At 42.7% G+C, this 144,179-nt stretch overlaps 2 protein-coding genes across 2 annotated transcripts; one reads left to right on the top strand and one right to left on the bottom strand.

The window, feature by feature from the left end:
* Positions 1 to 7,952: 7,952 nt before the first annotated feature.
* Positions 7,953 to 33,231, bottom strand: LOC129132400 (arrestin domain-containing protein 3-like). The gene is made up of 7 exons (XM_054651464.1): positions 32,654 to 33,231; positions 28,138 to 28,219; positions 23,526 to 23,673; positions 22,182 to 22,284; positions 21,462 to 21,718; positions 8,955 to 9,117; positions 7,953 to 8,131 (listed from the first exon to the last, which is right to left on the bottom strand). Exons 1-7 carry the CDS (start codon positions 32,931 to 32,933, stop codon positions 7,953 to 7,955), a joined length of 1,212 nt encoding a protein of 403 aa, XP_054507439.1. The 5' UTR covers positions 32,934 to 33,231.
* Positions 33,232 to 33,997: 766 nt separating this feature from the next.
* LOC129133610 (arrestin domain-containing protein 3-like) lies at positions 33,998 to 87,831 on the top strand. The gene is made up of 8 exons (XM_077193201.1): positions 33,998 to 34,575; positions 39,009 to 39,090; positions 62,511 to 62,658; positions 71,832 to 71,934; positions 72,398 to 72,654; positions 84,999 to 85,161; positions 85,985 to 86,139; positions 87,775 to 87,831. Exons 1-8 carry the CDS (start codon positions 34,296 to 34,298, stop codon positions 87,829 to 87,831), a joined length of 1,245 nt encoding a protein of 414 aa, XP_077049316.1. The 5' UTR covers positions 33,998 to 34,295.
* The last annotated feature ends 56,348 nt before the right edge of the window (positions 87,832 to 144,179 follow it).

Raw genomic sequence — 144,179 nt, forward strand, 5'->3', positions numbered from 1 at the left:
ACAAGGCAAAGGAACTGAAGGTGCTGAAACTCAGCTCTTGTACTAATCAGTGGTGTAGCTCCAGAAATAGTTTTTCCCTATGTAGTTGATACATAGCATATGCATTTCTGATAGCAATTTGATCCCTATGGCTGTTATCTTACACAAAGACACATATTCAATGTTTAAGTCACAAACAATCTTACAGATTACAATTAAAGCATTTTAAAGCATTTAAACAAAATTTTAAAGTTTCTTTTTCACAAGGAAGAACAATAGAAAAAATTTAATTGTTTTCCACATAGTTGTCTTAAAACAAAGTCCATAAGGACATACTCAGCACCAAAAGTTAATTTAAAAAAGAAACACAACCAAAAAAAACCAAACAGAAAACCCCAGCCAAAACCCAGCCATAGAATAGAATCTATAAAGCAAACATTGAATATTGCACTTTGTTTCTCTAATGCTTGGATTTTACTTTTGCCTAATTCAGATCAAGATTCTATATCAAATATTGGGCTACAACTATGAACCTATAATGCCTCTGAACAACTAATAAAAAAGTTTAAGTGGGAAATCTTTATTTGATAAGGTTTAAGAACTTTTCACTGTGATCACAGCCTGTGATGCAACATAAATTATGACAACATTGGTCAATTTTGCTTCATATATAGTTTTTCCAATATACTGGGATAAGTGCTTCAATGCTACATATATCAACAATTGTTCCCTAGTCTGTTAACAAAAAAGAAAAAAAGTTAAATCATCAAATGCCCTTTTATGCCAACAATTTTAACTTGTAAAATTTTGTCTGGTTGGAAAGGATTGAAGGAAAGGACAGTCACAAAAATGGCAGCATAAGACATCACCCAATTTCCAATTCTTGCTTATCAAAGTCCAAACATTTGAACTGAATCACTTAAGACATGACTCTCATTTAATCACTCTGTCATCATTTTTGGAACATAAAATATCTTTCATGTTCTCTTAAAGGCCACTTATGGAAAAGCCTATTTTATTATATTTATGAAGCCTTAAAAATAAGGCATAACTTTGTAAGAATGAGCACAATACAGAAACATCAGCTTTCCCTCCCCTCTCCTCCCTTCTGAGCTGTTTCATTGCACAAGGATTCACATGATGAATTAGTTTTTAAATAGTCAACATCAGACATGTCTCAGACAATAGTTTTTCTTGTTGGTTTTTGGGTTTGGGTGGGGTTTTTTGTTGGTGGTGGTTGGTTGGTTTTATTTTTTTTTTTTACACGATTTCTGAAAAGAAAACTTACATTTACAAATCTCTAGCATAAAAACACTGATCAGATCTAATAGCTCCATCATTCATTTCTTCTTCAGAATACGTTCAAGAAGTCAGTGCTTTTTCTATATAAGTTTTCGCATTCTAGATGAATGTATGATTAAAGCCGTTGGATTTTTTGTTTGCTTCATAGAATCATAGAACATCTTGAGTTGGAAGGGACCCACAAGGATCATCAAAGTCCAACTCCTGGCCCTGCACAGGACAGTCCCAAGAATCCCACCCTGTGCCTGAGAGGATCATCCAAACACTTCTTGAGATCTGTCAGGCTTGGTGCTGTGACCACTTCTGTGGGAAGCCCATTCCAGTGCCCAACCACCCTCTGGGTGAAGAACCTTTTCCTAATATCCAACCTAAACCTCCCCTGATACAACTTCAGGCCATTCCCTCGGGTCCTGTTACTGGTCACCAGAGAGAAGAGATCAGTTTTAGTGCCTGCCCCTCCACTTGCCCTCATGAGGAAGCTGTAGACTGCAATGAGGTCTCCCTTCAGTCTCCTCTTCTCCAGGCTGAACAAACCAAGCGACCTCAGCCACTCTTCATACAGCTTCCCCTCTAGACCTTTCACTATCTTTGTAGACCTCCTTTGGATGCTCTCTAATAGATTTATATCCTTCTTATATTGTGGCACCCAAAACTGCCCCCAGGACTTGAGGCGAGATCACACCAGTGCAGAGCAGAGCGGGACAAGCACCTCCCTTAACTGGTTGGCGATGCTGTGCCTGATGCACCCCAGGACATGGTTGTCCCTCCTGGCTTCCAGGGCACTGCTGACTCATATTTAACTTGGCATTGACCAGGACCCCCAGTTCCCTTTCTGCAGAGCTGCTCTCCAGCCTCTTGTTCCCCAGTCTGTCCATATATCCAGGGTTGCCCCATCCCAGGTGCAGAAGCTGGCACTTGCCTTTGTTGAACTTCATACGGTTGGTGATTGCCCAGCCCTCTCATTTGTCAAGGTCTCTCTGCAGGGCCTCTCTGCCTTTGAGGAAGTCAACAGCTCTTCCCATTTTATTATCGTCAGCAAACTTAGTTTACCATCGAGTCCTGCATCCAAGTCGTTTATGAAGATGTTGAAGAGAACTGGCCCTAAAATGGAAATTTTTTGTTATAAATTGTTTGTTTTAAAGCTCTCAGGACTAGCCCAGGAGCAATCAGAGCAATTCTCAGCAAACTAATTTGAGTATGGTTGGTAACATTGATACTCTGGCTCAGTTTTATAATAGTTTTAGTCTATCAACCTCCAAACCACGATGATAAGGCAAATGGAGCAATATTTGGGTCACTTAGACAAGCTTCAGGTCAACAGAACCTGGTTCTCACGGATGACTTCAACTGCCCAGACATTTGTTGGAAGAACAATACAGCAGCTCATATATCAGCCATCAAGTTCCTGGAATATGTAGAGGACTGCTTCCTCATACAAACGTTAGATGTGCCAAACAGAAATGAGGCACTGCTGGACTTGCTTCTCACAAACCAAGAAAATATGCTTTGTAATATCTGTGATAACCTTGGCTGCAGTGATCACAATATTGTGGAATTGGAGAGCTAAAGGTTAGCATTAAGACAAAGGTTTTAGATTTTAGAAGAGCAAACTTCAGCTTGCTCAGAGCTCAGTTGGGAGGGATTCTATGGGAAGCTTCCACAGAGGATAAAGGTGCTAGTGAGGGCTGGGAGTTTTTCCAAGAATGCTTTCCTGGAAGCACAAAAGTAATTAATCGCCAAATAGGCAGAGCAAGAGACCCCCTGGCTTAACTGCAAGCCTCCGAGTCTGCTCAAAACCAAGAGATGCATACCAGAGATGGAAAAGCAGACAAATAGCTATTGAATACTACAAAGGCACTGCCAGGGCATGCAGAGAAGCAGTTAGAAAAGCAGAAGTTCAGAACAAATTGAAATTGTCCAGAGATGTCAAAAATCCAAAGAAAGGGTTCTTTGTGTATGTAAACAGTAAGAAACAGAAGGAAAATGTGCATCTGATGTTAAACAGGAGAGATGAATTAGTCACCAACAATGCTGAAAAGGCTAGAGGTTCTCAACACTTTCTTCTCCTCTGTCTTCTTCACCCAGCACTGTTGGGCCCCAGGCCTTGGGAACAAAAATCCAGGTTGATGCAAATGCAGACCTACTGTCAATGAAGAAAGAGTTGGCATGTGGACTGTTACAGGAGCTTGACCCCAACAAATCGATGGACCCTAACACTGTCCACCCAAGAGTGTTAAGAGAGTTGGCTGACATCATTGCAAGGCTGCTTGCTCTCCATAACCTTTGAGAACTCACAGAGATCGGGGGACTGCCCAGGAGATTGGAAGAAGGCTAATATCACCCCCATCTACAAGAAAGGATTAAAAGAGGATCACAGAGATTATAGGTCCATCAGTCTTATTCAGTCTCTGGGAAAGTTATTGAACAAATCTTCCTTGGGGCTATCAGAAGTCAAATGAAACATGGGATTGGGAAAAGCCAGCACGGACTCACCAAGGGCAAATTATGCTTAACAAACCTGATCACCTTCTATGACTAAGTAACTGGCTTGGTTATGTGGGGCAAGCAGTGGACACTGTCTGCATGGATTTCTCCAAGGCTTTCGATGCTGTTTCCCACAGCCTCCTCCTACAGAGACTAATGTGTTATGGTCTAGACAAGCGGTCTGTGCAGTGTGTGGGGAACTGGCTGACAGGCCACACCTAGAAGGTGGTGGTAAATAGCTCCTTTTCAAACTGGAAATCTGTCACAACTGGGGTCCCCCAGGGATCGATATTGGGCCCCAATGCTGTTTAATATCTTCATAAGTAATCTGGATGATGGAATTAAGTGTACCCCGATGAAGTGTGCTGATGATACCAAGCCGAATGGGGAAGCGGACACTTTGGAAGAAAGATCCTCCCTGCAGGAAGACCTGGACAGGCTGGAAGAGTGGGCTAACAAGAACCTTATGAAGTTCAACAAAGACAAACATTTTGCACCTGGAAAACATCATCCAGGAATGCAGCATAGGCTGGGATCTATCCCGATGGGAAGATGTTCTGTGGAAAGGGCCCTAGGGATCCTGGTGGACAACAAGCTGAATACGAGTGAATAGTGAGCTGCTGCAGCAGAGAGCCAACAGGATGCTGGGTTGCATCAACAAGGGCACCACCAGCAGAGATAAAGAAGTCATTCTCCCACTCTACTCAGTGCCTTGTCAGGCCACATTTGGAATCCTGTGTTCACTTTTGGTCCCTGATATACAAAAGAAGATGTGGGCAGGCTGGAGAGGGTCCAGAGAAGAGCCACAAAGATGATTCAAGGACTGGGAAGGTGCCATGTGAAGAAAGGCTGAGAGAACTGAGTTTGTTCAGCCTTGAGAAAAGAAGGCTAAGGGGAGACGTTATCACCATGTTCCAGTATTTAAAGGGTGGCTACAAAGAAGATGGAGACTTCCTTTTTACAAGGAGTCACATGGAAAAGACAAGGGGTAATAGGTACAAGTTACTCCTCAGGAGATTCCAATTGGACACGAGAGAACAATTTTTCACAATGAGAACAATTAGCCATTGGAATAATCTCCCCAGGGAAGTGGCAGATTCCCCAACACTGGACACTTTTTAGGTGTACTAGGGCATCTTGTCTAGACCATGCTTTTGCCAAGAAAGGTTGGACCAGATAATCCTTGAGCTCCCTTCCAATCTGGTGTTCTATGATTCTGTGACAGAGTATCATAAACCCTGAAGATAATACCAAATGGGCAAACTGAGCTGCTGCTTAGTTGCCATAGTTCAATTTTTTCTTGCAATCTGAAATACGCTTTCTACTGGAGACTCATTTTATATATAATTTTTGATTATTAGGGAACTACATATTATTTAAATAAAACCAAACACAAACCAACCAACAAACCTTCTCCTTCCCATCCCTAATAGTTAAGATTATTGCTGCCCGTGAACCCTGGACAGCATTTGATTATCCCCTTTTCACACTTTCTTTTCACACTTTGCTAGTGTCTGCTGGTGCTGCTTTCACTTTGTAAGTTTTGTGCATGTCCCTGTTCAAAATCCCCCTCAAAGAACAAAACCAAAACACAAATATAAATAACAGTGCAACATGAAACAAATAGTATTCTAACAGTTTGGCAAGTGATGAATTCACCTGAGATTTAGTGATCTTTAGGCAGTCTGTAACAAAACACTGATTTGCAATAAAAGCACAAAGGCAATAAATTATTTTAAGAAATCAAGAAAGTATACAATCTTGATTACGTCTCATTAGTTTCCTTCTGTTCTCTCTTCCCCCACCTATCTGTTGCTTGTCTACTACAGTTGGCTGCAAAACATAAAGCAAGGATTGACTTTGAAGGCATGTAATGCTTGTAAATAAATCCACAATAGGATCCAAGCTGAAGAGGTGATACATGATCAGCCTACAAGGACAATTCTGAGCATGTGCATATGCAGGCAAAGTCCAGGCTACATCAAATTAAAAGAAAAAGTCAGGGCATTTGTCAATTTGTCAGCCTTCATCTCTTTTTTTTTTTTTTTTTTTTTGGTAAAGCTGTCTTTTGTTCCTTGTTGTGCAGATCACAAACAATTGGGGAGAGGTTGGTAACAACAGTCCATCACAAATGAGAATAAGTTGTAGTGACACAACTGTATAACATAAGTAATAAGCATGTGCAAATTTTCATAGAATCATAGAAAGCAGCCATTCCTCTCTTACAACATTACAACATGGTTTGAGTGTTTTGAAACACCTGACTGCATGCTAATAAGGCTGCTCCTAGTATGTGCTACTATTTAATGGAAAGGGACGTAAGTTTTCAAGCATGTGGAGCAGTCCTATGATGTGCTGTGGGTGTCAAAAGCATGATCACAGGTTCTTTTCATTTATTCACCATATGGGCAAGAGCAATATCATTTCCTTTAAAAGCAAGTCTCCACTGTGATACCTTGATCTTCAACACAGAAGGTGTGATTCAAAACCCAAGTCAAGTCAGCTTTTTATGGATTCCTTCAATGAGAGGGGCAAGATGGTATCTCATCTGTGGGCTGATCTGGGTTTGGATCAATCTAACCAAAAGAAAAAGAAAAACCCCAAAACAACAACAACAAGAAAAAATAAACAACAAAAAAACCCAACCAAACAGTTGACCAAATAAACAAACAAACCCAGAACAAAAAAACAAAATAAAAAACAAAACAGCAAAACCCCAAAATATAAGCCACAACAACTCAGTGCATTTCAGCATCAATTGTTAGGAATAAAAATCAAAATTCACAAGTTTAAGACAATTATAATGATATGTGGCATTTCCAGTCCAGGTGTTATTGAAATAACTGAAAAACTTCTAGTTAGACAAAACTTTGGATAAACAGTAATAGAAATATTAGATCCAGTGGAAGACTTTAAACTACAGGTTGATGACAATTTAAGGATAAGCATGAATAACTGCTATAAAAAATTTTTTTCTCCTTTACTCACACAGAAGTCTTTTGAATTACCTGATATATGCAAAAAAGATTACTTGACACATACCACTGGAAACATAATTTAAGAAATATTTACTTGAGAGAAGCAATGAAGTTTTTCTTGAAATGGCAGAAATGTATCAATAAAAAATCATTCTACTTTTAAATTAAAGTAGTTAATATTCAAATATCCTATGGGATGTTTCAAAAAGTTCATGTGCTCTAAACTTTACCTCTTCTTCCTCTCAACAGGAGAATTAAAGGGTACAAGCCTGCTAACTTAGGTCTCAAAAAATAGCTGTAAGATTAGTTTACACGTACATTGCATCTTTTAGACATTGAATCAGTTAACGTCATGTAGCCCTTTGGTTTTGCATTTCAAGCCGGGGGGGGATGTCATGCTACGTAATGCTATTTTCCTAAAGCGGATCAATTCAGAACAAATTTGGCCAGAGGACACTTTTTTTTTTTCATTTGTCCTACATCACTTATTTTTCTTGAAAAAGAAAAAAAATCAACATGAAAAGCTTTGAAATTTGCATCTCATTCACGGTTATTTGGTGGCTGCATTTTTAGTTCTGTGAAGGACAAAAGTGCTGAAGAACTGTGTACTTCAGAAAACTTAAGTCATAAATTAATACCAATACATCGCTTTTCTACGTGAAACTTCTGAAAGACCTACGTTCACAGAATTTAAACACACATGCAGGCAAAACAGATTAGTGGTTGCTATAAAATGTTAGGAAGCGGCAGAGGTGAAAGAGTTGAAACCTTATTTTTGGTACACAAATTTTTAAAAATTATGTTTCTAAAATGGCAAACACCACTTTGAAAATTTCCAGAAAGTATTAGACTAGGGAAGAGTGCTGCCAAGAAGAATTACCTCCCCCCATTGGCAGCTCCAGGACATAGCACAATGGAGAAGCCAAGGCACCTCATGGAGCACCTTTTAAATTTAAGGTTGCAGAGTTCACGTAAAAAAAAAAGAAAAAAAAATTATAAAAAGGGTAACCCATGCTGTAAAACAGGCATGGAAAACTCATGATGCAATTCATCTGCATCTTGCAAACAAACAAAAATCCTCCTCAAAACCAGCTTATTCCATGTTCATCATTTTAATGGTTTCTTCCAATTTTAGGAAGGAGAAACAGGTTTGTAAACTTATTCCATCAGACAAAAAAAAAAAATCCGCCACAAACACTATATAAATCATCATAGTCTGACAGAGATACCTACTTCTGAATATAGGGGAGGAGGCAGAAAACGAAACTCCTGGATGTATGCAAATAATGGTCCTTGCAGTGCTCTCTGAAAATCATCAAAAGCAGCTACAGGAGCAAGGCCAGACTGTCTGTTTTCCTCTGTGACCACTTCTGCATAGTTAGGAGGTGCTGGAGGGAGAAGGTACATACAGTTCAAACAACAAGTTCTTATGCATGACAAAATATACAACATGATAAATATTAAACTTCAACCACTGAAATATTCACCAGCAGATAAACAGTGACTTAAAAATTGTTAAACAAAAAAGGAAGACTATTTTGTTCTATTCTGATATTAAGTTTATGTTCAAAGACAGACTGACCACTGTTTATTGTGGCTGAATTATCCCCTTAAAATTTAAATCAGACCAAAGATAATTTATTCTCTGTACAGGTAGAAATGACAGAACACTGCAGTCCTCTGTACTCCAGAAGTCTCCAGGTCTGGGATTTGCACTTAAAGAAAGCAAGATATTAGATGCGCAAAAAGAGAAGGAAGGAAATACATAATTCTTTCTTTGGCCATGAGAAATCTCCCATAGAAAAGAATATTATCTTTTCACAAAGCCTTGGCTACTAAGGTTGATGAGAAAGCCCAGAAACTGCTATTATGGGTTGCAATGCCTTATAACCAAGGATGCAATTGGGATACTGGAAGTGGAAGCAATGAAGTTATGCACAGATACAATGGTATCCTGTGCTTTTTTTTCTGCCACTTTCCAAAGAAGCTAGATTTCACTGCCTGTCCTAGAGACAGAAAGGCAGGCAGGGGAAAAAAAAATCTCTTGCTCTACACAGAACAAGCAGGTGGCAAGAAAACATCCACAACAGATCTCCTGTGGGCTTTATTATAAAAGCATGTAATTTGACTCTGTTAACAAGACTACAATGAATAAAGCAGACAAAAATCAAGAGAGCAGCAAATTGATTGGGATTTGTATTATCATGCTACCTTCTAGTCTTTCAGGCAGAGTCAGACCAAGCCAGTTCATGCTCATGCTACCCTGGCTGCTTACGCTTGATGTTCTGCTACCAAATGGATGTAGAGGAATGGTACCAATGACCAGTGGTAAGTTAAGGAACAAATCCACAGCTCCTGGAATATCAACATATACCTGAAGAAAAATGAAACAAGTATATGATTAAAATGTGGGGTTTTATCAGCATTTCATAAGTATTAGTCTAAGTTATCTTTCTATGAAATTTTTCATGAGGAGCTTGTTTCTAATAGCCCCTGTGAAAAACTCCAATCACTTGTTTTCAAAGTTTTAAAAGTTTAATAGTAATAAAACGGTTATAAAAATAGTAATATAATTAGAATAATAAAAATTTGGACAATTTGGATTAGGACAACATGAGACAATAAAAACAAGGAGTTACAGACGTCTGGGTGCCTTTTTCTGGGCAAAATAAGCCTGAAAAAGGACACACGTTAACAGAGGATTAACCCTTAAAAACAATAGCCTGTTGCATATTCATACACTGTTGCGGTGTGTCAGGGTTTACCTCAGAAACCTGAGTCCCTCCCCTGAAGATTCCCTCTCAGGTTTGTCAATCATCATTTCTTTCCTCACCCTGACCCCTGCCGAGAACTGTCTGTCAGTCCTGGAATTCCAGAAGGGCGTTGAGTGATTGGCAGATTCAAAGGATGCCGTCTACCCCCGGTGTAGAGAGCTTTTTAGATAATTGGTTAGCTGAGAAAGGACATTCCGATGTGATACCGATGGATAAGGGTAAGAGAAACAGGCTGGGAACTGAGCAACCGGTGCCTAATTACTGACGAAGGTCACAGTGACCTTCTCTAAAACGGGAAGACGGGGGAGAAAATTGCTTGCCAGAAAATGCAGAAAATGTAGCTATCCCAAGGTAGAGAAATTAGAAGAATGTACACATAGAAACAAAATAATTGTTAAGAGATAGAAGTAGGTGTGTTTGATCTAAGTGTGCTTTAACCAATAATGAGCTCGACTTTTGCAATATGTATAAGCTTCATTAACACTGATATAAATATGTGTGGAGTTTCAATAAACTTCGAGATTTGCTATTCATCGCATATGGTGTGTCGCATCTCTCCCGCCGCTACGACACCCCGGGAGGGGGGGGGGGGGGGGCATTGGGCCATCCAGGTGTCCTTTGTCCCCTAAGACCTCCTCTCCTGTACCTGGTTGGTGGGCTTCCTACCCCTTCCCTCCCCCTCTCCCCCGGGTTAAAAGGGCAGGCAACCACATGGTTCAGGGAGTTCTGTTGGAGCTGTTGCTGGATTCAGAGGCCTGCGGGCCAGAATAAACGCTCTGGATTAAAACCCTCCATTACAACCGACTCCTTTCCTTCACCATTGCCTTAAAGATTCTCTGTCAGAGGAAAACCTGAGGAGCAGACCCTCTTTGTGAGGAAGCTCCATCCCGCCACCACCAGAGCTCCAGCATGCCTGGACTTGTCTCCACATGCCCAGCCGCAACACAAAGCTAGCCAAAAGCGTCTCTAGGGTGAAACACCACAGATGCCACTATTTGGTTCAGCAGCAAGGGCCAGACAAGCTAAGGCACATCCCATCCAGCTATATTGGTAAATATATCAATAATACACCTCACACATGATGCATAAATTCCATTCAAACAAAGAATTCTGTCTGGTCAGTGTCAATTTCTTCCTCTTAATCCTAATGGCGTCTCAGCGCTGAGCAAGGCAGGAAGAAGTTAGTTTCTTCTGATAAGGGAGCAATAAATTCTTTTTCTCTGAAAGATTTAGGTGTCCTGTAGCTGCTATCTTGCTGCGAGTCGTCTCTTAAAAAAAAGTATCTGACATAGCATAGTTTCTATTTTAACATTATGTTATAACCTAAAACTATATTTAACGCACTACTTAAGCAAAGTAATACAGCATAACTTTCTAAAATAACACATGGTAATAGTCATTTAAATATTTGCGAAAAGCCAATCATAAAATACGCATTTTTCACAGCCCCTTTTAGGGTCCATGCCCCTATGGAGACATGAGCTCTTCAAGTTGAGAAGAGTCTTAACATGAGCCCTCACATGGAAATGCAGTGTACTCATTAAATGCTCACTTAGTTGACAGACAACTGCTTTGAGAACTTGCATGATTTAAACTAAATTTACTTACCAGACCTCCTGTCGTGACACTAAACCCAGAACATGTATTTCTTTCATAAATAATTGTAATATAGGGTAGGGATAATTCATGCTATTAATGTATGGTATAAAAATATTGTGAAATCCAAACCATGTCTTTTGACTACTCCGGCCCAGAGCAGCTGTCTTATTCAGATTCAACTAGTTCCTGGACGCAAGTTAAGATAACAATCGACACCTTAATGTAAGAATAGAAGCTTCCAGGGCGATGATCATTGGTTTCCCCGAGAGCCACCCGAAAGCGATTAGAAAGCGATTATCGCCTTGCCGATTGCATCTATCAAGATAGTCAGTTGTGCCACCCTGATACATCTGAATACACGGCTCTTCCAAAGCCAATTGACACCAATGGCACACCTGGACGAGGCTTTTGTCCACCTCTGTACATGGAAAGCAACAGTGATGCATGTGAAGAGACACAAAGAAAATTCGGTCATCTTTGCCTCGGGCAGAATAAACTGTATAAAACCTCACTGCATGAAGCAGCAAGTGTGAACTGGGGGAACTCTGACACTCAGGAGGTCAGATCCGTGTTCACCCAGCGCCGATCCCGGGCTCGACGCTGTCTCTTTGGCTGTGGTGGTTTCGAAGACAGAACTTCGGTCTCGCAGAAAAATTAATAAATCTTTCCAAAATTTTTGATAATTTTGGCTCACAATTTGATCATTTATAACTATCTGGTGACAACCTGACGTGATTTGAATTTGGGGTTCGGGACCCCTTCCCACCTGGAGGGCACCCTGCTGATTTCAGCTGTCTGAGCAGGATTGGAGTCCGCAAGGCCAATCAAAAATCACAGAACTGAAACCGGAGCCACAGCCAAAGAGGGATAAAAACGGGCCAAATTCTCGGAAACTCTGAAAGATCCAGGGGATCTCCGAGCCTGAGGTTTTTTTTCCACTCGGAAAATCGACGTGCACAAAGAACGCACATGGGAAAAAGAACCGTGAGTATCGCGTGGTTGAGTGGGGTGTGACCGAACATGTGTGAGATGTGACTCTGTCACAAAGCGAGTGTGGACCCCACAATCGCAGTTCCACCATCCCACGAGGGATGTGGTCGGTCAAGGGGGAAGCGGATGCTCTTTGCTTAACACACACGGGACCTGAGACTCGCAGGGGGTTCGAGGGGGAAAATCAGTCACAGTTGGGTCAGGAGGGGGAAGAGACGGTCCTAGAAAATTCTAGGAGCCCATCTGCCTTCTGATCCAGAGAAAACAGGTAAGAAAACCAGAAATCAGTCGAAAAGTCAGCCGAACGGTTCTCCGCTCAACTGAGTGAGACTGGCGGCGTTTTGCAAGCTCAGAAAATCGACATCGGACAAAGAATTGGGACTTGCGACAAGCGTCCCAGCCGGAGGAGACAAGGTGAGAAAAATCACAGAAGGGATTTTTGGAAAAATGGGGTTGGGAAAGAGCAGGTTTCAGAGAAAATCCCAGGAAAAATCTCCCCAGGGTCCCGGGAAATTTCTGCCAGAAATCCCAAGAGATAGTCCGTTGGGGTGGATGCTAGAACATTGGGATGAGAGCCCAAGGAGAGCGGGCAGATCCAAGGAGACAATGATCCGTTTTTGTATGGAAAAATGGGGAGGGAAGGAGATCAGAAAATACGTAGTTTGGCCAATTTTCGGCACATTTGAGGCTTGGACTTGTGAGTCCTTGTATGATCACGTATTTGATTGCCGCCTGCAGGATTTTGAGGAAATTGAGTATGCCGAGATGCGGAGGTATGCTTGTACAAGTTTACACCCGGTACAAGCCCTCCGACGCGCGGTAAACAGGGGAAAGGAATGGGAACCTTTGGACAATCTTCCACCTCCTTACCTTGTTCCTCCACCACAGCCTGGACCAGCTCAGGCACAGCCGGTGCCATCACTGCCTCTCGAGGCAGCGATCCTGCTGGGTCAGGTCTCGGCACCGCCGCTCCCACCGGAGCAGGCTGTGGCGCCTTCCCTTCTACGTGAACAAGTGGCAGCGGCGGCGACTCCGCTCCCATGTGAGCAAACACTGCTGCAGACCCTTCCCAAAACCGAAGAAAAACAGGTAACTGTCCCCAGAGACAGCTCTCCCCCGGCCCATCAGACGAGGCGGCGAACAAGGAGGGCAACCACGGGAGACAGTGGGGACGAGGAAGAGAAGCCCGGCTTCTTCCCTTTACGGGAAGTGCCAACGGCTCCGGGAGTGATCGGCTTCGTGCATGCGCCGATCGACACGAATGATGATAGGGTGTTCGAGAAAGAAATGGGAAAATTGATGGATGATCCTTTGGGGTGGCGGAAAGGCTAGATGAATTTCTAGGGACCAGCACATACACCTATGAGGATCTCCAAGCGGTCCTAAGATCGCTGTTTAACGAGGAAAGAGACATGATCAGGCAAGCCGCGAACAAAGATTGGGAAAAGAGGAACCCTAACGGGGGGATCAGGGACGAGAGATGGCCAAATCAGAAACGATCTTGGAGTGCCCAGACGGAGGAGGGGAGGCAGAAAATTATAAATTTGAGAAATACGATAATTCAGGGTATCAGGGAGGCGGTACCCAAGGGATAGAACATGAGCAAGGTACTCAGAGAGTGCCAAGGGAAAGATGAGACCCCCACGGAATGGTTGGAGAGACTTCACAAGGGTCTGAGAATGTATTTGGGAACGGATCCTGATTCTCCGGTGGGGATGGTTTTGCTAAAAACTCAGTTTGTGGCGAAATCTTGGGAGGACATTCGGAAGAAGTTAGAAAAGATAGATGGGTGGCAGGAACAAGGATTGCAGGAGCTGCTCCGGGAAGCCCAGAAAGTGTACATGAGACGGGATGAAAAGAAACAGAAGATCCAAGCCAAGGTATTGGTGGCTGCGGTAAGGAAAGCACAAAAGCAGGAACAAGGTAAGGACATGACGAAAAAGGCACCGGCGAAGAAACAGAGTACTTCACAGGGAAAAGGATCGAACGATCAGAGGCAAGATTTTGAGAGCTATTACTGCAAGAAAAAGGGACACAGCCGAAGGAATTGTCCCAAAAAAGCCAAGGACCAGGTGATGTTTCAAGAAGATTAGGGGTGTCAGGGGCTTTTCAGTTTGGGGTCCGGAACACCGAGGGAGTCCTTGATAAAATTAAAAGTAGGACCCCACACGGAGGAAATGTGTTTTATGGTAGACTCAGGGCCAGAACGGACAGCGGTGCAACAGCTGCCGAAGGGGTGCTCTCTGAGTGACAATTCCATGATGGTAATCGGGGCAAAGGGGGAACCTTTCGAGGTTCCAATCATAAAGGATGTAGAAATAGAAACGGAAAACAAAAAGCATACAGGAAATATATTACTGATACGGGATGCTGATTTCAATTTGCTGGGGCGGGACATGATGGTTGCCCTGGAAATCGGCTTGGCGGTGGAAAAGTCCCAGCTCAAGGTGAGAATGTATAAACTCACCATCCAGGACGAGGAGAAAATAGACCCGAGGGTGTGGTATGTTCAAGGGGAGGCTGGGAGGCTGGACATAGAGCCGATTTGTGTCAAAATTGAGAGACCAGAAGACCCTATATGGGTCAAACAATATCCCATCTCCATGGAGGGGAGAAGGGGATTGAAACCGGTGATTGACGAATTGATAAAGAAAGGAACGTTGGAGCCGTGCATGTCTCGGCACCACACCCCAATTCTGGCTGTGAGGAAGACAGACGGCAGCTTTAGGCTGGTGCAAGATTTAAGGGCTGTGAATCAGAAAACTAAGACTTTGTTCCCCACGGTCTCGAATCCTTACACTTTGTTAAATAACATTTCTCCCGAGGACACGTGGTACAGTGTGATCGACTTGAAGGATGCTTTCTGGACTTGTCCTCTAGCAGAGGACAGCAGAGATTACTTTGCATTTCATTGGGAAGATCCGGAGACAAACAGAAAGCAGCAGCTCAGGTGGACGTTGTTGCCTCAGGGCTTCGTGGACTACCCGAACTTATTTGGGCAGGCACTTGAACAGGTTTTAAGTCATTTCGTACCAACAGAGGGGACAAAATTGTTACAATATGTAGATGATTTGTTGGTTGCAGGTCCGAGGGAGGAGGTCGTAAGGACGAGCACAATTGAGCTTTTGAACTTTTTAGGGGAAAGGCGTTGAAGGTGTCAAAGTCGAAGTTGCAGTTCGCAGAGCCAGAGGTCAGGTACTTGGGACATTGGTTAACCAAGGGCAAAAAGAAATTGGATCCAGAGAGGGTGGCAGGGATTATTGCCTTACCACCCCCGCAAACAAAAATAGAGGTCAGACAGCTTCTGGGGTTGTTGAGATATTGCCGGCAGTGGATTAAAGGGTACAGTGAAAAGGTGAAGTTTCTATATGAGAAACTCACCACAGACCGGATCAAGTGGACGAAAGCAGACGAAGAGGAATTCAGGGGAATCAAGGAAGCACTCACAGTGGCATCAGTGCTGAGCCTCCCTGACCTGAAGAAACCCTTTCAGTTGTTCGTGGATGTAAGCAGTCACACAGCACATGGGGTGCTGACGCAGGACTGGGAAGGGGTCAGGAAACTGGTAGGTTACTTGTCAAGGCTTTTGGACCCGGTCAACAGGGGCTGGCCCACCTGCTTGCAGGCAATTGTCGCTGTAGCATTGCTGGTGGAGGAAGCCAAGAAGGTAACCTTCGGCGCACTGTTGGTAGTATTTGTACCGCACAATGTGCGGGGCATACTACAGCAGAAGGCAGACAAATGGCTCACTGATGCAAGGCTGCTGAAGTATGAGGCCATTTTGATCCACTCGCAGGACTTGGAGTTGAGAACAACGACAGCGCAGAACCCTGCGCAGTTTTGTTTGGGGAAGCTTCAGAGGAGCTGATTCACGATTGCGTGGAGGTGGTTGAATTGCAAACAAAGATCAGGGAGGATTTAGAAGAGGAAGAGTTGGATGAGGGAGAAAAGTGGTTTGTGGATGGATCAAGCAGAGTAGTTGAGGGGAAAAGGAAATCAAGATACGCAGCTGTGGATGGAAGGACAGGAAAGGTGATTGAAGCAGGTCCCCTGAGTGCAAGTTGGTCGGCACAGGCTTGCAAACTGTACGCAGTTCTGAGAGCCTTGAAGGGACTGAAAGGGAGAAAGGGAACAATTTTTACAGATTATAGGTATGCCTTTGGAGTGGTTCACACTTTTGGGAAAATTTGGGAGGAAAGGGGGCTGATCAACATGAGGGGGAAGGGACTGATGCACGGAGAATTAATCCGGCAAATCTTAGAAGCTCTAAGGGGGCCGGAGGAAATTGCGGTGGTCCATGGAAAGGGACACCAGGCAGGAATTCAGTTCCGGACCGGGGGAAACAATTTGGCGGACCAGGAAGCCAAAATCGCAGCGTTGATGACGGTGAGCACCCCAGAGATCAAAGGGACTGAGGTCCCAGATGATCCTCCCCAGCCCTCTCAAAAGGAGATCGAATGTTATGAAAAGATTGGAGGAGAATTGAAAGCAGGTAAGTGGAGATTACCTGATGGGAGAGAACTAGTTTCTAAGGGTTTTACCAGGAGGATTTTGCGGAAACTGCACCAGCGAGCACATTGGGGGGCACAAGCCCTGGCAGAACAAATTTTGAAATTTTTCATGAGCAAGGGAATTTACGAATTGGCCAAACAAGAGGTAAAAGGGTGCCTGATTTGTCAGAGAATTAACAAGACAAGGGCAAAACAGGCCGCCCTGGGGAGTCACCCCGTTGTGTACTGACCATTTGAAAGGATTCAAGTTGATTTCACGGAGTTGCCAAAAGTGGGGAGATTCAAATTTGTGCTTGTGGTCATGGACAAATTGACTCATTGGGTGGAGGCTTTTCCTAGCCCATGGGCAACGGCTCAGACGGTGTCCAGAAAATTGTTGGAGGAAATTGTACCCCGATATGGGGTGTTGAATAGCATTGATTTGGACCAAGGGACACATTTTACATCAAAGATTATTAAGCAGACGGCTGATGCGCTAGGCATTCGGTGGAAATACCACACTACGTGTCATCCCCAGAGTTCAGGACAGGTGGAAAGAATGAGTCAGACCTTGAAAGCACAGTTATCTAAATTGATTTTAGAAACTCGGATGTCTTGGTTGAAATACCTGCATTTAGCATTGCTTAATATCCAAACGATGCCGCATGCAGATGGGGCTCTCACCATTTGAAATGTTATATGGAATGCCATATAGACATGGAATGCCGGTGGGACACCCCAGGTTTGAGGACTGTCAGATTCAACCGTATCTGGTTGCAATCAACAAAAATTTGCAAGAACTCAGAAAACAAGGGATAGTGGCTCAGAGTGCTCCTCTGGGATTCGCTATCCACAAAATCCAACGGGGTGACAGAGTGCTTGTAAAAGTGTGGAAGGAGGTAACCTATAGTAGAGGAAATGTATTGTACCTGAATATCTGTATACAGGCTTTGCCCCGGGAGGTCCCGGTTGTCCTTGATGGGCTGCAGCTGTAACTAATGAAGATAACTGGGATAAAAGGGGGCGGGTTAGCCAGTCAGGGAGAGCTTTGGAGGAGCCCTGAACTGAGAAAGAACAAGATGCAGAAGAAGGAGTCTGTGCTGTGAAGATCTGCAGCCATAAGAACACACCAAGGAGGTATAGGTATGGACTTTAGAAATCTGACAACAACAATATGGGACTCTAGAAATAGAACAACAACAGTACCCCTCTCTCCTCACTGGGAAGGTCCCTTTCTTGTGCTCCTGACAACAGACACGGCCGTTCGGACGGCGGAGAAAGGCTGGACGCACGCGTCTAGAGTGAAGAAAGTCGAGCAACAGGAGGAAGCGCCCGAGTGGAGGGTCACTTCTTCCCCAGGCGACCTGAAACTCAGACTCCAACGTCCTTGTAAATGACCGACGGCGAGCGGATAAGTTGTATACTGTCTGATTGTGTATGCTATCTGTTTGTACACTTCAAGTGTGAATATTGTCAGGGGGTGTTTGTCGTTCATTGTAGAAGGGGACAGTGGCCGAAAGAGGCTGTGCACTCAGTGTCTGGAGGAAGAGCTCGAGCTGACTGACCGAATCCTAACCTTAGCCACAAATTTGGGAATCATTGAATTAGATTCACAAGAGTGGTTGCAGATTTTTCAGAATGGGGTGCGTGGAAAGCTTAGATCAAAAGCGGAGATTCTGGATGTGGAGTGCCGGAAGTCCATCAAAGTACCGTGTAGTTCCGATGCTGTCAGGGTTTCACGGTGGGGCACTTTTAAAAGGAGGTATGCGGCTAGGTCAGAGAACGTGTTCCCTGAAGGATACTCTTGCTGCCGTGAAGATGGTCTTCCTCGCCCCTGGTGGCACCCCAGGGGGCGGAGGAAAAGGCAGAGGAGTACGCCTGGTGGGAATCCTGATGGGCCTGAGCCTAGCCGTGTGCGGGACGCAGAGTCTGCACATTGAGGTCCCGATGAGAGGTGGAAACGAGAGCTCCGCAGATGAGTGCGGAAATTGCACTCAGGTGGTCCCAGTTGTGCAAGGGGACGGGAGACCCTCAGCATACCAAGCCCCGGAAGAATGTCTCAAGGAGCCTGGCAGGTACTGTTGGAAAAACGGCACGAGGGTCAAATTGTGTGATTGGAAAAAGGGATTTGGTGTATCAATCCTGAGGCAGGGCTAAGGAACGGGCAGTCAGATGAGAACAAACACCAGATATGGAAACGAAATGCAGAAATAATGTCAATCCCCATTTGTAACCAATGCAACCGAACCATGTGGGTTGGGGGAAAAGACGGAATCGATCTTTGTCGCGTATCACCAGGTGAATCCATTGTGTTACGACAATGCGAGGCTGGGGATATGCATGATGAACGGGAAAATGTATTGGATGGGGAGAAATGTTAAATTTGATAGCAAATTTACCCTGAACAGAGAACCAATCATATTGGATTTGGCACAGGCAAATGATGATAGGGTGTGCCTGCAATATGACCAGGTTGTCTGTTTCACGAAAAATAAAGACGATGAGGATCCTGAGGGAAGAATGAGAGAAATAACTCAGGAACTGAAGCGAAGGGAGTCAGAAATGAGGAGAAAGCGAGTTGAACAGGAAAGATTAAAAACTCTGGGAGAACAGTATGAATTACTGGAGAAACAATATGCTGATGGGGAATTACCTTCCCCGGACAGGAATCTATTCGTTGACCTGATGCAAGAAATTGCAACCGAACTAGGATTGTCAAATTGCTGGATTTGTGGGGGGGCTGAAGTCAGCAGAGAAATGGCCTTGGAAAGGAGAAGGTTTGGCTCCAGAACAGCTTCTGAACTGGGACAATCCAAGGGTCTCAAAATTGGCACAGAGACCTGAGGGATGGATTTTGGACCAGAGGGTGATTGGAACTATCTGCATCAGTCGGCAAGGAAAGGAGTACACCGAAATGGTGGGATACACTCTGTGTGTGTCCACCCTGACAGTGAACTCAAACACCAAAAGCAAGGTCTGGCAGCCAGAACCCCCTTCGGGGTATTGGAGCCGGAAGAACGAGATGCATTGTGAATGGAACAAAAGGATAGGACTGTGCTGGGTCAAAAATCCTGGAGCCAACCCTTTTCAATCCTTGGAGGGCCTGAGGGAATACTGGGGAGATCCAGGGAGAATAAACATCAGGTGGAAAGCCCCAGATGGAATTTATTGGATTTGTGGGAAGAAGGCATACAGTGAGTTACCCCCAAGGTGGAAAGGATCATGCACTTTAGGCATGATCCGGCGAGTGTTCTTCACTCTCCCTCGAACAAAGAGTAACCTACTAGGGGCTCCTCTGTATGAGACCCTGAGGAGGGAGAGGAGAAGCTTGAAAAAGATGATAGCGGTGATAAGTGGCAAACAAACCTGGGGGGAGGAAGAGTGGCCAGCTGCAAGAATAATTGATTATTATGGACCGGCCACGTGGGCCCAGGATGGAAGCTATGGGTATAGGACTCCGATTTACCTACTGAACAGGCTGATTCGGCTGCAGGCAGTGGTGGAAATTGTATCGAATCACACCTCCGAAGCCTTGGATTTACTTAGTTGGCAGCACACCCAGGTACGGGCATTTGTGTACCAAAATCAAATAGCTTTAGACTATTTGCTGGCCAAAGAAGGGGGAGTGTGTGGAAAGTTCAATGAATCAGAATGTTGTATTGAGATTGACGATTATGAGGAAACCATAAGAGGATTGGCAGCCGAAATCAAGAAGGTGGCCCATGTCCCCATTCAAAAATGGAATTCGATTTTGCAATCTTCATGGTGGGACAGACTGTTCGATGGGGCCTGGTGGAACCAAGTTATGTTTTTTGTGCTGTGTTCAGTAGGCGGAATCCTATTCCTGCCCTGTCTTAATTCTCGTTTTATTAGACTGATCCATTCCGTGGTCCAAGGGATGCAGATAGCAATAGTACCCGTGGACCTGGAGGTGGCTTCCGGAGGCAACACATCTAAGATCATGAGACTGGGAGAAAGGAAGTATGCCAGCAATGCTGCCTAAGTATTGGCGAAATTTGAGAAACGAGTGAAAACGAATATAAATAATATTGAGTATCAGGGTGTTCCACAAGGGGAGTACAGGGTAGTGTAATAGAGGTTACTCTTTTTGTGAAAGACCCTTAATGGTGGCGGGTAGAAGTAGAAATGAAAGAATTTAGCAATTTGGGTTATAAAAGAAGCATGAATTAATTAGTGATATAAATAGGGAAGGATTGTAATATATGGTAGGGATAATTCATGCTATTAATGTATGGTATAAAAATATTGTGAAATCCAAACCATGACTTTTGACTACTCTGGCCCAGAGCAGCTGTCTTATTCAGATTCAACTAGTTCCTGGATGCACGTTAAGATAACAATCGATGCCTTAACATAAGAATAGAAGCTTCCAGGGCGATGATCATTGGTTTCCGGGCCACCCTGATACATCTGAATACACGGCTCTTCCAAAGCCAATTGACACCAATGGCACACCTGGACGAGGCTTTTGTCCACCTCTGTACATGGAAAGCAATGCATGTGAAGAGACACAAAGAAAATTTGATCATCTTTGCCTCGGGCAGAATAAACTGTATAAAACCTCCCTGCGTGAAGCCGCAAGTGTGAACTGGGGGAACTCTGACACTCAGGAGGTCAGATCCATGTTCACCCGGCGCCAATCCCGGGCTCGACGCTGTCTCTTTGGCTGAGGTGGTTTCGAAGACCGAACTTCAGTCTCGCAGACAAATTAATAAATCTTTGATAAATTTGGCTCCCGATTTGATCATTTATAACACTAATCATCACAAAATGCTGTGCTAGAAATTTGTATGGCATGTTGGAAGCTACTCATTCTCGCGAGTGAAACAGACTCCCCAACATACCATCAGTGAATACTCCACACGGATTATACTACAGTCAAGGATTGAAGGGGAAACAGGTGGAATTTTCAACTGTTTGCCATTCCAGGTTTCTGTTTTGCCAGATGACAAGGATTCCCCACGGAGGTTGGCAACAAGCTGTCTGACTTCCTTCATTTTCCCTTTGGCATAGAATGCTTGTGTTTGGTAAATGGTTGCCTTTGGCACTACCATACGGGAAGAGCAATTCTCAATCTCAGCAAAGATCTGAATTGATTCACCTGAAAAAAAAAAGAAAAAACAAAAAAAATCTCAACAAAACACACCAGAATTTCAATTTCTCTTTACATTTACAAGGCAGTTTAAGCAAACTTTCACATTCTTTATACTGTTATAACAATGCTGCTATCACTGCTCTACCTGAAAAAAACCACATCCACTGATGCTAATAGAAACAAGATCCCCATGAGATGTTTTAAAAGGAAAATGAAAACAACGCGTTCAAAAAAAACCCAAAAAACAGTCTAACACTCAAAACATGCCAGTCTAACAGATGAGGTCATTGAACATTCTAGAGATGCAAGTAGCGCTCTCTTAGTTAACAGGGTATGCAGAGAAGATTGCTAAATGCAGACTGATGTGGTACAAATATCCTTAATGTTTCATTTATGTAAAAACAGTAGTACAGACTCCAGCTTTAAAAAGGAAGGAAAACCACACAGAATTGATTATAGGATCACATACCTGGGGTGTAGCCCTTTCTTTCAATTTTGGCACTTAAAGATATTGGGCCTGAGGTACAAAGCCAACAACATAGAGTCTTTTCTTTTGTGCCTGCTTGGGGTGACTGCAAGAAGAAGAAAAGTACTGTCCATCAAATTAGGAGCTCCATGAATCTCATCGGGTATTTAAACCAACACACGAAAATAATAATTTTCATAATGTGCTTATTATTACATATTTTGATAAACAAAGCTGCTTCCATAGGAAAAGTCTCAAGCAGTTTAAACAACATTATACAGATACAATGTTTGTCCTAATTCCACTGGTGTATTCGTATTGCTTTTTCTGTGATCCTCCATACTACAGCTACAATTAAAACAATACTAAAAGAAAATACTCCATAGGTTAAAACAAAAGGCTTCATAGCCTACACATCCCAACATAATGCTGCAGAGCTTTTAATTTAACTAACAGCAAATTAGAACATCTTCACACTTTCCATTATGCTGCATTTCCAAAACAAAATAACTAAGCTTAACTACTGTAATCTTTACTCCTGCTATTTCCTCAGTTTCCGAATAATCCTGTTTCATCTATGTTAAAAAGACTTATTTTACACAACACCAGGATTTAGGGCTTGAACCAAAGCCCACTAAAGTCAAATGAGAGACCTTCGATTTTCATGGAGTTTTTACAAGGTCTCTTTGCAAGCTGATTATTCACCCATACACACAAGAAATCTGTTTCAATGATCTTCTGATTTTCTTTCCCCTCTAGATTAAAATTTGAGAAGGGGATAAAAAAAAGGATTTTAGGCCAGACTGAAATCAAATCCTCACTGAGAGCAGTTGTGATATTAAAGTCATTTAAATAAAATGATATTTCAGAAAAGGATTATACAGCATTGCGATTGTTTCCTCCCCATCAGTAGAAAACAATCCATATGGAAATTACCAATTATGTACTGCAGTAACTTTTTTACATTGCATTTTTAAGTTTGCAGCCCCTCACTAAAATATTAAGCATTGCATTGTTCCATCATAGATTATTCTTTATTTATAATTTAAGAGGACCAGTTCACCAAATTTTCTTCCTTAATGAGAGTCTACAAGTTGGTAGTATCAGTTTAGACCGAAAAATGCATTTTACATCTTGTAAAGATCAAGCAACTCCAAGTACAGGATAACTTAGCCTTCAAAATACCAGCAGTTAAAGAGTTGTTAAACTGATATAATACTTAAAAGAAGAGCTGTACTTAAACTAGCCAATAAATATTAGGTAAAGTTACATGCTGATGTTGTTTCAGTTATTATACTTCATTATTTTTATGCTAGAAAAGGAATGAGTAGTTATGTCAGTTCTTACCAGTAACGAAGGAGTGTTGATATCTATATGTTCAAAGACTGTAAATTCCTTCTTTAATTTTACTGGTAGAAGCCAAGGCCTATGCAATTCAGCTTTCACCCAATACCGCACACTGCCGTGTCTGCCTTCGAATGAGGTAGCAAGTGGTCTGTGCAGGACAAAGGTCAAAATCGAGTAAAGTTTTTCTCTCATTCCAGTACAATTGATCAGATTTGGAATTAGTATGTTGTTGAGGTTTAGGATTTTTCCTTTTGTTTCTTTCTCTTAGGGAATATTCTCCCATTTTGTTGCTAAGAAACAATAACGGCCGGTACTTAAGAGAAACAAAAGAAGTAACCACAGAGAAGGGGGAGGAGTGCAGCTGGCTTTACTATCCTAGCTGAGGGGGCATTCTCCTAGAAAGAGCAGAGATATAGGGAGATTTCGGCTGAGGGAAGGGGTTGGGTCCAGCTTCTAGCTCTCTCAGAGTCGGGCGATTGATTGCTGCTGACTGGGGGGGGGGGAGGAAGAGGGAGGAGAATTGGCTGCTGCTGCCGCCCGACGGAACCCAGCCCTGTCCTGCTTCTTCTGCCTCTGCCGTGGGTGAGCCTTTGCTCGTGAAAGCAGCCCCTGAACTGGGATGTTATTGTCATAGATGAATAATGCGATGGTTGACTCTCACAATTAAAAGGCAAATATCATGTATATATATTAAGAGAAGTTTTAAAGACTTATGTTTTACCCCCCCCCCCCCCCCTTGCATTGTTATCAGGAAGTGGCCTGGGTTCTGTACATTTGGGAGGGTCGGCTTGTTACTATGGCAACATCTAACCTCCAATCAAGATTTAAGGAAGCAAACTCCACCACTGGACAGCGAAGAAGGAATCGATGGACAGAACTTTGGGAGCGGCTAAAGGGTTAAAAGGCGAAACCACCATTGTGTGGATGAGCACATGGCGGGAAAAATCCTTTCCTCTCGGTGCCGTAATATTTTCTCTATTCAGTCTTCTGTTGTAGTTTTGATAAGGTTTTAATAAACCTTTTAAAATTTTTTAGAAGTGAGTATAATTTCTCACATTATTAACACCCTACCTCACTAAAAAAAAGGGCTCTCACCATCTGCTCGGGTACCTCAGGGGAAACCCCGGGATCCCGAGCCCTTTCCCCCTCCCAGAGAGCCTCTCCCTGCCGGATTTGGGAGCCGGGCTGCCACTGCCCGGCCCCCACCGTTTCTTTACCACTGCTCCGGGTTTTTGCTACACTGTAGCCCAGACACCCTGCCTGCTGGGACGCCCGGCGGTTCCAGCTACAGCTGCGGAGTTTCTGATACATCTCGTCTACCACTCCGGGATTTTGTTCGTCCCTGTTGTTCCAGCTTGCTGCTTCCGAGGTCCCTGCTACAGCTCCTTTTGCTATGCAGAGGGGCATCAGGATCAGCTGCTCCTGGGGGTTTGTAAAGGAAGCCCCTTTCCCATCCCTTCTGCCGGCTGTGCCCGCCATTGTCCACGTGCAGAGAGACGACTGATGTCATGTCACAGCGCCCCCTGCAGCCGCGGGGAAATCGTCTCACCTGCCCTGCCCAGCTGAGGAGCCATCAACGCCCCTGCCGGCTGTGACCATAACTACACCAAAGGGGAAAGTGCCTGACAGCCGAGAGAAGGCTGTTACTGGGTTTCTGGTTTTGTTTGTTGTTGCTGCCGTTGTTGTTGTTCGTTTGCCTTGTTATACATACTAGTAAAGAACTGTTATTCCTTTTCCCATATCTTTGCCTGAAAGCCCCTTAATTTCAAAGCTATTCGGAGGGAAGGGGGTCATATTCTCCATTCCAAGGGAGGTTGCTGCCTTCCTTGGCAGACACTTGTCTTTCAAACCAAGACATATGAAGAACTGTATTTTTAATGTATCATAATAAGCATAACTTATTTGCAGCATTCCCATATCTCAGAAAAACGTAATGTTAAAGTTGGGGAAATATATCATCCCCGATTCATTCAACAGTAGTTTTGTAGAAGTTCTAAGAAGCAATTAAAGAATTGTGCAAGAAAAGTGCCAGAAGAATACACATCTCCTTTAGAGGCCATTTTCAAGTGTAGAATAAAGCATGCCCTTTTAAGGTCAAATTAAGGCCACCAAGAAAAATTAGCATTGGTACCATCCCATTATTATTTTGGACATTGTATTCAGTAAATAACTCTGTATTATTTACTTGGCTGGTATCTCAGTGGTTTAACTATAACTAAATGCTTTTGTAGTTTGTTTTGCTTTAAGTACAGTAGTTAAATATTTCAATGTAGAGTTCTGAAGAGAGAGTTTTTGAGCATCGTCTAATTTTCCTTTACCCTCATGAGATCATCTTAATATATATACACGCACACATAGAAAAAAATAAAGACTATTCTGCTCTGAACACTGAACGACAAAGTCCTTTTAGGGAGTTGGAGAGAGAAAAAAAAATGCAGATAGGGATGTCAAACCTTTCAGCATTACCCTTTTATCCTCTTCCTCCTCCTTCCCCCTCCCCCCCCATCATAAGATGGAGGACATAAGATTTTTATATTCCCTTCATGTCCCATTAACTGTAACTTGTCTTTTCCTAACACTTTCATCCTTTAATCTCCAGGAAGAATTTTTATATTGCACTATGTTTTAAATGCATCATAATAAAATATAAGTTATGGGCAAAGCTTCCCTCCCTAATTTCTATATCAAATAATATTAACTGTGCTATTACTTTACTAGAAAGGATCATTCTGCTACAAGTTTGACATCTCTATTTGCACATCTGAAATGTTTACTTTTTTTCTTAATAACGCAAATGAAAGGATTTTCTAATCAACTTTCAATGTTTCATCCTGCTGCAGTATCCTTAAGGAAAAAAAAACAAAAACAAAAACAAACAAACAAAAAAACCCAAAAAACAGTAAGGCCAGTCAGCATATTGGTTCTTTTCACTATTGCTTTGTATTTGGTTGCACTGGGTCTGGCTGGGATGGAGATAACTTGCCTCATAATAGCCCATATCATGGAGCGTTCACTACACATACTGAGGCCCTGCTTTTCAGGAAGCGGCTGGACATTTGCCTGCTGATGGGAACTAGTGAATTAATTCTTATTTTTGCTTTGCTTCCGCATACAGCTTTTGGTTTTTTTAATTAAAACTGCCTTTATCTTGACCCACAAGCTTGTCCATCTTATTTTCTCTCCCTGGCCTGTTGATGCAGAAGAATGAGAGAACAACTGCACGGAGGGCTGGCAGGCAAGCAAGGTCAAATCACCACATTGGTCTTGTTTTAAATAAATTTTAGAAATATTCCATGGATACAAAATAGCAAGAAATGGTAAGGAGGCAGTGTCAAACTAGTGTTCTTCAGGCCTTTTCCTACCAGCCTTCATTTTTTCCTGTATTATCAAAGATGGCTTCATAGTATTCTTTCAAGTCACTTGACAAGACCTTTAGTGTTTTAATCAATTCTTGTGCTATTTTAGTGGTCATATTTGAACATTTCTTCCAACTCAAGGGAATATCAGTATTATCCTTATCACTTCTTATAGAAGTTTTTAATTTGAACCTTAAATTGATTTCTAAGTTTCCATACATATGCATCCTCTTCAGCATTCTAATAATATCGACTGTAAAAGCCCTGCGCTATTTGCGGAAACTGATCTGTAAAAGCATTTATCATCTGCAAGTTCTGTTAAAGCCAGTCCCTTTAACAAGCAGATGTTTTATTAGCTTTAAAATTAGGTATCAGTCTAATATTCTGCCTATTTTTTTAACCTTAATGACTTTGGCACCTGGCTTTTACAGTAAAAGGCTCCTCCTACCTCCTTTCTTTCATCTATTTCCAGACTCTCTCTGTTCCTTCATATTTAATTTTCCTGCAAATTGTGCTTGAGCTAATTTCCATGTTGGTAACTCCTCTATGGATAAATCTTCCCTTCACAATGCATACATTAGAATCCTCAAATGTGTGTGTGTGTGTGGCAATTTATCTTAAGACTTCTGCTATCACTCTTGCTTCACCTTTGCTTTCTGAGTTAAGTGGGATTAGGTATGGGAATGTTTCTTGCTTCATCCACCCATCCATTTGGTTTTTTTTCCATCCTGGCTGTTTTGTCTAGAGGTCAGCCTGAGTACATACATCCTATTTGAAATAGAAAAAAAAAGCCAAGCAAACTCTTATTTAGTTCAAATGCAGTTAAGCCTGCCACATCTGTTTCAAACTGAGCCTGAACAGTTAAACTGTTATCACTAGGTTCTGATGGCCTGCATGGCTCCAGTAAAATCTTGTTTCATTTAGAAGATACCTCAGCCCCTCTGCAGGACTCAAATGACACCAGTTCCCCTCCCTTCTTCTGTGAAGGGGTCCAATCCTCCATAAGGAGCCAACATACCTCAGTCAAAAGAAAGAGTAACCAACTGGGCAAAAATGAGCTTCTGTTTTGTGAACAACTCTTAACCAGTTTAAAAGCAACCTCTTCAGTTTAATGAGATTTTGTCCTCTAATGCATGTCTGAGCACAACTCCTACTACCACTGAAAAGGTTTCCCTCCCCCCACAAGAATTTTTCTTAAGCAGGTATGTATCTTAGCCTTCTCTCACCCAAGCTGTGTACTGCATGTAAGTACTTACATCTGTGGAAGCTCAAAGCTGAATGCATATTCATGCCTTCCTGAATGAATGATGTGAAGTCCTTCTTCGGAATTGTCATCATCTAGGAGGGAAAAACCCAATATGCTATTCCACCTGTGAATATTTTACACAGCACAATATATTATATAGGTTTCTTTTCCAGCATAAGAGGGATTTATACATTCTTTACAATACTAAGAATACAGTGTCTCAGAAACAAGTCTCTCCAGTCCATTTGTATTAACTGCTAGATGTATAGCTGCAGAATTTTTAAGGTTAGGTGAGATTCCAAGACTTGTCTGACATAAAAGCAGAAGTTAACTTGTTTTAATTTATGATCTTGTGAAAAACAGAGTTCACTCCTTGGAATTTTTAAAAGTTTAATAATTATAGGATAAAGAAGGACAATATTTCCAGCGCTGGGGTGCTCCTGGCCAACAGCCAAAGAACACACCAGTACATACAGTGTTATCTTTATACCTTTACATCTGACTGGGGTACATGCATATTCATGTCTTTCATACATTATTCAAACATTCTTTCGAACTTTCTGATGTTTTAGGAACTCCTTTGTTTGGCTTCTTCTCACTCCAGCTTATCTGCATGACAACCTGGGTGTCAGGTCAATATATTTTATTTCTTCTTGTGTCTCCATCCTGCTGTTTCACATCCTCTGATAAGGATTTACTATGTCCTCTTTAAATTTAACATGGTATTCTCTAATTGTCCTCCAGTGCTCTGGTTTGTGTCATGGTTATCTTATCACTTGGACAGGTCAGTCAGTGCATGGCCTTACACCGTTCTTCTAAATTACAAAAAGCCCTTTTCACATCTTATGTTTTACTAAGGTCTATAGTACAATACATTCATCACAATACTATTTCTATAAGAGATACATAGATATTATCTTCATTACACTACTATTTCTATGAGCAATACAGGGCATACTTAAGCTGATTATGTTATATTAACAAGCAGCTAGAAAGAATTATGATTTTTACTATACTAAATACTTATAATCAATAACAACATGCAAAAGCTACTACATAAATGTAAAAGCCAATATTATCTGGTCATTTTTAACAATCTTAAATCCAAGTACTAACATAGCTGTAACTGCTGCCATTTCAAGGTCTGCCTGAAAGATCTGTAATGGAAACTGTTTTCCAATATGACTTCTAGTTAAAACTTAAAATTAAATAGAACTCTCTAATAGTATTAAGTGATCTTAGTATTTTCTGCTACATTAATTGATTACATTTAGTAATTCAGCTTCCTCCTACCGCCTGCATAGCAAGTGTCCAAAAATTGATTTTTTTAAAAAGTGCACAAGCACCACCTAGAAAGTACCAAACAAATTCAGGGGCACAAGAAGTGGCAAGCTGTCCAATTAATGCTATTAAGAGTTAATGTATCAAAAATTCAAAGTTTAGCTCGATTTTGCTTGGATAGCAAAGACCCAAACATTTCCTAATTTCAATGAGAAAGCTGACCTTGTTTTAGAGTCATGATTTCTTGTATTGCTTGAAATGCCCCAATAAATTTGTGGTTTATTCCGATATAATTACCATGAACCCAGAAAAAAACCCTGCTGATTCCAACAGAATAGACATTTATTTAGATAAAACAATTGAGCATCTCATATACAAAAGGGTTGGCATAATAAAGGCACACATAGTGGGATTACACAAAAGACCCTTCCTGTTGTTAATAGTCTGAAGCATCATGAAGGAACGCTGCTACATTTTAAGATTTTTTAGTTCCCACTGTTCTACAAAAGTGCTGATGCTCCAATTTCTTTAGTGCACCAGAAATGCTGAAACAAACCTATGCAAAAATATACACCCCCTAGAACACTATTTATGTAAATGCCCCTGCAGCATGTAATGTCACAAAATAACAATCTTCAATACACTGAAAGAGCAAAGCAATGTGTATAATGCTTTTTGTTGCTGTTGTTGTTAAAAAAACGCTTGGAGGGCTTTGCTTGGTTTTAATTAAAAATAATAGCGTTTTCCTTGCACATACGTTTTTTCATCCCTTCTTCACTTCCTGTCAGATCAGCAGTCCCACTGAGCCTGAACAGCAGCAGCGGAATTATGGTAAGCAAGTACTGAGCTGTCAATCACAGACTAGGCTGGAGCAGGACTGGCCTAAACAGGCACGAGCACATCCCCTGCCAACCACTCATATACATACAATATACATGACACCCCACTACATTTGCTCAGCAACTCTGCTCACAGTCTGGCCTGACTACCGCAGAGGTAAGGAGAAAGGGGGAGGGCCATCACCCACGCCTCACCATTCGCTCTCCTCATACCACAGAGCCATGCTGCTGGCTTGCCCCGTGTAGACACCCCAATCCTGCACTTCTCTCAGGAGCGTGTGCTGACCATTACTGAAAGGCGATTACAGATCGTGCTGGCCAGGGGCGTGGGCCAGGAGAGATAACCGAGTGAGCGATGCAAGAGGCTGCGGGGCCGTGTGTCCCAACGGCCGCCCCTGCTCACAACTCCTTGCTGGCCCAGTGGATGTGCACGGCAGGAGCTTGAATACTTCTGTCTGTCCCCAGAGGTGGGCATTCCCAAGAAAGGCAATGTGCCCTCTGCAGCCACTTTGCTCCGCCTCCCAGCACACACTAGAGAGCGGGCAAAGGAACTTCCCCCACGTCCCAGGCCCCTACAATCAGCGGCTGGCATCACCCCAGCAACAGGCTAACAAACCCCAGCAGGCCAATGACAAGGCGGGGACAGGGAGTAATCTTCCAGACTATGCTAGGGTACAAGGCGTAGAGATAAACTCCACTCTCTGCAGCGAGTGTTCACAGTCCTGCCCTGCAGCCAAGGGAAGGATAGTGGTGTCTTGGGACAACTGCTTAAGATTGAACGTGCTGCACGTGCAGCACCAGTCTTGCTTCTGGTGTTGGAACGTGTCAGATCTGTCCCTTCCCTGCCACCATTTGTTCCCTTTCCAGACAAAACCAAGCACCTACTATCGAGGTCAGCATTTGGATCTACAGGCCACATAGAAAGTCATTGCGTCTGCTTAAGCTGACAGAAGCATAGGATCTCCTTCTTACTTGTAAGGATACATCCTGCTATGAGTGACTCCTGCATGCTTGCATGTTTCTGTCATCTGCAAGCCAGAGGTGAATGAATTTTTCGCATGAGAGAATTATTTCTAAGGCAGCAGTATAAAGAACATGTGAACTAGAAAGACATCTCATGAGCGACCCGAACTTGCTTGCATCATGGTAACATAATTAAAATCGATAGCAACTGCTTTGTAGAAGATTTCTGCAGTAAATATCTTTCAAATTAAAAAACAAAACAAAGACACACACACAAAAAAAACAACACCCCCCCCCCCCCCCCCCCCACCCCGCAACAAAGTCAAAACAACATACCAAAACACCAAAACACCCAACCAAATTATGTACTCCGTTTTAACATTTTCTCGTTCTAGGAATTGAGTCATCACCACCACCTGATGTGCGCAACCAATATGCAGAGAGAAGGAATACTCCCTCCCTTCTTCCCGGGACAGGCCCCAAACAGGATTGAACCGCTTCTAACAAAGGGTGGAAACTTCAGAAATAACAAGCTTAGAGTCCCTTGTACGTTCACAACAACGTAACTATGCAAACAATAGATTAGCAAATTTAAGACCCACAGTCCCACTCACAATGTAATACCCCATTTCCATACCCCAAAATAAGGGAATTTGCAGGGCACTTTCCATTTCTATAGGAGCTTAGCAGACCAGGTTTTCATTGAATGCAGGTTCCAGAACTCCTCAACTCAGAAGCGATGCTCCATTCATACAACCATGACCTCTTATTTGGCCTTTCAGACAGATTTTTCCATCTGGGTCCCCCATAGAGGAGTTGAATAAAAGAAATTAAAGTAATTTACAAGTATACTGGTTTAGAACAAAGGAAGAAATGGAAAATTACGGGTGCAGTAGTGATAGCATATCAAAGTAATCCACAGGAAATCTTTTATCTGCCAACAATGAATCAACCTCAAAAATAATTCTGCAAGTCAGACCTGTATCTGTTATGTGTCAAAACGTCTAATGGTACATCTTAATTACACTTATGATTCGATAGGATGCTACCAAGAAAATAATTTACTACAAATCTGGTTTTGACTCAACAGCTATTTTCCCCATAGAGAAACAAATCACACTAATATTGCTAAAGAAAAAAAAGGAATTTTATATTACAAAACACATATTAAAAACCAATGCAAATCCTTATGAAAAGACTGTTAAAAGGCAGGTATTTTTTAAAAGTCCTGTCTTCAGGTACTTTGAAAATGCACCTCAACATGCTTTTAAGTAAACGTTCAAATAGTCAAAAATACAACCTAAGAATGTAACCAGCATTTCCTCATCTTTAGAAATAGTGAACGCTCTGAGACTGCATATTAAGGAGGGATAAACCAAGCAAAGATACATCTTTTTCGGGAAATATGTCTGCATGTAATGAATGAATAAGCGAAAAGCTTACCTCTTGCATGCCCGACTAGAACGTCCTTATAGTTAAAATACTCTACTTCTTCAGTGTAATTTTGTGTATAGGCAGTGTTGGATCCAGCATTTCTAGATTCGCTCCAACGTACTTTTGCATGTCCTCTTGCATGAATTTTAAGAGCTTTCACTCTAATTTCCCCAGTAACTTCTAAACTGATCCTTCCTGAGACTGTGTCCCCGCTAGAATACACGGGGATATTGCTGTTACTGAGACAGTCAAAGCTTATTGTCAAACTCTTCACCTTCCCCAGCACCATGATTTTTAACGAAGTGTATAAAAATATACTGCAAGGAAAACAAAAAAAAGTCAAGGTCTCATACAAAACGCGACCTTCACTTTACACTGAACAACGCCTCTGCTGCGTAGAGCCTGCCAACAAGATCAGCGTGTCCCCTACGAACGCTTCATCGGAATTGCTGAGAAGACAACGACAGCCGCCCAACACTACGATATACGTACAAAGGCAGCTGGCCCGCACGCTGCCAGCTCACTTTAAGAACAGCTTTGTGAAAAACAACCACCCCCGCGCATGCGCGAAGCGAGTCGTAGCAGCGGTTTCCTCCTCCACCGCTTGCCTGTCTTTCCTGCCGCGTTCGTTTTTTTTTTTTTTTTTTTTTTTGTGTTATCGCTTCCATCTCCTGCAGAGAGTCAGAGCACTCCCTGGTGGAGTCAGGGCTCTGCTACGAGTTCGCAGTACGGTATTGAAATACGTACTGAAGAACTGAGAGAAAAACGTCGGGGGGAGGGGGCGCTAGGGCTCCTTGTCCAGAGGGTCATCTCAATCTCATCTCATCTGTCACGGCCTGGGGATCCTGGCTTGCTGGTTGGGAGGTGTCTAGGAAGAAGCTGGCAGCTGAAATCGGGCAGCAGTCGGTGGGCACCAGGACCTGGATTCTGGCAGTAGACGGCACGGCTTCTCCCACTCAGCGCGGGGTTGCCTGGCTAACAGTAAAGATGCAACGATTTAGTCAGGGAAATGCTCGGCACGTTGCTCAGTTACAGACCTTGCCCAAAGCTTTTGTTCGTGAAGGGGCTAATCCCACCTCCCAACCAGCAAGCCAGGATCCCCAGGCCGTGACAGATGAGATGAGATTGAGATGACCCTCTGGACAAGGAGCCCTAGCGCCCCCTCCCCCCGACGTTTTTCTCTCAGTTCTTCAGTACGTATTTCAATACCGTACTGCGAACTCGTAGCAGAGCCCTGACTCCACCAGGGAGTGCTCTGACTCTCTGCAGGAGATGGAAGCGATAACACAAAAAAAAAAAAAAAAAAAAAAACGAACGCGGCAGGAAAGACAGGCAAGCGGTGGAGGAGGAAACCGCTGCTACGACTCGCTTCGCGCATGCGCGGGGGTGGTTGTTTTTCACAAAGCTGTTCTTAAAGTGAGCTGGCAGCGTGCGGGCCAGCTGCCTTTGTACGTATATCGTAGTGTTGGGCGGCTGTCGTTGTCTTCTCAGCAATTCCGATGAAGCGTTCGTAGGGGACACGCTGATCTTGTTGGCAGGCTCTACGCAGCAGAGGCGTTGTTCAGTGTAAAGTGAAGGTCGCGTTTTGTATGAGACCTTGACTTTTTTTTGTTTTCCTTGCAGTATATTTTTATACACTTCGTTAAAAATCATGGTGCTGGGGAAGGTGAAGAGTTTGACAATAAGCTTTGACTGTCTCAGTAACAGCAATATCCCCGTGTATTCTAGCGGGGACACAGTCTCAGGAAGGATCAGTTTAGAAGTTACTGGGGAAATTAGAGTGAAAGCTCTTAAAATTCATGCAAGAGGACATGCAAAAGTACGTTGGAGCGAATCTAGAAATGCTGGATCCAACACTGCCTATACACAAAATTACACTGAAGAAGTAGAGTATTTTAACTATAAGGACGTTCTAGTCGGGCATGCAAGAGGTAAGCTTTTCGCTTATTCATTCATTACATGCAGACATATTTCCCGAAAAAGATGTATCTTTGCTTGGTTTATCCCTCCTTAATATGCAGTCTCAGAGCGTTCACTATTTCTAAAGATGAGGAAATGCTGGTTACATTCTTAGGTTGTATTTTTGACTATTTGAACGTTTACTTAAAAGCATGTTGAGGTGCATTTTCAAAGTACCTGAAGACAGGACTTTTAAAAAATACCTGCCTTTTAACAGTCTTTTCATAAGGATTTGCATTGGTTTTTAATATGTGTTTTGTAATATAAAATTCCTTTTTTTTCTTTAGCAATATTAGTGTGATTTGTTTCTCTATGGGGAAAATAGCTGTTGAGTCAAAACCAGATTTGTAGTAAATTATTTTCTTGGTAGCATCCTATCGAATCATAAGTGTAATTAAGATGTACCATTAGACGTTTTGACACATAACAGATACAGGTCTGACTTGCAGAATTATTTTTGAGGTTGATTCATTGTTGGCAGATAAAAGATTTCCTGTGGATTACTTTGATATGCTATCACTACTGCACCCGTAATTTTCCATTTCTTCCTTTGTTCTAAACCAGTATACTTGTAAATTACTTTAATTTCTTTTATTCAACTCCTCTATGGGGGACCCAGATGGAAAAATCTGTCTGAAAGGCCAAATAAGAGGTCATGGTTGTATGAATGGAGCATCGCTTCTGAGTTGAGGAGTTCTGGAACCTGCATTCAATGAAAACCTGGTCTGCTAAGCTCCTATAGAAATGGAAAGTGCCCTGCAAATTCCCTTATTTTGGGGTATGGAAATGGGGTATTACATTGTGAGTGGGACTGTGGGTCTTAAATTTGCTAATCTATTGTTTGCATAGTTACGTTGTTGTGAACGTACAAGGGACTCTAAGCTTGTTATTTCTGAAGTTTCCACCCTTTGTTAGAAGCGGTTCAATCCTGTTTGGGGCCTGTCCCGGGAAGAAGGGAGGGAGTATTCCTTCTCTCTGCATATTGGTTGCGCACATCAGGTGGTGGTGATGACTCAATTCCTAGAACGAGAAAATGTTAAAACGGAGTACATAATTTGGTTGGGTGTTTTGGTGTTTTGGTATGTTGTTTTGACTTTGTTGCGGGGTGGGGGGGGGGGGGGGGGGGTGTTGTTTTTTTTGTGTGTGTGTCTTTGTTTTGTTTTTTAATTTGAAAGATATTTACTGCAGAAATCTTCTACAAAGCAGTTGCTATCGATTTTAATTATGTTACCATGATGCAAGCAAGTTCGGGTCGCTCATGAGATGTCTTTCTAGTTCACATGTTCTTTATACTGCTGCCTTAGAAATAATTCTCTCATGCGAAAAATTCATTCACCTCTGGCTTGCAGATGACAGAAACATGCAAGCATGCAGGAGTCACTCATAGCAGGATGTATCCTTACAAGTAAGAAGGAGATCCTATGCTTCTGTCAGCTTAAGCAGACGCAATGACTTTCTATGTGGCCTGTAGATCCAAATGCTGACCTCGATAGTAGGTGCTTGGTTTTGTCTGGAAAGGGAACAAATGGTGGCAGGGAAGGGACAGATCTGACACGTTCCAACACCAGAAGCAAGACTGGTGCTGCACGTGCAGCACGTTCAATCTTAAGCAGTTGTCCCAAGACACCACTATCCTTCCCTTGGCTGCAGGGCAGGACTGTGAACACTCGCTGCAGAGAGTGGAGTTTATCTCTACGCCTTGTACCCTAGCATAGTCTGGAAGATTACTCCCTGTCCCCGCCTTGTCATTGGCCTGCTGGGGTTTGTTAGCCTGTTGCTGGGGTGATGCCAGCCGCTGATTGTAGGGGCCTGGGACGTGGGGGAAGTTCCTTTGCCCGCTCTCTAGTGTGTGCTGGGAGGCGGAGCAAAGTGGCTGCAGAGGGCACATTGCCTTTCTTGGGAATGCCCACCTCTGGGGACAGACAGAAGTATTCAAGCTCCTGCCGTGCACATCCACTGGGCCAGCAAGGAGTTGTGAGCAGGGGCGGCCGTTGGGACACACGGCCCCGCAGCCTCTTGCATCGCTCACTCGGTTATCTCTCCTGGCCCACGCCCCTGGCCAGCACGATCTGTAATCGCCTTTCAGTAATGGTCAGCACACGCTCCTGAGAGAAGTGCAGGATTGGGGTGTCTACACGGGGCAAGCCAGCAGCATGGCTCTGTGGTATGAGGAGAGCGAATGGTGAGGCGTGGGTGATGGCCCTCCCCCTTTCTCCTTACCTCTGCGGTAGTCAGGCCAGACTGTGAGCAGAGTTGCTGAGCAAATGTAGTGGGGTGTCATGTATATTGTATGTATATGAGTGGTTGGCAGGGGATGTGCTCGTGCCTGTTTAGGCCAGTCCTGCTCCAGCCTAGTCTGTGATTGACAGCTCAGTACTTGCTTACCATAATTCCGCTGCTGCTGTTCAGGCTCAGTGGGACTGCTGATCTGACAGGAAGTGAAGAAGGGATGAAAAAACGTATGTGCAAGGAAAACGCTATTATTTTTAATTAAAACCAAGCAAAGCCCTCCAAGCGTTTTTTTAACAACAACAGCAACAAAAAGCATTATACACATTGCTTTGCTCTTTCAGTGTATTGAAGATTGTTATTTTGTGACATTACATGCTGCAGGGGCATTTACATAAATAGTGTTCTAGGGGGTGTATATTTTTGCATAGGTTTGTTTCAGCATTTCTGGTGCACTAAAGAAATTGGAGCATCAGCACTTTTGTAGAACAGTGGGAACTAAAAAATCTTAAAATGTAGCAGCGTTCCTTCATGATGCTTCAGACTATTAACAACAGGAAGGGTCTTTTGTGTAATCCCACTATGTGTGCCTTTATTATGCCAACCCTTTTGTATATGAGATGCTCAATTGTTTTATCTAAATAAATGTCTATTCTGTTGGAATCAGCAGGGTTTTTTTCTGGGTTCATGGTAATTATATCGGAATAAACCACAAATTTATTGGGGCATTTCAAGCAATACAAGAAATCATGACTCTAAAACAAGGTCAGCTTTCTCATTGAAATTAGGAAATGTTTGGGTCTTTGCTATCCAAGCAAAATCGAGCTAAACTTTGAATTTTTGATACATTAACTCTTAATAGCATTAATTGGACAGCTTGCCACTTCTTGTGCCCCTGAATTTGTTTGGTACTTTCTAGGTGGTGCTTGTGCACTTTTTAAAAAAATCAATTTTTGGACACTTGCTATGCAGGCGGTAGGAGGAAGCTGAATTACTAAATGTAATCAATTAATGTAGCAGAAAATACTAAGATCACTTAATACTATTAGAGAGTTCTATTTAATTTTAAGTTTTAACTAGAAGTCATATTGGAAAACAGTTTCCATTACAGATCTTTCAGGCAGACCTTGAAATGGCAGCAGTTACAGCTATGTTAGTACTTGGATTTAAGATTGTTAAAAATGACCAGATAATATTGGCTTTTACATTTATGTAGTAGCTTTTGCATGTTGTTATTGATTATAAGTATTTAGTATAGTAAAAATCATAATTCTTTCTAGCTGCTTGTTAATATAACATAATCAGCTTAAGTATGCCCTGTATTGCTCATAGAAATAGTAGTGTAATGAAGATAATATCTATGTATCTCTTATAGAAATAGTATTGTGATGAATGTATTGTACTATAGACCTTAGTAAAACATAAGATGTGAAAAGGGCTTTTTGTAATTTAGAAGAACGGTGTAAGGCCATGCACTGACTGACCTGTCCAAGTGATAAGATAACCATGACACAAACCAGAGCACTGGAGGACAATTAGAGAATACCATGTTAAATTTAAAGAGGACATAGTAAATCCTTATCAGAGGATGTGAAACAGCAGGATGGAGACACAAGAAGAAATAAAATATATTGACCTGACACCCAGGTTGTCATGCAGATAAGCTGGAGTGAGAAGAAGCCAAACAAAGGAGTTCCTAAAACATCAGAAAGTTCGAAAGAATGTTTGAATAATGTATGAAAGACATGAATATGCATGTACCCCAGTCAGATGTAAAGGTATAAAGATAACACTGTATGTACTGGTGTGTTCTTTGGCTGTTGGCCAGGAGCACCCCAGCGCTGGAAATATTGTCCTTCTTTATCCTATAATTATTAAACTTTTAAAAATTCCAAGGAGTGAACTCTGTTTTTCACAAGATCATAAATTAAAACAAGTTAACTTCTGCTTTTATGTCAGACAAGTCTTGGAATCTCACCTAACCTTAAAAATTCTGCAGCTATACATCTAGCAGTTAATACAAATGGACTGGAGAGACTTGTTTCTGAGACACTGTATTCTTAGTATTGTAAAGAATGTATAAATCCCTCTTATGCTGGAAAAGAAACCTATATAATATATTGTGCTGTGTAAAATATTCACAGGTGGAATAGCATATTGGGTTTTTCCCTCCTAGATGATGACAATTCCGAAGAAGGACTTCACATCATTCATTCAGGAAGGCATGAATATGCATTCAGCTTTGAGCTTCCACAGATGTAAGTACTTACATGCAGTACACAGCTTGGGTGAGAGAAGGCTAAGATACATACCTGCTTAAGAAAAATTCTTGTGGGGGGAGGGAAACCTTTTCAGTGGTAGTAGGAGTTGTGCTCAGACATGCATTAGAGGACAAAATCTCATTAAACTGAAGAGGTTGCTTTTAAACTGGTTAAGAGTTGTTCACAAAACAGAAGCTCATTTTTGCCCAGTTGGTTACTCTTTCTTTTGACTGAGGTATGTTGGCTCCTTATGGAGGATTGGACCCCTTCACAGAAGAAGGGAGGGGAACTGGTGTCATTTGAGTCCTGCAGAGGGGCTGAGGTATCTTCTAAATGAAACAAGATTTTACTGGAGCCATGCAGGCCATCAGAACCTAGTGATAACAGTTTAACTGTTCAGGCTCAGTTTGAAACAGATGTGGCAGGCTTAACTGCATTTGAACTAAATAAGAGTTTGCTTGGCTTTTTTTTTCTATTTCAAATAGGATGTATGTACTCAGGCTGACCTCTAGACAAAACAGCCAGGATGGAAAAAAAACCAAATGGATGGGTGGATGAAGCAAGAAACATTCCCATACCTAATCCCACTTAACTCAGAAAGCAAAGGTGAAGCAAGAGTGATAGCAGAAGTCTTAAGATAAATTGCCACACACACACACACATTTGAGGATTCTAATGTATGCATTGTGAAGGGAAGATTTATCCATAGAGGAGTTACCAACATGGAAATTAGCTCAAGCACAATTTGCAGGAAAATTAAATATGAAGGAACAGAGAGAGTCTGGAAATAGATGAAAGAAAGGAGGTAGGAGGAGCCTTTTACTGTAAAAGCCAGGTGCCAAAGTCATTAAGGTTAAAAAAATAGGCAGAATATTAGACTGATACCTAATTTTAAAGCTAATAAAACATCTGCTTGTTAAAGGGACTGGCTTTAACAGAACTTGCAGATGATAAATGCTTTTACAGATCAGTTTCCGCAAATAGCGCAGGGCTTTTACAGTCGATATTATTAGAATGCTGAAGAGGATGCATATGTATGGAAACTTAGAAATCAATTTAAGGTTCAAATTAAAAACTTCTATAAGAAGTGATAAGGATAATACTGATATTCCCTTGAGTTGGAAGAAATGTTCAAATATGACCACTAAAATAGCACAAGAATTGATTAAAACACTAAAGGTCTTGTCAAGTGACTTGAAAGAATACTATGAAGCCATCTTTGATAATACAGGAAAAAATGAAGGCTGGTAGGAAAAGGCCTGAAGAACACTAGTTTGACACTGCCTCCTTACCATTTCTTGCTATTTTGTATCCATGGAATATTTCTAAAATTTATTTAAAACAAGACCAATGTGGTGATTTGACCTTGCTTGCCTGCCAGCCCTCCGTGCAGTTGTTCTCTCATTCTTCTGCATCAACAGGCCAGGGAGAGAAAATAAGATGGACAAGCTTGTGGGTCAAGATAAAGGCAGTTTTAATTAAAAAAACCAAAAGCTGTATGCGGAAGCAAAGCAAAAATAAGAATTAATTCACTAGTTCCCATCAGCAGGCAAATGTCCAGCCGCTTCCTGAAAAGCAGGGCCTCAGTATGTGTAGTGAACGCTCCATGATATGGGCTATTATGAGGCAAGTTATCTCCATCCCAGCCAGACCCAGTGCAACCAAATACAAAGCAATAGTGAAAAGAACCAATATGCTGACTGGCCTTACTGTTTTTTGGGTTTTTTTGTTTGTTTGTTTTTGTTTTTGTTTTTTTTTCCTTAAGGATACTGCAGCAGGATGAAACATTGAAAGTTGATTAGAAAATCCTTTCATTTGCGTTATTAAGAAAAAAAGTAAACATTTCAGATGTGCAAATAGAGATGTCAAACTTGTAGCAGAATGATCCTTTCTAGTAAAGTAATAGCACAGTTAATATTATTTGATATAGAAATTAGGGAGGGAAGCTTTGCCCATAACTTATATTTTATTATGATGCATTTAAAACATAGTGCAATATAAAAATTCTTCCTGGAGATTAAAGGATGAAAGTGTTAGGAAAAGACAAGTTACAGTTAATGGGACATGAAGGGAATATAAAAATCTTATGTCCTCCATCTTATGATGGGGGGGGAGGGGGAAGGAGGAGGAAGAGGATAAAAGGGTAATGCTGAAAGGTTTGACATCCCTATCTGCATTTTTTTTTCTCTCTCCAACTCCCTAAAAGGACTTTGTCGTTCAGTGTTCAGAGCAGAATAGTCTTTATTTTTTTCTATGTGTGCGTGTATATATATTAAGATGATCTCATGAGGGTAAAGGAAAATTAGACGATGCTCAAAAACTCTCTCTTCAGAACTCTACATTGAAATATTTAACTACTGTACTTAAAGCAAAACAAACTACAAAAGCATTTAGTTATAGTTAAACCACTGAGATACCAGCCAAGTAAATAATACAGAGTTATTTACTGAATACAATGTCCAAAATAATAATGGGATGGTACCAATGCTAATTTTTCTTGGTGGCCTTAATTTGACCTTAAAAGGGCATGCTTTATTCTACACTTGAAAATGGCCTCTAAAGGAGATGTGTATTCTTCTGGCACTTTTCTTGCACAATTCTTTAATTGCTTCTTAGAACTTCTACAAAACTACTGTTGAATGAATCGGGGATGATATATTTCCCCAACTTTAACATTACGTTTTTCTGAGATATGGGAATGCTGCAAATAAGTTATGCTTATTATGATACATTAAAAATACAGTTCTTCATATGTCTTGGTTTGAAAGACAAGTGTCTGCCAAGGAAGGCAGCAACCTCCCTTGGAATGGAGAATATGACCCCCTTCCCTCCGAATAGCTTTGAAATTAAGGGGCTTTCAGGCAAAGATATGGGAAAAGGAATAACAGTTCTTTACTAGTATGTATAACAAGGCAAACGAACAACAACAACGGCAGCAACAACAAACAAAACCAGAAACCCAGTAACAGCCTTCTCTCGGCTGTCAGGCACTTTCCCCTTTGGTGTAGTTATGGTCACAGCCGGCAGGGGCGTTGATGGCTCCTCAGCTGGGCAGGGCAGGTGAGACGATTTCCCCGCGGCTGCAGGGGGCGCTGTGACATGACATCAGTCGTCTCTCTGCACGTGGACAATGGCGGGCACAGCCGGCAGAAGGGATGGGAAAGGGGCTTCCTTTACAAACCCCCAGGAGCAGCTGATCCTGATGCCCCTCTGCATAGCAAAAGGAGCTGTAGCAGGGACCTCGGAAGCAGCAAGCTGGAACAACAGGGACGAACAAAATCCCGGAGTGGTAGACGAGATGTATCAGAAACTCCGCAGCTGTAGCTGGAACCGCCGGGCGTCCCAGCAGGCAGGGTGTCTGGGCTACAGTGTAGCAAAAACCCGGAGCAGTGGTAAAGAAACGGTGGGGGCCGGGCAGTGGCAGCCCGGCTCCCAAATCCGGCAGGGAGAGGCTCTCTGGGAGGGGGAAAGGGCTCGGGATCCCGGGGTTTCCCCTGAGGTACCCGAGCAGATGGTGAGAGCCCTTTTTTTTAGTGAGGTAGGGTGTTAATAATGTGAGAAATTATACTCACTTCTAAAAAATTTTAAAAGGTTTATTAAAACCTTATCAAAACTACAACAGAAGACTGAATAGAGAAAATATTACGGCACCGAGAGGAAAGGATTTTTCCCGCCATGTGCTCATCCACACAATGGTGGTTTCACCTTTTAACCCTTTAGCCGCTCCCAAAGTTCTGTCCATCGATTCCTTCTTCGCTGTCCAGTGGTGGAGTTTGCTTCCTTAAATCTTGATTGGAGGTTAGATGTTGCCATAGTAACAAGCCGACCCTCCCAAATGTACAGAACCCAGGCCACTTCCTGATAACAATGCAAGGGGGGGGGGGTAAAACATAAGTCTTTAAAACTTCTCTTAATATATATACATGATATTTGCCTTTTAATTGTGAGAGTCAACCATCGCATTATTCATCTATGACAATAACATCCCAGTTCAGGGGCTGCTTTCACGAGCAAAGGCTCACCCACGGCAGAGGCAGAAGAAGCAGGACAGGGCTGGGTTCCGTCGGCGGCGGCAGCAGCCAATTCTCCTCCCTCTTCCTCAGGGGCAGCTTATCCTGATGCCCCTCTTCATAGCAAAAGGAGCTGTAGCAGGAACCTTGGAAGCCGCAAGCTGGAACAACAGGGACAAACAAAATCCCGGAGTGGTTGACGAGATGTATCAGAAACTCTGCAGCTGTAGCTGTGTGAAAAATTAATGTATTTTATGATTGGCTTATCACAAATATCAAAATGAATATTATATGTGTTTTGTTAGAAAGTAATGCTGTATTAATTCTCTTAAATACTGGGTTAAATATAGTTTTAGGTTATAAAAAATGTTAAAATAGCAACGATGCTATGTAAGGTACTTTTTTTAAAGAAAGGACTCACAGCGAGATAGCAGCCACAGGACACCTAAATCTTTCAGAGAAAAAGAATTTATTGCCCTCTTATCAGAAGAAACTAACTTCTTCCCGCCTTGAAGGCGCTGTTAGTGTTCAGAGGAAGAAGTTGATGATGACCAGACAGAATCCTGTATTGGAATGGTATTTATGCATCATGTATGAAGTGTATGACTATGCAACAGGCTATTGCTTTTAAGGGTTAATCCTTTGTTAACGGGGGTCCTTTTTCGGGCTCGTGCTACCCTGAAAAAGGTACCCGGACGTCCGTAACTCTTTGTATTTGTTGTCTCATATTGTCCTAATTCAAATTGTCCAAATTATTAATACTCTAATTGTATTACTATTTTTATAACCATTTTATTACTATTAAACTTTTAAAATTTTGGAAACAAGTGATTGGCGTTTTTCACAATTTTGGTAGCAGAGGATGGTTACTAACACCTTGCTGTCAGTGCTTTACATGAGTCAGTGTGGGGAAGGCGCGCCCTGCCCTATTTGGCAGCCTCACTCTGTTTCCCCTGACGTGACCGACAGATGCAGGTTACAATCGGTGGACAAAAGGAGGCAATAAAACAAAGAGAAGGGAAAAAGGCTCCCTACAACCGTGGTAATTGGCCCCCCAAGACTAGTAGTGTGCCTGAAGAACCCGGGAAGGAAAAAGGATTGGTAAGTATTTCTCGGCGGGGGGGCAGATACGGGGGGATGAATGTGTGTGAATGAGAGGCGGGCTGGTTGTCCCAGACCTGCCAAGTGGGTGCTGGAGTCTCCCATGCTGCGTTTTCGACTTTCCGCAAGGGAAGCGGCCAGTAAGGAGTCGAAGCGAGTGGTAAGAGGAGTGAAAGAATCCCCCAGGGTTACTGGGACTGGGTCTCAGGGAGGGGTTGGACCCCTCGGAGGTAGGGAGCAATGTTTCCTAGCCCAATCCACTAGGAAACGGGACAGGAGGGGCCCCTAAAAACCTGCTGGGCTGAGGGATTTATATTCCAAGAGCATCCAAGAGCAGGATTGAGCAGAATTCTGTTGGAGTGAGGATATGCCCGAGAACACTCAGGGTGGGACAACACAGCTAGATTGAGGGATGAAAATTTTGCCCAACAGCATCTGGGGTTGGGAAACACAGCGAGATTGAGGGATGAAAATTTTGCCCAACAGCATCCGGGGTTGGGAAACACAGCGAGATTGAGGGATGAAAATTTTGCCCAACAGCATCTGGGGTTGGACAACACAGCTAGATTGAGGGAAAAAATTTTTACCCAACAGGATCTGGGGTTGAACAACACAGCCAGATTGAGGGATAAAAAATGCCCAGGAACATCCAGGGTTGGACAACACAGCCAAAAAATTAAATGCCCAAGAGCATCTGTAGTTGTACCCCACCGCTGGGTTGAGGGACAGAAAAATGCCCAAGAGCATCTGGGGTTGGACAACACAGCTGGGTAGAGGGATATCCAAGATCACCGGGACTGGCCAGTAACACCTAAACTTGTAATAGGTGATGTGAAAGTAAAAGGTACCTTATTGTTGTTTTGTGGTGTGTGAGAGTGAGTCACACACAAAGTCAGCCTCAACTTCCCGGGTGGGTGGGAAGGGGGAGGCAGTGGAAAGAGGAGTGTGTGACCCGCACACCAGGCTATTGTTCCCTGGGCAGGTGGGAACTTTTGGGCCGAAGAGAGTGAGTGACCTGCACACCAGGCTATTGTTTCCGGGTAGGTAGGGACTTTGGGCCAGAGGGCGTGAGTGACCTGCACACCAGGCTATTGTTCCCCGGGCAGGTGGGGACTTTGGGCCAAAGAGCATTAATAACCTCTCATTGACGTTATTATAAAGCAGAGCAGTAGGGCTCAGGAGCTCAGTCCCTGGGTAGGGACTGGGTGCCCGAGGCTAGCTCGCTCATGCCAACGCCACAGGGCTACCATCTAGCAAGCATGGTGATTATCAGCTCTATAGTGATTGCAAGCTCTGAGGATTTCAGCTCTGCTTGCTAGGTAGTGGTGCCCTGGGCTTGAGGCTGCAGCAGACAGAGAGAGAGGAGAAGGAGAAGGATCAGGCTGTTCCACGAAGATGGCTTTATTTGGGGAGGTCCGTGAAGGGTCTCTGCTCAGAGATAGGTTAAGGGCAGAGGACAGGGAAACAGGAATTTTCTTTTGCTGTTTCAGCATTCCTATTGTTCATATTCTCCATGGTGCTTTTCCTAAATCTATGGGGTTTACTACAGAGCATGAGTGACCTGTGTCACTCTGGTTTTTTAAGATTTTCTAAGCCTTCTGATGTTGACATTCTTGTAGTGAACTTTCTCACACACTTTCTGTAAATAACTCATTGTTTTGCATTCCTTTATGGAGGAGGAGAGAGTTGATGGACTCTTGGTTTGACCAGTGTCATTGGAGAGGTGTCACTGTCACCCTCCAATCCGCTGTCACTTTTGGAAAACTATAAATGTTGGAGTCAGAAAATAAACTTCCATTTTTTCCTTCACCTTGAGAACAGTGGTGTGCTTGTGTTCTTTCGTGTCCTATAGTGACAGACCTGCACACCAGGCTATTGTTCCCGGGTAGGTGGGGACTTTGGGCCGAAGGCTGTGTGTGTGACCTGCAAACCAGGCTATTGTTCCCTGGGCAGGTGGGGGCTTTAGCTGAAGGCTGTGTGTGACTTGGAAACCAAGCTAGTGTTCTCCGGGCGTGTGAGGGGGCCGTAGCTGAAGAGTGTGAAAGACATGCAGACAGCCTCACAGGTGAACGAGCACTGGAGGCAACCAGAGTCAGGACCCTTCTAGGAGGCCCGGAGATACTGAGACCTAGAGGTCAACCCCAAGGCGAGGGGGGCCACAGGGACCCGTGATTTTCTGGCGATAGGGATCCACTTTGTGTCTTGAGGGTGTGAAGGAATGTGTGAAAGTGAATGAGAAATAAAAGTGAGTGAATGTAGACGAATGAACGTATAGGTAATGTGGATTGTGCATTTTAAGCCTTACCATATCTCCTTGGAGGGAGGTGTATTGTATTGAAAAGCAGTGTGAGAAAAAGGTTTTTTTGGGTGTAAGTAGTTGAAAGAAAAGTGGTATTTAAGTTGTTAGTAAAAAGTGAAAAACAGAAGCAGAGGACGAATAGATAGAATATTGAAAAATGAGACAGAAATCCAGTAAGGTGGATACAGGAAAGAAAAGCGGGAAAAAATTACCAACAGAAATACCCCAAGATAGCCCTTTGGGAGTTATGTTAGCAAACAGAAATACAACTCTTTGCAAAATACAGGGTATGCCGAAGTTGATGAGAAAAAACATGCAAACTTGTGAATTGCATACTTTAAAAAGAGCATTAGAACATTTAACACAAAAGAAAGGAGTTCTATTTTGATTCAAGGTATGCCTTTAGAGTAGCACATACCTTAAGAAAAATTTAAAAAGGGAGATTACTTTATTCAAGAGGAAAAGGATTAGTACATGAGAAACTTATCTTAGAGGTTTTAGAGGCATTAAAATTACCTAAGAGAGATAGCTATAGTACATATTAAGGGACACCAAAAGGTAAAGACCCCAGAAATAAGGGGAAATAATTTGGCAGATCAGGACGCTAAAGATGCAGCAGAAAATGGAGCTGAAAGAGTTAATATTAACTCCAAATGAGGAAAAATTGGAAATTCCAAAGTTTAGGGAAGAAAAAAAAAAGGGTAATTAAAACAAGATAGGTAGCGAACAAGATAAATTGGGGAAATAGAAACATCTTGATGGAAGACAATTAGATAATAAAATGCTTACTAGGGAATAGCAGAAGACATGTATCAAAAAGCCCAGTGGGATACTCTGGCTTTGTGTGATCATTTTTTAAGGAACTATGGGTGCATTGGGATTTTTGGAGTAGAAAAACAAGTAACTGAAAGATATATAATTTGCCAAAGGATAAATAAAAGGGTGATGAGAAAAACAACATGAGAAGTTCGTGAGTTAGCTCATTGACCATTTCAAAGTATCCAAGCAGAAGTTTGGATTTGTTAAGCTCTGGATTTATTTGTAAAAACCGTTTAATCCAGAAGAAAAAGAGTATACCACATGCTGGGGACGGGGGAGGTTGTAAGAAAATAACATTTTTGAAAGGCAATAAAAGAAAAATGGTGAAAGTATAAGGCTGGGAACAAAATATTACCTCATCCATTCCCCTCTGTTCCCCCACTCGTTCGCAGCTGCACCACCCCCCCAGCCCCTGTGCCGGCTCCGGCACAGTCCGTCTGCCTCAGTCCCGGCTGCCTGGCCCGCGGCCGCTCCGCCGGCCGTGCCGGTGGGGGTGAAGGTCTGTCCTGCCGTGTGGACTGTGGTTACTGCGCTGACCGCACTGAGGGAGGGTCTCGTCTGTCCCGTCTGTCCCGTCTGTCCCATCCCCGGCTGCCCTGACTCTGGTCGGCTCCCGCTGCTGCAGCCGGGGCCAGTCGCCGGCTTTGTCTCTGCCGGATCAGCCACCATCAGCCATGTGGAGGCTATCCACGCTCCAGCTCGGTCTCCACCGGAACACCCCCCTCGGGCGATTCCGCCTGCAGACCCCGCCTTTGGAGGACCCAGACCCTGAGCTGTGTCTGTCCCCCCGTCGTGCCCTGAGCTCCGTTCCCTTGGTAACCACAGCTCCGGCTGCTCAGGGGAACTCTCTATAGGAATCACTTTATCGAAACACTAAAAGTTCAGTTAAAAGAAAGCCCTCTCCTGATTCTTCCTAAAAATACGGGAGAAAGGCTATAGAAGATAAAAATCCAAAAAGAATGGGATAAAGGGATTGGTCTATTTCCACTAAGAGAGGTTCCCATAGGAGGGGGGGCGGACCGGGGTTTGTAAATGCTCCTTTGACTTCGTCTGAGGTCTGAAATTTTAAGAAATAAATAAAAGGGATATTTGGAGGATCCCATAGACATAGCTGAACAATTAGACCAATTTTTAGGTCCAAACTTTTTTACTTGAGAAGAGATGTGGTCTATAATGAAAATAATATTTTTCTCAGGAAGAAAGGCAATTAATCAGAGCAGCTGAAATAAAAGCTTAGGAAAAAAGATAATCCGTGGGGACCCCCAGAGAAGACAAAATGCCAACTGTACCTCCTCAGTGGGGTAAAAATAATGAGGAGGGGAGTAAACACATGAATAATTATTATAATTACATAATCAAGGGAATAAATGAGACAGCATATCAAAGCCAAAAATAAAAAAGAGCTTTTTATGGGACAGCTTTTAGAGGGGAAAGAAGAAACTCCAACTAAATAGATAAACAAACTTAAGAGAAATAGGAAAATGGTCCTAAGCAAGTGGAAGATCTGAAAATCTTTAAAGAGATGGGCACAGAGGAGGAATAGGGAGGTTATAAGCTCTAATTTTTTGGGGGGGACTGTGGAGAGCTTTGTGGATAATTGGCTAGCTGAGAAAGGCCACTTTGATGTGATACCGTTGGATAAGGTTCGGGGAAACAAGCTGGGGATTAAGTAGTCAGTGTCCAATCACTGACAAGGGTCATGGTGACCTTGCTGCAACATGAAACGGGGGAGAAAATTTTTTGCCAGAAAAATGAAGATAGCCTAGGTAGAATAGCCACAGGAATGTAAACATAGAAACAAAATAATCATTAGAGCATAGAAGTAGGTGTGGTTGATTCATGTGTGTTTTAACCAATAATGAGCTCAGCTTTGCAATATGTATAAGCTTCATTAACACCAATATAAATATGTGTGAGCTATCAATAAACTTTGAGATTTGTTGTTCACGCATATTGTGTGCTGCAATTCTTCCGCCGACCCGACAAATGGTGACCCGAGACGTGGATTGCCGGTAGCCACGGTGGATCGGTGTAGGAGTTCGGGTCCTGTCGCAGCCAAGGACGGCGAAAGCACCGCTGAAAAAGGGAAAGTGCCACGCCCTGGGTGAACTCGTCGGAGACCCCGGCCGATACGTGCTGCCGAGACTTTGAAGGGCTGCAAGAAGCGCGCTGTTATTTTTAACATGGATAAAGAAAGGCAAGCAGCGTATGATTTATTTACTGGCTTTTTACAAAAACGTCAGGTTAAGGGCATAGATTTGCAGAAAGAGCTTCCTGGGTTGTTAGCTTATGGGTATGAACAGGGACTTTTTCAAAATCCTCACACAGTGCATGAGTTATCAGAGTGGCGTAAATTTGGGGATAAGTTGTGGCAGGCAGTCATAGATGATGATAAAACTGCAAAAAAGTTGGGAAAGTTGTGGCGAGTCGTGCATGATGAATTGTTGAAATATCAGGCAGAGGAAAAGGCTGCTCAGCAAGCTAGTGTGGCGCATGAAAAGAACAAGAGTTATGGGGACTGGTTTAGTTCCCCGTTACCCCCTGTCATGTCCACAGTCAATCTGCCACCAGCATCGGCTCCTGCTTCAGGCAGCAGCCCCCCCCCCCCCCCCCCTCCCCCCCCCGCCCCCGCGTGTGCTCTAACAGCACCGTCCGCACCGCCTGCACCTGTGTCAAACCCTACATCTCCTCCTCCTAGTAATGCGCGGATCCCTGGGTCAGAAAATGACCTAGCGGGGGCCATTGCACAGGAGCGAAGGAAGGCATTGGCAGCGTTAGCAAAAGATATCATGGAGACGGGGGATGACAAAGCTATAAAAGCTGCCATAGAGGTTGCCTGTCCAGTGATTTATTCTCCTGTGGCAGGGGGAGGGTTTCAAGCTACAATAACTGCTTTGGATTGGAAATTGTTGTCACAGTTACGATCCACGGTTAGTCAATTTGGGGTAACCGGTGAGCCCACAAAACAAATGCTGGATTATATCTGGGGGACGCAGGTTTTGCTGCCAGCCGATTGCAGAGGATTAGCGAAGCTTATCTTCACTCAGCATCAGCAGCTTTTGTTTAATGCACACTGGCAATCACTCTGTCAGGAATGCGTGGCAATAATACGGCGACCCGTTACATGGGGTAGCCCTGGAGGAATTAATGGGGCTCGGGCCTTTTCTTCGGACAGAAGCACAAGCATTAATTGGTACTAATAAGTGTCGGGCGGCTATGCGTTTGGTACGGTTGGCTATAGATAGGATAAAAGAGCCGGGGGGAATTCCTTCTTACATGGGAATAAAGCAAGATAGAGATGAGTCATTTGGAGCCTTTATAGATAAGGTAGCCAACGCTATTGAACGGGCAGGAGTCCCTGAGTTCATGAAAGGGACCTTGCTAAAGCAATGCGCTCTTCAGAACAGCAATCAGCCTACTAAGAATGTGTTAAATACCCTGGGAGCTAATTGGTCTATAGAAGCTTTAGAACGTTTGGCAAATGTACCCGTAGGGTCTCAAGCAATGTTAGTAGATGCTATTAAGGAGTTAGGAGCAGGGTTACAGAAACAGGCAGAATCATCACAAAGCCAGATGTTAGCCGCGCTCACACCGCTCCAGGCAGCAGCAATAAATACTCCATGAGCTCCATCTACTGGCCGATTCAAATGCTACCGGTGTGGAGGTATAGGGCACACGTGACGGGCTTGTCCCGCAATCAGTGTTTGGTGTCACAATTGTCGCTTGGATACCCACCACACCGGAGCCTGCAGACGCCGCTCGGGAAACGGGAGAGCCAGCGCGCCCACCAGCTGCCGCGCCCAGACACAAGTAGCTGCTGTCAACACCTCAGCTCTACTTCCCTTCAACCAGCCACCGCCAGGAGCCTCGGATTGGATGTGGCAGCCTCAGCAACAATAACCTTGATGACCACCCACCCAGAAAAGGTTCCAACTGGAATAAAGGGACCACTCATTATTGATGGATTACCTATGGGAGCTTTGCTTTTAGGTCGTTCCTCGGCTACCATGATGGGATTATTTGTTTTATCTGGAGTAATAGACGCTGATTATACGGGGGAGATTTGTGTTATGGTGCATACTCTTTTTCCACCTATGCAAATCGAAAAAGGACAAAGAATAGCTCAATTGATTCCTTTGGAACAGTTGGCTAAAACTTTACCCCCTCGTCAAGCACAGTCGAGAGGAGAGCATGGATTTGGTTCCACTGGAGGACTTACTCTTTTAACAATGAACCTGAATGAACGACCAAAGCGCACTGTAATATTGGATTATCGGGGTGAAAGGCAAACCTTTGAAGGATTATTGGATACTGGCGCAGACTCCAGCATTGTGAGTCCGGATTTTTGGCCCCACAACTGGCCATCGCAATCAACCACAGTGCCAGTAACCGGAGTTGGAGGCCTGACACTTGCAAGAAAAACACCCATGCTATCTGTGACTATTGATGGCAAAACTGTGTGGAGTGTTTTATCAGTTGTACCTTTGCCTCCTACTGTGCAGTGCCTTATTGGTCGGGACATTTTGGCTCAGATGGGAGTAGTACTGACAAATGAGCACCCTTTGGGCTAAAGGCCATTGCATGGACTTTCCCAATCCCATTATAACCTGGACCACGGACGTTCCAGTATGGGTTAAGCAGTGGCCATTAAAAAGGGAGAGTCTGGAACAAGTTCACATACTGGTACATGAACAATATAAACAAGGACATTTACAGTTGTCAACAAGCCCATGGAATACCCTTATCTTTGTTGTCAAAAAGAAGTCAGGGAAGTATCGCTTAATACATGATTTGCGGGCTGTAAATGAACAAATGGAACCTATGGGAGCCTTACAACCAGGATTACCTAATCCGGCTATGCTGCCAAGGGACTGGCCACTTTTGATTATTGATCTGAAGGACTGCTTTTTTACTATTGCTCTACACCCTCGAGACACTCGGAGATTTGCATTCACTCTGCCAGCTCTAAACAGGAGAGAGCAGGACAAGAGATTTGAATGGGTTTCTCTACCCCAGGGGATGCGCAACAGCGCCACCTTGTGTCAACTGTATGTTGACAATGCTTTACAACCCTTACGGCATGCCTGGCCTGAAACAATCATCTATCATTATATGGATGATATTTTATTTGCGCAGCCACAACCTTTTACAGGTCAACAAATTCAAGCAATATATGATGCTTTGAAGCTTTATGGACTGACTGTAGCTTCTGAGAAAATTCAATTATCTGCACCTTGGAGATATCTGGGGTGGATACTTACTGATCAAATTGTTACCCCTCAGAAATTTCAATTAAACATTAAATTACATACATTGCATGATGTTCAAAAGTTACTTGGTGACCTGCAGTGGCTGCGCCCCCATTGTCGGTATCCCTAATGAACTGTTAGATGAACTTCGACCTTTGCTAAAGGGAACTGATCCGGCACAGCCTGTTCATATAACCTCTGAACAGGTTGAGACACTGCAACAGATATTGGACTGTGTCACACAAGGCAGTGTTCGGAGATGCGATCTTGACCTTCCCATACAGCTGACAGTTTGGTGTGGAACAAAATTTTTACTGGGTGCACTTACTCAGCATAACAGAAAAATGGGGGAGATATGGGCCTTGGAATGGATATCTCCTCCACTTCAACAACATAAAACCCTTCTTCAAAAAATTGAAATTTTGGCTGATTTGCTCAAAAAGGGTCGTGAACGGGCATTACAGATTACGGGAAAGGAACCTGATCAGATACAGATACCAATGAAGAAGGCTACATTGACCTGGTACCTAACAAACAGCATGGAATTACAAGAGGCTCTATTGGGAGCCGGTAGTGTGACTGCCACTGATGATATTCCCAATATACCGTTGAATTGGATAGGACAGTGGGGTTGGATTCAGTGTCCAAAAAGATCACTAAAGCCCTTATCAGATGCTATAACTGTTTATACAGATGCAGGAAGAAAATCCAAAACTGCTGCAGTGACCTGGCTAGAAGAGGGACAATGGCATCATCATATACTCCAAGCTACCGAGATGGATACTTTACAAACGACGGAGCTATTGGCTGTTGTATGGGCCATGATGCATTTCTCTGGACTTCTCAACATTGTAACAGATTCTTTGTATGTTGCAGGAGTGTGTGAGCGAATAGAGGATGCCTCTATAAAAGAGGTTCAAAACAGGAGGTTGCATGAACTGTTTATGCAGTTGCAGAGAGCAATTAAGCTAAGAAAGCATTCTTTTTGTGTTATCCATATCAGAAGTCACAAATGGGATATTGGTCTGGGAGAGGGTAACATGCGAGCAGATAAGCTAGTCTCAATCACACAAGCAACTCCAATTCCCAAGCAAACCATAGCCAGAGAGGCGCACTCCATGTTCCACCAAAATGCAAAAGGCCTTCATAGAGAATTTCAGATATCTATGGAGGAGGCACGGGCAATAGTCAAAGCCTGTCCTATATGTAGTCATCATAATGGAGGCTGTGGACCAGGTCTGGGAGTTAAGCCAAGAGGGCTGAGCACAAATAAGACCTGGCAAATGGATGTCACACGTCGCTGAGTTTGGGAGGTTGAAGTACGTGCATGTTACCATAGACACTTACAGTCATTTTATATGGGCCACAGCACAGACAGGTGAAAAAGCAGGGCAGGTAGAGAGACATCTTAGCAGTTGTTTTGCAGTAATGGGAGTGCCACAGCGCATCAAAACAGATAATGGGCCTGCTTACTGTAGCAAAAGAATAAAGCAATTCATGCAAATGTGGGGGATAGAACATGTAACAGGCATCCCTAATTCTCCTACAGGGCAAGCGATTGTAGAGAGAGCAAATGGTACTTTGAAAAGATATCTGAGTAAATACACGGATATCAGAGAGCCACAAGAAAGATTGTTAAAGTGTTTGTTTGTTTTGAACCACTTGTGTGTTTTCGAGGAAAATAAAGTTCCTGCTGTGATTCGTCACTATGTACAAGAAACAGATGGTGTGAAGAAAGATGTATGGGTAAGATACAGAGATCCTAAAACAGGACAATGGCAAGGTCCTGCTAAAGTGTTATATTGGGGCCGCAGATATCTTTGTGTTTCTACCCCTACAGGATCTCTGTGGGTACCTGCTAAATGGACCCGAGCAGCTGTGTTTGATGGAACACCTCGATCAACTGAGCGAAGAAGATCGTCAGTGAGTGGAGACGAGGCTGTTGATCATTCTTCGACCAATACTTCTTAAACTGAAAGGACAGTGTGATTTTGCCATCGATCGAGCAGTTGATCGGTGCAAATCTGTTGATAATATATTAAGCTTGCATTTAGTGCTTTCTGATTTTGAATTTAAAGGGCCTAGAGATTTAGCTTGTATTAAGTGTCAAGATAGACATTGTGCTGCATGGATATTGCTTTTTTGTGGGGGTTGTCAGGAAACTAAGTGGGTACATCAATCCCGATTATCTGAATTGTGGTGTAGAAATTGTGATTTCCGTTGGCAGTTAAACTCTTGGCAGAGAGAACTTAAATCGTTTACAGGACTACCTGGCCGCCAAGGGTTACAGTTGTATGAATCTCCAGAACAGAAAATCCTTGCATGGTTTAGGTGGGAAACACAACACTTAGTCGAACGTGCTTTGGGGCAATCTCAGTCGTGTATTTTGCAGACTAAGTGTGGTAGAAATATTCCTCTGTCACAGTCAAGTGTGATAGGTCCTATTTCAGAAGGTCAGGATCCCAACCAAGTGTGGAGGGATTGTTTGAAGGACCTCAAGAAGCTAAATCTGGGAAAAAAGAGATATTCTTAAAAGTTTGTGACAGACATGATGTCTGGGTGGTTCAAAATAGTGCCTGGAAAGATCAGGGTGATATGGAGACCTTATGCTATTGCTTTAATAATTTTCACTTCTTTTGTGGACAGTGTAGACCATCAGGCATGGGCCCCACTTCAGCCCAAGACTAACATATGGGTCACCCTGGCAAACTTAACTAAACAGGAGGCTATTTGCCTGTCATTATCTTCTCCTGGAAATCCATTTACAACCTGTTTGGTTGGATTGCCGGCAGATCCCTGGCCGTGCCCTTCACATGTACCAACTTGTAAGGTCAGCAATGCTAGGACGAGTGTGGATAATTGGGATCAATGGGTTTCTCACTTTCCTATAGCACCGCAGGAACCCCAAGAGTTGGAGCTGTTAGGGTCAGTGATGGCAGATGCATGTATTCATTTTAACTATAGAAGCCTGCTGTCAGTCAAAAACCATTCTAATGTTGTAACTTCCAGCATGGCTGTCTACCGTAATGCATCGGCCTGGTGCAATTATACAAAAAAGAGAGTGTCAGTCTCATCAAATGACTCTATTCAATTGCCAGCAGGATACTTCCTGATATGTGGAGACCGTGCTTGGGCCGGTATCCCATCAATGCTGCACGGGGGGCCATGTACACTTGGACGGCTGTCTCTACTTACACCCAACATGTCCATGATACTTAACATGAGCCGCCATCGTAGAAGCAAATGAATGGCTCATGCATTTGCTGCAGACTGCCGAGATAATGTAAAGTTTTGGTCTCCAGCGGCCATAGTTGCAGCATCTTTCTTAACTCCAGGGGTATCAGCAGCACGTGCTCATGCTATTTTAAACAAGTTAGGATGTTGGCTTGCTAAACAAACAAATGCAACTTCTTTAGCAATTTCTAGTCTTTTGCTTGATGTTGATTCTATTCACCATGCGACACTTCAAAATAGGGCTGCAATTGATTTTCTCTTACTTGCACAAGGCCATGGTTGTGAAGAATTTGAGGGCATGTGTTGCATGAATCTTTCTGATCATGCACAGTCTGTTCACTCACAGCTCTCTGAGTTGCGGAGGTTAACTGGGAACTTACAGGTAGAATCGGGCCTTGGTATTGATGGATGGCTCAAATCTTTAAGCTTAGGATCATGGTTACGCTCTATTGTTAAGGTTGGCATTATAGTAGCCATTGTAGCTTTGTTGTTAGTATTAATTTTGCCATGGTTTTGTATATGCTTACAGAATATGGTGCAAAAGATGATATCTACCACATTCAATCAAACCATGCTTGTTCAACAGAAAAACAGGGGAAATGTGGAGAGCTTTGTGGATAATTGGCTAGCTGAGAAAGGCCACTTTGATATGATACCGTTGGATAAGGTTCGGGGAAACAAGTTGGGGATTAAGTAGTCAGTGTCCAATCACTGACAAGAGTCATGGTGACCTTGCTGCAACATGAAGATGGGGGAGAAAAGTTTTGCCAGAAAAATGAAGATAGCCTAGGTAGAATAGCCACAGGAATGTAAACATAGAAACAAAATAATCATTACAGCATAGAAGTAGGTGTAGTTGATTCATGTGTGTTTTAACCAATAATGAGCTCAGCTTTGCAATATGTATAAGCTTCATTAACACCAATATAAATATGTGTGAGCTATCAATAAACTTTGAGATTTGTTGTTCACACATATTGTGTGCTGCAATTCTTCCGCCGACCTGACAGGGGACAAATACCATCTGGAGCCTGTGATAACTTTAAAAGTGGGTCCCCAAGAAGAAGAATTGGAATTTGTAATAGACATAGGGGCAGAGAGAACCTGCCTGTTAAATATTCCAAAAGGTTATAGTGTGAGCAAACATATAGTGAAAGTAACAGGGGCAAAAGGAGAAAGTTTTACATTTCTGGTCATTAAAGATGTGGTAATTGAGACTAGAATTTGGATGGGAGATGTCTTATTGGTTCCGGTAGCAATTTATTGGGGAGAGTCTTACAAGTGCAGTTAAGAATAGGGGTTATACCAGAAGATGGGAAAATGACAGCTAGAGTTTTAAAATTAGGCCATGAAGATGAAGAAAAAAAAAATCAACAAAGAAGTTTGGGCTGGAGAAGGAAATAGGAGAGGATTAAATATCAACCCCCTAAGGGTTACAATTGAGAGAGAAGATTGTCCCATACGTGTACGTCAGTATCCTGTATCTTTAGAAGGATGGGAATGTTTGAAGCCAGTAATAGAAGGACTAATAAAGGATGGGGCATTAGAACCTTGCATGTCTCCTCATAATATCCCTATTCCCCCAGTAAAGTCTGATGGGAGTTATAGACTAGTACAAGATTTAAGGGAGGTTAATAAAAGAACTCAGACTCACTACCCAGTGGCAAAATATCTTAGACACTTAATAAATAAAAGTAGCTGGAAACCCAACCATGAGAAAACTGCAAGAATTTTATTCCTTCTCCCTCCCTCCTCAAAGAGGGAGATCAGAAAATTACCTAGATTATTGAAATATTATAGATTATAGATTGAGGGGTACACACAGGCAGCAAAATTTGTGTATGAAAAATTGACAGAAGGAGATGATATAAAACGGACCAAAGAAGATATTGTTAAATTAAAAGAGTTAAGTTAAAACTAGCCTAAGTACCAGCTTTAAGCTTACCCTTGTTTGAAAAAACCTTTATCATTTATACATAATTACAGAAAATGGAGTAGCTCATAAAATTTTAATTCAGGAGTGAGGAAGAGTAAAAAATATCTAGTAGCTTATATATCAAAGATGTTAGACCCAGTAAGCCACAGCTAGCGAGTATGTATTTAACTTATAACAGCTACTGCAATCCTAATAAAAGAAAGTTGTAAGCTTACTTTTGGAAGTAAATTAGTTAGGTTCACCTCGTACTGTCTGAGGTGTGTTGAATAAAAAAAAAAAAGTAAGAAGAGAAGAAAGAGACAAGTTGAAGTAGGGGGATGGTTAGCAAACTCTGAGATGTTGGAATGTGGAGTGATCACGTCTTGGTGCTAGAAGAGAGCAGGAGTGTGAATGTGGGTTTTTTGCATGAAAGGCAGGGAAGTGTCTTAACACATGGTTGTTAGGAGGTTATTCAATGCCGAACTGAGGTCCAGAAAGGGTTTAGCAGAACGGGCCCTGCTTGAAGAGAAAAGAAGATAAGTTGACTAGAGAAAGAAAAAGAATGTCAGGAGCACCTGGGGACGCCACGTTTGGGGTTTTCAAGGTTGGGAGGTGTCTGACCGCTACCTATGAGAGGCAGGGTCTCGGAGGCTGCGGCAGGGACCGATCCATGGAGGTGACCTGGCGGCGGTGCTGGGAGCAGATGACACAGGTTTACCGGGCAGGAGCAGGCTGGCTCCGTAGAGGAACTGCTGGGGTGGCTTCCAGACTGTCGGGGTCCTGAGTCCAGGATGGCAGCGTCGGCCCCAGTAAGCGGGCCGAGAGAGAGAAGGAAAGAGAGAGAAGAAGAGAGAGAGAGGGGGCAAAAGAGACCCAAGGCATGCCCCCAGGGCCCCATGCCCGTGGCTGTTCTCCCCTGCTCCAGCCCTGCATCGAAGTGGCAGCACCGGGGGAAGGGCGAAGAACGGCATTGACAGCAAGGCCGTGAAGGGAGGGAGAGGGGGCTAGCACTAAATGATAAAATCAAAGCAGAGATTGCTGATTCTCCAAACCTCACAAAGTGGTTTGTTTTTCTTAATTAAGAAGTTTTTTGGTTTTTCTTCTTTTGTGTGTTTTGTTTGCTGTTAAAAATAAGTTTGGTTTTTTTTCCTGAAGAATGGGTTTGTAAGGCTAAAACAATTAAATGCTGCCCAAAAAGTAAAAAGCAATAGATGTGATACATCTCGTGTTAAATTGGTGTAGCTTTTCTTATTTAACTAACTGTAACTCACAGAAAGAAGAATTTGCCTCTGCAGCTATTAGCACAGCTGGATAGAAGAAGAAGAGGCTGCTGTGGAGAAAGCTTTTAGCTAAACCCAGAAAGTTTGGAAGAAAAGCAAATGGTAGAAGTTAATGCAGTATTATCTTTATTACTATGCTATTAAGAAGTCCTTTCCAGGTACTACTGAAGCAACAATCAGAATCACAGAAAGAGGGTGAATTCATGCCAGCAAAATCAAAGAACTTCTGAAGGAACCTGAGGAATGGACTATCACATTTAAACCGGGTGATACCAAATTGAATTTCAAACAGAGACTGAGTGGCAATGGTTTGGAAAAAGCCAAATGATCTAAGAAATGTACAAAGAATAACACTGAATTAAAAAGTAAGACAATGCTTATATCACTGGTTTCAAGCAATGCCTGAATAAAACATCTCCTTTGGGGAGGAATACTTCAGATAGAAAGATCAAGACTGTTTTTGTATTCTGACCTTAGCCTGAGAATTGTACAGGGGAGAAGGGGAATTACCATTTCCATCAGTAAACTTCATTTGATTCATTCCAATACTGGACATGATAGCTGGGTTATAAGTAAATGCTTGAATTGTGAGAATAATTAGTATTGTGGGTCACAAAATTTTTGCTCTTGTTGCAAAAAGTGTTAAAGTAATAACTTTGTTTTGTGGATGGGAATTATTAGTGCCTGTTGAATGAGAGATACCTGAGGAACAGTGGGAAACCACAGTTAAGGGGTGGCAAAAACTATTTGCCTGGAAATTAGCTAAGAGAAAGTGACAAGGAAATAGAGGGCAAGACCAGATTGGCCTCTATATTCGCCACCAAGAAGATCAAATACACCTGCTGTGGGTTGCAACCTCACAGGCATGGGAGGTGGGAGTATAAGCCATACTGGACCTCTGTTATTCCTGTTTCTAGCACTCATTTGTTGTCTTTTCCCTTTCGGGATACCAGCAAGATCATGTCACAAATGCTACAGAAAGCATCACATGGAAAGAAACCAAAGTTCCTTTTTTATTACACACACCTATGTCAACAGCCACTGTTATAACCCATCCAAATTAAGAACCTGTAGGCAAAAAGGAGAAAATTATTGGATTACAAGAAACTTAGGAATAAGTGGTAATAGACACGGAATGGAATGTCCAAAAGGAGAAAGATGGATTTGTTTTATATTTAATCTTGAAGATACGGTTCAAGATTTGGTAAAAAAACAAGTAGTAAACGAAAAGGTAAAACCAGCACAGCAATTTAACTCTGTATTGACCCCAAATTATATGTTGAGTCGTATTACAAGACTCCAAGCAGGTATAGAAATGATAACAAATAAAGCTGCCCAGGCATTAGAGTTGATATCAAGTAAGCAAAGCCAAACAAAAGCTGTAGTGTATCAGAATAGGTTGGCTTTAGACTATTTATTGGCCAAAGAAGGGGGTGTTTGTGGAAAGTTTAATATGTCAGATTGTTGAAAATTGATGACCACAGAAAAGTCATTCTAGCAAAAGCAAAAGAAATCAAAGAAGAAAAAAATATATATGCATATAATAACCCAGGTACCAGTCCAAAAATTAGAAAACAATGTTAAAACCTAGCTGGTGGGGTAATGTATTAGAAGAAATTAAGATCTTTCATTTTTTGTGTTACAACTGTTTCTATATTTCTTCCTTGTGTAATCCCCTGTTTTATTTTGCCAGCATAGTCCAGAAGATGCAAGTAGATAAGAAATATTGCTCAAGCCCAATGATTTACAAAGAATAAGAGTGGGGATTGTGAAAAATGCATGTATTTTATGATTATCTTTTCTCAAATATTAAAATGAATATTATATGTGTTGTGTTAGAAAGTAATGCTGTATTAATTCTCTTAAGTAGTGTGTTAAATATAGTTTTAGGTTATAAAAATTGTTAAAATAGAAACGATGCTATGTAGGATACTTTTTTTAAAGAAAGGACTCGCAGCGAGATAGCAGCCACAGGACACCTAAATCTTTCAGAGAAAAGGAATTTATTGCCCTCTTATCAGAAGAAATGAACTTCCTCCTGCCTCGAGGGCGCTGTTAGGGTTCGGAGGAAGAAGTTGACAATGACCAGACAGAATCCTGTATTTGAATGGAATTTATGCATCATGTATGAAGTGTATGACTATGCAACAGGCTATTGCTTTTAAGGGTTAATCCTTTGTCCTTTGTTTCGGGCTAGTGCTGCCCTGAAAAAGGTACCTGGACGTGCGTAACTCTTTGTCTTTATTGTCTCATATTGTCCTAATTCAAATTGTCCAAATTATTATTACTCTAATTGTATTACTATTTTTATAACCATTTTATTACTATTAAACTTTTAAAATTTTGAAAACAAGTGATTGGCGTTTTTCACAGCTGGAACTGCCGGGCATCCCGGCAGGCAGGGGGTCTGGGCTACAGTGTAGCAAAAACCCGGAGCAGTGGCAAAGAAACGGTGGGGGCCGGGCAGTGGCAGCCCGGCTCCCAAATCCGGCAGGGAGAGGCTCTCTGGGAGGGGGAAAGGGCTCGGGATCCCGGGGTTTCCCCTGAGGTACCCGAGCAGATGGTGAGAGCCCTTTTTTTTAGTGAGGTAGGGTGTTAATAATGTGAGAAATTATACTCACTTCTAAAAAATTTTAAAAGGTTTATTAAAACCTTATCAAAACTACAACAGAAGACTGAATAGAGAAAATATTACGGCACCGAGAGGAAAGGATTTTTCCCGCCATGTGCTCATCCACACAATGGTGGTTTCGCCTTTTAACCCTTTAGCCGCTCCCAAAGTTCTGTCCATCGATTCCTTCTTCGCTGTCCAGTGGTGGAGTTTGCTTCCTTAAATCTTGATTGGAGGTTAGATGTTGCCATAGTAACAAGCCGACCCTCCCAAATGTACAGAACCCAGGCCACTTCCTGATAACAATGCAAGGGGGGGGGGGGGGGGTAAAACATAAGTCTTTAAAACTTCTCTTAATATATATACATGATATTTGCCTTTTAATTGTGAGAGTCAACCATCGCATTATTCATCTATGACAATAACATCCCAGTTCAGGGGCTGCTTTCACGAGCAAAGGCTCACCCACGGCAGAGGCAGAAGAAGCAGGACAGGGCTGGGTTCCGTCGGGCGGCAGCAGCAGCCAATTCTCCTCCCTCTTCCTCCCCCCCCCCCAGTCAGCAGCAATCAATCGCCCGACTCTGAGAGAGCTAGAAGCTGGACCCAACCCCTTCCCTCAGCCGAAATCTCCCTATATCTCTGCTCTTTCTAGGAGAATGCCCCCTCAGCTAGGATAGTAAAGCCAGCTGCACTCCTCCCCCTTCTCTGTGGTTACTTCTTTTGTTTCTCTTAAGTACCGGCCGTTATTGTTTCTTAGCAACAAAATGGGAGAATATTCCCTAAGAGAAAGAAACAAAAGGAAAAATCCTAAACCTCAACAACATACTAATTCCAAATCTGATCAATTGTACTGGAATGAGAGAAAAACTTTACTCGATTTTGACCTTTGTCCTGCACAGACCACTTGCTACCTCATTCGAAGGCAGACACGGCAGTGTGCGGTATTGGGTGAAAGCTGAATTGCATAGGCCTTGGCTTCTACCAGTAAAATTAAAGAAGGAATTTACAGTCTTTGAACATATAGATATCAACACTCCTTCGTTACTGGTAAGAACTGACATAACTACTCATTCCTTTTCTAGCATAAAAATAATGAAGTATAATAACTGAAACAACATCAGCATGTAACTTTACCTAATATTTATTGGCTAGTTTAAGTACAGCTCTTCTTTTAAGTATTATATCAGTTTAACAACTCTTTAACTGCTGGTATTTTGAAGGCTAAGTTATCCTGTACTTGGAGTTGCTTGATCTTTACAAGATGTAAAATGCATTTTTCGGTCTAAACTGATACTACCAACTTGTAGACTCTCATTAAGGAAGAAAATTTGGTGAACTGGTCCTCTTAAATTATAAATAAAGAATAATCTATGATGGAACAATGCAATGCTTAATATTTTAGTGAGGGGTTGCAAACTTAAAAACACAAAGTAAAAAAGTTACTGCCGTGCATAATTGGTGTTATAAATAAAAAATCTGCCAATTTTTTGGGGGAAAAAGAGTTGCAAAACCAGTTTAACCAGTTGCTGCTAAAGTAAAGTTCTACCTGAGGGTGGAGGGGACATGGGGGAGCATCAGAGATGATACAAAAAAACAGCCTCGAGACCAGCATGCCATGGGAAGGAACTCCACCAAACTTACTGAAAAGACCCCAAAAACAACGAGCCAACACAGAATTAAGAGTTCAGAGTAACACTTGGACGTGAGGAACAAAGTACCAAGCCTGCAGAGATGCTGAAAACCTTTGTTGCCCCTCGCCCTAAGCAGGAAGACTTCAGCTGAGGCCAAGACCCTGGATGGCAAACCTGAAAGTTGTGAAACACGGGGTTACGCCCACTGCTCTCGTGAGGACAGGACCCCCAGCTCTGCCCTTTAGTGGACAAAGCTGCACATTCCTCCTCCTCCAAGTCACCCTGGGAGAGACGACGAGACTGCAGATCCCCGTTGAGCTTCCCAACCTTGAGCTGATCACTTTTAATAAAGGCATTAAAAGGAGATTATTTCAGCTGGGCGCTCGTCTGGGATAGCCACGCCCAAAGAGGACACCAGGACTGGCCATCTTGGACCTCCAGGACAGCTGGCTATCAGGACCAGAGAAGATCGGCTTGGGACCAGTGACGCAGAGGAGCGCTGGACTGGTGAGAAATATCCAGCAATGGAAGTAGGAGACGAGCGAGTGTGTGTGTGAGTGAGACGAGGGCTGGCAGGTCGCACCCTTGACCTCAGTGTGGACCCCTTGGTACCGCGTTTCCAAACCCTTGGGAGGGGGCCAGCCGGGAACAGAGGGAAGCAAGTGGAATAAGCCTGAGTGAGTCGTCTCCTAAGGGGGAGTGAGGGCCCCCCCTCCGGGCGTGCGGAGGAAATAGTTGTATGAGTGGCATGCACCCCCGAAAGTCCTGACAGAGGGAAGTCAGGCAGATTGCAAGTCCCGAGAAGGATTCGGGCAAGCTCACAAGCCCTGCAGGCAAATTAAGTCCTGACAAAGGGGTCAGGCACAAATCCCAGCGAAGGAAGCTGGGGTTTGTCTTTAAGTCCTGATATGGTGAGGCCTAACATTTGGAAGGTTAGGCAAACTAGAAATCAGGCAGCTGTTTTTCCTGACAGAGGGGAGTCAGGCAAGAATCGGCCTTTTACACCGGGGTTTCGTGTTTTTAAGTCCTGATAGATATAAGACCTGACATTGGTAAAGTTGGGCAATCAAGAGATCAGGCAGTTGTTTCAGTGTAAAATCCTGAGCGTCAGGCAAATATTTTTCTTGAGATTACCTGTCAGTAGAGGCAACTTTGGGATTTTTTCTGTTGAGACCCGAAAAATGGAAGGGTGTAATAGTAAGAAGACAGGCAAGAGATTGAGGAATATACCTCCCAATAGTCCCTTAGGGGAACTGTTAGAGAAATGGGATTCTATAGAGGCCACGGAGGGATTCGATAAGGTGAAGATGATCCCCTACTGTGTAGAAGTCTGGCCAGAATTAGAGGTACAAGGAGGATGGCCTTGGTGTGGGACAAAAGACAAGTGGATGTGTCAACAACTGAGTCACTATCTGACAGCTCAGGAGGATACCGATCCTGAGCAATTATTGTATGTAGCTTGCTGGTTAAAGAGTGTTATTGGGGATGAAGGTGTGTGAATTTGTAAGGTGCAGAAGAAGAAAGAGGGGAATGAAGGAGGGGATGCTAGAATTGGAAAAAAATGGGACCCCCTGGATTATTTGCCTCCTGCTGCCCCTCCACCTTATAATCCTCTTCCTCGGGCACCTCAAATGGCAGATCCGGTTCTTCCCCCAGCTGCCATCTCATTACCGCCTCCTCTAATTCCTTCTTCTACCTCTTTGGCTTCCCTTATGGTAGACCCAGTATCTCCCCTAGTAACCACTCTCTCACCACCCCCTTCGGCTCCTCCAGTTCCTTCTGCACCACCACAAGTGCCTACTCCACCTGCTGCATTCTCCACTCCTTCTCAAGCTCCACTTAATATGTACTCAATATGTACTCAATATGTTGCAGAGATAAACCCCCAGGTGTGGGCTGAAGGGGGAAAGCGAGGCTTATTGGACATTCAACTGATAACAATAAAAATGCAATATGATACTTCACCCATACGGGTTAAGCAGTATCCGATTTCCCTAGAAGGAAAGAAGGGGCTTGCCATAGTTATTGAACAACTGTTGCAAGAGGGAATTTTGGAACCCTGTATGTCACCACACAATACCCCTATACTGGCAGTTAAGAAAGCTGAAGGGAAATATAGGCTGGTACAAGACATGAGGGAGGTCAACAAAAGGACCATTGCTAGACATCCAGTTGTGCCCAACCCATATAGTCTTCTAGGCCGAATTCCAAGAGAACATGCTTGGTTCACTGTTATAGATTTGAAGGACGCTTTCTGGGCGTGTCCTCTGGCAATGGAATGTAGAGAATGGTTTGCCTTTGAATGGGAGGACCCGAGTACAAAAAGGAGACAACAGGTAAGGTGGCCCCAATTGCCACAAGGGTTCACGGAATCCCCCAACCACTTTAGATAAGCCTTGGAGGGTTTGTTAGAACAGTTTGTCCCTGAAGAAGAAGTACAGATCCTGCAGTATGTTGATGACTTGATGGTGTCAGGGAAAGGAAAATATCAAGTCAGAAAAACTAGAATTAAGCTTTTGAATTTTCTGGGGGAGAAAGGACTAAAGGTTTCCCAAGAAAAGCCACAATTTGTGCATTCAGAAGTAACATACCTGGGGCACATAATAGGAGGAAGGTATAAGAAGTTAAGCCCAGACAGAATTTCAGGTATTTTAGCTCTCCAAGCCCCAAAAGCAAAAAGAGATGTGAGAAAACTCCTGGGCCTGTTTGGATATTGCAAGTTATGGTTAGATCAATACATGCAAAGTGTAAAATTTTTATACAATAAATTAGTAGCTCCAGATCCCCTAATTTGGACAGCTGAAGATGACCAACAATTGGAGAACCTAAAAGACAAATTGTCTTCTGCCCTGGTCCTAAGCTTACCAGACCTCAGGAAGGGCTTTGACCTGTTTGTGAGTACAGAAGGAGGTATAGCCTATGGTGCACTAACTCAAGAGTGGGGAGGCTGCAGAAAACCTGTGGCTTACATCTCCAAATTGTTAGATCCAGTGGCTAGAGGCTGGCCAGTGTGTATACAAGCAGTAGCAGCAACTGCTGTCCTGATAGAGGAGACCCAAAAATTGACCTTACAAGGAAAAATTAAAGTACATACTCCTCATGACCTTAAAGCAGTACTGAGACAGAGGGCTCAGCAGTGGCTAACCGATGCCAAAATATTAAAATATGAGATAATACTAATGAACACAGATGACTTAGAATTTATCACATCCAATGCCCTCAATCCAGCACAATTCCTAATGGGAGAGCCTATAGAGAATTTAGAACATGACTGCCTTGAATTGGTTAACCTCCAAACAAAAGTAAGAGAAGATTTAGAAGATCAGCCTCTAGCAACTGGATGAATCTTGTTCATAGATGGCTCTTTGAGGGTAGTAGATGGAAAAAGGGCTTCAGGTTATGCCATTATAGATGGAGAAACTTTACAAATTGATGAAAAAGGGAAACTACCCCCAAACTGGTCAGCTCAAAGTTGTGAAATATATGCCCTGAAAAGAGGATTAGACTTACTGGAGGGAGACTGGGGAACTATTTATACAGACTCCCAATATGCATTTGGGATAGTTCACACATTTGGGAAAATATGGGAGGAGCGTGGGTATTTAAGCTCAAAAGGAAAAAGCTTAGCCCATGAGAACCTGGTCAGATCGGTATTAGAAGCTCTACAGAAACCTACAGAAATAGCGGTGGTCCATATAAAAGGGCACCAAAGAGGAGACAGTTTTGAAGTTAGAGGAAACTGACTGGCTGATCAGATAGCAAAGGAAGCAGCTTTAGAACCAGGGGATCCAGTAAAAATTTTGAAAGCAGAAACTACACCTGAGGAGAAAGAGAAGAACCCATATTTAGTGAAAAAGAATTAGAGGCTATAAAAGATTTAAAGTTACTTCAAGGGCAACGAGGGGAGTGGTTAACCTCAGATGGACAAGTGTTTTTGAACAAAGCACTGGCTCAGACGGTGCTAACAGAACTACATAAATTAACTCACTGGGGAGTCCAAGGATTATGCGATCATTTCTTAAGAAATAACCTATGCATAGGCATATATGGCCTAGCAAAAGCAATTACAAGAGGGTGTGTCATTTGTCAAAAAGTGAACCAGAAAGTCATGAGAAAGGTAGCACCTGGAGGGAGAGAATTAGCTTTAAGACCTTTCCAGAGCATACAGATAGATTTCACTGAGATGCCCCCAGTGCAAGGATACAAATATTTACTGGTTATAGTAGATCATCTCACCCATTGGGTAGAAGCCTTCCCGACTAGAAGGGAAACAGCCCAGGTCGTAGCAAAAGTAATCCTGGAGAACATTATCCCCAGATATGGAATGGTGAACACCATAGACTCAGACTGAGGTCCACATTTTGTGGCCCAAACATTGCAAAATATAATCGGAGCTTTAGGAATAAAATGGAGATTACATACTCCGTGGCACCCCCAGAGTTCTGGGAGGGTGGAGCGGATGAACAAAACTCTCAAAAATGTATTGACTAAATTGATCGAAGAAACAAAAATTACCTGGCTAAAGTGTTTGCCCCTAGCGCTTTTGCGCATCAGAACAAGACCTCAGTCTGACATAAGGATTTCACCTTATGAAATGATGTTTGGACTGCCATTCTTGTTAACACCCTATAGCACAGGAGACTATCTGGAAGGAGAAGAGGCTACCAGAAAGTATTTAGAGATCATTGGAAGAACTCTGGAAGGACTTAGAAAAAGAGGGTACCTCCCTCAAACTTCCCCTCTTGACCCAAAAGTTCATAACATTAGCCCAGGAGATTTGGTTTTGATAAAATCATGGAATACGGGACCATTAATGCCTAAATTTGAAGGCCCCTTTTGGGTACTCCTCATCACTAATTCGGCTGTGCGGACCAGAGAAAAAGGTTGGACTCGCATTACGAGAATAAAAGGGCCAGTCTCACCCCAGGTACGGGACCAGATTCGACATCAGCTTCTTCCTCTGGCATTGGACCAGATTCCACACCACTCTCACCTCCGGGCACTGGACAAGAGTCAACCACATCACAAGTTAATTCACCTGAGTATACCGTTATAAAAGGACCAAAAGACTTAAAGTTGACTCTCAGAAGGAAGAGTCAAAAAGACTGATGAACTGTATAAGAAAAGAATTTGTATCATAGCCATAACAGAGCTTAAAATGTTTCAAGACAGTTCTGTGTGTAAAATAAGTTTGTAAAAAGTTTAAGACTGTAAATAAGTAATTCTGGTTAAGTTCCCCCAATTTAGTTCCAAAGACTCCAGGTTAATCCTCTACAGAGCACTCCTCTAAGAGAAACCAAAATTAGTAGGGAACAGACCAAGAGAGGTTTAACCAGAGAAGTGGGTAGAAGAGACTCTAAAGAGCTTGGAAGCTTCTTCTCAGTAAAATTCCCAAAGAGGCAAGGCTGGGTGGGCAGGTCGTGCAAGATGACCCATACTGGACTCTTGGGAAAGGTAGTAATGATGGCTCTAATTGCTGGTGGTGCTCTGGGGAGCCCAGGAGAGCCGTGCAGATGTGACGGTGTTCACAGGGGTTTTCAGGTGAGGGAAGAGACAAAAATGTTGACTCCATGTTCAGAAGGCTTGATTTATTATTTTATGATATATATATTACATTTAAACTACACTAAAAAAAATAGAAGGAAAAGTTTCATCTCAGAAGGCTAGCTAAGCTAAGAATAGAAAGGAATGAATAATAAAGGTTTGTGTCTCGGACCAAGAGTCCAAGCTAACTGGGCTGTGGTTGGCCATTAATTGTAAACATCCAAGATGGGCCAATCACAGATGCACCTGTTGCATTCCACAGCAGCAGATAACCATTGTTTACATTTTGTTCCTGGAGCCTCTCAGCTTCTCAGGAAGAAAAACCCTAAGAAAATGATTTTCATAAAAAGATGTCTGTGACATGCAGTAAGTGCTACCAACCTCTCTATGAGGAGGAAGAAGTGAGGTCCTTGTCTAGAGTCCGCATCAATTCTAACCCTAATTGTGTTAACCTCTCCCAATTGGTCCTTTATCAAGAAGATATAGCCCAGAATACTGCCACTTTTAGGCAGCAACTCCTGGGGGAGTGCCCTGTAGGAGAAGCCTGGTTGTGCTTTGAATGTGATGCTGCTGAAGCAAGCTTAGTAGATCTAGTCAAAAGAAAAGAAATGGTAAAAGCAGTAAGAAAGATAGTTTGTAAAAGGTATTTTGCAGTAAAGAATTCGGCTACACGGTGGATCCCAAGAGATCCAAATAAATTAGAGTCTGTTGAGAAAAAAGAAAGAGACAAGTGTATCTACCATGAAGTATATGAATTTTATGAGTGTACTGAAAAAGGGATAAACCCCTTTTGGAAAATGAAGGAACTGTGTAAATATTGGGAATGCCCAACAGAAACTAATAACACATTTCGAGAGAGCCCTAAACACCTGGTTTTGATCTCTGGTACTACAGCATACACTAAATTGTCAGGAGACTGGTCTGGCAGCTGCACCGCTAGAATGATAAAACCAGTGTCCTTCTTATTACCCAAAGAAACTGGATCAAGTTTAGGAGTTCCTATATACAATGATTTAAGAGAAACGAAACAGAAGAGGGAAAGTGCAATAGAAATTGAGAGAATCCAAAATTGTAAGAGCCAAGTTCAGACCCCGATATCTATGTTAAACAGAATCATCAGGCTCCAGGCAGTATTAGAGATAAAGAATGCAATCATTAGAAACATCTCAAACGAAATTAAAAAACTAGCATATGTAAATAATGAAGAACAAACTCGTACGCTTGATTCCAGTTGGTGGGATAACCTATGGATTTTCAAAAAAGATTTATGGGAAAAAGTAGTTTTCCTCACGGTGTGTATACTTGGAGGATTGCTTTTTACTATGCTTACTTCCCTGCTTCATTAAAATAGTAGTATTGGCCGTGCAGACCAACCTAAAGATCTCAAAAAATTCTAACCTGAAGAAACCAAGAAAGGTAACAAAGTTAAGTAACCATGATTACCAGAGTGCTCAAGAAATCTATAAACTATACAAAAAATTAAAGAAATATGAAGCTCATGAGTCAGAAATTGCAAGTTGATGGGAGCTTAAGTTTAAGCTCAATAAAAAAAAAAAAGAGGGGGGACTGTTATAAATAAAAAATCTGCCAATTTTTTTGGGGGAAAAAATAGTTGCAAAACCAGTTAAACCAGTTGCTGCTAAAGTTCTACCTGTTTGTTATTGTAATCACCGGCCATTCTCATAAATGGCTCCTTTTGTATCAGTATGGCCCAGCCTGAGGCTAAGTTGTCCTTCTCCCCAAACGGTAGGTGGAGGGGACATGGGGGGGGGGGCATCAGAGACGATACAAAAAAACAGCCTCGAGACCAGCATGCCATGGGAAGGAACTCCACCAAACTTACTGAAAAGACCCCAAAAACAACGAGCCAACACAGAATTAAGAGTTCAGAGTAACACCTGGACGTGAGGAACAAAGTACCAAGCCTGCAGAGATGCTGAAAACCTTTGTTGCCCCTCGCCCTAAGCAGGAAGACTTCAGCTGAGGCCAAGACCCTGGATGGCAAACCTGAAAGTTGTGAAACACGGGGTTACGCCCACTGCTCTCGTGAGGACAGGACCCCCAGCTCTGCCCTTTAGTGGACAAAGCTGCACATTCCTCCTCCTCCAAGTCACCCTGGGAGAGACACCCCGTTGAGCTTCCCAACCTTGAGCTGATCACTTTTAATAAAGGCATTAAAAGGAGAAAAAGTCTCCTGCCCTGTTTATTTCAATTGGTAATAACCGTATGAATAGTTTTCTACTGATGGGGAGGAAACGATCGCAATGCTGTATAATCCTTTTCTGAAATGTCATTTTATTAAAATGACTTTAATATCACAACTGCTCTCAGTGAGGATTTGATTTCAGTCTGGCCTAAAATCCTTTTTTTTATCCCCTTCTCAAATTTTAATCTAGAGGGGAAAGAAAATCAGAAGATCATTGAAACAGATTTCTTGTGTGTATGGGTGAATAATCAGCTTGCAAAGAGACCTTGTAAAAAATCCATGAAAATCGAAGGTCTCTCATTTGACTTTAGTGGGCTTTGGTTCAAGCCCTAAATCCTGGTGTTGTGTAAAATAAGTCTTTTTAACATAGATGAAACAGGATTATTCGGAAACTGAGGAAATAGCAGGAGTAAAGATTACAGTAGTTAAGCTTAGTTATTTTGTTTTGGAAATGCAGCATAATGGAAAGTGTGAAGATGTTCTAATTTGCTGTTAGTTAAATTAAAAGCTCTGCAGCATTATGTTGGGATGTGTAGGCTATGAAGCCTTTTGTTTTAACCTATGGAGTATTTTCTTTTAGTATTGTTTTAATTGTAGCTGTAGTATGGAGGATCACAGAAAAAGCAATACGAATACACCAGTGGAATTAGGACAAACATTGTATCTGTATAATGTTGTTTAAACTGCTTGAGACTTTTCCTATGGAAGCAGCTTTGTTTATCAAAATATGTAATAATAAGCACATTATGAAAATTATTATTTTCGTGTGTTGGTTTAAATACCCGATGAGATTCATGGAGCTCCTAATTTGATGGACAGTACTTTTCTTCTTCTTGCAGTCACCCCAAGCAGGCACAAAAGAAAAGACTCTATGTTGTTGGCTTTGTACCTCAGGCCCAATATCTTTAAGTGCCAAAATTGAAAGAAAGGGCTACACCCCAGGTATGTGATCCTATAATCAATTCTGTGTGGTTTTCCTTCCTTTTTAAAGCTGGAGTCTGTACTACTGTTTTTACATAAATGAAACATTAAGGATATTTGTACCACATCAGTCTGCATTTAGCAATCTTCTCTGCATACCCTGTTAACTAAGAGAGCGCTACTTGCATCTCTAGAATGTTCAATGACCTCATCTGTTAGACTGGCATGTTTTGAGTGTTAGACTGTTTTTTGGTTTTTTTTTGAACGCGTTGTTTTCATTTTCCTTTTAAAACATCTCATGGGGATCTTGTTTCTATTAGCATCAGTGGATGTGGTTTTTTTCAGGTAGAGCAGTGATAGCAGCATTGTTATAACAGTATAAAGAATGTGAAAGTTTGCTTAAACTGCCTTGTAAATGTAAAGAGAAATTGAAATTCTGGTGTGTTTTGTTGAGATTTTTTTTGTTTTTTCTTTTTTTTTTCAGGTGAATCAATTCAGATCTTTGCTGAGATTGAGAATTGCTCTTCCCGTATGGTAGTGCCAAAGGCAACCATTTACCAAACACAAGCATTCTATGCCAAAGGGAAAATGAAGGAAGTCAGACAGCTTGTTGCCAACCTCCGTGGGGAATCCTTGTCATCTGGCAAAACAGAAACCTGGAATGGCAAACAGTTGAAAATTCCACCTGTTTCCCCTTCAATCCTTGACTGTAGTATAATCCGTGTGGAGTATTCACTGATGGTATGTTGGGGAGTCTGTTTCACTCGCGAGAATGAGTAGCTTCCAACATGCCATACAAATTTCTAGCACAGCATTTTGTGATGATTAGTGTTATAAATGATCAAATCGGGAGCCAAATTTATCAAAGATTTATTAATTTGTCTGCGAGACTGAAGTTCGGTCTTCGAAACCACCTCAGCCAAAGAGACAGCGTCGAGCCCGGGATTGGCGCCGGGTGAACATGGATCTGACCTCCTGAGTGTCAGAGTTCCCCCAGTTCACACTTGCGGCTTCACGCAGGGAGGTTTTATACAGTTTATTCTGCCCGAGGCAAAGATGATCAAATTTTCTTTGTGTCTCTTCACATGCATTGCTTTCCATGTACAGAGGTGGACAAAAGCCTCGTCCAGGTGTGCCATTGGTGTCAATTGGCTTTGGAAGAGCCGTGTATTCAGATGTATCAGGGTGGCCCGGAAACCAATGATCATCGCCCTGGAAGCTTCTATTCTTATGTTAAGGCATCGATTGTTATCTTAACGTGCATCCAGGAACTAGTTGAATCTGAATAAGACAGCTGCTCTGGGCCAGAGTAGTCAAAAGTCATGGTTTGGATTTCACAATATTTTTATACCATACATTAATAGCATGAATTATCCCTACCATATATTACAATCCTTCCCTATTTATATCACTAATTAATTCATGCTTCTTTTATAACCCAAATTGCTAAATTCTTTCATTTCTACTTCTACCCGCCACCATTAAGGGTCTTTCACAAAAAGAGTAACCTCTATTACACTACCCTGTACTCCCCTTGTGGAACACCCTGATACTCAATATTATTTATATTCGTTTTCACTCGTTTCTCAAATTTCGCCAATACTTAGGCAGCATTGCTGGCATACTTCCTTTCTCCCAGTCTCATGATCTTAGATGTGTTGCCTCCGGAAGCCACCTCCAGGTCCACGGGTACTATTGCTATCTGCATCCCTTGGACCACGGAATGGATCAGTCTAATAAAACGAGAATTAAGACAGGGCAGGAATAGGATTCCGCCTACTGAACACAGCACAAAAAACATAACTTGGTTCCACCAGGCCCCATCGAACAGTCTGTCCCACCATGAAGATTGCAAAATCGAATTCCATTTTTGAATGGGGACATGGGCCACCTTCTTGATTTCGGCTGCCAATCCTCTTATGGTTTCCTCATAATCGTCAATCTCAATACAACATTCTGATTCATTGAACTTTCCACACACTCCCCCTTCTTTGGCCAGCAAATAGTCTAAAGCTATTTGATTTTGGTACACAAATGCCCGTACCTGGGTGTGCTGCCAACTAAGTAAATCCAAGGCTTCGGAGGTGTGATTCGATACAATTTCCACCACTGCCTGCAGCCGAATCAGCCTGTTCAGTAGGTAAATCGGAGTCCTATACCCATAGCTTCCATCCTGGGCCCACGTGGCCGGTCCATAATAATCAATTATTCTTGCAGCTGGCCACTCTTCCTCCCCCCAGGTTTGTTTGCCACTTATCACCGCTATCATCTTTTTCAAGCTTCTCCTCTCCCTCCTCAGGGTCTCATACAGAGGAGCCCCTAGTAGGTTACTCTTTGTTCGAGGGAGAGTGAAGAACACTCGCCGGATCATGCCTAAAGTGCATGATCCTTTCCACCTTGGGGGTAACTCACTGTATGCCTTCTTCCCACAAATCCAATAAATTCCATCTGGGGCTTTCCACCTGATGTTTATTCTCCCTGGATCTCCCCAGTATTCCCTCAGGCCCTCCAAGGATTGAAAAGGGTTGGCTCCAGGATTTTTGACCCAGCACAGTCCTATCCTTTTGTTCCATTCACAATGCATCTCGTTCTTCCGGCTCCAATACCCCGAAGGGGGTTCTGGCTGCCAGACCTTGCTTTTGGTGTTTGAGTTCACTGTCAGGGTGGACACACACAGAGTGTATCCCACCATTTCGGTGTACTCCTTTCCTTGCCGACTGATGCAGATAGTTCCAATCACCCTCTGGTCCAAAATCCATCCCTCAGGTCTCTGTGCCAATTTTGAGACCCTTGGATTGTCCCAGTTCAGAAGCTGTTCTGGAGCCAAACCTTCTCCTTTCCAAGGCCATTTCTCTGCTGACTTCAGCCCCCCCACAAATCCAGCAATTTGACAATCCTAGTTCGGTTGCAATTTCTTGCATCAGGTCAACGAATAGATTCCTGTCCGGGGAAGGTGATTCCCCATCAGCATATTGTTTCTCCAGTAATTCATACTGTTCTCCCAGAGTTTTTAATCTTTCCTGTTCAACTCGCTTTCTCCTCATTTCTGACTCCCTTCGCTTCAGTTCCTGAGTTATTTCTCTCATTCTTCCCTCAGGATCCTCATCGTCTTTATTTTTCGTGAAACAGACAACCTGGTCATATTGCAGGCACACCCTATCATCATTTGCCTGTGCCAAATCCAATATGATTGGTTCTCTGTTCAGGGTAAATTTGCTATCAAATTTAACATTTCTCCCCATCCAATACATTTTCCCGTTCATCATGCATATCCCCAGCCTCGCATTGTCGTAACACAATGGATTCACCTGGTGATACGCGACAAAGATCGATTCCGTCTTTTCCCCCAACCCACATGGTTCGGTTGCATTGGTTACAAATGGGGATTGACATTATTTCTGCATTTCGTTTCCATATCTGGTGTTTGTTCTCATCTGACTGCCCGTTCCTTAGCCCTGCCTCAGGATTGATACACCAAATCCCTTTTTCCAATCACACAATTTGACCCTCGTGCCGTTTTTCCAACAGTACCTGCCAGGCTCCTTGAGACATTCTTCCGGGGCTTGGTATGCTGAGGGTCTCCCGTCCCCTTGCACAACTGGGACCACCTGAGTGCAATTTCCGCACTCATCTGCGGAGCTCTCGTTTCCACCTCTCATCGGGACCTCAATGTGCAGACTCTGCGTCCCGCACACGGCTAGGCTCAGGCCCATCAGGATTCCCACCAGGCGTACTCCTCTGCCTTTTCCTCCGCCCCCTGGGGTGCCACCAGTGGCGAGGAAGACCATCTTCACGGCAGCAAGAGTATCCTTCAGGGAACACGTTCTCTGACCTAGCCGCATACCTCCTTTTAAAAGTGCCCCACCGTGAAACCCTGACAGCATCGGAACTACACGGTACTTTGATGGACTTCCGGCACTCCACATCCAGAATCTCCGCTTTTGATCTAAGCTTTCCACGCACCCCATTCTGAAAAATCTGCAACCACTCTTGTGAATCTAATTCAATGATTCCCAAATTTGTGGCTAAGGTTAGGATTCGGTCAGTCAGCTCGAGCTCTTCCTCCAGACACTGAGTGCACAGCCTCTTTCGGCCACTGTCCCCTTCTACAATGAACGACAAACACCCCCTGACAATATTCACACTTGAAGTGTACAAACAGATAGCATACACAATCAGACAGTATACAACTTATCCGCTCGCCGTCGGTCATTTACAAGGACGTTGGAGTCTGAGTTTCAGGTCGCCTGGGGAAGAAGTGACCCTCCACTCGGGCGCTTCCTCCTGTTGCTCGACTTTCTTCACTCTAGACGCGTGCGTCCAGCCTTTCTCCGCCGTCCGAACGGCCGTGTCTGTTGTCAGGAGCACAAGAAAGGGACCTTCCCAGTGAGGAGAGAGGGGTACTGTTGTTGTTCTATTTCTAGAGTCCCATATTGTTGTTGTCAGATTTCTAAAGTCCATACCTATACCTCCTTGGTGTGTTCTTATGGCTGCAGATCTTCACAGCACAGACTCCTTCTTCTGCATCTTGTTCTTTCTCAGTTCAGGGCTCCTCCAAAGCTCTCCCTGACTGGCTAACCCGCCCCCTTTTATCCCAGTTATCTTCATTAGTTACAGCTGCAGCCCATCAAGGACAACCGGGACCTCCCGGGGCAAAGCCTGTATACAGATATTCAGGTACAATACATTTCCTCTACTATAGGTTACCTCCTTCCACACTTTTACAAGCACTCTGTCACCCCGTTGGATTTTGTGGATAGCGAATCCCAGAGGAGCACTCTGAGCCACTATCCCTTGTTTTCTGAGTTCTTGCAAATTTTTGTTGATTGCAACCAGATACGGTTGAATCTGACAGTCCTCAAACCTGGGGTGTCCCACCGGCATTCCATGTCTATATGGCATTCCATATAACATTTCAAATGGTGAGAGCCCCATCTGCATGCGGCATCGTTTGGATATTAAGCAATGCTAAATGCAGGTATTTCAACCAAGACATCCGAGTTTCTAAAATCAATTTAGATAACTGTGCTTTCAAGGTCTGACTCATTCTTTCCACCTGTCCTGAACTCTGGGGATGACACGTAGTGTGGTATTTCCACCGAATGCCTAGCGCATCAGCCGTCTGCTTAATAATCTTTGATGTAAAATGTGTCCCTTGGTCCAAATCAATGCTATTCAACACCCCATATCGGGGTACAATTTCCTCCAACAATTTTCTGGACACCGTCTGAGCCGTTGCCCATGGGCTAGGAAAAGCCTCCACCCAATGAGTCAATTTGTCCATGACCACAAGCACAAATTTGAATCTCCCCACTTTTGGCAACTCCGTGAAATCAACTTGAATCCTTTCAAATGGTCAGTACACAACGGGGTGACTCCCCAGGGCGGCCTGTTTTGCCCTTGTCTTGTTAATTCTCTGACAAATCAGGCACCCTTTTACCTCTTGTTTGGCCAATTCGTAAATTCCCTTGCTCATGAAAAATTTCAAAATTTGTTCTGCCAGGGCTTGTGCCCCCCAATGTGCTCGCTGGTGCAGTTTCCGCAAAATCCTCCTGGTAAAACCCTTAGAAACTAGTTCTCTCCCATCAGGTAATCTCCACTTACCTGCTTTCAATTCTCCTCCAATCTTTTCATAACATTCGATCTCCTTTTGAGAGGGCTGGGGAGGATCATCTGGGACCTCAGTCCCTTTGATCTCTGGGGTGCTCACCGTCATCAACGCTGCGATTTTGGCTTCCTGGTCCGCCAAATTGTTTCCCCCGGTCCGGAACTGAATTCCTGCCTGGTGTCCCTTTCCATGGACCACCGCAATTTCCTCCGGCCCCCTTAGAGCTTCTAAGATTTGCCGGATTAATTCTCCGTGCATCAGTCCCTTCCCCCTCATGTTGATCAGCCCCCTTTCCTCCCAAATTTTCCCAAAAGTGTGAACCACTCCAAAGGCATACCTATAATCTGTAAAAATTGTTCCCTTTCTCCCTTTCAGTCCCTTCAAGGCTCTCAGAACTGCGTACAGTTTGCAAGCCTGTGCCGACCAACTTGCACTCAGGGGACCTGCTTCAATCACCTTTCCTGTCCTTCCATCCACAGCTGCGTATCTTGATTTCCTTTTCCCCTCAACTACTCTGCTTGATCCATCCACAAACCACTTTTCTCCCTCATCCAACTCTTCCTCTTCTAAATCCTCCCTGATCTTTGTTTGCAATTCAACCACCTCCACGCAATCGTGAATCAGCTCCTCTGAAGCTTCCCCAAACAAAACTGCGCAGGGTTCTGCGCTGTCGTTGTTCTCAACTCCAAGTCCTGCGAGTGGATCAAAATGGCCTCATACTTCAGCAGCCTTGCATCAGTGAGCCATTTGTCTGCCTTCTGCTGTAGTATGCCCCGCACATTGTGCGGTACAAATACTACCAACAGTGCGCCGAAGGTTACCTTCTTGGCTTCCTCCACCAGCAATGCTACAGCGACAATTGCCTGCAAGCAGGTGGGCCAGCCCCTGTTGACCGGGTCCAAAAGCCTTGACAAGTAACCTACCAGTTTCCTGACCCCTTCCCAGTCCTGCGTCAGCACCCCATGTGCTGTGTGACTGCTTACATCCACGAACAACTGAAAGGGTTTCTTCAGGTCAGGGAGGCTCAGCACTGATGCCACTGTGAGTGCTTCCTTGATTCCCCTGAATTCCTCTTCGTCTGCTTTCGTCCACTTGATCCGGTCTGTGGTGAGTTTCTCATATAGAAACTTCACCTTTTCACTGTACCCTTTAATCCACTGCCGGCAATATCTCAACAACCCCAGAAGCTGTCTGACCTCTATTTTTGTTTGCGGGGGTGGTAAGGCAATAATCCCTGCCACCCTCTCTGGATCCAATTTCTTTTTGCCCTTGGTTAACCAATGTCCCAAGTACCTGACCTCTGGCTCTGCGAACTGCAACTTCGACTTTGACACCTTCAACGCCTTTCCCCTAAAAAGTTCAAAAGCTCAATTGTGCTCGTCCTTACGACCTCCTCCCTCGGACCTGCAACCAACAAATCATCTACATATTGTAACAATTTTGTCCCCTCTGTTGGTACGAAATGACTTAAAACCTGTTCAAGTGCCTGCCCAAATAAGTTCGGGTAGTCCACGAAGCCCTGAGGCAACAACGTCCACCTGAGCTGCTGCTTTCTGTTTGTCTCCGGATCTTCCCAATGAAATGCAAAGTAATCTCTGCTGTCCTCTGCTAGAGGACAAGTCCAGAAAGCATCCTTCAAGTCGATCACACTGTACCACGTGTCCTCGGGAGAAATGTTATTTAACAAAGTGTAAGGATTCGAGACCGTGGGGAACAAAGTCTTAGTTTTCTGATTCACAGCCCTTAAATCTTGCACCAGCCTAAAGCTGCCGTCTGTCTTCCTCACAGCCAGAATTGGGGTGTGGTGCCGAGACATGCACGGCTCCAACGTTCCTTTCTTTATCAATTCGTCAATCACCGGTTTCAATCCCCTTCTCCCCTCCATGGAGATGGGATATTGTTTGACCCATATAGGGTCTTCTGGTCTCTCAATTTTGACACAAATCGGCTCTATGTCCAGCCTCCCAGCCTCCCCTTGAACATACCACACCCTCGGGTCTATTTTCTCCTCGTCCTGGATGGTGAGTTTATACATTCTCACCTTGAGCTGGGACTTTTCCACCGCCAAGCCGATTTCCAGGGCAACCATCATGTCCCGCCCCAGCAAATTGAAATCAGCATCCCGTATCAGTAATATATTTCCTGTATGCTTTTTGTTTTCCGTTTCTATTTCTACATCCTTTATGATTGGAACCTCGAAAGGTTCCCCCTTTGCCCCGATTACCATCATGGAATTGTCACTCAGAGAGCACCCCTTCGGCAGCTGTTGCACCGCTGTCCGTTCTGGCCCTGAGTCTACCATAAAACACATTTCCTCCGTGTGGGGTCCTACTTTTAATTTTATCAAGGACTCCCTCGGTGTTCCGGACCCCAAACTGAAAAGCCCCTGACACCCCTAATCTTCTTGAAACATCACCTGGTCCTTGGCTTTTTTGGGACAATTCCTTCGGCTGTGTCCCTTTTTCTTGCAGTAATAGCTCTCAAAATCTTGCCTCTGATCGTTCGATCCTTTTCCCTGTGAAGTACTCTGTTTCTTCGCCGGTGCCTTTTTCGTCATGTCCTTACCTTGTTCCTGCTTTTGTGCTTTCCTTACCGCAGCCACCAATACCTTGGCTTGGATCTTCTGTTTCTTTTCATCCCGTCTCATGTACACTTTCTGGGCTTCCCGGAGCAGCTCCTGCAATCCTTGTTCCTGCCACCCATCTATCTTTTCTAACTTCTTCCGAATGTCCTCCCAAGATTTCGCCACAAACTGAGTTTTTAGCAAAACCATCCCCACCGGAGAATCAGGATCCGTTCCCAAATACATTCTCAGACCCTTGTGAAGTCTCTCCAACCATTCCGTGGGGGTCTCATCTTTCCCTTGGCACTCTCTGAGTACCTTGCTCATGTTCTATCCCTTGGGTACCGCCTCCCTGATACCCTGAATTATCGTATTTCTCAAATTTATAATTTTCTGCCTCCCCTCCTCCGTCTGGGCACTCCAAGATCGTTTCTGATTTGGCCATCTCTCGTCCCTGATCCCCCCGTTAGGGTTCCTCTTTTCCCAATCTTTGTTCGCGGCTTGCCTGATCATGTCTCTTTCCTCGTTAAACAGCGATCTTAGGACCGCTTGGAGATCCTCATAGGTGTATGTGCTGGTCCCTAGAAATTCATCTAGCCTTTCCGCCACCCCAAAGGATCATCCATCAATTTTCCCATTTCTTTCTCGAACACCCTATCATCATTCGTGTCGATCGGCGCATGCACGAAGCCGATCACTCCCGGAGCCGTTGGCACTTCCCGTAAAGGGAAGAAGCCGGGCTTCTCTTCCTCGTCCCCACTGTCTCCCGTGGTTGCCCTCCTTGTTCGCCGCCTCGTCTGATGGGCCGGGGGAGAGCTGTCTCTGGGGACAGTTACCTGTTTTTCTTCGGTTTTGGGAAGGGTCTGCAGCAGTGTTTGCTCACATGGGAGCGGAGTCGCCGCCGCTGCCACTTGTTCACGTAGAAGGGAAGGCGCCACAGCCTGCTCCGGTGGGAGCGGCGGTGCCGAGACCTGACCCAGCAGGATCGCTGCCTCGAGAGGCAGTGATGGCACCGGCTGTGCCTGAGCTGGTCCAGGCTGTGGTGGAGGAACAAGGTAAGGAGGTGGAAGATTGTCCAAAGGTTCCCATTCCTTTCCCCTGTTTACCGCGCGTCGGAGGGCTTGTACCGGGTGTAAACTTGTACAAGCATACCTCCGCATCTCGGCATACTCAATTTCCTCAAAATCCTGCAGGCGGCAATCAAATACGTGATCATACAAGGACTCACAAGTCCAAGCCTCAAATGTGCCGAAAATTGGCCAAACTACGTATTTTCTGATCTCCTTCCCTCCCCATTTTTCCATACAAAAACGGATCATTGTCTCCTTGGATCTGCCCGCTCTCCTTGGGCTCTCATCCCAATGTTCTAGCATCCACCCCAACGGACTATCTCTTGGGATTTCTGGCAGAAATTTCCCGGGACCCTGGGGAGATTTTTTCCTGGGATTTTCTCTGAAACCTGCTCTTTCCCAACCCCATTTTTCCAAAAATCCCTTCTGTGATTTTTCTCACCTTGTCTCCTCCGGCTGGGACGCTTGTCGCAAGTCCCAATTCTTTGTCCGATGTCGATTTTCTGAGCTTGCAAAACGCCGCCAGTCTCACTCAGTTGAGCGGAGAACCGTTCGGCTGACTTTTCGACTGATTTCTGGTTTTCTTACCTGTTTTCTCTGGATCAGAAGGCAGATGGGCTCCTAGAATTTTCTAGGACCGTCTCTTCCCCCTCCTGACCCAACTGTGACTGATTTTCCCCCTCGAACCCCCTGCGAGTCTCAGGTCCCGTGTGTGTTAAGCAAAGAGCATCCGCTTCCCCCTTGACCGACCACATCCCTCGTGGGATGGTGGAACTGCGATTGTGGGGTCCACACTCGCTTTGTGACAGAGTCACATCTCACACATGTTCGGTCACACCCCACTCAACCACGCGATACTCACGGTTCTTTTTCCCATGTGCGTTCTTTGTGCACGTCGATTTTCCGAGTGGAAAAAAAACCTCAGGCTCGGAGATCCCCTGGATCTTTCAGAGTTTCCGAGAATTTGGCCCGTTTTTATCCCTCTTTGGCTGTGGCTCCGGTTTCAGTTCTGTGATTTTTGATTGGCCTTGCGGACTCCAATCCTGCTCAGACAGCTGAAATCAGCAGGGTGCCCTCCAGGTGGGAAGGGGTCCCGAACCCCAAATTCAAATCACGTCAGGTTGTCACCAGATAGTTATAAATGATCAAATTGTGAGCCAAAATTATCAAAAATTTTGGAAAGATTTATTAATTTTTCTGCGAGACCGAAGTTCTGTCTTCGAAACCACCACAGCCAAAGAGACAGCGTCGAGCCCGGGATCGGCGCTGGGTGAACACGGATCTGACCTCCTGAGTGTCAGAGTTCCCCCAGTTCACACTTGCTGCTTCATGCAGTGAGGTTTTATACAGTTTATTCTGCCCGAGGCAAAGATGACCGAATTTTCTTTGTGTCTCTTCACATGCATCACTGTTGCTTTCCATGTACAGAGGTGGACAAAAGCCTCGTCCAGGTGTGCCATTGGTGTCAATTGGCTTTGGAAGAGCCGTGTATTCAGATGTATCAGGGTGGCACAACTGACTATCTTGATAGATGCAATCGGCAAGGCGATAATCGCTTTCTAATCGCTTTCGGGTGGCTCTCGGGGAAACCAATGATCATCGCCCTGGAAGCTTCTATTCTTACATTAAGGTGTCGATTGTTATCTTAACTTGCGTCCAGGAACTAGTTGAATCTGAATAAGACAGCTGCTCTGGGCCGGAGTAGTCAAAAGACATGGTTTGGATTTCACAATATTTTTATACCATACATTAATAGCATGAATTATCCCTACCCTATATTACAATTATTTATGAAAGAAATACATGTTCTGGGTTTAGTGTCACGACAGGAGGTCTGGTAAGTAAATTTAGTTTAAATCATGCAAGTTCTCAAAGCAGTTGTCTGTCAACTAAGTGAGCATTTAATGAGTACACTGCATTTCCATGTGAGGGCTCATGTTAAGACTCTTCTCAACTTGAAGAGCTCATGTCTCCATAGGGGCATGGACCCTAAAAGGGGCTGTGAAAAATGCGTATTTTATGATTGGCTTTTCGCAAATATTTAAATGACTATTACCATGTGTTATTTTAGAAAGTTATGCTGTATTACTTTGCTTAAGTAGTGCGTTAAATATAGTTTTAGGTTATAACATAATGTTAAAATAGAAACTATGCTATGTCAGATACTTTTTTTTAAGAGACGACTCGCAGCAAGATAGCAGCTACAGGACACCTAAATCTTTCAGAGAAAAAGAATTTATTGCTCCCTTATCAGAAGAAACTAACTTCTTCCTGCCTTGCTCAGCGCTGAGACGCCATTAGGATTAAGAGGAAGAAATTGACACTGACCAGACAGAATTCTTTGTTTGAATGGAATTTATGCATCATGTGTGAGGTGTATTATTGATATATTTACCAATATAGCTGGATGGGATGTGCCTTAGCTTGTCTGGCCCTTGCTGCTGAACCAAATAGTGGCATCTGTGGTGTTTCACCCTAGAGACGCTTTTGGCTAGCTTTGTGTTGCGGCTGGGCATGTGGAGACAAGTCCAGGCATGCTGGAGCTCTGGTGGTGGCGGGATGGAGCTTCCTCACAAAGAGGGTCTGCTCCTCAGGTTTTCCTCTGACAGAGAATCTTTAAGGCAATGGTGAAGGAAAGGAGTCGGTTGTAATGGAGGGTTTTAATCCAGAGCGTTTATTCTGGCCCGCAGGCCTCTGAATCCAGCAACAGCTCCAACAGAACTCCCTGAACCATGTGGTTGCCTGCCCTTTTAACCCGGGGGAGAGGGGGAGGGAAGGGGTAGGAAGCCCACCAACCAGGTACAGGAGAGGAGGTCTTAGGGGACAAAGGACACCTGGATGGCCCAATGCCCCCCCCCCCCCCCTCCCGGGGTGTCGTAGCGGCGGGAGAGATGCGACACACCATATGCGATGAATAGCAAATCTCGAAGTTTATTGAAACTCCACACATATTTATATCAGTGTTAATGAAGCTTATACATATTGCAAAAGTCGAGCTCATTATTGGTTAAAGCACACTTAGATCAAACACACCTACTTCTATCTCTTAACAATTATTTTGTTTCTATGTGTACATTCTTCTAATTTCTCTACCTTGGGATAGCTACATTTTCTGCATTTTCTGGCAAGCAATTTTCTCCCCCGTCTTCCCGTTTTAGAGAAGGTCACTGTGACCTTCGTCAGTAATTAGGCACCGGTTGCTCAGTTCCCAGCCTGTTTCTCTTACCCTTATCCATCGGTATCACATCGGAATGTCCTTTCTCAGCTAACCAATTATCTAAAAAGCTCTCTACACCGGGGGTAGACGGCATCCTTTGAATCTGCCAATCACTCAACGCCCTTCTGGAATTCCAGGACTGACAGACAGTTCTCGGCAGGGGTCAGGGTGAGGAAAGAAATGATGATTGACAAACCTGAGAGGGAATCTTCAGGGGAGGGACTCAGGTTTCTGAGGTAAACCCTGACACACCGCAACAGTGTATGAATATGCAACAGGCTATTGTTTTTAAGGGTTAATCCTCTGTTAACGTGTGTCCTTTTTCAGGCTTATTTTGCCCAGAAAAAGGCACCCAGACGTCTGTAACTCCTTGTTTTTATTGTCTCATGTTGTCCTAATCCAAATTGTCCAAATTTTTATTATTCTAATTATATTACTATTTTTATAACCGTTTTATTACTATTAAACTTTTAAAACTTTGAAAACAAGTGATTGGAGTTTTTCACAGGGGCTATTAGAAACAAGCTCCTCATGAAAAATTTCATAGAAAGATAACTTAGACTAATACTTATGAAATGCTGATAAAACCCCACATTTTAATCATATACTTGTTTCATTTTTCTTCAGGTATATGTTGATATTCCAGGAGCTGTGGATTTGTTCCTTAACTTACCACTGGTCATTGGTACCATTCCTCTACATCCATTTGGTAGCAGAACATCAAGCGTAAGCAGCCAGGGTAGCATGAGCATGAACTGGCTTGGTCTGACTCTGCCTGAAAGACTAGAAGGTAGCATGATAATACAAATCCCAATCAATTTGCTGCTCTCTTGATTTTTGTCTGCTTTATTCATTGTAGTCTTGTTAACAGAGTCAAATTACATGCTTTTATAATAAAGCCCACAGGAGATCTGTTGTGGATGTTTTCTTGCCACCTGCTTGTTCTGTGTAGAGCAAGAGATTTTTTTTTCCCCTGCCTGCCTTTCTGTCTCTAGGACAGGCAGTGAAATCTAGCTTCTTTGGAAAGTGGCAGAAAAAAAAGCACAGGATACCATTGTATCTGTGCATAACTTCATTGCTTCCACTTCCAGTATCCCAATTGCATCCTTGGTTATAAGGCATTGCAACCCATAATAGCAGTTTCTGGGCTTTCTCATCAACCTTAGTAGCCAAGGCTTTGTGAAAAGATAATATTCTTTTCTATGGGAGATTTCTCATGGCCAAAGAAAGAATTATGTATTTCCTTCCTTCTCTTTTTGCACATCTAATATCTTGCTTTCTTTAAGTGCAAATCCCAGACCTGGAGACTTCTGGAGTACAGAGGACTGCAGTGTTCTGTCATTTCTACCTGTACAGAGAATAAATTATCTTTGGTCTGATTTAAATTTTAAGGGGATAATTCAGCCACAATAAACAGTGGTCAGTCTGTCTTTGAACATAAACTTAATATCAGAATAGAACAAAATAGTCTTCCTTTTTTGTTTAACAATTTTTAAGTCACTGTTTATCTGCTGGTGAATATTTCAGTGGTTGAAGTTTAATATTTATCATGTTGTATATTTTGTCATGCATAAGAACTTGTTGTTTGAACTGTATGTACCTTCTCCCTCCAGCACCTCCTAACTATGCAGAAGTGGTCACAGAGGAAAACAGACAGTCTGGCCTTGCTCCTGTAGCTGCTTTTGATGATTTTCAGAGAGCACTGCAAGGACCATTATTTGCATACATCCAGGAGTTTCGTTTTCTGCCTCCTCCCCTATATTCAGAAGTAGGTATCTCTGTCAGACTATGATGATTTATATAGTGTTTGTGGCGGATTTTTTTTTTTTGTCTGATGGAATAAGTTTACAAACCTGTTTCTCCTTCCTAAAATTGGAAGAAACCATTAAAATGATGAACATGGAATAAGCTGGTTTTGAGGAGGATTTTTGTTTGTTTGCAAGATGCAGATGAATTGCATCATGAGTTTTCCATGCCTGTTTTACAGCATGGGTTACCCTTTTTATAATTTTTTTTTCTTTTTTTTTTACGTGAACTCTGCAACCTTAAATTTAAAAGGTGCTCCATGAGGTGCCTTGGCTTCTCCATTGTGCTATGTCCTGGAGCTGCCAATGGGGGGAGGTAATTCTTCTTGGCAGCACTCTTCCCTAGTCTAATACTTTCTGGAAATTTTCAAAGTGGTGTTTGCCATTTTAGAAACATAATTTTTAAAAATTTGTGTACCAAAAATAAGGTTTCAACTCTTTCACCTCTGCCGCTTCCTAACATTTTATAGCAACCACTAATCTGTTTTGCCTGCATGTGTGTTTAAATTCTGTGAACGTAGGTCTTTCAGAAGTTTCACGTAGAAAAGCGATGTATTGGTATTAATTTATGACTTAAGTTTTCTGAAGTACACAGTTCTTCAGCACTTTTGTCCTTCACAGAACTAAAAATGCAGCCACCAAATAACCGTGAATGAGATGCAAATTTCAAAGCTTTTCATGTTGATTTTTTTTCTTTTTCAAGAAAAATAAGTGATGTAGGACAAATGAAAAAAAAAAAGTGTCCTCTGGCCAAATTTGTTCTGAATTGATCCGCTTTAGGAAAATAGCATTACGTAGCATGACATCCCCCCCCGGCTTGAAATGCAAAACCAAAGGGCTACATGACGTTAACTGATTCAATGTCTAAAAGATGCAATGTACGTGTAAACTAATCTTACAGCTATTTTTTGAGACCTAAGTTAGCAGGCTTGTACCCTTTAATTCTCCTGTTGAGAGGAAGAAGAGGTAAAGTTTAGAGCACATGAACTTTTTGAAACATCCCATAGGATATTTGAATATTAACTACTTTAATTTAAAAGTAGAATGATTTTTTATTGATACATTTCTGCCATTTCAAGAAAAACTTCATTGCTTCTCTCAAGTAAATATTTCTTAAATTATGTTTCCAGTGGTATGTGTCAAGTAATCTTTTTTGCATATATCAGGTAATTCAAAAGACTTCTGTGTGAGTAAAGGAGAAAAAAATTTTTTATAGCAGTTATTCATGCTTATCCTTAAATTGTCATCAACCTGTAGTTTAAAGTCTTCCACTGGATCTAATATTTCTATTACTGTTTATCCAAAGTTTTGTCTAACTAGAAGTTTTTCAGTTATTTCAATAACACCTGGACTGGAAATGCCACATATCATTATAATTGTCTTAAACTTGTGAATTTTGATTTTTATTCCTAACAATTGATGCTGAAATGCACTGAGTTGTTGTGGCTTATATTTTGGGGTTTTGCTGTTTTGTTTTTTATTTTGTTTTTTTGTTCTGGGTTTGTTTGTTTATTTGGTCAACTGTTTGGTTGGGTTTTTTTGTTGTTTATTTTTTCTTGTTGTTGTTGTTTTGGGGTTTTTCTTTTTCTTTTGGTTAGATTGATCCAAACCCAGATCAGCCCACAGATGAGATACCATCTTGCCCCTCTCATTGAAGGAATCCATAAAAAGCTGACTTGACTTGGGTTTTGAATCACACCTTCTGTGTTGAAGATCAAGGTATCACAGTGGAGACTTGCTTTTAAAGGAAATGATATTGCTCTTGCCCATATGGTGAATAAATGAAAAGAACCTGTGATCATGCTTTTGACACCCACAGCACATCATAGGACTGCTCCACATGCTTGAAAACTTACGTCCCTTTCCATTAAATAGTAGCACATACTAGGAGCAGCCTTATTAGCATGCAGTCAGGTGTTTCAAAACACTCAAACCATGTTGTAATGTTGTAAGAGAGGAATGGCTGCTTTCTATGATTCTATGAAAATTTGCACATGCTTATTACTTATGTTATACAGTTGTGTCACTACAACTTATTCTCATTTGTGATGGACTGTTGTTACCAACCTCTCCCCAATTGTTTGTGATCTGCACAACAAGGAACAAAAGACAGCTTTACCAAAAAAAAAAAAAAAAAAAAAGAGATGAAGGCTGACAAATTGACAAATGCCCTGACTTTTTCTTTTAATTTGATGTAGCCTGGACTTTGCCTGCATATGCACATGCTCAGAATTGTCCTTGTAGGCTGATCATGTATCACCTCTTCAGCTTGGATCCTATTGTGGATTTATTTACAAGCATTACATGCCTTCAAAGTCAATCCTTGCTTTATGTTTTGCAGCCAACTGTAGTAGACAAGCAACAGATAGGTGGGGGAAGAGAGAACAGAAGGAAACTAATGAGACGTAATCAAGATTGTATACTTTCTTGATTTCTTAAAATAATTTATTGCCTTTGTGCTTTTATTGCAAATCAGTGTTTTGTTACAGACTGCCTAAAGATCACTAAATCTCAGGTGAATTCATCACTTGCCAAACTGTTAGAATACTATTTGTTTCATGTTGCACTGTTATTTATATTTGTGTTTTGGTTTTGTTCTTTGAGGGGGATTTTGAACAGGGACATGCACAAAACTTACAAAGTGAAAGCAGCACCAGCAGACACTAGCAAAGTGTGAAAAGAAAGTGTGAAAAGGGGATAATCAAATGCTGTCCAGGGTTCACGGGCAGCAATAATCTTAACTATTAGGGATGGGAAGGAGAAGGTTTGTTGGTTGGTTTGTGTTTGGTTTTATTTAAATAATATGTAGTTCCCTAATAATCAAAAATTATATATAAAATGAGTCTCCAGTAGAAAGCGTATTTCAGATTGCAAGAAAAAATTGAACTATGGCAACTAAGCAGCAGCTCAGTTTGCCCATTTGGTATTATCTTCAGGGTTTATGATACTCTGTCACAGAATCATAGAACACCAGATTGGAAGGGAGCTCAAGGATTATCTGGTCCAACCTTTCTTGGCAAAAGCATGGTCTAGACAAGATGCCCTAGTACACCTAAAAAGTGTCCAGTGTTGGGGAATCTGCCACTTCCCTGGGGAGATTATTCCAATGGCTAATTGTTCTCATTGTGAAAAATTGTTCTCTCGTGTCCAATTGGAATCTCCTGAGGAGTAACTTGTACCTATTACCCCTTGTCTTTTCCATGTGACTCCTTGTAAAAAGGAAGTCTCCATCTTCTTTGTAGCCACCCTTTAAATACTGGAACATGGTGATAACGTCTCCCCTTAGCCTTCTTTTCTCAAGGCTGAACAAACTCAGTTCTCTCAGCCTTTCTTCACATGGCACCTTCCCAGTCCTTGAATCATCTTTGTGGCTCTTCTCTGGACCCTCTCCAGCCTGCCCACATCTTCTTTTGTATATCAGGGACCAAAAGTGAACACAGGATTCCAAATGTGGCCTGACAAGGCACTGAGTAGAGTGGGAGAATGACTTCTTTATCTCTGCTGGTGGTGCCCTTGTTGATGCAACCCAGCATCCTGTTGGCTCTCTGCTGCAGCAGCTCACTATTCACTCGTATTCAGCTTGTTGTCCACCAGGATCCCTAGGGCCCTTTCCACAGAACATCTTCCCATCGGGATAGATCCCAGCCTATGCTGCATTCCTGGATGATGTTTTCCAGGTGCAAAATGTTTGTCTTTGTTGAACTTCATAAGGTTCTTGTTAGCCCACTCTTCCAGCCTGTCCAGGTCTTCCTGCAGGGAGGATCTTTCTTCCAAAGTGTCCGCTTCCCCATTCGGCTTGGTATCATCAGCACACTTCATCGGGGTACACTTAATTCCATCATCCAGATTACTTATGAAGATATTAAACAGCATTGGGGCCCAATATCGATCCCTGGGGGACCCCAGTTGTGACAGATTTCCAGTTTGAAAAGGAGCTATTTACCACCACCTTCTAGGTGTGGCCTGTCAGCCAGTTCCCCACACACTGCACAGACCGCTTGTCTAGACCATAACACATTAGTCTCTGTAGGAGGAGGCTGTGGGAAACAGCATCGAAAGCCTTGGAGAAATCCATGCAGACAGTGTCCACTGCTTGCCCCACATAACCAAGCCAGTTACTTAGTCATAGAAGGTGATCAGGTTTGTTAAGCATAATTTGCCCTTGGTGAGTCCGTGCTGGCTTTTCCCAATCCCATGTTTCATTTGACTTCTGATAGCCCCAAGGAAGATTTGTTCAATAACTTTCCCAGAGACTGAATAAGACTGATGGACCTATAATCTCTGTGATCCTCTTTTAATCCTTTCTTGTAGATGGGGGTGATATTAGCCTTCTTCCAATCTCCTGGGCAGTCCCCCGATCTCTGTGAGTTCTCAAAGGTTATGGAGAGCAAGCAGCCTTGCAATGATGTCAGCCAACTCTCTTAACACTCTTGGGTGGACAGTGTTAGGGTCCATCGATTTGTTGGGGTCAAGCTCCTGTAACAGTCCACATGCCAACTCTTTCTTCATTGACAGTAGGTCTGCATTTGCATCAACCTGGATTTTTGTTCCCAAGGCCTGGGGCCCAACAGTGCTGGGTGAAGAAGACAGAGGAGAAGAAAGTGTTGAGAACCTCTAGCCTTTTCAGCATTGTTGGTGACTAATTCATCTCTCCTGTTTAACATCAGATGCACATTTTCCTTCTGTTTCTTACTGTTTACATACACAAAGAACCCTTTCTTTGGATTTTTGACATCTCTGGACAATTTCAATTTGTTCTGAACTTCTGCTTTTCTAACTGCTTCTCTGCATGCCCTGGCAGTGCCTTTGTAGTATTCAATAGCTATTTGTCTGCTTTTCCATCTCTGGTATGCATCTCTTGGTTTTGAGCAGACTCGGAGGCTTGCAGTTAAGCCAGGGGGTCTCTTGCTCTGCCTATTTGGCGATTAATTACTTTTGTGCTTCCAGGAAAGCATTCTTGGAAAAACTCCCAGCCCTCACTAGCACCTTTATCCTCTGTGGAAGCTTCCCATAGAATCCCTCCCAACTGAGCTCTGAGCAAGCTGAAGTTTGCTCTTCTAAAATCTAAAACCTTTGTCTTAATGCTAACCTTTAGCTCTCCAATTCCACAATATTGTGATCACTGCAGCCAAGGTTATCACAGATATTACAAAGCATATTTTCTTGGTTTGTGAGAAGCAAGTCCAGCAGTGCCTCATTTCTGTTTGGCACATCTAACGTTTGTATGAGGAAGCAGTCCTCTACATATTCCAGGAACTTGATGGCTGATATATGAGCTGCTGTATTGTTCTTCCAACAAATGTCTGGGCAGTTGAAGTCATCCGTGAGAACCAGGTTCTGTTGACCTGAAGCTTGTCTAAGTGACCCAAATATTGCTCCATTTGCCTTATCATCGTGGTTTGGAGGTTGATAGACTAAAACTATTATAAAACTGAGCCAGAGTATCAATGTTACCAACCATACTCAAATTAGTTTGCTGAGAATTGCTCTGATTGCTCCTGGGCTAGTCCTGAGAGCTTTAAAACAAACAATTTATAACAAAAAATTTCCATTTTAGGGCCAGTTCTCTTCAACATCTTCATAAACGACTTGGATGCAGGACTCGATGGTAAACTAAGTTTGCTGACGATAATAAAATGGGAAGAGCTGTTGACTTCCTCAAAGGCAGAGAGGCCCTGCAGAGAGACCTTGACAAATGAGAGGGCTGGGCAATCACCAACCGTATGAAGTTCAACAAAGGCAAGTGCCAGCTTCTGCACCTGGGATGGGGCAACCCTGGATATATGGACAGACTGGGGAACAAGAGGCTGGAGAGCAGCTCTGCAGAAAGGGAACTGGGGGTCCTGGTCAATGCCAAGTTAAATATGAGTCAGCAGTGCCCTGGAAGCCAGGAGGGACAACCATGTCCTGGGGTGCATCAGGCACAGCATCGCCAACCAGTTAAGGGAGGTGCTTGTCCCGCTCTGCTCTGCACTGGTGTGATCTCGCCTCAAGTCCTGGGGGCAGTTTTGGGTGCCACAATATAAGAAGGATATAAATCTATTAGAGAGCATCCAAAGGAGGTCTACAAAGATAGTGAAAGGTCTAGAGGGGAAGCTGTATGAAGAGTGGCTGAGGTCGCTTGGTTTGTTCAGCCTGGAGAAGAGGAGACTGAAGGGAGACCTCATTGCAGTCTACAGCTTCCTCATGAGGGCAAGTGGAGGGGCAGGCACTAAAACTGATCTCTTCTCTCTGGTGACCAGTAACAGGACCCGAGGGAATGGCCTGAAGTTGTATCAGGGGAGGTTTAGGTTGGATATTAGGAAAAGGTTCTTCACCCAGAGGGTGGTTGGGCACTGGAATGGGCTTCCCACAGAAGTGGTCACAGCACCAAGCCTGACAGATCTCAAGAAGTGTTTGGATGATCCTCTCAGGCACAGGGTGGGATTCTTGGGACTGTCCTGTGCAGGGCCAGGAGTTGGACTTTGATGATCCTTGTGGGTCCCTTCCAACTCAAGATGTTCTATGATTCTATGAAGCAAACAAAAAATCCAACGGCTTTAATCATACATTCATCTAGAATGCGAAAACTTATATAGAAAAAGCACTGACTTCTTGAACGTATTCTGAAGAAGAAATGAATGATGGAGCTATTAGATCTGATCAGTGTTTTTATGCTAGAGATTTGTAAATGTAAGTTTTCTTTTCAGAAATCGTGTAAAAAAAAAAATAAAACCAACCAACCACCACCAACAAAAAACCCCACCCAAACCCAAAAACCAACAAGAAAAACTATTGTCTGAGACATGTCTGATGTTGACTATTTAAAAACTAATTCATCATGTGAATCCTTGTGCAATGAAACAGCTCAGAAGGGAGGAGAGGGGAGGGAAAGCTGATGTTTCTGTATTGTGCTCATTCTTACAAAGTTATGCCTTATTTTTAAGGCTTCATAAATATAATAAAATAGGCTTTTCCATAAGTGGCCTTTAAGAGAACATGAAAGATATTTTATGTTCCAAAAATGATGACAGAGTGATTAAATGAGAGTCATGTCTTAAGTGATTCAGTTCAAATGTTTGGACTTTGATAAGCAAGAATTGGAAATTGGGTGATGTCTTATGCTGCCATTTTTGTGACTGTCCTTTCCTTCAATCCTTTCCAACCAGACAAAATTTTACAAGTTAAAATTGTTGGCATAAAAGGGCATTTGATGATTTAACTTTTTTTCTTTTTTGTTAACAGACTAGGGAACAATTGTTGATATATGTAGCATTGAAGCACTTATCCCAGTATATTGGAAAAACTATATATGAAGCAAAATTGACCAATGTTGTCATAATTTATGTTGCATCACAGGCTGTGATCACAGTGAAAAGTTCTTAAACCTTATCAAATAAAGATTTCCCACTTAAACTTTTTTATTAGTTGTTCAGAGGCATTATAGGTTCATAGTTGTAGCCCAATATTTGATATAGAATCTTGATCTGAATTAGGCAAAAGTAAAATCCAAGCATTAGAGAAACAAAGTGCAATATTCAATGTTTGCTTTATAGATTCTATTCTATGGCTGGGTTTTGGCTGGGGTTTTCTGTTTGGTTTTTTTTGGTTGTGTTTCTTTTTTAAATTAACTTTTGGTGCTGAGTATGTCCTTATGGACTTTGTTTTAAGACAACTATGTGGAAAACAATTAAATTTTTTCTATTGTTCTTCCTTGTGAAAAAGAAACTTTAAAATTTTGTTTAAATGCTTTAAAATGCTTTAATTGTAATCTGTAAGATTGTTTGTGACTTAAACATTGAATATGTGTCTTTGTGTAAGATAACAGCCATAGGGATCAAATTGCTATCAGAAATGCATATGCTATGTATCAACTACATAGGGAAAAACTATTTCTGGAGCTACACCACTGATTAGTACAAGAGCTGAGTTTCAGCACCTTCAGTTCCTTTGCCTTGTTTATATCAATGGTTTCTTAGGGCTAGGTTTCAATTGGGAAGCTATAATACAATCTCCTAAACTTAGAAAATACCAATAACTTACAGAATATTAATGGTTTTTTCAGGACATTGCTTAAAAATTACTGTAACTCGTGACCTCTGATCAAGTTATTTAGTGTTTTCCAGTACATATGGTGGGGGCGGGGACTGCACATTTTTGTAGGGGTGGGAGGAAACTGGGGAAGGGGAATTACTTTAAAAGCCAGATAACTCGGTGATTTGCAGTTGGGATCTGAAGGTTGGTTTGTTGAACCGGGGTCAATAAGGTGTGTCTTGCTGTTTACTTAGAAGTCTAATGTTACCAGATGTTGAAAATCACTATCTGTGATTTGTGTTTTGGTCAGTAGAGCTTTGCAAGACATTAATACAGCTCCTCAACGTTCCAGAAATGAAGCACTGCCATAGCATCTTGTTTCTGTATACTGCACACAGCTGAACCTCTGAAAGAATGGACTATCATCATTGCTTGGTATCAAAGTGTCTTTTGACCTAAGGCAAGGTTCACTAGGCTAGCAGCCAGGACTCAGGAGTCCAGTAAATGCTGTTCCTGACTGTTGGTGTTGAAGGTACCGAAGACCGCTAAATTATCATGGTATTGTTACAGGAGGTTTTATGGTATATGCTACTAACATAGACAACCCAAACATTGGATCTAACTCCTTGTATAATGCAAACAGTAGACTTCCTAAATGCGTGAATTATTGTATCAAATAAAGCATTTTTATTTCATTTTGAATTTGCAACTGCCAAGTAGGGAGAATCCAGAAAGATCTTTTAGGGGTTTTTTTCCCATTAATACACACTGTGAATCATTTGTGCTTGAGTTTTGATTGAAACCAATAGGAAATGTAAAAAATAAAGTTGTCTCTCATGATTATAGACTCAGAACTCCTTTATAGCTGAGTGACAATGATTAGAATATTTTTTCTAATAAGAGCATGACCCTTTTTAATAACGAAAGTTTCTAATGCTATGTGGCAATGTCAGAATTTAAATTATCATCAGTGTCATTGAAGGGACAGACACTTTGAGCATTTTTGTGCAACATTTTCTTGAAATTACATTTTTAGACCAAAATCACTGCTCATTATTTTTTTCTACCTTTAGGTTTATTGCTAGTGATGCCTTAAAGACCTAGAAATAAAACAACACACTTTCCAGACAGTATTATTATAGGAGGTAATATAAAGGCTGGTCTTTATTGGAGGGCTTCAGGGGCAGATATGGAAAAATGCCCAACCCACATGGGGTGAATACAGTTTTATAAGCTTGGCAGATTAGCATAATTGACAAGAATCCCCAATTAGAAGCACAAGTGATGAAGTAATTCCCCCCTTTTGGTTCCACCTCTTCTGTAGCCCCCCTTTAGATAGGAACTAAACTTTGTTTATGAAAATGTGTCTTGAAGAGCTGGTTTCAACCTTGGCTCCCAGGAAGAACCAAGATAGGATAGGGGCCTTGGACCCCCCTGGGATTTGGAGCCTCTGGAATGTGTTTTGTCTTTCTGCCTATCAGGGTAGGGAAAAGTACTGGAGTGAGCTAGGAACTATATAACTGTACAACAATAGCCTACAGAACTATGAATATATATATAAAGGAATTATAAAAGCAAAAATCATTCTGGCAACACTAGCATTAATAAAAAATTGGAAATTAACCAGTTTTATTCTTTGAGATATGGGGAGTTCATTTAAAAAAACCCAAATGTTTTGTATTTCTGAATATTAAAATACCTGTGCATGCATACAAATCTGTGCTATACCAGGATATAAAACTAATGACTCTTTTATATCAGCTATCCATAAAAAAATAGAAAAGGATGATGAATCATGAAACTCCAATATCTGAGAGATATTAGGCAACATTGCAAAACTGATCAATTTTTTTTTTTCCAGTTATCTAGTTAAAATAACACTTATTGATCCCTTTTTATATTTAAGCATTTCATGTTTTAGGAAAATCAGCCAGTAATTTACCATAAACTACAGCTACCTTAGTTTTTTGCAGGACAGCAGCACTCACAAAAGTTCAGCTACAGAATCAAAGAACATTCTTCAGAACAGATAGAGTAAGCTTGTCTTTTGTCCAGTAATGAACTTTCTACAGGGACACTTCTTTGCTAATGTGAATGCTGCTGCTTTGAACCGAATCCTGTGAATCAAATTATATGGCTATATGCAACTGCAAAGAGTCAAGTGTCCAATATGATTTTTCAGTAGGCTTCTGTTACAAGATGACAGCTGTTCCTAGGAAAATTGATTTGACTGGAGAGTCCAGCCTGACTCAGTCTAGTCACAGACTTTCCACATTCCATGAATTTTGAGCAGAATCTTCTTCAGAGACTCTCAGAACTTTAGGAGATGCCAAGGACTTATACTTGCATGACAGTTAAAAAGGATTTTTTTTTTCCTAGTGAAAGCAATGTACAAGACATGCCATCAGGTGTGTTTCAACCGCCCTCTGAATGATATTCTTGAAATAGGAAAAAAGTAATCTATTTGTTCTCTAAGTAATCATTCACTCCCTGTCAGCTGCAGCTTGCTCTTTTTAGAGCTACGTCTCCATATATCCTGACCTAGTGGTAGCTTCTGAATAGAGGCTAGATGATGCTGTGGCTTACAAGTGGAATAGTGTACCTTTAATCCAGTTCATAACATGAAATATTTGGAATTTAGAAGGACATTGTATTTTTAGTTTGTTTCAAGCACTTTGCTATAAATGTTTGTCACATTTGGATGAAAGACGATAGCTTAAAACAGGGAAGGTGAGAGCATGCAATTTTTAAGGGGGTAGAAATATACAATCACAAAAAACCAAACAAACCCCAAACTCATATCCAGGAACTGATATTGAAGTGCAAAACCAGGTATTAAGCATTAAGTTTGCCTCTTTGGCAGTAGAGTCTGATCCCTTATACAAGAAAAACAAAAATCTAAGATGGTGAATCACCACACGTGACAGCAGTGAGACCTGCCATGAAATCCCTCTGCCAGTTCCCACTAAGGACAACAGAGGGAATTGTGAAGTGAAAGATGATTCCCTTCTTGTTCCTGTGCATCAGGCTATTCTAAAGTATGCCTTTGACATGACTGCTCTTCAACAAATGTTGGGAATGGGAGAAGTCAGAACCTGTTAGCTGTTCATTGATTTAATAAATGCTCTGTCTAAAATGATTTTATGAGTGAGATGTCATTCAATCTTTCTCAAAAGAGATATGGCACTCGTTTTCAACTGAATAAAATGGGAAAACATAAGAGGAAGGAAAAATCACTACAAAATCTAGTATTATTTTTTTTAATCTGAAAGGTCATGCCATTATCTAAATATAAATAATCCCTTAGTGTCATCAAATTGCCTAGAATCCAAATTAAGCTTCCCACTAGACCTGGTCATATTAATGTTCAAGGTAAATTTGTCATGCTTGTCCATCAGTCAGCAAACAGAATATAATATATTTTCCCATGTTTCATTCAGCTCTGAAGATATAAACCATTTACTGGTGTGGTGGGTTTGGTGTTGGCTAATCACTAATATACTTACTTTTTGCTGTGAGATAGGATTAGGAGAAAGGCAAAGTAGGCTTAAAACTTTTAAAGGGTATAAAGAAGATTTTATTAAAAGTAACTAGAAGGAAAAAAGTAGTAAGAATCAAAACAAACCTTCTAGAACACTTCTCTTCCCCCTACAACTTTTTCTTTCTCACTGACAATGTAAAGAAACTACACTTAAGATTTCTAGTCCGTTTACTACTTCTAAAATAGTCTTTTTTTAGTTTATTGAGGGAGAGAAGTCTTTTTTGTTAAGGTTATGGAGACTTCTCCACAAGAGGAAAAATAGTTTTTTTGTGGTTCTCAATTTTGTTACAAGTAGCAGCCGCCCGGGGAACTCTGCTATTGTGAAATCTTTCCCATTTCTACAAGCCTTCTTATAGCTTGTTGATGGGCTATGTTGACTTATGGGGTATTGTTTTCAAGATGAGTTGTTTAAAGGTAAAAGTTTTCATTATCTATTTCTAAAATCATCTTTATCTCTGGAACAGTTTTTTTTTCTTCTTCCGGAAGCACAGGACTACTCTTCTCTCTCTCTCTCTGTTTAAACTTCTCATGGGATTACAGCTATTTTAACATCTGCGTATTTTACAATGGAGTCTTTTGCTCGATAATAATTTGAACACTTTTATCTCTCTATAGTTTTATGTGCTATAAGGAAAAAGAGTCTTTTCTCTATAGGTTACAAGAGGATTTCAGCTATAAAAACAAGACATCTCCTCACCCCTCTCATCTGGGACAACTTTTTTTTCGATGACTTCGATGTCTTCATGTTGTTCTTTTACATATTTGTCGGCGATGGAGAGAGACGGGGAGACTGATTTGGTGATCAGAATCCGATTTTATTGTGAGATAAAAACACTTATATACTATTTCAGGGATACTAGTAATGTGTACTACAATGATTGGGTTAAAATCACATACACAAACTTATGCATATAACAACATCTCTTGCTTGCAGAGTTTAATAGGATTTTCTTTTTCTGGTAAACCTGTCTGATTAAATCTTTTTGCTATCTAGATCTAATTTTCAAAGTTCCGTTTGCTTTTGCCAAGGCATCCTGTTATCAAATCTCTTATGTTAACCAGGTCCAAAGCCCATCATCTGTCTTGTGTCCCCCAACATTCCAACACGTATTTGCATCTTGTTTATTTCTCTCACTCGAGGGAGGATTGAAGTATTGAAAGGGTTAACATTACGCTTGAGGTCTACTTGACTTGCTGGTAACTTGTGGCAGGGATCTGTGGTTGGCTTGTGTCAAGATCGGCCTCACAGTTGGTTTTTGTTTTTTTGTATGGGTTGTAGAGGTCTCAGGTCTCAGCCGCGCTCGGAGAAGGGGATTTGATGATGAGATCTTTACAGCTGCGGGCAGACCTGCTCTTGAGTGCAATTGCACAGCACATACAGGACAACCAGGGAATGAGGCCTAGCCAGCATAGGTTTAGGAAAGCCAAGTCCTGCTTGGCTAACCTGATCTCCTTCTATGACCAGGTGACCTGCCTAGTGGATGAGGGAAAGGCGGTGGATATTATCTATCTGGACTTTAGTAAAGCCTTTGACACTGTCTCCTGCAGCATCCTCCTGGAGAAACTGTCTGCTCATGGCTTGGATGGGTGTACTCTGCTGGCTGGATGGCTGGGCCCAAAGAATTGTGGTGAATGGAGTTGTAGCCAGTCACACATGGTGTTCCCCAGGGCTCAGTATTGGGGCCAATTCTATTTAATATCTTTATCATGGATCTGGATGAGGGGATTGAGTGCACCCTCAGTAAGTTTTCAGATGACACCTAGCTGGGCGGGAGTGTTAATCTGCTTGAAGGTAGGAAGGTTCTGCAAAAGGGATCTGAACAGACTGGATTGATGGGCCAAGGACAATTGTATGAAATTCAACAAGACCAAGTGCTGGGTCCTGCAATTGGGTCATAACAACCCCATGCATCATCTTCGTGGCCCTCCTCTTGTATGGAAAATCACGCTATGCAAAGCCAGTGTCCATAAAGGAGGCAGGGGAGTTCTGCAACTTTGTTCGAATAAAGGGAGAGAGTCCACTGGGCCACATGCCCACAGGGTTGTCTCTCTCAAGGTTTCAGAGGGCACAGCCTCCTTTTATCCTAAACTCGCGGCCGCATGTTGCCCTCTTCCTTTCCCTATTGGCCGAGGTACTATGAAGGTACAGCCTTCCAGAACCACCTACCTCATATCCTCCCCTTAAACCTGTCATTTTACCCCAGAAGTTCAGAACTTCAGGCTTGTGCAGACCCACTTGACTGTTTCAGGAGTCAAGCTGTCTGGGCTCTGTAACAAACCTGGCTGCTTGAAGTTAGTAGAGACATTAATTCCCATTTCAAAGACGTTAAGACCCATACCCTCACCCATTTCATTGTAAAGACATCTTTCCTATCAGTGGCATCTTAGTTTCTGTCACCAGCTTCAAAAGGTGCTTCTTCATTTCTTCATTCATGCTTTCTACTTGATCTGAATTGTCACAGACATCTTTTCATGAAAATCCTTTCCTTAGGATTTTTTCCTCCTGAGAAGCTGAGAGGCCGAAGGAACAAATTGTAAACAATGGTTAGCTGCTGCTGTGGAATGCAACAGGTGGATCTTTGATTGGCCCATCTTGGATGTTTATAATTAATGGACAATCACAGCCCAGCTGGCTCGGACAGAGTCCAAGGCAGCTGCCTTTGTTATCATTCTTTCTTTTCTATTCTTAGCCTAGCCTTCTGATGAAACTTTTTCTTCTATTCTTTTAGCATAGTTTTAATGTAATATATATCATAAAATAATAAGTCAAGCCTTCTGAAACATGGAGTCAACATTCTCGTCTCTTCCCTCATCTAAGAACCCCTGTGAACACCGTCACACTGAATTCTCAGGGTGCCAGGGCGTATGGAGTTCCCAGTGAATTCTCAAAGCAGCCATAATCCCTTTGTCAGGAAAATTAACCCACAAACACCAGAGGTTATGTCCAAAAAGGAGACAGAGGAGTACTGTAACTTTATTTGAAGAAAGGGAGAGGCCATGGGGCATTTCCCCTGGGGTCTCTCACATTGTTAGAGGACACAGCCTCCTTTTTGTCCTAATTTCCCAGCCACGTTTCCCTCTCTCTTTCCCCACTGGCTAAGGTACTTGAGAGGTACAGACTTCTCAAAATGCCTAATGCCTAAGATCCCCTTGTAATGTAACCCCCCCCCCCTCTTTTTCTTTTCCTTGTGTCAATCAGTGGAGTTCCTATGGAATTTATGGTTCTTGCCATTGTTTCTTTCATCTCTCTGTATCTAACTTTGTTTATCAGCAGACCCACAGTTTGTTTGTAAAGACAAATCCCTCATTCCTCTCAATCCTTCCTTTTTTCTTTTCTCAATAATTGTCTTTACAAACTTTAATTATCATTGACTTATTTTCCCGTTCCTGGGTCTTTTTGATTTTGCAATTATTTGCAGTGACATTATTTTCCTTCCTTTTGTAGCCATTTCTGGATCTGTAGGCATGGCTACTACCTGCATCCCCTTGATCACATGTTGAACAAGTTGCACTAAGCAAGGGATCATGCATGGTAAAAAAATGAGAGTTGCTACAGCACATAAGAGGGAAAAAAGCATCCGTTTAACCGATAGTCCACCAGGTAACCATAAAAACATGTCCCGTTCCCATCCTTTCTACATTTGGACCGACACATGAGCTAACTTTCTTAATCCCTGTCGCAGTTGGGACAGACATGACACGACACGACACTCCGAGGTTCATGTGGCAATAACAATACTTTATTGTTCACCACTTGCTTTTATATGGTTGACTCCGATTGGCTAGAATCTTGGTGCCACCCAGTTCACTGACCAATAGCTACCTGCGTACATGCTTGTCAGGGATTGGCTGGAATCCGTTCTCTGCAGCCAAGTCCCTCCACCTCTCAGTGCCCTCTCTCCCAAAGATGTTTCCTTTCTATCACAGGTATAGGTTGATCAAGTTAAGGTCAGGGTTACTTGTGCCTGTGAGGCTTTCAGGTCAGCTGTTAGCCATCACAGTTCCCTTTGTTTTTTGTTTTTCAACTAACAAAGGCAGTTTTTGTCATCCTCTACGGGGTCATTTGCAGACAGGACAATAAACACGGCACAATGAGTGAAACAATTATGATAACACAAAGGTGATGCGCCCAGTATGAATAAGGCTCTTCACCTGTCTTGACAAGCCTAAGCTTTCTAGCCACTGATCTAAAATTTCTCACACAACACGTGTCATCAAATTTTTTACAACCATGTCCAGGAGCTAACAAAAAAAGATCAGTAACAGTACAATTTTACCAGGTGGCATGTAACAGGCTATTTACATTTATAACCAAATCACTCAAACTTAAGGAAGTTTCATTTATTTTCTGTTATAAACAAGTCAATTAAAAAACTATCAAAAGAAATATTTTGCTTTCTTGTTTCAGTTTGGTCTTACAGGTCATGTCCTGGTGTATAATTAAAAGTTACACATCCTTCTGCTAGTAATGTCTTTAAATTGTTTGACTCTTGAGGTTTAAGTGAAGTCATAGGTAAATTGCCGTTCCAAAGGTTCCATACTTCCATACAGCGGGTGCAAAAAGTTGTTCTGGTTACTGTTCTACGGCGTCTGCTGTGGGGCCGTCAGGGAGGCGTTGTTGGTTGTAATGTAGAGCAGAGCGTCGAGCAGGACGCACACACTGAGCAGGTACCCATCAAATGCCAGCATATGTGGAAATACATGCATACCCATGCTCCCAAGTGACAAGGTCCCAGGGACCTTCCCATTTATTGGTAATGAGGTCCCGTACCAGTACCTTAGGTTTGGGGAACTGGATGTCACTAGAAGACTGTAATGATAAAAAATGGTTTAAGATAACAGGGTTTTGGGAGTTTGGCAATATTTTGAGATGATTTAAAGTGAACAGGGCTTTGGCCACCCTACTCTGCAGGGTTTCACCACAAATTCCCTTTTTTTTTTTTTTTTTTCAAGGATATGCTTTAAAGTGCCATGGGCACGCTCAGCAATGGCTTGCCCTGTAGGGAAATGAGGAATACCAGTGTGGTGGGACACACCCCAGAGTTGTAGAAATTGTCAAGTGTTCTGTGAGACATATGCAGGGCCATTGTTGGTTTTTATAGTATGTGGAATGCCTAGGGCAGCAAAGGCTAATCGCCAATGTGCGATGGCATCACGGCTTCTTTCTCCAGTGTGGACTGAGGACCACATGGCAGATGAAAAAGTGTATTGAAACATGCACGTATTTTAGGCGACCAAATTCCTAGATGTGTGTGACATCTGTCTGCCAAACTTGTAAGGTTCGCAGACCATGGGGGTTAATCCCCATCTGCAGTGATCCAGTGTGGCCTTGACAGTCAGCACAGGTATCAACAATATTGTGTGCCTCTGTATTTGTTAGCAGGAATTGTCATTGTAGGGCTCTAATACCTTGGTAGAAAGAGGCATATGATGCTCTTGCTTGTGCTAGCATATCTGGTTGTGGCGCTGTCCAGGCAGGGCTAGCTAGCCAATCAGCTCAGGCATTACTTTCTGCTAAAAAGCTTGGCAAATTTGTATGACTCCGAATATGCAATATATAATAGGGACATGTTCTGGCATGGATCGTATGCCACAAAGTTTTTAGCGATTCAAATAGTGCAGCATTATCAATTTCTTTTAACAGTGCTCAGTCCAATCATTTTGGGATGTCTGCAACATAAGCAGAATCAGCTACAATATTTAAAGGAATATGAGGAAAACGTTGAAAAGTCATGGCTACAGCATGTAATTCAAGTAGCTGAGGTGATCCATTATCGCCACCCTCTAGTGTTTGCCATTCATTGCCATCTTTCCAGGTCACAATGGCTTTTCCTGTTTTCCCAGACCCATCAGTAAAAACCGTGAGACCTTTTAGGGATATGCGATAGTTTAGTGGTTTCAAAGACAACGCAGTGGTCTCACTTAATTGCAACATTTTGTGACTAGGTAAGTGATAGGTAATTTGCCTGGTAAAGTTTTGTAAAGCACTTTGTAGAGCTGTGCTATTTGCAAAGCACCATTCAAAATATTCTTGTTGTACTGGTAAAATAATTTTTGAGGGATCTTTAGCATTCAGCTGTAAACACCTTTGATGGCATTTAATAATTAATCGTGCAATTAACTCAAAAATAGTAGATGCTGGTTTTTTAGGTTGATGGGGCAAAAAGATCCACTCCAAAATGTGTACTGGGTCAGACCACTGAGTGTCCCATTGACCAATGATACCTGTAGGGTGTAAATCAACAATAACAACAAACACTGTAATAGAACCTTCAGAACATATCTGATAAACTTGTTGGTTTGTTATGGCCCACTCTACTGTTTCAAGTGCAGTTTTCACTTCTGGAATTAATTTCCATGAAGAAGTTAACTCAGGGTCACCCTTAAGAATATTAAACAAGGGTGATGATAATTGTGGGGTGGTTAACCCTAAATAGGGTCATACCCAATTGATGATACCCAAAAGTTTTTGTGCATCATTTTATGTTTGGACTTTAGTTGAAAATTGTATCGTTTGTGAGTGTATTGTTTGATCTAATATTTTAACTCCTAAGTATTTCCATGGGGGTTGTTGTTGCACCTTTTCTGGTGCAATTTGCTACCCAAACTCTTGCAGTGCCTGCATCAATTTTGGCTGAATCTGTAAAAGACCTGCTTTGGTTGGGGTTGCTATTAAAATGTCATCCATATAATGATAACAGTATACTCCTGGGAATTGTTCTCTCACTCTTGAGAGCGCCTGTGCAACATACCATTGACAAATTGTAGGGCTATTTTTTCATGCCATGTGGCAGCACGTTCCAGTGATAACACTCGACTGGTGCTGCATGATTGATGGAGGGCACTGTAAATGCAAACTTTGGGGTGTCATTAGGATGCAAGGGAATAGTGAAAAAAACAAAATCGACAATCAAAATGTCCCAGGTTGCGGGTATCATAGTTGGGGATGGCATTCCAGGCTGTAAAGCACCCATACTTTCCATAATTGCATTAATTGTCCTTAAGTCATGGAGTAACCTCCATTTACCTGATTTCTTTTTAATCACAAACACAGGAGGGTTCCATGGACTTGTTGATGGCTCAATATGACTTTGATTTAGTTGTTCTTGAACTAACAATTTAAGGGAATTTAGTTTTTCTTTTTCATGGGGCCACTGATCAACCCACACAGGTTGTTCAGTGAGCCACTTTAAAGCTAATGTAGGATGCTTTATGCCCTTCAGTACAGTGGCCCCCATTAAAAATCCATTCCTACCCAAACTCCCCATGCTGACAAGACATCCCTTCCCCACAGGTTAAATGGTGCAGCAGTAACATAGGGATGGATCGTGGCAGTCTGTCTGTCCTTCTGGATTCTTAACTAACACAGGTTTACTACTTAAGTAACTTTATGTGGTACCTCCGAGGCCAGCAACAACAGATCCTACAGCTGTGATGGGCCATGACTGAGGCCATGTGTTAGCAGATATGATAGTAACATCTGCTCCGATATTTATCATCCCACTAACTTTGATGTGGGATGGATTTGCCTGAGGCACTGTAAGAATACAAACCATCAGATATGACCTGAGTCCAGTATACTTGAAGTTCTCCTGTCAATCTGAAGCTTAGGTCTCCTCGCAGCTTTGAATCTGTTTTAGGGATACTAGACTTAAAAGGTATAAGTTGAACAATGTGACTTTTAGCTGGGATGGTCACAGGAGGAGTAGGTGTTAATACCATGGCACATATTTGTCCAGTATAGTCTGCATCTATAACTCCCAACATTAGGCTTTCGTGGGGGATATATACCATCCTCGCACTCCCTGTTTTTGTTTTAACATCTATAACATTAATATATTTCAACCTATTAAATTCAGGAGAGTGTTTAACACAGCATGCACTTTACTTACTATGAACAGTAAACCAATACATCTAATAAAACAACAAGCACTACTGAGCAAAAATCAGCAAGGTCATACTTATAATTGCCTAAATACTTAACTATCACCCAGAGTCTGCCATCGCTGGGGAGCCCCATTTTACAGCAAGGATCCGGAGAACCTTTTCTGGGAAAGGTTTCCAAGTTTACTTCAAAAAGGGGGTCCAGCTTTTGTAAGATCAAGTTAGCAAGTCAAAATGACTTGATTACACTTTCAGTGCAGAAACATCTGGGTCTGATGGTATAATCCCCAGTCAGCCAGGGCTAGGGCTTGGCCAGAGCCTTAAGCCCTTGACTGAGATGGTTTCCCTAAAATACCTATAAGCAAACTCTTATTAATATAACGAAAGGAATGGGTATAAGGAGCATTAAATAATTATCTTACAACCAAATCACTTCATAAAAACTCTATGTATTAATGCTATCTATTTCCATAAATACACTATTATCACACAGCTAAAATTGAATTTCCCTAATAATCAGTCATTTAGTGAAAATATGAGCACCTTACAGACAGTCCTCCAAGACACAAAAACTTTTTCGCAGTGTCCCACGGCCCCAGGCGCTAGTGGCTCTGCGCATGGCATGGGCACATGCAGCCCCGGGAGGGCTCCAGTGGCACCACGGGGCAGTGTTGAGGGGATAGGGGGTTTGGAAGATAGTCGCTACCCTTCTGGTTTCTCATCCATCTTTTCTGCTCGCGAACTCTATGTGGCACCTATTCCCATAACTGCTTTCCCCTGCGCTCCGCCATTTTAGGAAATTGCAGCGGGTGGCACCTGCAGCACCTCTGCTGCTGCTTTCGCATTCTGCTTGGCTTTAATCAGTTTACCGTGTCCAACACCTGCTGCCACGTCATCATGATATTTTTAGCGGTTTTGTTGCCTCAGGAGGCCGACTCAATATCAATTCACCAGCCCGCTCCCATGTTTGAATGTTAAAAGTGGCTTCTATGGTTGCCTCCAGTCCATGGATCTTGCACCAGAATGGTAAGGTTTGCAGAGCCTGTTAGTCATATTTTTTCCCCTGTTTACATAAAAGGAGGGTCCATACCTTTACTACAGCTGTTTATTCTGTCGGGACTCGGGTCCCCATGTCCCCAGCAGATACTTTCTATTTACAATGGTCTGGACTCTCGCAGCTCTACATGCTGCCGGCAGCTCTCTGGGCTGCCTCTCTGCTGAGGTCCATCTCCCCGCTCTCCATGTGGCTAGGCTATCACCATCATTACAGGGGTCACCGATTGTCGCAGTTGAGATGGACACGACACGACACTCCGAGGTTCATGTGGCAATAACAATACTTTATTGTTCACCACTTGCTTTTATATGGTTGACTCCGATTGGCTAGAATCTTGGTGCCACCCAGTTCACTGACCAATAGCTACCTGCGTACATGCTTGTCAGGGACTGGCTGGAATCCATTCTCTGCAGCCAAGTTCCTCCACCTCTCAGTGCCCTCTCTCCCAAAGATGTTTCCTTTCTATCACAGGTATAGGTTGATCGAGTTAAGGTCAGGGTTACTTGTGCCTGTGAGGCTTTCGGGTCAGTGGTTAGCCATCACAATTCCCTTTGTTATTTGTTTCCTTGCTTTACCATTGTCATCTATTTGAAAACAACAGTTTGAGTAATTTAGTTTTCTACACACTCCCCCTTCTTCTGCTAATAAATAAACCCAAAGATGAAGTCCAGTCGCAAACACTTTTTCCCACGTATACACCTCCTGTTCTATTTAGACAATAAATGCCTCTTTCAGAATAAAGTCACTATCAGCAATGAAGAGAGAGGGACAGGGACTGAGTGTGATGGTCAAAGAATCCGATTTGATTGTGGGATACAAATGCTTATATACTATTTTAGGGAGGCTAGTAATGTTCTACTACAATGATTGGGTTAAAAATCGCATAAACAAACTTATGCATTTTAAACACCTCTTACTTGCAGAAGTCTTGATGTAATTTTCTTTTTCCGGTAAGTCAGTCTGATTGAATCTTCTTGCAATCTTGATTTAATCCTCAAAGTTCTGTTTGCTCTTGCCAAGGCATCCTGTTATCAAATCTCTTATGCTAACCAGGTTCAAAGTCCCTCATCTGTCTTGTGTATCCAAATATCTCCCCCTTCTCTTTTCAACCAAAACCACTCCTTTAATGGCCTTAATAATTAATCTCTGCACACATTGAAAAAAGCAAAGTATCATGATTAATACAATTATTATCAAAATCATCACATACATACCCATCCTAAAAAGAATCTTTTAGCTAAAAACTCCAGCCACTAAAAGGCTCAGGCTTGATCTTTATAAACTAAAAACATTACTGAGGGCAGACACAGGAGGGGGGGAGGCATTACTGGATTTAGAAAGGCTGCCAGAAGTATAGTTGTACCAAAAGGTTTGATTCTTATACACGAGGTGATAGGGAGAAACATTTTAAAGTTTTAGACTGATTTCTTCTCGTGTATTTAAATATAACACAAAAATCCATTTTCACAGAACCCAGGGGGTCTAATTCTTGGGGTTTCACCAAGGGTGTTTTAGGAAAGCAAAGGGTCAAATTTGATTTTATTTGATTTAAAATTTTTTAGTGTAAATATTAGTGTGAAGTTCTGGAGGGCCTACATTCCCCCCTACTTTTTTGTTTTTAATAACATGTGTGTTTCTCATTATGAACATGAAGGCATCATAAAAGCATAACAAAATGTAAGAAAACAATAAACTTATACTAAGTAAAAATAAATCAGATAATACATACAATTAGTCGTACATGAAAAATGGAATGGTGATTTAAAACAATGCATTATCAATTTCTTAAGTATTGTACTATTGCTTAGAGTCTGCAGTAATTGGCAAACTTCATTTTTAAAGTGAGGGCTTAGAAAATCATTCCTGGGAAAGATTTCCAAGTTCACTTTAAAAGGAAGTTTAACTATTATAGGTCCAAATTAGGCAAGTCAAAATTACTCGAGTATAGTTTTGGTGTAGGAAACACTTGGGGTTATTGGGTATATTTCTCTACTAGTTAAGGCTAGGACTTGGCCAGAGTCCAGGCTTTTAACTGGAAGAGTCTCTTTAATATATTTTAGAAACCTCTTAGTAATAGTAGTTAGAAAAATAATATATGTCTTACAAATAGCTATACAACAATATGTGAAGGTTTTCAAATCAGCTGGCTTTGTCCTTTATCGTTAAACAGTCAATGGTACCATAGACAAATAGCAAATGAATAAAGTAATGCCTGTTATAAAAAGTCAGTGAATTCATATTATAAGATTAACAACATAATCAAGATTACTAATATATCAGTAGAAACTGTCTTAAGAAATTGAGGTTATATTTTCCTAGACATTTATGCACATGTGACATTAAAGCAAAAAGTAAAAAAGAAAGCATTAAATAACTTATAACTAATAACAGTCATAATATGGAATTGTTACTCATTCTTCAGTGCTACCTATGGAAGATAAACCAGCAGAGATTGTTCTTATTTTTATAACAAATAGCTGTATTGTGCAATTTAAATAAGCAAATTTTAACAGAACTTAAAATCAATTTCACCAAAACTTAACTGTGAGAAATGGCTACTCACTTTTCATAAATTTAGAAAGGTTTATTAAACCTTACCAAAAAGAACAGAAGACTGAATAGAGAAAATGTTACGGCACCGAGAGGAAAGGATTTTCCCCACCATGTGCACACCCAGACAATGGAGGTTTCGCCTTTTAACCCTTTAGCCCCTCCCAAAATTCTGTCCATCGACTCCTTCTTCACTGTCCAGTGGTGGAGTTTACTACCTCAAATCCTGATTGGAGGTCAGATGTGGCCATAGTGACAAGCCGGCCCTCCAAAATGTCCCAACCCCAGCTGTCCCTTGCTAACAATGCAGGGGGTAAAACATAACTATAAATCTATAAAACTTTTCTTAACCTATATACATGATATTTGTCTGTTAATTGTGATAGTCAATCATCGCATTACTCATCTATCACATTAACTTCACTTAAACGTAAGAGAGAGTATACCTAAGAGAACTTAAAGTTAACATTATTGAATTGATCTTAACAGCACTTAACAGAACTTAACAGAACTTGAATAACACTTTGCTTAGTCTTACTAATACTTAATCTTAACAGTACTTGAAAGAATTTAAAGTAATTTTGACTCTATCATTACAAAGAAGTTACTGAAAATTTGTCATATAACAGTTAAACACCAAAGTAAAAAACATGCAAGTAAACAACTGTACTATTTACCATACAATTACCTTGTTAGAAATATGGAGTAAAAATCAAGTACTTAATAGAGCTGACAGTGGAGTTTATCTATTAATTATAGCTAAGTCTCAAATAACTACTGCAGATAACGTTCAAGGTTTGTCTTGAATGTGAGCTAACGAGTCTTGAATTTATGACTTATCTAATTACTCTCAGTGAACTATGCAGTTTTGCTATGTTACTAATATGTAAGACACCACCTCTATACAAACACCTTTAGAATTTTTCTAGTAACAATCCTGTTAAAAATCACAATTCACAAGTTGCTAAGATTAGAACGTTAATTTTAACACAGAGTTTGCCAACCCAAGCTAAGAGGAGGTGCTGCTGCTGGTAGTGGCCACTGGTGCTGGCCCAGCGGTGAGGGGTTTCCTGGGTGGGGAGGCCGTGAACAAAGGGTCTGTAAGGGGTCTCCCAGGTGAGGGAGGTGGGTCACCCATGGCTAGTGAGATGAGAACAAAAGAGGGGTAGGAGAAAGCTGTGGCCGGGTGGCCGGTGGCGGAAACCACAAGCAGAGGCAGATTTGTGTAAACAGTGTTCAGTAGTGCAAAGTAGTGAAAACACCCCAGTTGCCGCTATTTGGTTCAGCAGCAAGGGCCAGACAAGCTCAGGCACATCCCGTCTGGCTATATTGGTAAAATTCCAATATACCAGAAAATACTTAAGCCCTCTCGCCCAGGACATCTCAGCAAAACCCAGCATCCTTGGAAAGGACATATAGCCCAGGGTCATTCCCCCACCTTGCAATCTCAATAGCTCGTTTTGCTAAAACAAAAAGACTCAAGCCAGTACATCTTGAGGAAGGTCTCTGTCAGTCTTCAAGAGTCCCAATTGCAATAAATCCGTGGGTCTCTGGGCTAATATAAATCCAGATCCGGCTTGCTCAGGACTAAAGCCCACACAGAATTGCATAGACGGAAGATAAAAGACGAGAAGCGCTCTTTGCCACGTGGAGACGAGTATCCAGTTTATTAGCTTGAGACAGGACACTTCTGGTGGCAGTGGCCACCCAGGTAGCAAAGAGACAGAACCCCACCTGCTGTAGGGTTTTATCCCCCAGGTGACGGGGGCGGGGAAAGAGGACCGCGGCCAATGGGATAACATTGGGGAGGGGCAAGGGGAGGGACCACCCATGGGACAGACCACCAGGGCATAAAGAAACCGGGGGATTATGTGAGGGAGAAACCATGTGAGGGGGAATATACCATCCATGTGACCCAATAACATTTTTTTTTTCAATACCCAGTGCAAACAACTAAATAACTATTTAGTGCAATACAGCACCCAATGATTCTCCCCATGGACTTGTTTTAATATTTGCAGGGTCAAAGTTCCTTGCATCCACTGTTTAAATAAATTTTCCGGTCTTTCTTCTGCCCCACCACTTTTAATTACTTCTCAACTCCTCTGGTTGAAAAGACAGCACTATTTCCCCCTCTCTCCAGCAATAGCTGAGCCACAGGTAGGAAAGAGAGGATCCCAGAGACCTCTGGCAAAAGTGCTGCTTTCTGAACATCTCCATTGGCCAGTTAATTACCTATTGTAAAAAATGCCAATCACCTATTTTAAAATTTCAAAATATTAATAGTAATAAAATAGCTATAAAATCGTAATAAAAAAATTAGAGCAATAAGAATTTGGACAATCAGAGACAGGACAATAAAAAACAAAGAATTACAGACATCTGGGTGTGTTTTGCTCTTTCTGCCAAGCAAAAGCACACTACATTAACAAAAGATCAACCCTTAAAAGCAATAGCCTGTTGCATATCCATAAATCTCATACATGATGCAAATATTCTTTTCAAACAAAGGGTGTTCTCTGGTTATTGTCAACTTCCCCCCTCATCTTGTAAATCAAGCCTTTGTCCCCATGAAGTCTGGCTTTTCCTGATAAGGAGGCAGTAATTCTTCTCTTGGAGATTTTGGTGTCTTGTTGCTGTTATCTCTATGTGAAGAATTTCTTGATTATCTTATCCATTCCTTGAGCTAGTTACAAAAAAGTATCTTACATCACATAGTTTCTATTTTAATATTATGCTATAGACTAAAAACTATATTTACCACACTACTTAAAAGAGGTTAATACAGCAAAACTTTCTAACATAACACATATAGTATTCATTTTAATATTTGTGAAGAGCCAATTATATAATATGTATTTTTCACACCTATTGTCTCTTCTGAGCACCCTGCCTGATGTCCTCTAACGTCTGTTATTTCTACCTCCTTTGGTAAACTCACCACCTCCAACAGGAAAGTAATTGAGCTCTCATGAGAACAGTTTTTCCCTACAGGTTTACAAATCTCTCCTCCCAGTTTTTCAAACGCACGTACCACCCTACATGCATGCCTTGAATCTGTAAATATATTCACCACCTTTCCTTAATACAATTTGCAGGCTTTTATTAAAGCATACAATTCTGTGGTCTGTGCTGACCATGTGCATGGTAGTTTCCCCTCTTCTTGCAATTCCCCTCCTTTTACTATATCCAGTGACTTGTTTTCCTCCTATTTCTCTTGAAGATCCATCAATAAACACCTATTCCCCATCTGGCCGAGGGGTATCCTGTAAATCTCCCCTAGCTTGGGTATGGAGATCTGTTACCTGGATACAGTTGTGAGCCTCCTTTAAGGCTCCTTTTTCAGGACTACTTAACAGGAAGCTGGGTTCTCAATTCTAAATCCTCCTGTTCTGTTAAACAGGTTTCATACTGTAACAGCCTCGTGCTAGTCATCCATTTAGAACTTGATGCCAGACTTTAACAATTCTGCCATCAATTACCATCAAAGCCATGGCTGCACAATTCTGCAGACAACAGATCCTCAGTGACCCTTAGAGCAAACAATGGGGCCATCCCCTTGCCAATGGGTCATACATTTTAGCCCTAGAATTCCTTTGACACAGCCCTGTTTACCACCCACATACAATTCCAATTCCTTTTTGGAGTCTGGCTAAAAGTTTGCTGTCTTTCTGGTGTTGAAAAAGTCACAAAATAGTCCAGGTCATGCAATAGCCTATTCATCCTAAAAATTGTCACAGCTCCCCTTCAGTCCTGGGCATTGACACCTCCAAGATTCCCTGGACCCCCCTCTGGGCCAACACACTGCAAGCTTTCCATTAAAATACGGCCCAAACATTCAACCTTTCACCTGTGCCTTCACTTCAGACACACCAAGTAACCCTCCTCCAGGCAGAAAATCACAGTGCCTTCCCTTCCCACCACCTCCCATTCTCCCAATAGGAGTAAGTCTGTTATATACTGCAATAACTTAATTCCTAAGGATGGCGTAAATTCAGTTAATATTTTCACAAATAAGCCTCTTAAAAATGACCAGATAATATTGGCTTTCACATTTATGTATTAGCTTTTACATGTTGTTATTGATTATAAGTATTTAGTATAGTAAAAATTATAATTCTTTCTAGCTGCTGGTTAATATAACATAATCAGCTTAAGTATTGTTTTGCAGAGATAAACAAAACTCCACAACTTTTGTGAAAGTTGTAAAGCCGGTATGTTTATTACAGTGCTGGACGCATGTGGGAATCGTTCCCCTAAAATGACATGCGTACTTCTGGGAACTTCAGGTCCTTTTTTATCCCCTTCTCAAATACATATGCATACAATTTCACAATAGGTTCATACATATTCATTTTTACGAATTTCACATGACATTTGCCACTAGTTCTTCTTTATCAGAAAAAATTCTTAGGTCAGGTTGACCTGCTCTCACAGCAGTCTCTGTCTCTCTCTATCACCTTCTGTCTCCCCCCCTTATCTCTGTCCTTCACTGAAGCAGTTTCTCTGAGCCTAAGCTTTTGCAGTCAGACTACACAGCAAGCTACATACTTAAAGATGTACATTCCACCTAAATCAAAATGGATTTCTACCCTGGAAAATTTCCACTCTGCCTCATTCTCCCCTTTCCTAAAAGGAAGAAGTAAATTCTTTTACTTCATGCAAATTCTTATGACAATAAGCGTACTTTAGTGCTTTACTCTGTACATTTGATAAGGAGGTTAACACAGCTACTCGCTGTAGTATTCTCAAATACTAAATTAGCAATACAATGGATAATCTTAAACATATTCTAACAAATATTAACAAAACTATAATGGGATGACACAACTTATTAAAGATTCTATTTGCAGTTGGTGACCACCTAAAGATCACATTCCACCAGTGATGATATGCATTTTGTTTTATTCTTTGCAGAATTCTCGTTATTTTTTTTGTATCATGTTGGACAGTAATTAAGGTTTTCTCTCTGCTTTCTTGGGTTTTTCTTCAAGATCTCTAGTAGGGTTTGGTGCTTAATTAATTGTTTTACCAATGTAATGTCTATTCTAATAGGAGTAGGTGATAGTCTGTGATACATTGTGTAATTGATTTTAATCAACTGGTGGGATGTTACTGGGGCCAAGTACGAAAAATCACACCTGATAATCTTAACAAAATTACAAATACAAAAATTAGAATGATTTCTTCTAGACAAAATAACATTGTTGTTATCAATTTTTACAGCAGCACAAGCACTTCTCAGGCACACACAACCTTTACCAGTATATACGAGCACATTTTTCTGATCAGTGACTGGATGAATTTTGAAGTGGCAAATACTCTGTTCAGTGTCTAGACACACATCTTGGGCATTAATAGCATTGCTTTCACAAATGAATCTTAGCTGTTCTCTAGTAATGCAGGTTTCTAAGTTTACTGTTTGCCACTTTTCATTCACTTTTCATGCCCACACTCTATGTTCTGAAGGGTAGAGCACTGTTTTTTCATTATTTAATCTTAGTGCAATGATGGGATGGATAACATAAAGAGTGGCATTACGTATGGTAAGCACAAAGGCAGTCGCCATATTAGAAGCAGGATCATAGGTGAAATTTACTATAGTCCACCAGGATTGAAATTTCTTTTCAAAATCAATCGCATTATCCCAGACAACTTTCCGAGTTTCAGCTGGAAAATTACTTTCACCCCTTTCCCATGTGATTACAGCTGCTGTTGCTTGCATCTATAACTGTGCTTGTATACAACTGAAAGCTAAAGACACATTATCTTGAACTGTACTAAGCACTTCTTCTATTAACTTGTGGTCTTGGTCCTTGGCCTTTTCTCACTTTGGCAGTACTTTTGAAATTTGCCACTGGCTAGTTCCTAATGCCAATAGAGATGACTGTAAAGGCTGCTTCAATTTTGCTAGACTACTTGCTGCAGTGGCCAGCTTATTCATCAGTATTTCTGAATCAATTCTATTTAAAACTCTCAATCTTGTCTTTAATATGTCAGTTAGATCCTTTCTTATTCTGCTCCTGAGGTATACTTATCTTTGTAACTACATTGTCTAGCTCTTAAAGGATGTTCTTAGGAAAGAGGAGCAGGCTGGTTGGATTTTTGAGATGTTAATTTGCATTATCAACTCAACACGTTTGAAAGACCATTCTGGATTGAACAACAGTTGTTGTTCACCTACATTCTTCACTACGTAGGGGCCTATTTCATACACTTCAGGTTCAAGTTTGGGTTGGGTCTGAACTATTTGAGTCCTAGTGTGGGTTGTATAAGGTCTTGATGCTGTAAAAAGTGCAGTGTCTATTTTAAATTTAAATGAGAGCTTGATAGCATCCTGAGCCTAAGGGCAGGTAACTTCTACAGGCTGTATCAAGGTGAAATTACACTAACAGTCTGATTCACTTAGGCTATCACAAACTTCTTGGTGCCTGTATACGGGAGAGGTTGAGACACTAATTGAATCTGGTCTCTCATAAGCCATCTCATTGACCACCTAGCACTGTACTTTGATTTCTTTTCTCCTATTCTCTTGAAGTGTCTACAGTTCTCATTCTTGCCACTCTTGCTCTTCATATACTTGATCTTCATGAATTACTGCAGTGGATAGGTTTAGATTTTTTTATCTCAGGAAGTTCTCCCATGGATCTAGTATACTGATTAAAAGCTTGGGACTAAGGCTATTCAGCATCGCTTTGAATAGAGATACTCTCTAATTCTAAGACTCCGGTTATATACAAAACAATTCCGTAAATGAAATTACAAACTACCCCCAGCTGCAATATACTCATTTTGCCTGAGCAAGTTTTAGTCTCAGTTCATTGTCTCCTGATGTCACTCTCTAAGGGGCTTCTGGGGCCTTCTTCACTTGAGAGTGATGGATCCAGGCATTCTGCTCCTTGATCTTGATTGCGGTGAAGGTGGTGAGAAGCACTTGCAGTGGTCTTTCTCACTGTGGTTCTAAAGTCTTTTCTGCAAGAGGCTTAACATATACATAATCTCCAGACTGTATGTTATGTACTGGTCTATCTAGCTCTTTGCTCCGAGTTCTAGCCACGTGTTTCTCAATTTCTCTGAGCTGTTTGCTTAAAGCCACCATGTAGGTGGCTAGTGTTACTTCCCTAATGTGGGTGGACATTCTCTTTTGTATTCTATATGGTCTTCTATAAAACATTTCAAAAGGACTCAGCTTTTCTTTAGCCTGAAGTTTAGTTCGAATTCGCAGTAGTGCTAGTGAAAGAGCTTGGGGCCAGGGTAGATTAACTTCTTGCCCGAGTCTTACAATCTGCTGCTTAATCAAATGATTCCTTTTCTCCACCTGGCCACTTGATTGGGGGTGGTATGGAGGGTGAAGTTCCCAATCCATGCCCAGGTGGCTACTAATCTGTTGCACTATTTTGGAAATGAAATGTGATCGTCTATCCGAGGATATTGTGGCTGGAACTCTGAAACGTGGTATTATTTCTTGTAATAATACCCTGGTCACCTCTCGAGCTTTGACAGTTCTGGTGGGGAATGCTTCTGGCCACCCTGAAAATGTATTTGTCAATAACAATAAATACTGATACCCCCCTTTCCTTGGGAGTTCTGAAAAGTCAATTTGCCACTGCTGTCTAGGCCCATGGCCTCTCCTAATCTGACTGAGTTTCAGCTTGGGGGTATTTTTGTGGTTAGTCTGGAGGCAAGGATCACTCTGTCAGTTTACCTGAGTAATAGTGGCATATAAATTCTTGGCAACGATTTTTTCCATCAGATATGTGTTCTAGAAAGCCTGTGGAAACTACTCCTTAAAAGTCAACACTTCATTTCAATGCACTCTGTATCACTGGCAGCCTTGGTCATTCTGGGAAAGGAGGCACACTTTATAAAAGCTTTTGAGTAGTTAGGCTTCAGTGTGTTTTTTAGTGCTCCTCCTTCACTAGTGATCACAAAAATGGGAAGGGATTACCAGCTCTTTTTCAATGGTAGCCCACCCCTTGTGGTTGCATGTCCTTTTTGATTAGTATTATTATATTCTGGCTTACTTTCGAGGAAAATCTGTCTGTAATTATTTCACTTTTTGCTGCTTTCTTTGCTTCTCCATCTGCCAGCTCATTTCTTTCTTCTAATTCTGAGCTCACTCTCTGGTGTTCCTTAATATGCCTTTTCAGGCAGCTGAACTGCTTCCAGCAGCCGGATTGTCTCTTCTTTCTTTGTGAGGTTAGCAGTCTCCTCTCCTTCCAAATGGCTCCATGTGCATCCACGACTCTGAATGCATACTTCGAGTTTGTATAGATGTTTATTCTCTTTTCTTTTTGCCATTTCTAAGGCATGGGTCAGTGCAATTATCTCAGCTTCCTGCGCAGAGGTGCCTGTTGGTAAGGGTCTAGACTCTATTACCTCTCTGCAGGTCGTCACTGTGTACTTAGCATGTCGCTTTCTACTGGCAACATAGCTACTCCTGTCAGTGAACCAGGTCTTTGCATCGTTCAAAGGAATGTCCTTTAAGTCTGGGCGGCCAGAGTAGGTAACTTCAATGGTCTCTAGGCAATCGTGGTATACTGCTTCTCTTTGATTCTACTGAGAAAAGAAGCTGGGTTGACAATATTAGTCACTACTATCTCTACATCATCTTGCTCTACTATGATGGCTTGGTATTTCAGGAACTTCTGTGGTGAAAGCCAGTGGCCACCCTTTGCTTCCAGTACTGCGGACACTGTGTGGGACACTAGCACAGTCATTTTCTGTCCCAGGGTAAACTTGCGTGCCTCTTGAATATTCAGCACGACTGCTGCTACAGCTCTGAGGCAGCCTGGCCATCTTTTGGCTGTTGCATCTAGTTGCTTGGAGAAGTAAGCAACTGCCCTCTGGTATGGATCTACGTTCTGAGCCAGTATTCCTAAGGCAATTCTTTGTCTTTCATGGGAACATAGAAAGAATGGTTTACTTACATCTGGAAGTCCCAAAGCTGGAGCTGACATGAGGGCACTCTTTAGCTGGTGAAAGGTTTGTGTGGCTTCCTTTGTCTACTGAAGATCTCTGTTTCTATTGGCAATAAGAGCATAGAGGGGTCTGACAAGCAGTCTATAATTATAAACCCACAGCTGGCACTACCTTGCCATGCCTAAGAAGGTTCGGAGTTCCTTTGTTGTCTGGGGTTTCGCGTTTGGCATATGGCTTCCTTGCGAGCCTGCCGTAAAGTCCGTTGCCTAGCACTCACCTTGTACTCCAGGTAGATTACTTTCTGTTTCACTACTTATGCCTTTTTCTTTGATACTCTGTATCCTTGGAGTCCTAGGAAATTTGAAAAGCTTATCATCTAGGCTACACATGCTTCTCTCGTCTGAGTGGCTACTAGAAGATCATCTACATACTGCAACAGCCTTCCTTCTTCCTGTGGAGCTTCCCAGGACTCTGGATCTTTGCAAGTTGTTCTCCAGTCGGAGTGGGGGAATTTTTTGAAGCCTTCAGGCACATGGACCATGTGAGCTGTATTTTGCACTGCTTCTAGGGCTTTCCTATTCCAATGCAAAAATTTTCTGGCTGGGTTCATGGATAGGGAGGCAAAAGAATGCATCTCTCAGGTCTAAAACAGTAAACCAGGTTAGCTCAGGTGTTAAACAAGTTAGTAAAGTATATGGATTTGCTACTACAGGGTATAAACTCTTTGTTATCTTATTGACAGCCTTCAATCTAGTACTATCAATTATTGGGCTGATTTCTTCCCTATCTTCTTTTTGAGGGGGTACTGGTTGTGTTCCTTCCTTAAGCTTGATTACTATTGGGGGGGGGCATTTTTCACCCTCCCTGGGTACAGCAGAGGCCCATACCTGTCGCTGGGACCGTTCACAGACTTCCCCAATAAAGCCATCTCTCTGGAACCAGCCAGCGCCTCTCCTTCTCCTCTCTCCGCCCGCCGTCTGCTGCAGCCTCAAGCCAAGGGCAAACTTACCCAGCAAGCACGAGCTGAAATCCTAAGAGCTTGCAATCACTATAGAGCTGATAATCACTAAGCTTGCTATGGGGTTTGGCCCACAGCTACCGGCCTGAGCAATATAGCCTTCGGGCACCCCGTCTCCCTGGGGACTGGGTCCCCGGGCTATATCGCTCTGCCAAATCAGAGGCTTTATTATAGTGGCGACCAACTACGAACCCCCCCACAGAGGCGATATTTGTCTACGAGGGGCTTCGAGGGGCTTCGCTCCTCCTGTGAAGAGACTTTTTCGTTTTAGAAGAAACTCTCCCCGGGAGGTGTCAGTTCGACCCTCAAAATTTACATCTGAACGAAAAAAAAAGTTCTGAGGAGAACTGACGTCAGCAGACCCCTTCCACAGATTCTGGACCCCAAGAACTGTAAGTATAAATTAGCTAACATTGCACGCATAAGTTCTGGGCTCTAAAACTTTTTTTTTCGTTTTTTTTTTCTTTTTTTCTCGGTTTTTTTTCTGCTGGAAGGGCTAAATTAACACGGGCTCAATTTTTAGCACCTTAAAACTAACTAAAGTCGAGAGAGAAATATACTTAATTATTATAGAAATCTTATCTGCTAACAACTTCTCCTTTTCCAAAGGCAAGCTCTCAAAAAATAACCTTAAAATATTTGTAACATGGATTATGTTGCAATACCCTGAAACTGATAAGGAAGCTGTCACTGAAAATTCATTTTGGGATAAGATCGGGAACGCAATATATATCTCACAAACAAAACAGGACTTTTCTGCGACTAACTATTTGCCGTTATTTCATATAATAACTAAAACTATTGCAAAATATAACAGAGAAAAAATCTTTAAGCCAGTAACAGACACTTCCTTTTCAAATGCTAATGACACTGATATGCATGGTCAGGAATGTCGCTTGCATACCTTGCATCAGTTAGGTCCTAAAGTCCCCTTTGCCTCCGCTACCCCCAAGGAAGAGCCTACGCTGCTCACCACGGTAACCCCCCCCCCCGCTCCTCCCCCATGGCTGCGGGATCTGCGCTGCTCGACCCCCAAGATAATCTCTTATCTATAAACACAGATATCCTCCCAAACTCTGTCTCGGCTCCCCCCCACCTCTGGTCGTGGGGGTCCCTTTTCCTGCCTCTGCCGCCCCCTCCCCCGCCGCGGCCCCCCCTCCTCCCGCGCCGGCTCCGTCCCTCTCCGCCGCGGACCCTGCCACCCCCCTCCCACCCCCACGGTGACTCTGACTCCTCCCGTCGCAATGTCCCCGACCCCGTTCCCGCCGCCCCCGCCCTTCCCACCCCGGCTCCGAGCGGCCCGGCCCCTCCCGACGTCTTCCGGATCCCCGCCCCGGCCACTGCCGTGCCCGCGTTCATCCCCGCCACCCCCCGCCTGCGCAGTGCCTGCCACAGCAGGGGGTCCCCAGACATTCGCACTCCCAACCTCAGCAGGGAGTGCCCACACATGCGCAGTCCCACCACACCACCCCGTAACCGCGGTACCCCAGACCGGTCCCACTGCTTCCTCACCCCCACTCCCCCCATGCCCGCACCCCCAGCCCGCCCAGCCCCGCTGCCCGCACCACCCATCCCCCACCCACCCTCAATGCCTCTCAAACGGAATCCCAGAGACCCCCCACGGTGCTACCCCCCCCACCCAGTCCGGCGCGTGCTGTGCTGCCATCCCAGCTCCAGTGGCGCCTCCCGCTGGCCAGGTCACGCCGTGTGTCCCCCCTCAGCCACCTATAATATTGAAAAATGCCGCTTCTAAACGCCGTAAAAAGCATAGGTCACGAATAGCAATCCCCCCCCCCCCCCCCCCCCCAGTCCTCCTCAGAGGACCAGAGCTCTTGCAGTGAATCTGATTCTGATACGATCCATACGGATCCATGGGCTCTTATGAAGATAGAGGTGACCAAGGCTGGGGATTGGGAGCTGGCAAACAAAATTAATGCTTTCCCCGTAGAATATAAGCAGGGCCGAAACGGTGGGGAGTCTACTATAAAGACATGGAAAGCAAACTCGAATAAGGAGCTAGTGCAATTAAGAAATATAGCCAAAGAACATGGCAGAAGCTCACATATTTTTAGAAACTTCTTAGAAGCCATGTTCTCAGCACATGTCTTACTTCCCCACGATATAAAAAATATTTCACACTGCCTCCTGTCCCCAGTAGAATATATGTTATGGGACAGGCATTGGAAAAAACAATTAAAAACATTATCAGAGTCATATTCTGCAGATGCTGCTAAGACAAATTTCACGGTAGAACAACTAGCTGGGGAAGGTGATTTACAGAAACCAGCAGACCAGTTGGAAACCTTGAATAAAGAGGCACTGCAGGACGTCGCTCTCGCAGCAAAAACCTCTTTACCTCTCGTGCATGATGAGTCAATGCCAACAATGCATTTTTCTACTATTAAACAAGGGATAGATGAAAGTTTTATCAAATTTGTGGACAGACTTAGAGATGCTCTGGAGAAAAAGATAGAGAGCACAGAGGCAAGGAAGGAACTCTTATGTAAGCTTGCCTTGAGTAACTCAAATGAAAAATGCAAAGCCATTTTGCGGTCTCTACCCGTGGATTCCGACCCCACCATAGAGCAAATGCTGGAATGCTGTACATGTCACATGTCCACTGAAAATACAGTGGCCCAAGCAGTTGCTAAGGGTATTGCTGAAGGAGTTTCTGGTGCATATGCAGTCATAGCTTCTAAAGACCAAGCTAAATGCTATCACTGGGGATCTTGGACATCACATAAAGGACTGCCCAGAGAGATCACCTCCCCGATACCACCGTAACAATTATCGAAGACCCCAGAATCAGCAGCGTTACCAGCAGCGTACATTAAACTCCTTGCGCCTCCCGGTCGAGCCCCAGGCGCTGACAACAAATCAAAGGCCACCCAGATCCAACCACGCACCAACCCAGGACATTCCGGACCACAAGAAGAGGATCCAACACACGGGGCAACCCAGATGGGAACCCACCAGCAATTGGCAACTGCTTTGTCCATTGACTTTAATAATGAGAATGTTTACCGTGTTCCCACAGGCAAATATGGGCCAAAAGGTGGTCCTTCGGACATTTTAATTATAGGTGACTCTCTTAATAGCCCAACGGAGATCTTCGTTGTTCCAGAAGTGCTGACAGTGCAGCCAGGACAAGAGAGTCTCATCCAGGTACACTGCATAGACTCACCATTTTTTCTTTCAAAGGGAACTCCAATAGCACAAGCCTTTTTACTCCCAAAGAATCACAGGGAACAGATTCCTCTCAACCCTACAGCTATGTGGGCACAAGTCGTGGGACCATCCAAGCCTACCATCGAGTGCGGCCTCACCTGCAAAGGCGAGAAGACCCACCTACCAGGGATGCTGGACACCGGTGCTGATGTGACCATCATCGCCCGCTCAGAATGGCCAGCACATTGGGAACTACAACCCGTCGCAGGCATGATTTCAGGGATTGGCAGAGCTGCAGTATCCATGAGAAGCAAGAACAACATCCTCGTTGAAGGGCCTGAAGGCAAGTTGGCAACCATCCGCCCATTCGTGGTAAGGGCCCCCATCACCCTTTGGGGCAGAGACATTCTATCCCAGTGGGGAGCTTCCCTACGTATCCCCACTCAGGATTTCTAATCGGGGCCACTGAGCTAAGCGCGCTGCCAGAAACACCTCGTCTCACCTGGAAACATCACAAGCCGATCTGGATTGAACAGTGGCCCCTCTCTAAAGCCAAGCTGCACGCCCTAAACACCCTTGTGGAAGAACAGCTTGCAAAAGGCCACATAGTAGAATCCAACAGCCCTTGGAACTCTCCAGTCTTCGTTCTACCAAAGCCTGGGACAAACAGGTGGAGGCTCCTCCACGACCTTCGCAGAATCAACGAGGTCATCAAGGACATGGGCCCTCTCCAGCCTGGCTTGCCCTCCCCATCGATGCTGCCTAGAGACTGGACACTTGCTATCATAGACATTAAGGACTGTTTCTTCAGCATTCCTCTGCACCCTGAGGATGCTCCATGGTTTGCTTTCTCCATTCCCTCTCTTAACAAGGAGGCTCCAATCAAAAGATATCATTGGCCTTATCTTCCCCAAGGCCTAAAAAACTCGCCCACTATTTGCCAGTAGTACATGGCTCACATCCTGTCTCCCATTCGGAAATCATTTCCAGATGCTATCATCCACCATTATGTGGATGATATCCTGGTATGTGCTTCAGATAAAGCTTACTTGGACAATACAGTTAAAAAGACTATTGAAACCATAGAAAAGGCAGGAATGGAGATTCGTGAAGATAAAATACAGTACACCAAACCATGGACTTACCTTGGAGTCCAGATCTGGGAAAGGACCATCGTACCCCAGCAGCTCACCATAAACGACGACCCAAAAACCCTGAGGGACTTACACAGTCTTTGTGGATCCATCAACGGGGTACCTCTACTGCTAGGAATTACAACAGAGGACCTTGCTCCCCTGCTCAATCTTCTTCATGGACCTAAGGACCTGGACTGTCCCTGCACTCTCACTGAAGAAGCCAGAGGTGCCATCACCAAAGTTCAGGAAGCTCTGTCTTCACGCAAAGCCCATCGCTTCGAGCCCAGCCTGCCTTTCAAGTTCATCATCCTGGGAAAAGCACCTCGATTTCATGGACTGATATTCCAATGGGACTCCCAGCTTCGAGACCCTTTGTTGATACTGGAATGGGTCTTTACAAGTAGCCAGCCTACAAAGACACTTACCACCTACCAGGAGGTCATGGTACATTTAATAAAAAAGGCTAGGACTTGCCTTCGCTCTCTTTCAGGTTGTGAGTTTGAATGCATATACTTACCAATAACCCTCACAGACTTTGAGGATTTGCTTCAGAGCAATGAGACCCTCCAGTTTGCCCTAGATAGCTACACGGGCCAAACTTCATTTAAGATCCCACAACACAAACTTTTTAACCCTGATGTAAGTTTCCATTTGATTCCAAAACGAATCCAAAGTAGAAAGCCTCTCAAAGCTCTAACCCTCTTTACAGATGGCTCAGGGTCTTCCCAAGTCAGTGATTACATGGAGAGACCCTCAAACACAAAATTGGGAATCTGACAGACAAATAGTGGAGGGATCTCCACAGATTGCAGAATTAGCAGCTGTTGTCAGAGCCTTTGAAAAGTTTAAAAATGAGCCTTTCAATCTGGTCACAGATTCAGCTTATGTTGCTGGGATAGCTATGAGAGCAGAACATGCTCTTCTCAAAGAGGTTTCTAATCCAAGGTTGTACTAACTGATCTCTAAATTAATACACCTAATCTCCCACAGAAAGCAACCTTACCATATAATGCATGTGAGGTCACACACAGACGTCCCAGGTTTTGTTGCAGAAGGCAACAGGAAAGCGGATGCATTAGCAATGGCAGCAGAAACTGCTAATGTTCCTAACATCTTTGCCCAGACAAAGTTGTCACACGCATTTTTTCATCAAAATATACCTGCCCTTATGAGAATGTTTAAGCTCTCAAAGGATCAGGCAAAGGCTATTGTTGCTACATGTCCGAACTGTCAAAACTACCAGATACCATCTATGGGGACGGGAGTCAACCCCCGAGGTCTGAATAGCTGCCAGCTGTGGCAGACAGATGTAACTCACTTCGCACCTTTTGAAAGATCAAAATACGTGCATGTATCAGTCGACATGTTTTCGGGAGCAGTATTTGCATCATCACATGCAGGAGAAAATACCCTGCACACAGTAAAACACTTTCTCCTCACTTTTGCCCCCCTGGGTGTACCAAAGGAGATTAAAACAGATAATGGACCAGCCTAAAGCTCCCGCAAGTTAAAGGAGTTCTTCAATGAATGGGGCAGAGCACACAAGACCGGCATACCTGTAAACCCCACAGGACAATCTATCGTGGAAAGGACACATCAAACCCTCAAAAGAGTCCTCGACCAACAGAACAGAGACACGAGAATCACATCTCCAGTGGAAAGACTTTGCAAAGCTCTCTATGTCATTGACTTCCTGAACTGTACAGCATCAGAGCCTGATCCACCAATACTTCGCCACTTTGCAAATACCACCCAAGCAAAGCTCACTGAGAAACCACCGGTGCTTGTGAAGGACCCTGAAACACACCAAATTTCTGGGCCTTTCCAGCTGATCACCTGGGGTAGAGGATATGCGTGCATGCTACTACCATCTGGTCCAAGGTGGTACCCAGGAAAAAACATAAAGCCATACTTAGGCACTGCAAACACTACTCCTGCAAATGGGGACAAGAACTCTCATGAGGCAAACACAAGACCGCCTCAAAACCAAACCAGTTCTGCCTGGAGATGAAGACGTCACCGAATACCCACAAACAAAAGAACAGACTGCCCCATTACAAGACAGCAGACAAAACTGAATGCAAAACAACATTCTGCTGCATCAAGCCATAGATAGCCTTAACACAAAAGTGTTCTCTGAATTATGTGTTGTTACTTTTTTGTATTTCAAAAAACCCTATTATTCCCTCTCCCTAACTTTTTAAAACCCCTTAACCTTCTACCCACTCCTCCTCCCTTAGTGTAGCTTAGAAATTAAAAGAAAAAAGGGGGGGGGGGGAGGAGGGGAACGGAGAAAAGAACAAGGGAGAAAACCCTCTCATCATAAAGATAACAAATTCTGCCTAAATTCCCTATCAGAAGCCCCATCCCTGTCCAAAGATGAAAATTATCTCCATTGGTGCTGTCCTCACTGCTGCCTGGATGTTCTTCACCGTACCGCGTGCCTTCGGCTGGATTAGCCCTCAGCCTAGCCATAATGTTTGGGTAACCTTAGCAAAAACATTAAAACAGGTCAACACGTGCCTATCCATGGGAAGAATTGATAACTTGATGACTTTCCACATGTCTAGTAGGAATTCCCTTTGTAGCAGATGACTGGCTTGTCTATAACTCAGAGCTTCTCTGCACCACAGGTAAGACACCCAATGTGGCTGATACTCGGGAAGAGTGGACAAAAATTCTGCCAGATGCTCAAGAGGAACCCCAAGAATTGGACCTGTTGGGGTCCTCCAAGGCCACATATTGCGTCAAATTCTATTTTAGATACCCAAAAAACAATTGGCCAGAGATTGACCAGAATAAAAACACATATCGAAAAGAGATATCACCAATTAACAAAGCCTATAACTCTCACGATTGGTGCAATTACACGGCTCATGTGATTTCTGTGTCCTCTCTCCATCCCAAAGTATTACCCAAGGGAATCTTTCTCATCTGTGGTGACAAAGTATGGGCTGGGATCCCCTCCCAACTCTAGGGAGGTCCCTGTAGCCTTGGAAAACTTTCTACCCTTACTCCAAACATCACCCTGTTACATAATTGGAAAAAAGAAAGCGAATCAAAATGCCAGAAAAGGTCCTACACTGAATTTGATGAAAATTGTGATCTTAAATTATACGATTGGAACAAACCAAAAAAGATTGCTGTCTCCCTGTTCTTACCCTGGGTAGCTGCAGCTAAAGCCCTCGGTGAAATCAATCACCTTGGGTGCTGGCTCAGTAAACAAGCTAACACTACATTGGCTGCCCTGAGTGATCTCTTAAAGGAAGAAGAAACCACAAGACATGCTTCAATCCAAAATCGAGCAGCAATTGACTTCCTGCTGCTTGCCCATGGACACGGCTGTGAAGACTTCAAAGGGATGTGCTGCTTCAACCTCTCTTCATGCTCGGAATCCATCCATGTGAACATCCAGAAACTGAAAGATCTCGTGAAGGACTTGAAAGTAGAGAGAATCCCAGACTGGGTCAATGAACTTTTTGGGCAACGGGGATTAACAGAATGGGCTGTACCTTTGGTTAAGGGAATGTTGTTGATTCTCCTTGTAGTTGTTATTGTGTTAGCTATGTTCTCGTGCCTTGTTCACTGTTTCAAAAGAACTATAGCGAACGCCTTTTTTGTAAAAACAGAAAGTGGAGTTGTAGTAAACCCCATGGACCTGGGAAAGGCACCATGGAGGATCTGAACAATAGGAATGCTGACACAGCAACAAGAAGTTCCTGTCTCCCTGACCCCCCACCCCATAGCCTATCTCTGTAACCCTATAAGGCTATGTTACTTTAACCCTTACCATTGGTCAAATCTGGATCCCCCCGAACCCTATAAAAGAAGCATACTTTAGCCCATTCGACAGAAGAAGAGCTGTCGCTGGGACCCTTCACAGACTTCCCCAATAAAGCCATCTCTCTGGAACCAGCCAGCGCCTCTCCTTCTCCTCTCTCCGCCCGCCGTCTGCTGCAGCCTCAAGCCAAGGGCAAACTTACCCAGCAAGCACGAGCTGAAATCCTAAGAGCTTGCAATCACTATAGAGCTGATAATCACTAAGCTTGCTATGGGGTTTGGCCCACAGCTACCGGCCTGAGCAATATAGCCTTCGGGCACCCCGTCTCCCTGGGGACTGGGTCCCCGGGCTATATTGCTCTGCATAATAATAAGGCCAAATCAGAGGCTTTATTACATACCCTTGAAAATACTTATTTACTTATTCTAATATCTCTTTACTAATGTCCTTCTTAATTTCAATGGCTGTTAATGTCAAGCCTAATATCTTTATATCATTTGCTTCCAGAGTAACCTCCCCATTTTAGAATATTTAGCGAATTGGGCATATAGAAAAGCTTCTAAGTACACATGTTACTTTAAAGGTTTGCAAAAGTATGCCTTCTCAGACTGGCTAGTTGTTCCCCACACTACAACATAAACATTTTCCACAGGTACTAAAGCTTTATTTAAAACTGAATATATGGCCCCTGTATGAACTAAAATTCCACCCTTTTCTTTTCTTCTGGTCTCACTGCCTCTCGCAGAGGGGTCTGTTACCTCCTAGTTCTGGATGAAATTAGACTGCCAGGAGGGGGATGGGTGCGAATGGGTATACCTTTGGAGCCTGAGTCCTCTTCTGTTTTGGGGAGGTCTTCTTTATCTTTCCTCCCTTACCTTAGGAGGAGCTTTTAACAAATCATATGTACTCATTTTGCGAATTGTAATCGCTTTGCGTTTCAGCATGATAATCTTTGTCTGACTTCATACATTGCTATCTTATGCTGCATGCTGAACAACACGTTTTACTTGCCTTCTCTTTGCTTTGTTTTTTTTTTTTTTTTTTCAAGAGCTATACCAGTAGGTCAGAGGGAGCTCTGAACCCACAGTTACTCTGCCATTCTAGGTGATTTCTTAAAGCAAAAAACACATCAGCATACCGGACTTAATCTTATTTACCTTCCCATTTAAAAACAGCATTAACTGCAATATGGTATTATAAATCTTTTTATTTTCTGAGCTGCCTCTACTGGCAGCCTTCTCCCAGTGAGCCCCTCCCAAAGGGGCTAGTTCAGAAACCTCTTTCCTCTGGTTAGTTCTCATTATCTCCTTCTCCTTATACTATCTTGTTTCTACCTAAGCCTCACAGTGTCTTTTCTCAGGTTTTCTTCACACACAGACCTCCAGGTGGCAGGTATCAGATGTGATTCTCCACACAGAAGCTTTAAGATCTCAGGTTCTGAATTGGCTTGATCAGGAACCTTTAATTTACACTTAACACACAGAACAGCAATACTATCGACCCTCACAAACTCTGCATTGCACATAAGGTGCCAGCCTCTCAATGCACCAAAAACTCCCGGGAATTGCCTGCAGGCTATTCTGTTTATCACTTCGGCATTTATCACTTAACCTCTATGGCGGGTTGTTCTCAGTCTAAACTTACTATATTACCCACTGAAGTCCCATAAACTCATTCATCTCTTCTATCTAAACTCTGTTTTACAAAATCTCTGTATTTTCTAGTTCTCTTCTTGCACAATCTAATTAAAGCATTGTTTCTACTGACACTCACTTTACTGCCTTGAAAAAGGCTCTGCTTGTTACAGCAAAAACTCTGATATGCCTACAAACACAGACACCCCCCCCCCCCCCCCCCTTATCTCAAATTTACTAGAGTCAGGGCTTGAATTGCTGGGGGGGGGGGGGAATTCTTGGAGTTCCTTTAATTTGCTTTACCACAGTTAAACATAAATCACCATACCATAGTTCTTCTGTGCAAAATGCTACACTTGTTGCAAACAAAATCCTCAAATCTCCACAAACACCACTATACAATCCAAGAATCAAATTACTACAATGCGGGGGAAGAACCACACAGACTCACTGGGAAAGGGCATATCTCTCAAAGTGCCCACTTTTCTCAACACAACACAGCATACAATAATTCAGCATTTACCCACATCAGCTTTCTCTGGTCCTCACACACTCTGGACACAATCAAAATAACAGCACACAGTAAAATTTCAGAGATCAAGTCTAAACTACCAGGGCAAAGGAACTCCCTGAGCTCGTAGTCACAGTTAAAATGTGCTAAATCTACACAAATCACCACATTTAAACACAATAAATATCTTTACTGACCTTTCTCCACTTGTTCTACTTCTCTGCGGGGCACTCCCTGCCCCTACAGCCTGCCGCAGCCAGCGCCTCAAGCCTCACCCGGCTGCTTCAAACACGGGTAGAACTCACCCCCCGCGCCATGGGTGAACTCACTTGTTCGCTCTCTCTTTCATACGCCACACACTCGCACGATTACAAACACATTAACATTAACCACACAATGCATTAACCATACAATGATACAGTGTCCGGACACCACACACACACACACACACACACAGGTTCACTCGACCCACCCCCAGGGTCGCTAGCGGTCGCTCTATCAAACAGTGAACCCCCATCTCTAGTCCAGCCGCTCTATCGGCACAGGCACAGGCTGAGCACTCAGACGTCTCTGAGTGACTTATTCAGTCGTCCTATCTCTCTTTTCCCCCGGGGGCCCCTCGATACATACCATATCCTCTGCACACCAGCAGGTCCTTGTCTGTCTCTTCAGGAGGCAAGTCGAGACGAGCGGAGCTCCTCCGGGAAAATCCCGGGGTGCACCTTGGAGGTCCGTCTATCCCTTCTGCCCCTGTGGGGACAGAGATGGTCCCATCTGGGTCGCCAGAATGTTTTGCGGAGATAAACAAAACTCCACAACTTTTGTGAAATTTGTAAAGCTGGTATGTTTATTACCGCGCTGGACGCATGTGGGAATCGTTCCCCTAAAATGACATGCGTACTTCTGGGAACTTCAGGTCCTTTTTTATCCCCTTCTCAAATACATATGCATACAATTTCACAATAGGTTCATACATATTCATTTTTACGAATTTCGCATGACATTTGCCACTAGTTCTTCTTTATCAGAAAGAATTCTTAGGTCAGGTTGACCTGCTCTCACAGCAGTCTCTGTCTCTCTCTATCACCTTCTGTCTCCCCCCCTTATCTCTGTCCTTCACTGAAGCAGTTTCTCTGAGCCTAAGCTTTTGCAGTCAGACTACACAGCAAGCTACATACTTAAAGATGTACATTCCACCTAAATCAAAATGGATTTCTACCCTGGAAAATTTCCACTCTGCCTCAGTATGCCCTGTATTGCTCATAGAAATAGTAGTGTAATGAAGATAATATCTATGTATCACTTATAGAAATAATAGTGTGATCAACTTATTGTACTATAGACTTCAGCAAAACATAAGATGTGAAAAGGGCTTTTTGTAACTAAGAAGAACAGTGTAAGGCCATTCACTGACTGACCCATCCAAGTGATAAGATAACCATGACACAAACTAGAGCACAGGAGGACAATTAGAGAATACCTTGTTAAATTTAAGGAGGACATAGTAAATCCTTATCAGAGGATGTGAAACAGCAGGATGGAGACACAAGAAAAAAAAAAATATATTGACCTGACACCCAGGATGTCATGCAGATGAGCTGGAGTGTGAAGAAGCCAAACAAAGGAGTTCCTAAAACATCAGAAAGTTCGGAAAGTTGGCAAGCATGTTTGAATAATGTATGAAACACATGAATATGCATGTACTTCAGGATTTCTGTATGTACCTTCTGTGTTCTTTGGCTGTTGGCCAGGAGCACCCCAGCACTGGATTTTTGTCTCTTATTTTATCCCATATTAAACTTTACAAAAATTATTTATCTTGAATTTAGTTTTTCAAAATTTTGGAGGTTCCACCAAGATAAGACCCGGAGTCCCTGTGGCTCTTGGGGAACCCTCCCAGGCCAGGGGCACCCCACTGAATTCCAGTGGCCTGCCCTGGGCATCTCCTGTCCCTAGGGGCTGCAGGGTAACCCTCAGTTGGTGGGATAAAAAGAGACAAAATAAAAGGGAGGTAAAACTCCCAAAGAAACCGCCGCAACTTTTAAATCTGTGCCCAAAGACTCGGACAGATTAGTATACCGTAAAGAAAAGAGTCAGGGGAAAATCTGTGTGTGTGCGTGTGTGTGTGTGTGCGTGCGTGTGTGGTTGAGACGTGGACAGGGCAGCCCCGATCCACGAGGCAAGTGAGGAGTCCTGATAAAGCCGCGTTTCTGTTCTCGGGCAAGTGGGGCGGCTGACGAAGGGACGAAGTGAATGTCGGAGGCTGAGTGATAATCCGGAATAAGGGAAACTTTAGCCACTTTGGGGTTAACATGGGAATTAAGGGATTGAAGAGAGGAATTGCCTGTAATTTTGACTGCAGAAATCCTAATTCTGAGGTAGTACTGCACTCGACCCATGTCTGACAGCCCATAGGAATCTAGGTTATATAGGAGGGTTAGGATAGTTAAAAGGATAACATAGAGCCTGCAAAAGGCGAGAAGCTGGGGGCCTAAGCCCCAATATATCATTGAGGCATGACTGGTTTGGCGATCTGCAGTGTTTAGCTGCTAAGTAAAGAAACAATGCCTGAGAGATCTGAGAAACTGATTAGGTCTGCTTGACAACAGGGCTTTTAAGAACCTTGTAGTTGGGCCTTTGAAGTTCGTTTATGTATTGGAGGTTTTTATAACTATGCTAGTAGCTGAAGAAAGTTTTAAGTTTGGGGAATCTTAGAGGGGTTTAAGATGATTTTTAGGGAGAAGGGCATTGTGTAACTAATAAACATTTGTAAAGGAATATGAGAACCTAACTCAACAAAAGTACCTTATTATTGTGTAAATGTGTGTGAGGTGTATGTGTACCGTCCCTCGTTTTGTGGGACTGGCCAGAGAAAGGCAGAGCGCTTGTTGTATTATTTTATAATAAAAATTTTGTGTTGTTTGTATCAGTGCAATTTTGTGTTTGAGTTGTGGACCCAGGTGTGAGCCTTAGGTCTTGTGTGAGTGTAAAACCTGTCATAAGAGGTGATACTGTACCGCCTCTTGCAGGAGTGCCTGGTGTCAGGAATGTCATAGGGTGAAATTGGGAATCAGATTTCAGACAATAAATTTCTTAATTTCTGTAGGACACGAAGAAGTAGGTAGCCCAAGGTTAGGAAAAGCCTGGAGGGAAGCAGAAGCTGAGTCACGACAGGCAGAGATCATTAGTGTGTGGAAGATGATATTTAGTTCCCAGGATTTGGGTTTGTCGCTGTCCCACTAAATTCCTCCAAAGTGAGAGCATTCAAAAGGAATTAGGAGTTCTACTTGAAGACCCTATTGGATTAGCAGAACAAGTAGACCAGTTTTTGGGACCTAATATTTATACTTTGGATGAAATGCAATCTATACTAAACCTTTTGTTTACGTTCAAAGAAAGATGATTTGAGCTGCAGGTATGCAAATATGGGAGAGGGAACGTAAACAGACCCACTGGGGAGGATAAAATGCCATTACAGCGCCCAATGTGGGACCCCAATAACCCCTGGGGAAGGCAAAACATGGAAGAGTACAGAGCATTAATTATCAGGGGAATTAGGGAAGCAGCTCCTGTAATCAGAACGCCCACTAAGCGTTTGCAGAGCAACAAAAAAAGGAGGAAACTGCAACTGAATGGCTGTAGAGGTTAAAAAAGTATATGAGGCAGTACTCAGGAATGGACACTGATACAGAGGCTGGACAAACACTGTTAAAAGTGACCTTTGTCACCCATGTGTGGCCGGATATAAGAAAGAAGATAGAAAGATTAGAGGATTTGTAGCAGCATGGGGTTTAGATAGTGGATGCTGCTACCTATTTCCCAAGAAGCATCTCCTGTGGAAAAGCCGCTTGGGTAAGCATTCAGGCAAAGCAGTCAAGTTCACACACCACACTCACCACAGCCAGCTCAGTGAAGAGAGGCAGAAGGGCCTTTTGTATGATAAATTCCAGTGAAGGTTTATTCTAGCACGCCGAAGGGAAATCAGGGACAAATACCTGGCCATGTGGTGTGCACAAGGTTAAGTAGGGGTCAGTGACCAATGGTCTGAGGGCGTGGGGGCAGCACAAAGGGCAGGGCAAAGGGCATTGCCCTACAGGGCAGATGGGGCCAGCCACCAGGGATACCACAGCCAATGAGGAAACAGGGAAAGGAGAAACCACGAGAATTTGGGACATATGGGGAAAGGAACTGGGGTGGTTCATAGTGTTGTGCAAGGCTCCATGGGGAAAGTCTTCTCTTTCAGCCTAGGTGGAGAGTCTATGATATATTCTTCCAAGGCAAGGCCCTGGAGATTTCCCTGAAGGGTTCAAAGGATTCCACAAGGATTGGCAAGACAGAGGGTTGAACAACTTGTTAAAGGAAGCCCAAAAGGTATATGTACAAAGGGAGGAAGAGAAAGCAAAGGCAAAGGCTAAGCTAATGGCAGTTGCTATAGCTGAAGGAAACCACAAAACTAAGACCCACTCCTTTAAGGAGGTGAGACCCCAGTTGAGCCAAAACAAGGGGGGCCAGGAGGATATTAAGGTGAACAGAGCTCCCTGGGGAAGTGTGGTGTTGTTGAGGTCCCCAGGACGAGGTGAGAGATGAGAATCTGACTCCAAGTTCTCAGAAGGCTGATTTATTATATTATATTATGATATGATATGATATATGATATGATATGATAAGAAATTATATACTAAAACTATACTAAAGAAAGAGAAAGGATACATCAGAAGGTTAGACAAGAATGAATAATAAAAACCTGTGACTGACCAGAGTCCAACACAGCTGGACTGGGATTGGTCATTAAGTAAAAACAATTCACATGCTGGGATAAACAATTCTCCAAATCACATTCCAAAGCAGCAAAACAGGGAGAAGCTAAAGCTTCCCAGCTTCCCAGGAGAAAAAATCCTGGCGAAGGGATTTTTCATAAAATATCATGGTGACAGGGAAGGGGTCCTAAGGAGGAAAAAAGGGAAGTGAACACCCGGGGCTCAATCTGTCACTATTGCAAGGAAATTGGACACTTAAGGCAAAGCTGCCCTCAGAGAGAAAAAGATCTGAAAGTTTTTAGTGAGGCTCGAGAAATAGATGATTAGGGGGGTTGGGGGCTCTATCTCCTGGGGTCAAAACATCAGCAGGAGCCCTTGATAACTTTAAAAGTAGGTCCCCAGGAGGAGGAACTTAAATTTTTAGTAGATATGGGGGCGGAAAGGACATGTATTTGTGAGATTCCAAAAAGGTGTGAAAAAAGCCAGAATACTATTCAAGTAGTAGGGGTGTCCTAGGGTGACGTTATGATGCTTGTATCCCCATTCATGTGTTCTGTTAATGTTGGATATTATGTTCTGTACCTTTAAGACCGGCTCTGAAGAGGGAAAGTTTTGTTTTGGTTTTCTTATCAGCCTGGCGGGACACAGAGACTGCAGCTTTTGCTTTTGCTGCTTTTGCTTTTTGCTTTTGCTCTCTCGCTCTTGCTTGCTTCGCTTCTGCTTGCTTTTGCTCATTAGCTAGTTTAGCTAAACTGTCCAATTTCTTCCTGGACTGTTTCTCCTTTCATTTTTCTGATCATTTCAAACCTGCTCCGGACTGGGACCTGTGAAACACCAGAGTCTGCACCTTGTGGCCTGCAGCTGCTGCCCCAGCGCCAGAGGGACTGAGAACAGAGTGACCACCCCCCAAGAGAGACTTTCTGAATTTGTCATCTTTTTCAGAGTGGTGTCATCCGGTATTGTTCATTTTGTGTGCTGGGGGGTGCTGTGCTTGTTAAATAAACAGGTTCTTTCCACTCCTCTCCGAGAAATCCTTCCCGAACCGGTTGGGGGGAGGGGCTGTGTGGGTTTGCTTACTGGAGGAGCCCTAATTTGGAAATTCTCCTCCAAATTTGCCCTAAACCACGACAAGGGGCAAAAAGGGAAAGATTTAAAGCACCGGTTATAAAACATGGGATATCTGAAGGAACGAACAAGATAGCAATGGGGATGTTTTACTTGTACTGGGGGCAGGATACAATTTGCTGGGGAGGGATTTACAAGTACAGTTAGGCATCGGACTGCTTCCAGAAGGGAATAAAATGGTAGTCAAAGTCCTCCTGTTAAACGAGAAGGATCAAAAGCAAATTGAAGAAGTGGTGTGGGCTAAGCCTGGGAATAGGGGCAAGTTAACATAGCTCCTATAGTAATTAAAATCACTAACACAAATTGCCCAATCTGAGTGCGGCAATACTCACTCTCCTTGGAAGGAAGAAAAGGGTTACAAACAGTAATTCAGGAATTAATCAAGGATGGAACTTTAGAACCATGCATGTCTCCCCCCAATATCCCCATATTACTGGTAAGAAAATCAAACAGGACATACAGGCTTGTGCAAGACCTGAAAGAAGTGAACAAATGGACTATAGATCAATATCCAGTGGTACCTGACCCCTACACACTATTAAGTAAAATCCCTCCATTACACTGGTGCTTTAGTGTGATAGATCTCAACGATGCCTTTTGGGACTGTCCCGTAGCAGGAGAAAGTAGAGACATATTTGCCTTCAATTGGGAAGATCCCAATACAGGGACAAAACAACAGCTTAGATGGACAAGATTACCTCAAGGATTTATGGAATCCCCTAATTTATTTGAACAGGCCTTGGAAGAAGTCCTACAACTTTTCCCTATTGTATCAGGAATAAAACTTATTCAATATGTTGATGATTTACTTCTCTCAGGAGAAGATGAGAAACAAGTCTGGGAATTCACTGTATCACTACTAAATTACTTGGGAAACCAAGGGCTTCGGGTATTGAAAGAAAAGCTTCAATTTGCAGAGAATGAAGTAAAGTACTTAAGGCATATAATAAGTCAAGGGAACCGGGGATTAAATCCTGAAAGGATCACAGGAATAACCTCACTCCCTTGGCCAAATACTAAAAAAGAGATCAGAACGCTTTTGGGTTTGCTAGGATACTGCAGAATCTGGATAGAAGGGTACACCCAGACTGTTAAATTCCTATATGAAAAGTTAGTAACAGATGACATTATGTGGAGAAAAGATGATGACTAAAAATTTAAAAGTTTAAAACAAAAATTGATTAGTGCTCCTGCTCTAAGCCTCCCTGCTTTAGACAAACCTTTCTACCTATTTGTAGATGTGGAAAATGGTGTAGCCCATGGAGTCCTAGCCCAAGAGTGGAGGGGGGTCCAGGAAACCAGTGGCTTATTTGTCAAAATTGCTGGACCCTGTTAGTAGGGGGTAGCCTACCTGTATCCAAGCGGTAGCTGCCACTGCCTTACTAGTAGAGGAAAGCAGAAAATTAACTTTTGGAGGAAGATTAAAAGTGCACACCCCCACATGTAGTTAGAAATATTTTGAATCAAAAAGCTGAGAAGTGGCTCACTGACTCTCAAGTGTTGAAATATGAAGCAATTTTAATAGCTAGAGATGATGTAGAACTAGTTACAGATAAATATCTCAGTCACGGTCAGTTTTTATATGGGGACCCAGTAGAAGAATTAGTGCATGATTGCTTAGAAATTATAAACTATCAAACCCAAGTAAGGGAAGATCTAACAAACCAACTCATTTCAGGGGAGGGGGGCGATTCTTCATGGATGGATCCTCAAGAATAACTCAGGGGAAGCAGATGTTAGGATATGCTATAGTGAATGAAGAACTAATAACCCGAGAAAAGAAGTTACCTCCCAGCTGGTCAGCCCAAACATGTGAGTTATATGCTTTAAAACGAGCCCTTGAAATATTAGCACTAGAAAGAGGGACCATGTATACTGACTCCAAGTACGCCTTTGAGAGTGGTGCATACTTTTGGGAAAATTTGGGAAGAAAGAGGACTGCTAAATTCAAAAGGGAAGGGACTAGTCCATGAAAGACTTCTCTCTGAGATGTTAGATGCGTTACAATTGCCAAAGGAAATCGCTGTTGTGCATATTCCAGGCCACCAAAAGGGACCTACCTTAGAAATACAGGGAAACAATTTAGCAGACTTAGAGGCTAAAAGTTCAGCTGAGGCCAGAGAAGTAAGCATAATGATGGTTCTAATCCCCACAGAAGGAATTCAAGATATACCAATATTCAGTGAAACAGAAGAGAGAAAATTCCTAGAAATAGGAGTGAAAAAGGACAAAAAAGGGAAGTGGGTTTTACCTGATGTAAGGCAATTACTTAATAAACCACTGGCAAGGAAAATATTAGAAAGTATGCATAATAAGATTCATTGGGCTACTCAGGCACCGAGTGATCAGTTCCTTAGAAATCGGGGTTGCATGGGAGTTTTTGGAATAGCTAAGCAAATAACTGAAAAGTGTGCAATATGCCAAAAAGTAAACAGTAAAGTCATGAGGGGAACACACCAAGGAGGGAAAGAACTAGCCTTATAACCCTTTCAGAGTATCCAAATAGATTTCACAGAACTTCCTCAAGTACAGCAGTGGGAATTTTTATTAGTAATAGTAGATCATTTAACCCATTGGGTGGATGCAGTACCAGTGGCTAAAGCTACTGCCAATGTGGTATGCAAAACCCTTTTAGAACTAATCATTCCCCGGTATGGGATAGTTAATAATATCGACTCAGACCAGGGAACTCATTTCACATCAAAAATATTAAAACAAGTAGTTCAGGCTCTGGGTATAGAATGGGAATTACACATTCCCTGGCACCCACAAAGTTTGGGGTGGGTTGAAAGGATGAACCAAACTCTCAAGAGAACTCTGACTAAATTAATGATTGAAACCCAATTGTCATGGGTCAAGTGTTTACCACTAACACTATTAAGAATCAGAACACAGCCCAGATCGGACTTATGAGTCTCACATTATGAAATGATGTTTGGTCTACCTTTCCTGATTTTGCCAAATAGTATTGCCACTTATGAGGAAGGAGAGGACAGTGTTAAGAAATATATCCTGTCTGTTCACAAGCTTTAGAGGAACTGCAGGAAAAGGGAAAAATTCCTCAGACTGCTACCGTAGATTTCAAAATTCTTAAGATCAATCCAGGAGATCAGGTAATGGTTAAATCATGGAAAGACCAACCTTTAAGCCCCCTATGGGAAAGTCCTTTTCAGTCATTGCTGACCTGTACGAACCAGCTGTATGAACCACAGAATGAGGATGGACTCCTGCTAGCAGGATAAAAAGGACCAGTAGAAGAACCCCATGACTGGAGGATTGTCACTCCCTCAGACAGACTGAAAATGACTGAAATGAAACTCATGGGCTCAATTTGGCAAGTAAACTACAAACAACCACACATCAATCTGGACTAAGGGGGATTTCCTTGTGGATGTTATCTATTCTGTCACATTCCCAAAGGCCAGAGGCTTTCCAAAATCCAGGGCAGTAATTTATTATCCCCAATTGGGGAGCCAGAGCTACATAAAATAACAAACACCAGGTCTCTAGGCAGTCCTAAGGTTTTAATCTTAGCCTGTGACCTACAAAGAGAAAACATCAGCTCTGTTTGCTGAGACATCTCCCAGATTTATTCCTGATCACATACGAGACAGTCAAGCTAGGTACAACATCAGTGTAAAATTGTGGCCAACTCTAGTGTTGAAGCTCTCCCAGGTGGCAAGCAGGTTATAAAATTAAATTAATCCTCCCCAATACTCACAAGCTATTAAAAACTGAAAAGAGACTATAGTAAACTACAAATGGGGACCATATTTTAAGCACAAACAACAACTCTATATGATAAGAAAGTAGTGTGGCTGTATTCCATAACTGAAACTAAATAAGTGCTACCTGACGAGAAGGAAGAACCAAAATACAAGGAAAGTAGGTGACACAGATAATTTTGTGATAAGGAGACCAGAAGGCAAGACCAGATTAACCACTATACTCGCCACCAAGAAGACCACATTCACATGCTGTGGGCAGCAACCCCATCAGGCATGGAAGGTGGGGGTACACATTATAGTGGGCTTCTGTTACTCCTTATTAGTCATGTCACCCTTGGGAATCCAGATGATCCCTGTCACAAATGCCACAGACCACTTTACCATGGGAAAATCCAAGGTTCTTACTTTAGCTTTCATACCTTCCTCAGCCACCACTACTATAACTCCTCTCAGGTAGACAGCTGCACACAAAATGACCAAATGTATAAAGTTACTGAAATTTTAGGGTCAAAACAGAGGTGCCCACAAGGAGACAAATGGGTTTGTTTCTCTATCACCAAAGGGGTATTGGGGACAGGCAAAGGTGATACAGAGACTGCATCATCAGAAGGCATGAAAAGACACCTCATTATTAGATATCTACAGTTCTTATAGAAACAATAGTGGACCTAAGACCTGATTGGCCTTTAGGAATCTTCTCTCACACTATTGGTGAACTATGAATAGCACACTCTGGAGAACCATATCTATAAACAATGGTTAAAGAAAGAGACACAATAATTGTTTGAATTCTTTTCTCTAAGTTTCCCACCGCTTCTAAAATCCTGGGAGAACTATGTCTCTCTCTGTTCAGAGGATATGTAATTACTAGATTTCTCCATGAGTCAAACCCAAGAATGGGAAAAGGAATGAGATTTGATACAAGATTTAATACGGGAATGAATAATGATAAGCAAACAAAAAAAACCAGATACAACCCACCACCCCAAAGCCAACTCCACGTGGAGGTTTATATGCAAAACTCAGGCAACAACTAGAAAATGAAACAGAAATAGCAACGTTAGGAAAGAACTTGTTTGTAGATCTGGGAGAAAGGATCAGCAGAGAGCTAAATGTTACCAACTGCTGGGTTTGAGGGGGAGCTTTAATGTCTGAAGAATGGCCATGGAAGTGTAGTTGCGAAGGCCGGGTTGAACTTCTCAAAAGGAACAGAACCAACATAAAAGGGGAAAAACGGCCCGAAGGATGGATATTAAGTTCAGAAATAATTGGAGACGAGTGCCTCTGGCGTACAGGAAAAGAAATCTCAGACAGTGCAAGACAGACCTCCTGTAAAAGATACAACACTTATAATGGAACTTTCACATGGTGGATCCCTGAAAAATGCACGCAATATTGGACCCGGGAGAGGAAAAAGAATTGTAAATATGAAAAGGAAAATAAATTTTTCTGATGCAATGACCCTGGAAAGAATCCCTCTTATGGGATCCTTGAAATATCTAAATTTTGGGAAAACATGAATAACCAAGGAAAAGAATACTGGAAAGCACCGGATGGCTTATTCTGGATATGTGGGGAAAGGGCTTATCCAAAATTTCCTCCCCTATGGAAAGGAAGTTCCACTATAGGAATTATACAACCAGAATTTTTCCTGTTACCAAACCAAGATGAAATAAGAGCCTCCTCGAGTCAGGTCTCATAAGCTCTTGGAGGTCTATTTCACACCCAAGATAGCTCAGCTACCTTTGGAGGCATAAAATCAGCAGGATGGCTTCTGTTGCAGTGTTGGAAACAAAAAGGTTTTAATAAAAGGCAAAATAACAAACTCTTTACAGAGAAAAACCGATCCAGGTGCAAGAGGCCCTCCTGCCCCTGGTAAAACACCTCACAAAAGCGATTAGTTTTTTTGTTCTCTTCTTTTTCTAATCAATTGCCCAGGCGGGACTTTTTGGCTCCTGTCCAATTAGCTATCCTTAAGTTTGAGGTGAAGTCCCCCAGGCCTATGAGATGCCTTTTTCACCTAATTGAGGAGAGAAACTTCTGGACTTATTTCCTTTTTAAGGGGACAAAGGATAGTTTTGTCACTCCGTCAACAGGGGGCACATTCTTACACCAAGATGGAGATGATTTGGGAATACCGGTATATGACTCCTTAAAAATAAATAAGAGAGAACTAATTGGAGAAATTGGGGGATACCAAAAGTGAGGCAATGAAGAGTGGCCACCTGAACGGATAATACAGACATATGGTCCAGCTACCTGGGCACAAGATGGGAGTTGGGGATATTGGGGATATCAAATCCCAATTTATATGGTAAATCGCATCATAAGGCTCCAAGCAGTTGTAGAAATCATATCTAATGAAACAGCCGAGGCCATGGAATTAATAGTCAAAGAGCAAAGGCAAACCAGAGCTGCAGTGTATCAAAATTAGTTAGCATTAGACTATTCGTTAGCAGAAGAAGGAGGGGTTTGTGGAAAGTTTAACACATTGGATTGCTGTCTACAAATTGATGATAATGGGGAGGCAGTTTTGGATATAGCCAGAAACATACAGAAAATAGCCCATGTGCCAGTCCAAAAATGAGAATCTATAATGAATAAAGGATGGTTAGAAGATTTTTTTGGAATATCCTGGTGGAAGAGGACCGGATTTGCAGTGCTATGAGGAATAATGGGTATAATTTTTCTTCCATGTTTGATCCCATACTTTATTCAATTAATTAGTTATGTGGTCCAAAAAAAGCAAATTACAGTACCCACCAATCCAAAGTCAGGCACCATAGGACAAAACCAGAAAATTATGGTATTGAGAAAAGAAGAAGAGGATAAAAACAAGGCATTTAAGATCTATGAAAGGTATCAGGATGCCAAAAGTGCAGAAGTTCAAAAGTTGTAGCTCAAGCCAAATACAGTAAGAAAAACAACGATAAAAGATTGTTAGAAATGCCCAGACAATATTGGCTTTCGCATTTATATATTAGCTTTTGCATGTTGTTATTGATTATAAGCATTTAGATATAGTAAAAATCATAATTCTTTCTGGCTGCTTGTTAATATAACATAATCAGCTTAAGTATGCCCTGTATTGCTCATAGAAATCGTAGTGTAATTAATATAATATCTATGTATCGCTTATAGAAATAATAGTGGGATCAATGTATTGTACTGTAGACCTTAGCAAAACATAACATGTGAAAAGATATTTTTGTAACTAAGAAGAACAGTGTAAAGCCATCCACTGACTGACCCGTCCAAGTGATAAGATAACCATGACACAAACCAGAGCACCGGAGGACAATTAGAGAATACCATGTTAAATTTAAGGAGGACATAGTAAATCCTTATCAGAGGATGTGAAACAGCAGGATGGAGACACAAGAAAAAAAAAAATATATTGACCTGACACCCAGGATGTCATGCAGTGTAGCAGCCACAGGGCCTGCAAGGCCTCCCTGGCAGTCACTTGCCTAAGATAAGAAATGCCTAGTCATGATGACTGGACCAAAGAAGCCCCTCTTCCACCTTCGGACCCTCATTATTTATCAGTGTAAGAACATAGGTCATATTTGCCTCGACCCTTACTATTGGACTGTTTCCCAAAACCCCTATACCCTATATAAACACCTATTACTGCACTGTTCAGCAGAAGAGCTGTCACTGTCACCCTTTGCAGAAGCTGCCAATAAAGACACCTCTGTGGAACCTCATACAGCACTTCTCCTCTCTCCCTGCGTCTGCTGAGGCACTTAGCAAGCAAAGAGCTGAAATCACTAAAGAGCTGAATTCACGAATGAGCTGATCTCACTTAAGAGCTGAACTGCTTGCTAAGATTGCTTGTGGCTGGGAGTCTGCCTGAGGGACCTGGACAGGTTGTGCTTAGCGGGACTTCGCTATCCGGACACCTACAGTGGCCGGGGTCAGAGAGACCCTGAAAACCCCTGCCATAATAATGCAGATAAGCCGGAGTGTGAAGAAGCCAAACAAAGGAGTTCCTAAAACATCAGAAAGTTTGCAAGAATGTTTGAATAATTTATGAAACATGTGAATATGCATGTACCTCCGTGATGTAATGGTATAAAGATAACCCTGTCTGTTAAACCTCAGGATTTCTGTATGTACCTTCTGTGTTCTTTGGCTGTTGGCCAGGAGCACACCAGCATTGGATTTTTGTCTCTTATTTTATCCCATATTAAACTTTACAAAAATTCTTCATCTTGAATTCCTTTTTTCACAACCCTTTCTCCTTCTTGTTCCCACTCAAAGGCAAAATACTGTTTACTATGCTCTGTAAGCGGGCATCTCCAGAAAGCATGTTTTAAATCAAGTACCGAATAGTAGCAGTATGAGGAGGGAACCTGGCTCAAGATGGTATAAGTATCTGGGACTGTGGAGTGCCTGGGTTTAATAGTTTCACCTACTATTCTCAGGTCGTGCACCATAAGTGGCAGGATAGGAGTGTTATAGGGAGACATACATGGCTCCAGAAGATCTGTACTTTAACAGGGATTCAGCAACAGGCTGTAAACAACTAACTTCCTTCCTTCCTTCCTTCCTTCCTTCCTTCCTTCCTTCCTTCCTTCCTTCCTTCCTTCCTTCCTTCCTTCCTTCCTTCCTTCCTTCCTTCCTTCCTTCCTTCCTTCCTTCCTTCCTTCCTTCCTTCCTTCCTTCCTTCCTTCCTTCCTTCCTTCCTTCCTTCCTTCCTTCCTTCCTTCCTCCCTCCCTCCCTCCCTCCCTCCCTCCCTCCCTCGAGGGTGTAGCAGACTCCATGGAATTGGCTAGGGCTCCTTGGAGAGCTGAGGCTTAACAGTAAGAATTGCTGAGTCATGATGAGATAGCAGAATAAGCTCCTGTCTTCCGCCTTTCGGACCCTAGCTTATCTCTGTAACCCCATAGGTCACTTTCCCCTAACCCCTACTATTGGACAAGTTTGGATCCCTTTGTACCCTATAAAAAGGGGCTGGTTTAGCCCATTCGGCAGAAGAAGAGCCGTCGCTGGAACCCTTCACAGACCCCTCAATAAAACCACCATTGTGGAACGACCAGGACCTTTTCGTCTCCTCTCTCATCTGCTTCCTCTCTAGCCTGCCAGGTGCCTTAGCAAGCAAAGAGCTGGAATACTAAGAGAGCTGATAATCACTAAAGAGCTGATAATCACTAAAGAGCTGATATCCACTA

This window comes from Agelaius phoeniceus, chromosome W (assembly GCF_051311805.1).
Source record: "Agelaius phoeniceus isolate bAgePho1 chromosome W, bAgePho1.hap1, whole genome shotgun sequence".
NCBI classification, from domain to species: domain Eukaryota; kingdom Metazoa; phylum Chordata; class Aves; order Passeriformes; family Icteridae; genus Agelaius; species Agelaius phoeniceus.

Excerpts from the sequence above, each read along its gene's own strand:
- LOC129132400 (XM_054651464.1), bottom strand. The coding sequence starts at position 32,933 with ATGGTGCTGGGGAAGGTGAAGAGTTTGACAATAAGCTTTGACTGTCTC. Across the intron at positions 23,674-28,137 it reads AGCTTTGAGCTTCCACAGAT|ACCACTTGCTACCTCATTCG; the intron begins GTAAGTACTTAC and ends TGTCCTGCACAG. Across the intron at positions 9,118-21,461 it reads GTGTGGAGTATTCACTGATG|GTATATGTTGATATTCCAGG; the intron begins GTATGTTGGGGA and ends ATTTTTCTTCAG.
- LOC129133610 (XM_077193201.1), top strand. The coding sequence starts at position 34,296 with ATGGTGCTGGGGAAGGTGAAGAGTTTGACAATAAGCTTTGACTGTCTC. Across the intron at positions 71,935-72,397 it reads AAGAAAGGGCTACACCCCAG|GTGAATCAATTCAGATCTTT; the intron begins GTATGTGATCCT and ends TTTTTTTTTCAG. Across the intron at positions 85,162-85,984 it reads TCTGCCTGAAAGACTAGAAG|CACCTCCTAACTATGCAGAA; the intron begins GTAGCATGATAA and ends TTCTCCCTCCAG.